Below are 144179 nucleotides of genomic sequence, written 5' to 3'. Positions count from 1 at the left end.
ATGGATTCATTATCCTTGATATGGAATTAATTATTTGATCAATGAGTTTCTTTTATTCAAAATATAGTAAAACTTATTTGTTGTGATTGAGTAATAAACACAACAATTAACTGTTACCTACTATTGGATTTGAACCAATAACTCTCACCGTATAAAAGCAATATTGTAACCACTAATGCTCTAGGCAAGGTGCCCATAAAATTGTAGGGGAGTGGAGTGTTAAGAGTTCTAGCCCAATTAAATGGTTGGGAGGCAACCCTGCAAGAGCTAACGATGAGCAAAGCAAACAACTTCATACTTAGAATATTACTTTAGACCATTGGTCTAGTCAATAAATTCCTTTGCATTAATATTTCTCAAAAAATGTGGGGACTTCAATCTTGGTTCTCTTTTTAATCATGGAAATAGCCCTTGAAAACCTATCCTCCTTAGGATCCCTAGATGTTTCTAGGGCTTCGTGTTAAACATGCCCTTCTTAGAATTCCTCCCCACTTTTGTCTCTTACTGCAATATTCAATCCTTCGTACAACTCCCCTTGCAATGCTTGCACTTGTCTCCAGAGAGCTCCAAAATCCTTTTCCGTTACACATCTAGCCCTTATGCCAAAATTCTTTCATGGAGGCATTTTTGCACTTATCACTTAAACTAACAACCACAATCCTGGTACAAATTGCCTCACGTTCAATGATTTGCCTACACACTAAGGAACTTCTTCTTTGATACCACTTGATGAATATTACTCCCCTTAATAACACAAATATACGACATAATAGAGGAATAACAACAATTTACAAGAACAAAGAACTAACTTTCTATTATCTCCAATAAAATAGAATTACAACATTTAGAAGTATGACATGCACAACCACATGGGAATTTTCCTTACAATATTGTGTAGGTCAGAGCTGCAATGCACCCCTCAGAACTATTCTAGTCAAGCCTACATGCCTTCTCTATATAGGCAATTTTTAGCCACCCGAGACTAGAAATTTTAACCTTGAACTTTGAGGTTGATCATCCCTAAGATATTATTATTCTTATTTTATTGCATTAGAATAGGCCCTAACAACTTTTGAAACTCAAAATAAATTTTGAAAGAATTTCATTTTTGTCAATTTCAAGTAGCGCACATTCAGAGACCATAACTGATCGTCAGTTAACCTGATAGGATATTATAATCCCATTTGGAAATGGTGGGAACTTCTTTACAATACTAAATTTGTGCAAGATCAAATTAGTCAAGGTTTGACTAATTTTTGGAGCCTCTAAAGTCTTCAAAACTGAGTTCAAATTTTATGTACCCTACTACCAATACCAAAAAAAATCAATACCTTCAAAACTAAACTTGATCTAGCAATAAAACTTTACTAGCAGGTTGGTATGTCTAAAGTGAACCCCTAGGGAAGAAATTAGGACATTCTAAGCTCCAACGACCAACTTACTAAAAATAGAAAGCTTTCATAAATAACAACTTTACACTGAGATAACCCTCATTGACAAGACAAACTAAATAATATTTTTGAGCAATGCAAGATTTCCCTTACACCCAAGATGCTCTTGCATCAAGTGGATTTGTTGAAGTATATATTAGAGGTGGAAGAATTCTTAAAGCCATGCAATAAACAAATGTGTAGAACCAAAAGCGCAAGAGAAGTCAATCATCATCAAAATGGATTATCATTTGTCAGCAAGTCGAGCACCAAACTTGAAGAGAAGAGTTGCAATGTCTTTAGGGTTTGGTGAATCTATTGATTTGGGAACCAACAAAGCCCTTGAAGAAACAATCAAGAAATTATCAAATTTTACTATAGTAACCCTTCTACAAGTATTTGTAATAACCACTTTGCAAGTTCATTTGCATTTATGCATTCCTCCTCATACACATTTTATTGATAACACTATATTCTTTTCTGGTTAGAGGTTCCCTTTGTAAGATGGGTTTTGTCAAGGTTGGTTTGAGACTCAAGAATGAATAATAGATGGAAAAAATGCATTCATGTGTTGAAAAGAAAAGGTATTTTTTTACATAAACACTATTATACAATTTTAAAACAAAATTTTGACCTTAATTACATGCTTACTATGAATATTACCATTCAAAGAAATTAACTGTCAATTTTGTCTTCCACACTAGATCGTAGCTTCTAGAAGTGCTTATAGGAGCTCCGTGTGAGCACTACAATACAAATTAACGTTACCAACACAAATAATCAATAAATTACCATATATTTATAAATTTTTAGGTTGTAAATAATTCTAGTATTCTCATTTAATTTAATTAGTAATAAGTAATAAAATTACAAAAGCCTTCTCGTTAATCAAGTTCCCATAGGCTAAGGCAACAATTTAATAAAAGGGGAGGAATGGTTTCTGAATCACAGAAGTCCCATTTTTCAATTGTTGATGGGGTCATTTTAAGTTATACATGATTTTACTTGGTGACTTATTAATAGAGTAATTTCTAATAAATAACAATTTGAACACTTAAGACAAGTCACCTAGAAGCTAGAATTTATAGAGGAGTTCTTTTTTGTTTTTGTTTTAGAGTCTTTTATAAAGAGGGACAATGGCGATTTAGAAGGACCATTATGCATCTTGGTATTTTATAATTTCTTTTTTGCAAGAAACATCTTAGTATTTTCAAGATGAATCCTCTAGAAACTCTAGACTTTGGATGAAGCTTGGGCTCTCATGAAGTCTCCTCTCAACCATTTACAAGACAAGAAACACCATGTTGTATGCAATTTGAAGTTAGTAATTGATCTATCCACACATAAGGATTTGTGTTCAATTCAACAGTTATTGGTTTTTCCAAATATCTTAGAGGGAAGCAATTTCACATTCAACAGGAAATCGACGCATTAAGTAGGAATCATAATTGGTGTCTATAGTTTGATATTCATCATAGATGAGAGAAACATCGGTGACAGTATTTTTCAAGTGTGTAATAAATCCCTATATTTTATTTTACTATAATCAAATCCTAGACTACCAAGTTTTTAATTTATAAATATTTTCCATTATATTACAAATCCAACATTAATTGTCATGTGCAATTGTATGGTAGCATTTGGGATCAAGGATTGTTTATGCATCTAATTCATCTAATAAACATGAAAGTAAAGACATGCATGAAAATGGACAACACACAAATTTGGTAACCCAGAAACCCTCCAAAATGAGAAGGTAAAACTGGGGTGGGGATGACACCCACAAAATATCACTGCAACAATGTGTAATTATTCAAGGTTACAATGTTTGACCACTTCTAATGGTTTGCCCTATGAAAGGCATGTCCTGTTAAAGACTTTACACCCTGTTAAAAGTGACCTAGTTAAAGGATTTCACTACCTTGCTAAAAGTAGGCCTGGTTAAAGGACTTTTGTACATTCACTTGGAATGCCACCCTGTTAAAGGATTTACAAATGGCTGCTAGGCCAACCTAAGTCCATAGGATTTCCATATCTAATACAATTGCTAGAAAGTATTAGAAAGTCTTTGACCTGATAGCTTTGCAATCTTCAATTGCTAATTTCAGATCCTTGTTCTGCTCTATCACTGATACTCTGTTCTTCAACAACTAGATTCTACTATGTTTCTCTATTCTTCACTAAGTCTTTTTACCGTTCTGCACTTCACTATAATTCACTCATATACTTATTTCTCGCATATCCTCTCTCTTGCATAATGAGGCTTTGTTCTCCTTTTAAAGATTTCAAAGACTTAGGGTTAGGTATGAATCTACGATCAATATTAAATCTTCATTTCTCGCTCATTTCTTGCACTTTTCCTATTGGTTGCATGCCTTCTCAATTTTTCTTATTGGTTGCATGCTAATTGCATAGGTAATGCAAAATATTCGATCTTATCTTCAAGATCCTTCGAGATTCATCCTATGTTGGCTCCAAAAATGGTTTATGTCTGAGTTTGTGAAGAAACAAACTCATATGTTGATTATGTGTTACTCAACACATACTAGTTGCTGATGCTCAACACATATAGGAAAACTGGCTCACTCGGCTACTATAGCAATTATGTTTCACTCGGCATCTATAGTGAGTCGGCATCTATACTTTGCTTGGCACTTGAACTTTTCTTAGCACCTAAAGATTGCTTGGCACTTGAAGTTCACTCAGCACCTATTGAATTTTCTGGCTCGGATTACATTGTAGCTTGGATTTTGTATTATACTCGGCATCAACTAAAGAATTGGTTGTGTGTTGACACTCAATTGTCAAAACCAATCTGAGACCAACAATCTCCCCCTTTAACATGAGTGGTAAAAACACTTAACTAAACATTATAAATCTAATCTCTATAAGTATACTACACATTTTGTTTGACATATGTACAAGACTTCAAAAATTTATTCAAAATTTTATATACCTCAAAATCTTGTAACTCCCCCTGAGTTGATGTGTCATTTCCATTCCTGTAACCAAAATTCTTGTGCTAAATATGTCTCGTACTGATATATCTGATACTTTTTGCCTTGTCTACATTTTGTATTTGTTTGTACCCTGTTACATCCTCTTGCAGCTTTGCATCCTTTTGTATTTATTACTTCCTCAAAATGTGAATTTTGAATATCTCTCCATTTGGATATTCTTTATTACTTCCATCAAAGAATGTATTATGTAACCATTCTTATTCACATCTCTGCCAAAACATTATATCTCCCCATTCTTATTAGATACAATAATGAATTATATCCCCCATGAATATATTCTCCCCCTTTTTGACACTTATGTCAAAGGGTCCTAAGGATAAATAGAATACTTTGCCAAAAATGTTTTATTTACCTCCATAATAATCTTGAGAGAAGAATCTCAATTATCTAAAGCAATCTCCAATGACTTGTGCAGGATGGTTGTCTCTGTTGCAAGATGTACAAGGCCTTCTAGAGTAGAAAGATTAGGATCCTTTTTTAGAACATTTCTACATAGGCATGTTCCTTATGGAGTACTTCCAGATGTGAGGTAATGGAAGATTGAATTTGCATCAATTTGGCTTTAATATTGGCCTCTTCTATTGTCAATACAGCTAATTCTTTTTGTGTGTGAAGCGTAGCTACAAAATGCTTCTCACTCTGAGCTGGATCTTTGGGTAATTGATTGCTGAAAATCTTTAGGTTTCATTCCAAACTTAGTATCCTTTGGCTAGTTTCCTGCGTGAAATATGAGAATACATTCTCAAGTACTTTCTTCACTTTTTCAATCTTCTTCGCCAATTCAACTTGTGAAAGTGCTATTTCACTTGATACTTTCTCATTCACTTTCATCTGAAACTTCTTTTTTGACCATTCTAATAATTTAACACTAGTTTCTAGGTCCTTATTCTGTACCTGGTCCACAATATTGGACAACTGCTCCATGATGGGTTGGGTTTCATCAGGTACTTGCAAGCTGAATGCATCAAGAAATATGTCCTTGATTTCCACCAGTGCTTGCTTTTGCCTAAACTCATTTTTGAGTATTTCTTATCTCTTCCTCCTCTCTAGTGCCTCTTGCACTTCATTTATCTGTAGTAGGTTCATAGTTCTTGAGTCATAACTGGGTATGACTATTTCTTCATCAAGTGCAGGGTCTCCATAGTGAAGTACTCTTGCAACCTTGGTAGAGCTTGAGCCTGGTGCTGAAATCTGCAATGGTACTACATCAGTGTTTGGCTTCTTATTAAGAGTCCCCGAGGTAGGCAAGTTTGCCAATGTTTGTATTGCCTCCTGCTCCTTAGGGGTTTTCTCTTCTTCTTTCTCCTCTTCTCTATTGCCTTGATCAATAATTATAATTTGAGGAGGTGCACCTTGACTTTGTGCAGTAGGAACATCTTGCCCTATTTGTTCCTTTACTAGCTCCTCAGCAGTTGTTGTCACTTTTGTTGTAGAATCAACCTTAGCAATTTTGTCTTGTTCTTCTTGCTCTTTGGGTTGATTTGTTGTAGTTGTGGGAGGTTGTGAAGGTTGTTCTTGTGTGCTTTCCTTCTCCCTAATTAAATCTGCTACAGCTTTCTGCAACTCATCAACACTCACCAAAACTAGATTTGTACAAAGTTTTGCTTGCAACATAGATTGGTGAAGGATCTTTTTGAGATCCTCCACAATTAAAGGATTGATGTTCTGACCTGAGGTGTCAGGAACATCCTTTACAATTAATGTTTCTGCAACTGTTGTGTGTGGAGGACTTGGTGGTGGCAATTGGATGTCTTGGACACTCTGTTCTTCCTGTTGCTCTTCAGTTGTTGCCTCTCCACCATGTGTCTTCTCCACTATCTCCTCTTCTATCTCTTTTTCTTCTTCCTCATCTTTTTCTTTTTCTCCTTCCTCATCTTTCTCTTTTTCTCCTTCTTCTTCATCATTTCTACCTTCAAATGGGTCTTCCTTCCCTTCTTTCATAGTTTTCAATCCATATATTAATTTCCACATTTGTGTGGGCTTTTCGACAACATCTTCTATTTGGTTCTGCAAAATTTTGAAGGCTTTGTATTTGGTTGCAAATTTGCTCTCATGCTTCTTACTAGCCTTTGTTATTTGACCTTTAGTAAGGTCTAGCATTACATGAGCCAATGTAGACTCTCTTATTTCCTTTTCCATTTTGACACAATAATGCCATTTATTCTCAACTATGACCTTAGTTCCTTAGGCATTGAATTATCTAGTTCAAGTGGGGTGGTCTTGAACTTAGCCATTATAATGTAGATGGACTCTTCCACTATGTTTTGTTGTTCCTTTGACAATTTATTGAAATCTATGGTCTTTAGACCAGTTAAATCAGCATTGTCTCTAATATTATTACAAATGCTTTCCAATTTAGATGTGGCAGAATGGCATACCAATCTAAATTGTTCTTTATCAGACTCTATTCTCTCTTCATCTGATTCAGGAGGTGCAACATACTTTCTTCTCTTCTTCTACTCTATAGGTCCTCCTTGTTCTATTGCCTTTTGTTTTTCCTGCTCCTTTGCCCCTTGAGTTGTAGCTCTGGTGTTAGCCCTTGTAGTTGGCTTAGCTAGGCTTAGCTTTGTAGCCTTCTTCTTTCCCTTGGGCTGTGCAGCTGGTTGTTTTTGAACTTTTCTTTTCTTTGGTTGAGCCTTTGGTGCTTCTTGCTCGACACCCTCCTCCTTATCTGCATCTTCTCCCATACCTTGGCTTAAGGCAAGTGGCCCCTGATCTTGTTCTTCTTTATCACCCTCGGCATCTTCACCTTCTTCTTCTACTTCTTCTGCAGTACCTTCTCCAAATTTAGCTTTTAGCTTCTTAACAAGCTTGTCCTTTTTTTTCAAAGTGGAGGCAATCTTCAACTCCATAACCACTTTTGATCTCACCACGTCATAAGTTCCAAAATGTGGTGCATCCTTGTCAACTTCCTCGACCAATAATGCAGTTATTGTTGCTGATGCTTCATCTATGTTCATTTCATACCCAAGAGGTCTTAACCATCTCACTCTTGGTATGGCAGCTTGTATGTATGTATAGTCTATATCTACAAGAAAACATACATTATTTACATGTTTCTCTACTAAGGAAACTGGAATTCTAAGCCTTTGCTTCATTGTCTTCTTAAAGTCCTCAAAATAACTAGTCATCAAGGTCTCAAAATTAGCTCCCATCTACTCTATGCATTCATTGACTTGAGCTATGATTGACCTATCAGTTTTCCATGCAACTTTGCCAAAAGAAGGAAATTCATTCTAAACATAAAATAAAATACATATCAAAATGGCACCAAATTTGCATTGGGCTCCCTTTGTTCTCCTAATAGATGCTAGATTCTCATTAATATGTTGCAGTTGTAGCTCTACAAGATCATAGGTATAATCCTTCTTTACCAATTTATAGCCTACATCTACTACAATACAAGGCACACTGTTGAGTCTGTTGGATTGGTAGAATTTGTGTACAATGACCCTAATAGCAAAGTCAACTAGAGGGTCTTGGATAGTGTCAATTGTCATCCCTCTCTTATTCCACTTAGCACCTATGTTTTTCTCAATTGCCTCCTTAGAATCACTCCTAAGGGTCTTCGACCGATCTAGGGTTGGGTACCCTGTCACTCTATGAACAATTCCCTTTGTGATTTTTATAGTGCCATCCTCCAACCATAAGCTACCATCATGCATTATGCTCAGCACTAGCCTAATCCATTCAGTCTTGAAAATGGTGGGGAATCCTAGGGCTCGTGTTAAACCCTTCCTCTCAACAATATGAAATTCTTCCTTCAACACTCCATTATCACACAATTTTTCATAGGCCTCCCTCATTTCCATGTCACCTATGGCTCCAATCTTGCAATTATAGCATCTCCTTACATCTTGAACCATTATAACCTTAGGGGGTATGATGGATAGGGCTCCAGATGGGTTGTTTTTATATGCAACTTCAGGTATTGGATAGAAATTGGGTTGTATGACCTCTTTGGACACTAGTTGGACTTCAAATGATTCCTTCTCCTGAGTTTTTCTAGAGCTAGAAGCCATTTTATACAATCTAGAGTTTTAACACGAAGAAAACACAAAACTGCGTGGCTCGGCATAGTCGTAAATACCTTGAAATCAATAGAATCGTGCTGGAATGTCATTGAAATCTTCTTATACACTAGATTCTCTGCTTTGGATTCACTTTGCGCTCTTTCTCGTTTTTGCTCTTCGGTCGCAATGAGGAAAAATGATTGAAAATACAATAATATACCCTATTTTCATCGCATTTAATGCTTAGTGCATTTATAGCTATCCACTTGGCTTCTGAAGGATTCTATATTATTCAGTTTCCATTTCCTTTTCACCACTCGGCTTTCACAGGAGTATTACTTGGCTTCAATTGAGATTTCTTCTTCACTCAGCTTCCTCTACCAACTTAGCTCCTACTAATCATTCGGCTCCTATAGTCTTGACATTCAATTCGTCTTGTACTAGATTTTTACTTAGCATATGAGGGCAACTTGGCAACACTTGTGAAATCTTGAATTTTTAACTTTGCATCTTTGTTCATGTTGATCTATTCTTTTTCCAATACTTTCTTGTCTAGGAACTGATGTATGATAAAACTTTGTAAATTAGTCCCTTATGCCTTCTCTTGCTTAGTTTGATGAAGTGTGACCACTTGACCTATTAGGTGAAGTCATCCCTTTATTGGATGTGCTACTCCCATCTTTCTTCTACCATCTCTTGTTCATTTCTCCTTTGATGTGTTCAACATCTACCTTCTCTTTACCTTTGTCATTCTTTGAGTTGGATGTTTTTAACCTTGTTGGGTAATTCCTACTGATATGACCAGTCTTCAAGCAACTAAAACATGTGGTTTGGCTCAACCATCTACTGTAGTTTCCTCTGAAATGTCTCCTTATGCAATTTTCAAGAATGTGTCCATATTCTTGATAGTAATGACAACTATACCTAGTGTTGTAATCCCAATTGTAGTGATGTCCATGGTTACCTTCCCTTGCTGTCTGATTTGATGTCCACATAGGTTTTGATCTACACTCAAAAGCTATATGTCCATACTTCTTGCAATTATAGCAATGACCTTCAAATCTTGGTATTCTGATAGTCCTAGTCCTACAGTTATGTGCTTGATGTCCTTGTTTTTTTGCACTTATGACAATGACTTGCATTCTTAGGCTTGTTATGTTGATGGGTATTCTTAATTCTACACACATTAGAGGTATGTCCCTTTTTACCATAGAAATGACAAGTGTTCTTACCTTTGTTACTTCTTTCTTCTGCAGTCTTGGATGATTCTCCTTGTTCAGTGCTGATGTAACCTAGTCCTGAAGTGTCATTGCTAGCCCTTGGCAATTTCAGTAGCTACTCAAAATACTTGATGGCCTCATTAGGTTTGTTGAAGCTTTCTGTAATCTTCTTCTCTCTTTTGATGTCATTTTGTAGTTGTTCATTTTGCATCTTCAGTGTAGAGATCTCAATATCCTTGACATTTAATTCATGATGTGTATTCATCATCTGACTTAGGGTGTCTAGCTGCATGTTTGAAATTCTTGCTAGCTCAATTGACTTTTCTTCCAATCCGTTGGCAAGATTTCTCGTCTTCTAGCATAGCCTTTTCTTCAATGGCTCTTTTCTTTTGTTCAATTACCTCACAAAGCATCATGGCTTGTGATTCTTGTTCAAGCTTGAGTGTTTTGATTTCTTCTGCTTGGGCTCTATTCTTCTCCATCACGTCTGCTATTGCTACATCAAATTCTTTGGAATCTCCATTTGAAAATAGATTTGAGGTGTCAATCTCCTTGTACTGTGTGTCATTCTTAGCTATGGCAATCTCTCTTCTTCTTTTTAAGGATTTTCTCAATTCTCCTCTAGCTTCTTCTAGTGCATGTAAAGCAAGTTGTATATCAATTGCTTGATTTTCTATGATCTTCCCAAGTTTGTAGACTTCCATTTCTAGATCTTTTCTCCAAGCTATAAGGCTTCTCCTTGTGAGAACTTAGCTTTGATCCCAATTGTTGGAATTGACAAGTGGAAAGATTTACTTTTGAGAGAGGAGGGGGGGGGAGGTGAATCAGAAGTAACTAACTTTAACCTTTTCAAATCCTTTTAACTTGAACCATTTACACGCATCTAATTCATCTAATAAACATGAAAGTAAAGACATGCATGAAAACAGATAACACACAAATTTGGTAACCTAGAAACCCTCCAAAATGAGAAGATAAAACTGGGGTGGGGATGACACCCACAAAATATCACTGCAACAATGTGTAACTGTTTAAGGTTACAATGTTTGACCACTTCTAATGGTCTGCCTTGTGAAAGGCATGTCCATTTAAAGACTTCACACCCTGTTAAAAGTGACCTAGTTAAAGGATTTCACTACCCTGCTAAAAGTAGGTATGGTTAAAGGACTTTTGTACATTCACTTGGAATGCCACCCTATTAAAGGATTTACAAATGGATGCTAGGCCAACCTAAGTCCATAGGATTTCCATATCTAATACAATTGCTAGAGAGTATTAGAAAGTCTTTGACCTGATAGCTTTGCAAACTTCAAATGCTGATTCCAAATCCTTGTTCTGCTCTGTCACTCTTCGAGGTTTTGATACTCTGTTCTTGAACAACTAGATTTTGCTATGCTACTCTATTTTTCACTAAGTCTTTTTACCCTTCTGCACTTCACTATAATTCACCCATACACTTCTTTCTTGCATATCCTCTCTCTTGCATAATGAGGCTTTGTTCTCCTTTTAAAGATTTCGAAGACTATGGTTAGGTATGAATCTACGATCAATATTAAATCTTCATTTCCTACTCATTTCTTGCATTGTTCCTATTGGTTGCATGCCTTCTCCATTTTTCTTATTGGTTGCACGTTGATTGCATAGGTAATGCAAAAGATTCGATCTTATCTTCAAGATCCTTTGAGATTCATCCTATGTCGGCTCCAAAAATGGTTTACATCTAAGTTTATGAAGAAACAAACTCATATGTTGATTCTGTGTTACTCGGCACATACTAGTTGCTAATGCTCGACACATATAGGAAAATTGGCTCACTCGACTCTTATAGCAATTCTGTTTCACTCGGCATCTATAGTGACTCGACATCTATACTTTGCTTGGCACTTGAACTTTTCTCGGCACCTGAAGTTCACTCGGCACCTATTGAATTTTCTAGCTCGGCATACATTATAGCTTGACTTTTGTATTATACTCGACATCAACTAAAGAATTGGTTAAGTGTGTTGACACTCAATTGTCAAAACCAATCTAAGACCAACAAATATGCAACTACTAGCTAATGTAAGGCAGCCAAAGAACTTAAATCAATTAATGAACCAGTATAAGGACACGGCTAAAAACCATCTAGAAAGGCTAGATAGGAGGCTTAGAGGGCTAGTTAGGTAGGCCACACATCCTATGGACTAAAATAATACTTTGAAAAAATAAATAACAACCTTTAATGTAACCAATGAGATAGTAGCAAGATCATGGGTTCATAAGTTGGGCACAATCTTGGTACATAACCCATGGAAGAAGAAAGAGCAATATAGTTTGCTACCATGCACCTAAAGGGAGTAGCATATGATTGGTGGCATCATGGATTTGTTTCCTAGGACCACACCATGGTACATCCCAACAAAGATTTTGTTAAGAGGTTTGTTACTCGCTTTGACTAAAAAGACATAGAAGTCTATTACAAAGACTTGGTCCAACTTAAGCAGGAAGGACATGTGGAGACTTCCATACATGAATTCCAAAGAAGTTTTGCAATAGTTCTTAATATGCTACTTAAAAAGACTAACAATGTTTTTTTTAGAACTCTTTAGTGATAAGTTGACAAGTATCATAGGCCTAATTCATTGATGATGCTATCGAGTTAGCCCTTGACTTGGAAGTCACACACTCTTTCCAAACTCAAAAAAAGAATGAGTTCCAATTAACGAAAGTCTATTCCTTCACAAGAAACTAGAAATGAACTAAAAAAGCAAATAATATTGTTTCTCTAGCAACAAATCATGGGAAATGACCCATGGGTCATTGTTGCCTTGCACAATGAAAGGTATATTTGATTGAAGTCCATTCTAATAGTGAGGAACAATATGAGTAGGACAACACTGATGAGGTTGTTACACAGTAGGTTAAACCCTAACAAATTGAGTTGGAAGATACTACAATTAGAGATTTCACACATCACCAATTTCTATGGAGTACCATGTAGCCTTCCTTTTTTATCACTAGATAGAAGATTATATATTTAGTGAACAATGAAGCTACACACAATTTTATTGATGGAGTGGTAAGAAAACAAATTTTAGGCTGAGGAGTTTCTTGGAATTTGTGTTATTTTTCCAAATTGTTTCCCACTAGGTTGCAACCGAGTAGTGACACAAATAAATATACAAACCGAAGAGTACACATTGACAGGTAGTTTTGTATGTGCTTGGATTGAGCAATGTGAATGCTCTATTAGGAATATGTCAGTTAGTTTCATTTGAACTCTATGTTCAAGACTTTAAACAAATGCAATTGGAATTCATAGTTTGATGGTAAGAAAATTATGTTGGCTATGGAAGATGACGGTCAGTGAGTGGTTTTAGCTGAAATGATGGCAACCTTGTGCAAACATAGTGATATAGAGTTGCAACTTAATGTTTTTTTTGTATCAAACCAAACTTATATCACAAACAATGAGTTGTAGTATCACATAGATATCCCAAATATATTAGATAAGCATAGTGCAAAGTTTGGAGATATTTGTCCTTGTCCACTAGATTGTGAGTTTGAGCATGACATTGAGTTTGATGGAGAAAAGTTAATTATTACCATGCCCTACCGAAACCTACGTTGTTTTAAGGATAAAATTCAAAATAAAACCAAAGAATTACAAAAAATAGGATACATATGTCATAGCTCTAGCCCTTTTTCTTCTTCAGATGTTATGGTGAAGAAAGATGGAACATAATGCATGTACTTGGATTATAGAGCCTTACAAACAAAAGGACCATAAATAATAGGTGTCGCATTCCTAGAAACGATGAGCTTCTGAAGAGTTGTACGATGTCAAGTATTTTTCCAAAATTGATCTTTTTTTAGGCTATCATCAAATTAATGTACGGGAAGAAGATATACACAATACTGCTTCTTTTCCACTATGGGCACTTTGAAGCCCTTATCATGCCCTTTGAACTCACAAATGCACTAGAAACATTTTAATCTTGCATGAATCACACTTTCCATATGTAGTTGTGTAAGTTTGTTCTAGTATTGTTTTAAGACATCTTGGTGTAATCAAGCCATGGGACAAACATTTGCAGTAGATGGATGTTGTCATGTGTATCATGAAGACATGGTCACTATTTACAAATGCCTCCAAATGTAAATTCAAGATGACAAAGGTTTTCTACTTAAGACTTGTGATTGGAGTCTATGGTGTTAAAGTACACTAAGAGAGAAATCAAGTAATTCTAAATTGCCCACCTCTAGAAGCATATGAACCGTGAGGACTCTTGGGCTTGTGTTTTCACTACAAGAGGTTTGTGGAAGGGTTCTCATAGTTGGCATTACCCTAAACCAATCTTACTAAGAAGGGGGTGTTTGAGTGGTCTAGTAAGGTACATGTCACATTTCACAAACTCACGAAAGTTATGAACACTTGTCCAATACTAGCACTCCCTAAATTTACACAACCATTTGTTGTTGAACGTGACACACTGGGACAACAAATTGGTATTGTTTTGATGTGAAATAGGCACCCTATTGCATCTGAGAGCAATAAATTCAAAGATCTAAAGAGATTTTTGTCCACATATAAGCAGGCGCTAGTCATTATGTATGTGTTAGTCAAGTTCAGACAAATGTGACTATTAGGCATAAAATCAATATAAAATGTATGAATACAAGCATGGAGTTGAGAGGATGTTTTAGATTGTGAACTTACTTTTCCTTATACAATTACTTAGCCTACTGCTCTTCAGTTGCTATTGTAGACTCCGATCCAGCCACTAGAGCCCGTTGTTGGTATGCTCAAGCTATTATCCTGCTAAGATCAGTTGGGATCGACATCGACTGTCTCCCTCCCTAAAATTTCTCACTGGACACTCCTGCTCATCTCCTCCCCTCTCGACAGGAGTTGAACTAGTATGTAAGACTTGACATATACAGGCAATATATTATTCGGACCTAGGTTGATCCTCTTGGGGGTCTACATCCAAGGATAGCATTCTACGCCGAGCACTTAGATATTCGAGATGAGATTATTATAAACCCTAACTACTTACACAAACATTGGACACATGCCCTGCATATCTCTCTTGGTTCCTTTAGGGTGGGCTCGCACCGACTCCGAATCTAGATTGATCACCATATTGATAGAGAGGATCGGGTTTGTAGACTTTATACCTTAGCAGAGGCAGAATCTAAGACCCATTTCCTTTTCAGATGCCTCATATATTACGAGATTAGAGGGAGATTTTATTGTTTATTTAGAGAATGAAAATCCCTCTCGAATTTTTTCAAGTACACAGATCAACGTTGTGTTGCGCTCTATCTTCGTGAGTCCTTACAACTTGACAACCACACTTTACACGCTCTATCTATCAACGTTGTATTGTGCTCTATCATTGCCCATGAGCTAGACCCATGCACAACTTCTAATGACCTTCTTCTCGTCCTTAGCTCCGACTCAGGGAGTGAAGTGACCATGTAGTTTTCATAACACTGGTCATTCCAGATTAGTGAGACCCCACAATGGGCCTCTTCACTAGCGACACTCCCCTCATAGCACTCAGAGACACCACAAGGCCCCTGGTAGCCGTCGGCCATATCAGTAGTTGTTGGATTTGTTCCCTTTGAGGATAGATACCTAATCCTTTATATGATGTCTCATGCTTTCTTCTTCATTTATTGTGTTTGTTCTTCTGTGGACATGGTTTGATGCTTTGTTTGTTCGCTATCTTCTTGGTTGTAAACTTCCAATCCCATAGACCCATGTTGTGGTCTTTTGTTGAACATTAATAAAATTATCTTATATTATATTATCTTATGCCTCTAAAACTACATTGAAAGATGTCATCCAATAGGCGTAAAACCAACACAAAATGTATGTAAACATGCATAGAGTGTAGAGAACATGTTAGGTTGTGAAATAGTTTTTCTTGTACCTATTGTATATGAGCAATGTTAGTATGCTAATAGAAACCAAATTTAAATAAAGCTTCTACAAACTAAACAAAATTCATAAACTTCAAGATAGACTAAGATGAACTCTCAATTGAGAATATGAGCCATTAATGGGCTTTCTCAATGAGAAGCTCTCTTGTTGAGTAGCTTTGTCTAAATAGATAGGATGTATGCTCAAGCTTATGCTTCAAAAAGGGCTTCAAATGGAGTTGGAATTTGGGTGTGAGTGTATGGTTTTGATATAGAATGGCTTCTCAAAATAGCATTATGACTTTACTTCATGGATTGTGTTATTTTGCAAAGGGGAAGGATCCAATTTATAGGCAAGAGGCTTGAGGGATTGAGGGCTAAGATGCAAGGATGGGAAAAAGCTCATGGAGGGCTCAGATTACATGAGAAGAGAGCACATGGATTGTGCTTCCTTACAGCCAATCAGAGAGTGACACATGTCACATGGTGAGAGGATGGAGGAAAGGGGAAGGATGAGTCAACAAAGGAGGCTCAAGGGATAAAATCTTCATAAAGACCCTCATAATGATTTGTAAGAGCAATAAAAGGGCTTGGAAGAGTCATTTATGACCTAGTGGGCTTCATAAAGTTTTATGGTTGAGATATTTTGAGGGTGATGAGAGCAATTTCTACTTGGACTTGATTAGGAGGGTTTTAAGCTTGCTTAGGCTTCTGCAAATGATTAGAGGATGGATTAAGATGGTTTAGGATTAGCTTAGGGATAGGCAAGTGGATGGCATTTAATGAGGGTGGGTGAAGGAGGAGATATTTGTTAACTTTGGCTTGGGTTAGTAATTCTTAACCCATGTTTAGGGAATGTGACAAGGTTAGGAGGGGATTAGGATTAGGTTTAAAGACATCTTCTAGAAGAGTTTAGACTTTGGATGAGGATAAAGACTTTCTAGAATAGTCTAGAATTTCTTAGGATGAGGATGAAGACTTTCTAGAAGAGTCTAGAACTTCTTAGGATGAGGATAAATTAGATTTTTAGGAAATAAATAAAGTTTTATTTATTTCAAGGGTTTGGGTTGAGGAGATATTTATTAAAACTTTTTAATAAACATGAGGATTAATATTTAATCTTAATTAAATATTTTGAGTTGGGATTAAGGGTAGGAAATGATGGGATTAGCCTTTAATTAAAATTAAAGAAGGATTAGAAGATTTTGGAAGAGGTTAGTGGTCTTAAGGAAATTGGCCAAGTTTTGGGCAAAAAATAAATTTTTTATTTATTTTGAATTTTTTGGTCAATTTATTAATTAAATAATTAATAAATAAGGAAATAATGTTTAAATAAGATTTAAACATTTTTGGGAGGGATTCCTTAATTAAATATTTTTAATTAAGATGAAGGGATTTAATCGCATAAAAATTAATTAATTAATTAATAAATGATGATGTCATCAGAACTTTTTCAGAAAATAAAAATACTTTATTTTCTAAAAGTTTTTAGGTGTCTACATTTTGCCCCTCTTTGATGTGATGCCGCAAGTGGCATGGCATCAAAGATAAGAAAATAAGATGCCCAAGGCTAGAGCAGAAGAGGAGAGAATGGACTGTGAGATGCCCCCTCAAGAAGGTAGCGGGGAGAGAAAGCAAGGCTCGATGGCTTCTTGAAAAGTACAAGAATCTTGGATAAGCAAGGAAACTCAGATTGGCAAAGAGAAAGGGCTGAATTAGCTCAAACTCTCACTATGGGAGAATGATAAAGGAGAATCAGATGCAGAAGAGGAAGCAAACTTAAGACTTTAGGGAAGGTGGAGGATGAAGGAGCAGAGCGCTATAAAAAGGAATCCAAGATAGGGAGATGGATGAGGGGATTATAAAGTTGATGCAATAGGATTTCAAAGAGTCAGATTGGTGGAAGATGGGTTTCGGAGATCCCTAGGACTAGGATTGTGGATCTCGAATGATGAGGCTTGGTGGATTGATTTGGATTGGTGGATCCCTAAGACTAGGATTGTGGATCCCTAAAGCTAAGAGTGATGAGTGATTCAAAGAGATACTGATGCATAAGCTGGGGTAGGAGAGACGGATGCTGGATATGGATGGGGGATAATGGAGATGAAGGAAAACCATTGAAGCTTTTTGAGCAGGGGGATACTTCAAAGAGAAGTACCACCATGTAGTTGAGCACTAGATTTTCTATAGGACTATTGGTTAATTGCCAAGGTTACCAAGAACATCAAGGCCTTTTCACCAACCGTCCAAAGGACTGACAAACTAACTCAAAACAAACACGCAAGGATTGCCCCAGCATCACACATGAATCCTAGAGGAAGCAGCGTGGAAACGACACTAGAGAACCCACAAGCAAAAAAGAAAAACAAATAAAAGACCTGATCAAGACCTTATGTTCTAATTTCCCCATTCCCAGCATACCATGATATGGAAGATCGTGGCAACCTTGAGGAGGGAACAAGGAGATTGCTTGGAAAAGATACTTCAAGACCCAAAAGGGAAGATCCCGAATCAAAAGAAAGTGAAAATCCAAAAGAGAGTCATTTGCCAACGAGATGGGTAGGACGAGGTACTAACGGACCAAGATCATACATGAGGAAAGCTATATCCTGCAAGGACCTATCGGAGAGCACCGAAGCTGGTGGATTTGGATGAGTGATGCGTCTGGCAAGCTGAACTAAGAAAGATAACACTTTGGTGACAAGAAATCTAGCTAAAGGATGCGTTGGAATAGCTAACCAAGATGTGTGATGGGTGCAAGATGCTGATCAAGGACGAACTAACACAAACGCTGGATAGATACAATGGTACTAAGCTAAAGAGGATGTACAAGCTGATGGACCAAGATATGTTACAAATGTACAAGTTTGTTCATGTTTTGGTTTTTGTGAGATGGAAATGTTTGTGAAGAATGGGATGTCTATAATAGGTGATAGGTGGATAGGTAGATGGTTTGCAAAAAGCTTAAGTGAAAATGGGGTTTTGTGTGTGCATGTGATAGTATACAAGCTAGGATACAAGATTATTTATAGGCTGGAATATGGTACAAACCTTGGACAAGATTCGGATAGACAAGGTATGGTACAAGATTTACAAGGTATAATACAAGATTTGGTACAAGATTTACAAGCTGTACAGGAGGTATTTACAAGCTTCGTCAGATTTTGGATATTTGGTTGGAACACCAAGGGAACAAGCAAGTGTGTCTTATGAGATGGTGGGTGAATGGATGAGGGATAGGATAGTGATAGATAATGGATTAGTCTTTAGTACACAAGGTGCCTAAATTACCAGGTTTTTACCAAGGTACCTATCCAAGGCGCTTGAATTGCCAAGTTTTCACCATTGGACGCTTATTTCTCTTTACTATTTTTTTTTGTATTTTTCAAAAGCTAGGTATACCAAGGATCTTCAAGCATAGAACTTCTTGAGATGAATGATGTTAGTAGGATCATTCAAGATTTCTCCTTCCGGTGTAGATAGTTGAAAGGCTCCGGAGCCAAAGGAAGCAGTGACAACATAAGGACCAAGCCATGTAGGTTCAAACTTGGCTTTCTTTTCTCGATCTGCTTGGACTTTCATGTTTTCTTTAAGGACCATGTCACCTGGCTAAAAGTTTCGTGGAAGCACCTTCTTGTTGAAATTCCTTTTGAGATGAGTTTGATAGACTGTGAGATGATCATAGGCTTGTTGTTGCTTCTCGTCTAAGAGATCTAGCTGGGTGAGCCGAGCTACTCTATATTCTTCATCTGATATTTGCCCTTGCAAAGATATGCGCAAGGAGGGAAGTTCAACCTCTATAGGTAGTACCGCTTCGGCACCATAGACTAGGGAGTATGGAGTTGTGCCTGTGGATGTACGGAAGGAAGTTCGATAGGCCCATAGGGCTGAATTTATTTGTAGGTGCCAATCACGGCCGGAATCATTGACAACTTTCTTTAGAATTTTGAGGAGGGTTTTGTTAGTTGCCTCTGCTTGGCCGTTACCTTGTGGGAAATATGGGCTAGAAAAGTGGTGATGGATGCAGAGGGAAGTGCATAATTCTTCCATGTTGAGATTTTCAAAGTTACCTCCGTAGTCGATGAAGATGGTGGATGGGATGCCGAAGCGAAAAACAATGTGGTACAAGATGAACTTGGAGACCTGAACTCCTGTAGCTGAGACTAGGGGGACTGCTTCCACCCATTTAGTGAAATAGTCTGTAGCTGTTATTATCCATTTATGTCCATCAGATGAGAGGGGTGTGATAGTTCCAACTAGATCAAGGCCCCAACAAGTGAAAGGCCAAGGTGGTGCAATAGGCTGTAGATCCTGTGTTGGAGCGTGCACAAGATTTGCATGCTGCTGACATGGGAGACACTTTTTGACAAAGTCACAGGAATCTTCTTCAATGGTAGGCCAATAGTAGCCTGCTCTAAGGATTTGTCACGCTACGACAATACCACTCGTGTGGGCACCGCAAAGTCCAGAGTGTACTTCCTTTAACACCATCGCGGCCTCATTTTGGTCTAAACATCGAGAGAGAGTATCGTGATAACCCCGACGATATAGGGTATTGGCTATGATAACATAGCGGGATGATTTTCGAATGAGGTTTTAGCGTTGGGTACGTGTGAGGTGAGGGGATATCATACCATCGTTAAGGTAAGCGTGAATCTCATGGTACCAAGGGGATTGGGGACCAACCAAGATACAAACACAGTTTGAATCCTCATTCGCATAGGCGGGTGTGAGGAGTTGCTCCACTAAAAACTCATACTGTGTAGCTGCTTGGGGAATTTCCAAGAGCGAGCCTATAGTAGCCATAGCATCTGCTGCTTTGTTCTGTATTCGAGGCACTTGTGTAAACTGAAGCTTTGTAAAATGTTGGGTTAGCTTATCAACTAGCTCTTTGTAGGGTAATAGCTTTTCATCTTTGGTTTGATATTCATTTAGGGCTTGCTTGATGATGAGCTAAGAATCACCAAATATTTGTAGATCAGCAATGTTCCATTCTGCAGCTATCTTTAATCCTGGTATGAGGGCCTCATATTCAGCTATATTGTTGGTGCTAGGGAATTGTAGCTTGAAGGCTTTTGGAATGTAATCTCCTTGAAGTGTGACCAACAATATTCCTGCCCCTGATCCATGAGATGTGTATGAGCCATCAAAATAAAGTTTCCATGGGGGTTGTTCTTCAATTAGACAGATATGCTCATCTGGAAATTCTGTGATCAACGGATAAGAATCTATTAGAGGTGCATCAACTAGGTGATCTGCTATAGTTTTCCCTTTGATTGCCTTTCTATCCACATACTAGATGTCAAATTCACTAAGGAGCATAACCCATTTGGCCAAATGGCCTGTAAGTGCTGTTCTAGAGAGCATATACTTGAGAGGGTCAATCTTGGAGACCAGTTGGATGGTATGACTTAGCATGTAATGGCGAAGCTTTTTAGTTGAGAAAACAACTGCCAAACAAGCTTTTTCCATAGGAGTGTAATTGAGTTCATAACCAACTAGGGTTCTACTAATGTAGTAGATGGCTCTTTCTCTGTTGTAGTCATCAAGCTGTGCTAGAAGTGCCCCTAGAGTAGTAGGTGTTGCTGATATGTACAAAATCAGGGGACGACCAAGAACTGGTGGAACCAAGATAGGGGGATTGATGAGATACTGCTTGAGATGGTCGAAGCTGCGCTGACATAAAGGATCCCACTTGAAGTTCTTATCCTTCTTCAGTAAATGTGAAAATGGTGTACACTTATCTGCAAGCTGGGAGATGAAGTGCGGAACAAATTGGAGCTTTTCTTGAAGAGAGTGAAGCTGTCGTAGTGTCTGGGGAGGAGGCATGTCTAAGATAGCCTTGACCTTCTTGGGGTCGATCTCTATACCTCGTTTAGAAACTATGAAGCCTAGAAGCTTGCCAGATGTGACCCCAAAGACACATTTCTTGGGATTCAGCATGAGATGATATTTGGCTAACCTATCAAAGACTTTCTCCAAGTCAGCAAGATGATCCATGAAGGTATGAGACTTGACCAAGATATCATCCACATAATCCTCCAAAATGCTATGGATGAGATCATGAAAAATGGCTGTCATAGCTCTTTGATAGGTAGCCCCAGCATTCTTTAGGCCAAAAGGCATCATGTTGTAGCAAAAGGTTCCCCAAGGGGTAGTGAATGTTGTCTTATGCTGATCCTCTTCTGCAATCTTGATTTGATTATACCCAGAAAATCCATCCATGAGGGACAAAATTTCATGTCCAGCTGTAAGATCTACAATCATATCTATGTTGGGCAAGGGAAAATCATCTTTTGGACAAGCTTTGTTAAGATCTCTGAAATCAGTGCAGATTCTGATGTCACCAGAAGGCTTAGTAACGGGGACCATGTTGGAGATCCACTCTGAATAGTCGATAGGTCGGATAACCTTAGCAGCTAACATTCTTTCTAATTCAGCTTTGACCAATAATGCTAGCTTGGGGTGCATTTTTCTAAACTTTTGTCTAACGGTCTTGATCTTTGGATCGACTGCAAGATGATGAACTACAAGCTTTTGATCAAGCCCTGGCATGTCCTGATATGACCATGCAAATCGACCAATGTTTTCCCTTAAGACTTCAAAGAGGAGATCAGCTTGGTCTTGTGATAGGGATGCAGCAATGTGAACAAGTCTGGGGATCTCTGAAGAACCAATGTTGACTTCTCGAGTATCCTCAATTAGAATAGAAGACACCTCTGGTCGATTATCTTGAGGAGGCAATGCTAAATCCTCATGTTCTTCTTGTGGCTCTGGATTTTCTTGCTGAGGGGTTCTCTTCGTTGCCTTAGCTAGTCTCAGATTCACCTTAGTTCCAGTTTTGGGTGTATCGGAACTAGGTTGGGGATTTTCTCCAAAATACCCCTTGGGATCTAGCTTGTAGATATAGGCAGAATCTGGCTTTGTTTTCTTGTGAGGAGTTTCAGTTCCCATGAATCTTAGAAGTGCCTCCTCTGATGTGAACTCATCGATGTGTATGACACTTGGTTGGTTCCAATCTATGAGTTGTGCATGGGCGAGTGGTAGGTCAATGAGGTGGATGGATAGTTCTTGGAGAACAAAGTCTCCGAGGGAGATTTGGTCTAGGATATCGTCGTAGGCTCTCTTTTCAACTTCTTCAGGAATGTCTTCGATTTCGACAAGGTTGCGGTGAATGTTCGAAAAAGCGTGACCGTTCTCATTGGTGCCCCTAGTTGTGGGTATGCCAAAGCCAAGACCTGACTTCGATTCCCACTTGTGTGCATCGATGGGGCACTGCATGCCTCTTTCTTCTAGTCCTAGACCACCACCTTGATAGTTCCATTTTTTAGTGATGAGCTTATGTTCTTGGGGATACTTTTGGCTGAAGTGATCAAGGCGTGCTTGATTTCTTTGAGGTGCATCCTTATGTAACCATTTGTTGATATCTGGAGTGAGCTCCTCATGAAGAGGGATTTTCGAGGATACAAAGGTTGTTGGGCCAAACTGTTTGTATCGAGGAGGTGGAATCTCCTTAGCTTTGTGATATGTCGGTCGTCCATGGGCATGTGGATCAAGTGGGAGTGCCCTGACAGCAAATGCATCTGACAGACTATACTCTCCACAACCTTTGTTATTGATCTTCACAGTAGACAGGGTAGAGGCGAGGATGGTTTCTGGGTCATTATAAGTGTGGGATGAGCTGGTGATGGATGTGTCGATATCAATTCCAGGGCAATGGTTTGTATATGAAGCTTCAACCGCATTGTAGTAAGCAAAGGGTTCTGGATCGGCATAGATGGTTACCTCAGTGCTTTGATGTGAAAATTTGACGCACTGATGGTAAGTGGATGGAACGGCTTTCATGGCATGAATCCATGGGCGACCGAGGAGGATGTTAAGTGGTAGGTTTAGATCAATAACATGGCAGAGTGTCTCTTGGATGACTGGCCCAACCTTGATTGGCAGCAAAATAGTTCCTTCTGTGATTCTTTCCAAGTTGTCATAAGCTTTGATGGTGATAACCTCACTGATGATATCTGCCTCAGTATACCCAGCTTGTTTTATGAATTTTAGGGTGCAAATATTCAAGGCTGATCCATTATCTATCATTACTCTTTTCACAGCAAAGTTGGATACCATGATGGCTATGCGAAGCAGAAGGGTGTGATCTGGCTCGACCACGGGTATGTCGGTGGGCTTGAAAGATAGGGCACATGAGGAGGATAGGTGTCCAACAAGATTACGAAAATCAGTAGCATTGATATCTGAAGGGACACGGGATTCTATGAGAGCACTGTCAAGGATGTTCTTGTACACAGGACTAGTGCGAAGAAGGTCTAAAATTGAGATTTGGGCTGGCATGTTCCCAAGGTGTTTCAAGATATTGTATTGGCTTTTTGATGGAGTTGATGGTGCTGGTGGAACGGGGAGGCCTGCGATGTTAAATCGCGCTCTTCGAGTGGTGACTGCACACTCATTGTTTGGTCCTTGGATATTGATAACATTGACAGAAGGCTCTTTCTCGAATATACAACCTATAAGGCTACCATAGTCTATATAGGATGAAGTGTGGTCATTGTTCTTCCCATGCTGTTGGTTTGGCTGACAGTTGTTGGTGTTGTTGTTGTTGGTTTGGATAGGTGTTTTTCCAGGATTTTGGTTGTGGTGTGGAGGAAAAGCATTTTGATAGATCTGTAAGCCTGCATTGGGAGAGGTTTGGGCACCAACAGTGATTTCCTTCCGATCAATGAGGTCCTGCACATAGTCTTTCAGTTTCATGCATCTGAGGGTAGTGTGACCTTTTACCCAACGAAATTTGCAGTACTCATTATCTTTGTACCATGCAGCTTTGGATTGGCTTGGGTCAATTTGCTGGGTAGGAGGAAATTTGATGAGGTTTTCCTTGACTAATTTCTCAAAAATGACATCCAATGGCTCACCAAGGGGTGTATAGTTTCTAGGTGTAGGTTGGAATCTAGGCTTTTGTCCTGTAGCTACATTGATGGCATTAGCTTGATTGCTAGACCCTTGAAAGTTGGGTCTTGGATTGTGGTTTTGATAGCTTTGGTGATTATGTTGTTGGTAATTGATAGCTTGTTGATTGTTTGGTTGATATGGTGGGTTGGACAGGTTTTGAGAAGGACCAACAATATTCACATGTCTGGTGTCAATGACGCCATCTGTTGCAACGTGCTTGTTTTTGTTCCAATACCTAGACTTGTCATTGGAATGTGATTGATTTTGGTTGGCTTCCTTGTAAATCTTGACCACACCATCTTTAATGAGTCCTTGTTCAAGGATCATTCCTTTCTCTTTGATATCTTTGTAGGTTTGCAAACAATTCATGGTCATGTGGTGAGCCAAGCTAGGATGGGCATTATCAATAAACATTTTCACCACATGGCGCTCTGGCAAGGTGCAGGATATGCGAGTGGTAAGGGTTTGCCATCTTTGCAGGTATTCAGCAAGGCTTTCTCCACCTTTTTCCTTAGTGTGGACAAGGTCAACTATTGATAGCTCTGTTTCAACAAGATGGGCATATTGGGCTACGAATGCCTCAGATAATTCAGCAAAGTTTTTAATTGTGCCATAGGGGATTCTATAAAACCATTCAAGAGCTGGTCCAACCAAGCTTTTGGGAAAAAGGCGCAAGAGGAAGACATCATTGTATGCTACGTACTGGCAGTGCATGTAAAATTCTTTGATATGTGTGACAGGGTCTCCTTTTCCTCTAAATTTGTCAAATTTGGGTACCTCAAAGTGTTTGGGAAATGGTGTCATGGTAATGGCTCTGTCAAATGGGTAAGGACACACATTCTCAAACTTGAATGTCTTCGGATCATTCCCTTCTTGGATGGCTTTCAGAGCTATCTTCATTTGCTCCCATTCTGAATTGATAGGTGATGGCTGGGGTGCCCCCAATGTAGGAGTGCCTTGAAGTAGGTATGTGTTGGATGGGGCCACTGAATATGGATGGCTGTGAGGGATTTGTTGATAGGGATTGTACATTGTTTGGGCAGCTGCATGGTGGATGACAGGTTGCTGAGGGGGAGGTGGCGCATATTGCTGCATGTGCTGCGAGGCTTGCTGTTGATATGGGATTTGAGGTTGGGATTGAGGAACATAAGCTGGCTGTGGGATAAATGGATTTCTTTGTGGAGGTAAGGTATAAGATGGTTGTGAGGCTTGGGGAAAGGATCGGGGGGCTTGTGGGGTTTGACCAATATATGTGGGTTGTGCCCCCATTTGGGATGGTATCTGCAAATAATTGGTGGTTGGCTGGGGTGGTGGATTACCTCCTAGAAGTGGCATTGAAAAGTAGTTGGTAATTGGAGGTAATGGATTAGTTGGTGGTGGAGGTGGTGGGAATTGAAAGCTTGGGAATGGAACTGATGGGGTTTGATAGCTTTGTGGTTGGATTTGGAAGCTTGGTAGAGTGGTGGCAGGGGCTGGGGTCACTTGGGAGCTTGGTAGAAAATTGGTAGTAGCTTGTGGGATTTGATAGCTTTGTGGAGTGAGGGTAGTAGCTTGTAGATTTGTGGCTAATGGTATTGAGCTCCCAAGACCTAATGGAAATGATGGGATTGTGCTTTGGGCTGTGGTGAACAAGTTGGGGGTAATGAAAGGTTGATTACTTGGCCCCATGGATGGCAACCCTATTGTATATTGCTAAGGTTGGCCAAAGATGCTAGCACTGATTTGGGAGATGGGTGGATTTGGAAGGCTGGGCTGGGGAGCAGCAGTAGCAATAGTGAAGGGAGTGAATGGTGAGGTGTTTTGGGTAAAGGGGGTTTGGAGCGGAGAGGTATGAACCAAGGATGGAGTGGTGGTGGCTGAGTTGGCTTGCGGCATGGAGATTTCAACTTGGGTGAATGATGGTATGTTTGGGTCTGTTGGATCATATGGATTGGCTGGAGGCTCTTCTTTTGGCATATATTGAGGATAATTTGGATCATAAGAGCCTATGGGTGGTGGTAGCTGCCCAAACAACGGGTGAGATGGATCTGATAATGGAGGGGGTCTTCCAAAGTCAAAGGTTCCTACATTGTCCCTTCGAAAATTAGCCATGATTGTCTCTTTGTTCTTGTCTATAATGGCATTTACCAATACTACATTTCCTGGTTGGTTCATGAAAGCTTCAATGTCAGTAGATGATGGCATAGCTTTCTCTGGGCTGAAGGATGGTTGAGTGCTCAAGGGGGGTGAGGCTGTTCGATCCAAATGATAGGGCTCCATTGTTTCTTTCTTCTTGGCTAAGCGAGTGACGGGTGGCATGAAAAATGCTCCTAGGGATGAGATGCAATAATGCTAATGGATGCAAAAGGGGGAAGGCTTCTCTATGCAAATGATTTTCTAGGTTAAGGCAAAGCTATATGACAAAACCTAAGGAGGATTGGGTTGGAGATTCTAACTTCAAAGATATGTTGCCAAAGCACGAAAGGTCTGCTTTCCTATGTGTAAGCTTGGTGGTGATTGTGTCAACTTAAGGATAGACTGATGATCCTTTAGGAAGAACACGAGATTGACCACTTGTGGATCCCAACCTTTAGCTCAAGGTGATGAGGGATAACAAGTGACAAAGTTGGATTACCCTAGACAAAGCTCTGTCAAAGGGATAACCTTGGTGAGATTGACGGATTTGGTAGATTTTAGGAGTGGCAAACTTTTGGCAAAAGTGACAACAATTTTGAAGGCTTGGATGTGAGGTTTTGATTGCTGGCTAGATGGTTTGATTCTAAATGAGATGGATGAGCTAATAATGCTTAAGGGGATAACCTAAGATGGTTGGCTTTTCTACAAAGATGACTCTAAAGTGAAGCTTATCCAAGAAGATGTGGAGAAACAAGGGTGTCTAATCATAGAAATCATGCCTAGTTGGTAAGGCATAAGCAGGATTAACTCCTGGATGTTGGCTAAATTTGATGTTGCGCTCTAACCAGGCCTCTTGAAGTGCTTCTTCGGTAGCTTTGTCCTCTGCTTTGTGGAGTTTGGCAATTCGTGGGCTTGGTGTTATTTCTTTTCTCTTGGCTGAAAGTTCTTGGTATGCTAGAGATGGTTTGAGTTTAACTTTGTGAAACTTCTGTTTGAGTTTGGGTTGCTCTGACATCAATTCCTGAATCTGCTTGGCTTTGAGAGATCTTGGTTGTTTCGCTTCAACTCGTTCAACTTCTGGAATAGGCAGTGACTACGCTAAGTATGCCCTAAGCTAGGATTGACCAAGTTTGGCAAACATTCATTCAACAAATAAAAGATCAAGCAATAGATAGAAACAACAAGATAGAAGTTTTTGATTCTTAGAAAGTGATACTTGCGCCAAGGAGTGTGTATGTTCTACAAATGTTTCGATCAGTCACTTCAAACACATTAACATCCTAGATGGTTGTCTACAAGGCTGACAGTTGGTTTAGCTAAGGAGTCCTCGATATACCCAAGGTACGTGAGGCCCAAATTCGTAGATGAGACCAAAAAGATGTCACACAGCTGAGAGGAGCGGTAACCCACTTCTCCTCTTTCACTTCTCAAGGGTATAAAGTTCCTTGAGGCTTAGCCCGAGTGACAAAATCTTGATCCCAAGAGAGGTGCCTTTCGATTCACCTCCCGATTCTTATACTCCACCAGAACGCTGGAGTTGAGGTCGTCCAAGGGGTGATGAAATCCCCAAGCAGGCCTCCTAAAAAGAAACAAAGTTTTGGATCCTAATCTTATGCACCCAAGATGGCCTTGAAAGACGACAAGGGGAGAGAAGACTTGGATGACCTTGAGCTAAAAAACACGCTTGTTCTTTTACCAACTGACTCTTATGTGTGCTAATCTAGACTTTGCAAGCACTCATGTTTAAGAGACAATGTTCAATTCCAACTTGAAGCGCCAACAAAAGTAAATCGATCGAAGAATGCAAACAATAAGAAGAGTTAGGGTCAACAAAAGCAAACTCACGCACCCAGAGGCCCTCCACGTCAAGTATCGATTAATTTTCTTTAAGGCATTCAAGATTGAGTGTGAGTTTGTTTTAAGCCCAAAACAAAAGTGTGTGAGATTCGATTTCAAGCGTGCGTCCGGAGGCTCTCCACGTCAGTTGTTGTTCAATTTTAGTGCCCAAACTTGAAGTGTGATCGATTTAATCTAGAGTTTTGATCATTTAAGAATTTTGATAAAGTTAAAGCAAACATTCAAAGACCAAGTGAGTGAGTTAGATTGTGGAACATTTAACACCTTTTTCAAGTAGACCCATCCCCATAAATGGCGCTGAGATTGCAACCAATGGTTAATATTTGATGGGTGATTAGAAAAGAGGTGAGTCCAAGGAACTACTCAAATTGGTTTTTGCAAATTTGTATTTTAACTTAACAAAGTTTTTTAAATGTCCAAAAATCAAACTTTACCTAGATTGCATGTGGAAAAGAGATTTGTTTTGTTCAATTTTTAGAAGCTCCAAATGAAGTGTTTGATATTGCAATGCTTAATTGATCCTTGGCATTCAAGATTGGATTTATTGTTTTAATCATGCATTCAAGGAAAATTTGATTTTAATCCATGGCATTCAAGAGTGATTTTAGCAACATGCATTCAAAGACAAGTGGTTAAACATTCAAGTTTTTTCCTTTGAGCATTCAAGATTGAGATTTTGTGTGTTGTTTTAAGAACTTTGAAGTACTTTGTTTTAACCTTAGATCATTCAAGATTGTTTTGGACTCAAAAGTGAAAATGACTCTTTGGACTTTGGTTTTCATTCAAGATTTTGTGTTATAGTTTGCATATTTTAAGCCCCAAAAATGATATTCCTAGATTGTTTTGATGCATGAAAAACTTAAGAAACATTCAAGATTTTGCAACAAGACATTTGTTTGGAACAAATAACAAAGCTTTTTAGGACAATTTTGGCAACCATTTAGGACTCTTAGTTTTCATGAGATTTTTAAAAAAACTTTAAAATATTTGCAAATGAGGTTCATTTTATCCTTGATTGATGCTTTGAGTTTGATTTAGATTTTAGTGTGCACTTAATGTTGATTTTGAACCTTTTGAAATGGAAACTTGAAGTTCTTTTTAAATTCCCAAAAAATAAAGTGTTCCTAACTTTGCATAAATGCATCTAAAACCTTGATGTTGCAAGGATGCAAATGATTGGATTGGTTTAGTTTCACTTGTTAAAAGATTTTTTTTTTTGGCAAATTTTTAGTTTTTAATGGATTTAAGTATGATTTGGGGGTTCATTTTAAGCACTAAAAAGAAGTGTGTATGATTTTGCTTCCTTAAAAAAAAAGGCCAAGATCTCCCACAAGAAGAAGAAGAAGAAATAGATGGAATAAGAAGAATATATACAAGAAGAGGAAGAAGAATTTCAAGTTCTTTGTCCACCTATAAGCTTGAAAAATGTGCAAACACTATGAGATATACTATGAGTTCCTTTGTCTTCTTCATGCTCATGTGGACCTACAAAACCAATTTATACAATCCTACCAATCACAAAAACAAGCAAAATTAGCCAAAATCAGCAAATGACATACAAAATTTGACTAAAAAAGCTAATGAAGATGACCCATGCGGGGTCTCACCGGGCGTGCCAAAATGTATATGAGCAATGTTAGTATGCTAATAGAAACCAAATTTAAATAAAGCTTCTACAAACTAAACAAAATTCATAAACTTCAAGATAGACTAAGATGAACTCTCAATTGAGAATATGAGCCATTAATGGGCTTTCTCAATGAGAAGCTCTCTTGTTGAGTAGCTTTGTCTAAATAGATAGGATGTATGCTCAAGCTTATGCTTCAAAAAGGGTTTCAAATGGAGTTGGAATTTGGGTGTGAGTGTATGGTTTTGATGTAAAATGGCATTATGACTTTACTTCATGGATTGTGTTATTTTGCAAAGGGGAAGGATCCAATTTATAGGCAAGAGGCTTGAGGGATTGAGGGCTAAGATGCAAGGATGAGAAAAAGCTCATGGAGGGCTCAGATTGCATGAGAAGAGAGCACATGGATTGTGCTTCCTTACAGCCAATCAGAGAGTGACACATGTCACATGGTGAGAGGATGGAAGAAAGGGGAAGGATGAGTCATCAAAGGAGGCTCAAGGGATAAAATCTTCATAAAGACCCTCATAATGACTTGTAAGAGCAATAAAAGGGCTTGGAAGAGTCATTTATGGCCTAGTGGGCTTCATAAAGTTTTATGGTTGAGATATTTTGAAGGTGATGAGAGCAATTTCGACTTGGACTTGATTAGGAGGGTTTTAAGCTTGCTTAGGCTTGTGCAAATGATTAGAGGATGGATTAGGATGGTTTAAGATTAGCTTAGGGATAGGCAAGTGGATGGCATTTAATGAGGGTGAGTGAAGGAGGAGATATTTGTTAACTTTGGCTTGGGTTAGTAATTCTTAACCCATGTTTAGGGAATGTGACAAGGTTAGAAGGGGATTAGGATTAGGTTTAAAAACATCTTCTAGAAGAGTCTAGACTTTGGATGAGAATAAAGACTTTCTAGAATAGTCTAGAATTTCTTAGGATGAGGATGAAGACTTTCTAGAAGAGTCTAGAACTTCTTAGGATGAGGATAAATTAGATTTTTAGGAAATAAATAAAGTTTTATTTATTTCAAGGGTTTTGGTTGAGGAGATATTTATTAAAACTTTTTAATAAACATGAGGATTAATATTTAATCTTAATTAAATATTTTGAGTTGGGATTAAGGGTAGGAAATGATGGGATTAGCCTTTAATTAAAATTAAAGAAGGATTAGAAGATTTTGGAAAAGGTTAGTGGTCTTAAAGAAATTGGCCAAGTTTTGAGCAAAAAATAAATTTTTTATTTATTTTGGATTTTTTGGTCAATTTATTAATTAAATAATTAATAAATAAGAAAATAATGTTTAAATAAGATTTAAATATTTTTGGGAGGGATTCCTTAATTAAATATTTTTAATTAAGATGAAGGGATTTAATAGCATAAAAATTAATTAATTAATTAATTAATTAATCAATTAATAAATGATGATGTCATCAGGACTTTTTTAGAGAATAAAAATACTTTATTTTCTAAAGGTTTTTAGGTGTCTACACCTACAACCATACAAGCAAACTTCATTTAAGAGTTAGTGATGCAAAAAAGCTAAAGCAACATATTTATAGGCCCTATGAAATCGTTAGGACGATTCATGGTTGCATGTGAATTGGAACTTCTAGAGCAAAGTAGGATTCGTAACATTTTTCCATGTTTCTTGCCTAAAGAAAACATTGAGTCAACACAAAGTTGCATCTCTAGAGTTACCACTATTAAAATAAAAAAGGGAAGGAAATTGGCATTAGTGCGTGAAGGTATTACTGATTGGAGGGAGAGGAAGTTGAGAAATATGATGACTTAGGAATATATAATTAAATGGAAAGGCTCACTTGATAAGGATCCTACATGAGAAGGCCAAGAGATTATGCAACATCCTAGTTTGTGATTGCTAGTGGAATAACAATCTAGGCTAGGGAGGACTGTAATGTCCACTCTCGTTTAGTTTAATTAATAATAATCAATAAAATTGGTAAAGCCTTCATGTGAATTAAGTTGCCAAAGGCTACGGCAATAATTTAATAAAAGGGGACAATCAAACCCTAAATCACTTAAGTCCTATTTTCCAGTCATTGATGAGACCATTTTGAGTTATACATGATTTTACTTGGCAACTTATTCATGGGGAGATTTATAATAAATGATAATCTTAATGCTTAAGCCAAGTCACTTACAAGATGGAGAGATTTCTAGTGAATGGTAATCTTAATGCTTAAAACAAATCACCTAAAAGCCAAGATTTATGGAGGAGTTATGTTGTTTTTTGGAGAGTCTTTTCTAGAGGGTTGATGGCAATTAGAAGGGTCATTATGCATCTTGGTATTTTATATGTTGTTCTCTACAGGAAGCATCTCGATATTGTTCAAACGAAACCCTTAGAAAATCCAAAGCTTGGATGCATTCATAAGCTCTCATGAAATGCTCACCCGGCTATTTACAGGAAAAGCGATGTGGACTGCAACCTGAAGTAAAATGATTTGTCCATACGCAAGATTTTCTATGTTCATTTCAACACTAATTGGTCTATCCAAATATCTTAGAGGGTAGCGATTTCATATTCATCAAACATTCAAGGTGAGAAGGAACTATAGTTGGCATCTATAGTCTAATATTCAACATAGCTTGTAGAAAATCTAGTAATAGTACTTGTCAAGTTTGCAATAAAACTCTACACTTTAATTTATGGAAATCAATTCCTAGACAACCAAGTTTTAAATTCATAAATAGTTATATTACGAGTCAAATAAAGGTGTCACATGCAATTGTATGGTTGCATTTAGGATCAAGGATTGTCTAAGAAAATTTTAAAGGAACTTTCTTATTTGTTCAAAAAGGATCATTTCATTGTCAAGGACATAAGTCTTCTATATTGGTAATCCAAGGTGTCCACAAGCAACCTTTGTTGGTTTTTTAAATCATGGCTCACCCATATAGCAACCACTTCATGAGGAATTAATGTCACTGCTCAAATATTCCCTTAACAATTTCAGACATCCAAACCCATCCAAATTGCAATTATATATATTATAGTTGTAAGGAAACAAAAATTATCGATCAAACCCTCCTTTTTGTAAATAAAACATTCATTGTTTACTATAGAGTTGTTATTAATCATTACCTAGTTTTATAGAAATCAACAATATTGAAGAATTGTATAGCTTTGCATTTATGCAAAACTTGGCAAATTCACCGATAAGTCAAAGACTTGAGTTTTTTTGGTTAATGACATTTACGATTTTTACTCATAGATTGTAGTATTACCAGTCCAATAAAGTTGTCACATGAAATTATATGGTTGCATTTAGGATCAACGATTGTCTAAGAACTTTTTTAAGGAACTTTCTTATTGTTCTAGAAAGGTTCATTAATTTCATTGTCAAGTACATAAGTTTTCTATACTGGTAATCCAAAATGTCCATAAGCAACTTTTGTTGGTTTCTTAAATCATGCCTCACCCATATAACAACTGCTTCATGAGGAATTAATAACATTACTCAAAGGTTCCCTTATCAATTCCAAACATCCAAACCCATCCAAATTGCAATTATATCTATCATAGCTGTGAGGAAAATGTTTTGTTTATCAATCAAACCCTCCTTTCCGTAAATAGCACATTCACAATTTACTATAGAGTTCAATTTGTAACAAGGATCCTTCATCCATAGGATTCCCATCATGAAGAAAAATCAAGGGGAAATTTAATCATAGAGTGATATTATAAATCTGAGCGAATGTAGTGTTCAATTCTGGAATCAAAGTTTAAATATTACAATCCCTGTGATCATTGGCTATTCAGTTTTTGGATTCATCAAACATCCAAGTTATTAATCATCGCCTAGTTTTATAGGAATCACCAGTATTAAAGAATTGTATACCTTTGCATTGATGCAAAACTTCTCAAATACTCACCAATATTTAGTATTCTAATATTTTGCTGATTCAATAGTAAGTATTTAGTATTTGCAGTTTTGTTAATATACTTATACATCTTTTCATTACTAGCATTTCAAGTACTACCCACAACATCTTTGTTACCATCCCATTGGCATCCCCAAACTTAGGCTTTGTGTTCCCCTTTTCCCAAAAACATGTCCCGATAGGTAATGGAACATTCGTTTATCTCCTTTTTGTTGCATATAGGATTACAAAAACTCAAGACTGGCATTTCCTATGTACTCTAAATTGCATTAAAGTTTGATGAACAAGATTTAATACCATTTTTATCAGGATGGAGGTTGACCCACACCTAGTTGTGCCAAGAGAGGGGACACAACTACAACAAACTCCTAAGACTAGACCCTCTACCTCTAGACTATTAGGCTATTAGCCATTAGTGTTCCACATGAGGATGCCATTTTGTAACCAATCTACATTTAAACATATCCAGATTCAGTTAGATGCATCTCTCATTAAATTCTGCAAAAAAAAATACATTTCTAATTAAATTTAAACAAAGTTTCATGTAATCTAGCCAAAACAATTGCCAGCCTTCATGAGTTATTGTTTTGGCAGGTTTTTCAACTAGGTGCCTTTGTATTATTATGCTCGATAAACTTAAATGCCTCCATTCATATTATATCTGCTGACCATAAAGGCTTGATAGAATATTTTTACTAATATAATTTCTTATGCCAAATAGTCCCATTCTATAAATATATTGTGCCTTTCACAACAATAATCAGCTCGAACGCAATGCAACGATATTCTTAAGTTATACCTTCTCCATAGTGACTCATGTCACCAAACATAGGTTAAACTCCCAGACTCTTGTTATGCCAGCCAAAACTTAATTCTGAATAAAAAAGATCTCCGGAGATACAGTTATTCTGGCATTATCAAACATCTTAGAATAGCTCAATGAAATCATTAGTTTGGAAAACAATAAATACCTCTACTTTGAAACTAAAAATATGAAATCAGATCTCCACAGTGTTCATCATACATCCAAATGAAAAAATTGTATCTCTTCTTCTACCTAGGGCAGGTCTCTCAAGAATATCTCTATTTCTCCAAGTTTGTCTGTCTTCAAATAAAGACTTCACAAATTTTCCTATCAAATCTCCCAACCAAAGATGAAGCGCAATGGTAAATCTTTAAGAAAAACTCACTAGCAAAAGCACTCAAGCTCTCCAAGAGAAATAACAAACCAAGCATATTCTAGATGAGCCTCTCATCGTTCTTTTGTAGCCCACTGCAGAGACTCTTGACTTTCCCTCTACTTTGTCTCTTGATTTTCGACATTTGTTATTTTATAGCAACATAAATTTAAATTTTTTAATTAATTTTTACTGCCCAAATGAAGGGGACATTACACCACTAATAACATAAATAAATCTATCAAATGACAATTTTGAGCCTTCCAACAGCAGTAACCAAGAGAATGAATCTTATATTATCACATGAAAAAAAATCAGCTGCAACTAACTGTTTTCTGCCCAACATAATATCGGCTGATGCTAAACAACAAAGATCCAAAATTTGTCAGGCAAACATCATCTGCTTTGCACAGCATCAATTTAGTTTCCTGCCACTCGCCTGACCACAACAATACATCCACATCTATTGCTTATAATAGTTCACAGCAAAACCAAAAACTATGATATAACTTCCAATGCATGTATTAAAGGGACATCTTCATTTACTTCAAAATAAATACAACTAAAGAAGTGAGTATTCACACAACTGCACCTTTCTTCAATTAGATGCCTAAGACATCAATTCAATTAGTCTTCACTCAACGTCATTTTGTATGTATACTGTTCACCCTGAGCTCCGGGTATGTGCTCTGAACTTCTGACTCGAACAGCATAGCAAGCTGCACAACCACGCTATATAGTTAGCCAATCACTTGTTTTAAACATCTATGCCCATGTGTAACTTAAAGTTTCATGAATGCCAACGACAAGCATTGATAAAAGATTCCAGTTAGCTCTCTCAACTATCCTATTTGACCAATAATAGAATGCAGTTTCATATTCAACATAAAGTCCCTTTTATACTATAACTAACCACTTTAAAGAAAGATATCTCACACCAATAGCAAGAGATTTAAGACCGTGCAATAAGGCAATACTGCAAGATACACGCAAAGGAATAAAAATTCATAAATTTCAGTGCTGCATTATTTGCCAAGGTACAACTTACAAGGAATATTTGTAATGTCACTCTATAAAAGAAAATTAAGAAAAGGGGCCACCAGATATGCATACTGAATTGACTTAAGATATAATTTTGTAGTTCACTGATTTGTACATAATTGCCTTTCAATTGTAATTTATCATAGTGAAAAGGTTTTTGCAAAATAAAGTGAGGGGGTATATCAAGAAGCATCCATAACCAAAAATATCAAAACACATTCAGCCTAACATTAAAAATAAGGCCCTTAACCAAACAAAGAACCGGATTTCAAGCTAGATAAGCAAGCCACACATATATCCAAAGAAACCTAAAAACTTGAAAGGGAAGATAAAGCAAAAGAGACCAAATCTGTTTCAACCTCTTAAAAGATTTGATCCTAAAAGGATTAACTGATCCATTTCTTCTGCCTGAACCTCTGCATTCTCTTGAATAGATAGATCAATTGCACTCAAGACACAATGATCACACAACGTATTGATTCCAACCCAGCCTTAGACCCCAGTCTGTGGGCAGTGTTAAGATTTTGAGGAATTTTGTCAGATTCCAGTCTGCACACTTTCTAGACCACTTGAGAACGTAGAGTATCATTGGGGAAGAATTCTGAGATCTTGTTCTCAAGTTGAGAGCGCTTTGGAATTTCAAAATTGCCTCAAATTGTTGAAGAAAAAAGATAAGTTCATGCATACCCTCACAAATTTCCATCAAAAACCATTCAAAACTTCATCAGAATTAGTTTCCTCATTGCAAGACTGTATAAAGTCACCTATATGGGACTATCCAAATCAGATACACGTGATCAAGAAAAGGGTTCTATGAGCACATCAACAAGCTGCACATTCCAAGGAGCCATGGCCCATTGTTCCTCACAAAATTACAACCTCCCATTGAACTATATTAAACCATATATAAAACTCTATCCAGTAACAAAATAGGAGGAGCTTCAATATCTTTCTAGAAAGCTTTCATCAAAGTTGTGAAATCATCAAGAACAAGTTGTTTCCAACCATTTGCAGATCAAACAGCCGCCTCTGAACTCCACTTTCATTACTTGGATATTGTAGTCTTTAAGGGTCATGATAAGTTTCTCTTCAGTCAATTCCAAATGGGAATCCCACAAATCAAAGGAAATTTCCTCATTCCAAGACACTCCATCATTGACTACCTTCTCCAAGTTTTTAGCATTTGCAAGCCCTTTCTTTAACATTTCAGAAGCAAAAAGAAAAGATAGACGAAGATTCACAAAATTCCCTACAGTTGCAATATAGATTGGAGGCATTTTTGCACACTGAAAGCATCATTTTTGCAACAATAGACCAAACAAGAATATCACGTTTGAAGTCCTCAATTCGAAATTTGGTAGCAGAAATGAAGTCAAATAATGGAACAAAACCTGAAATTTGAATGGCGACCAATAGCATTGCGTTAGATCAAAGTTGCATGGACAAGGATATGGATACAACATTGGATACTAATATGAACAGTTTTTATGACCATTATAGATACGGCTGGCTACAACATTTATAAAAATACATACACATATTTAACACAAGATTTTCATTACTTCAAAAGCAATATGGACACAAAATTTCTCCATAAATAACTATAAGTTGATACAATTGACAAAATGCAAAAAAAAGTAGAGTTGCATTGAAAGATAACCCAAAAAGATGGGTCATTGAAATAAAAAAAACTTTTCGCATATCTTTCTAATTTGGTTTAGGATTTGTCTATACCAACAAAATTAAAAAAAGGTTGCATGAAAGGAGTTATTTTAAACTAAATTTTAAAAAATTTATGCCAAATTTTAGAAAAGTCAAATCACGCAGTACCATACATGATAGGAAAAACAAGAATTTATGGGTATCTGTGAATTCAATATCTAATGCATATCTGATTTGTATTAGATATGGGGATACATACCCTTGGGGATGGAAAAAACATATCCAGCTACTTTGTGTTGGATGAATAGTTCTGAGACATGCTATAGAATCTGCAAGTCAATTTTTGACTCGGATTAACCATATAGACTCAACAAGTTTTCTTTTGACTTTGACTCACTTGCAGTAGATCAGGCTGTTAGCATGAATGAAGTATTGAGAGAATATATGTCAAAGGGAGAGATTGTTGAGTGGTTGGCACTTACATTGATTGCTTATGTGTTGCATTCATGACTTGGTCTGTCATTGATGCCAACATATATGTATTCTGATTTATGTCAGACAGTGTTGCAGTACATCGCAGAGGCAGATTTAATCAGCGAGGATGGAGTATGAATAGTTAAGTAATGCAGCATTATATTCATGTTCAGGGATGTGTCTAGATGCTACATCTATGTTCGCGGAAAGTTCTTTAAAGGATTGAATGAGTTACAACTGGATATGTGAAGACTGCTGCAAGCCAGTATGTAGGAAACAGTTTACTGGTAAACCAATTGTATCTGGAAAGCGAGAAGGAATTCAGTTAAGCGAACTTGGATAGTGATTGAAGACATGTTCATGATGATATGTTTGAGGTAGCAGAATCTAGAGATTATTCTCTAAAGGTCACTAAAGAGTATAATGTTTGATATATGATGGAAGTATTGTCATTCATGTCAAAGTCGATCAGAGAGATTGATGGACAAATCGTCATGATGTCTAAGGTACAATGAAATGAATAATAAAATGACAACTATATAAGAGTGGATACATAGAAATATGCTGGCAGAGTTGTGATTGAAACAACAATTGAAGCAATTACCCTAAGAAGATGAAAATGGTGAGTTCAGATATATGAAAAAGCAATATTTATATAAATACACTTGAGCAGATAAGAAATGGAGATAAGAAGACCAAAGAACTGTAATTTCCAGAATTGTTATTGACGACAGTTCAATAGGGAGATGATGACAAAAGTGTGCAAATAAAATCAAAGAACTCATAGAGAAATCAGTTTATGAAAGTATGTGAATAACATAGAGAATCTTTAACAGGAGCCAAAGTACATGTCAGAATCATGAAGAAATGACATCCAGGAGGTCCAAATAAAAGTTTTGTTTGATAGTAGTAAAAAGCTCAGAAGAAGTTAGACCCTCGTACATAAGATGACAACAATGATTTTGTTAGAAACTACAATTGAAACAATTGTTATGTTGTCATTGATGTCAAACCTAATGGTAAGAGAGAGTGTCAAACCTACTGGAGAGACACTTACTAACAGTATACAGTGTCATATCTGTTGATTGATGAAGAGGATTTGAAAATAAGAAATAGCAAGGTGAGCTAGTGTTGATGAGTGATGGAAAGTTAAGTATCATAGAATAACAATGGCACTTGATAAGTTAGTCCTTAACAAGATAATTTGTTGTTCAATCAATACATAAAGTGAAGAAGATGGTTAAAATTAATGTGTGAGAGAAATGACAAGAGTTGAGTTAAACTCTAAGCTTGACCGAGTATCAATATTGGTCGGTCAATAAAAGATATGAAGCAGACGATTAAGGAACTTAAGTTCAAGCTGAGTGATAGTTATTGCCGAGAAAATGTGTCAAGAAGTGTTAGTAGCGATGGAGCATAGTAATGGTCGAGCGAACCTGTTGATGCCGAGTGAGATAGTATAGTGTATGCCGAACTACACAGTGATGACCGAGTAGAACACAGTGATTGCCGAGTAACAACAAAAGTTATAGTTTGCAAAATAATCAAGATTGAGGCCGACACAGTTGAACTTTCGGATTAGTCAAAGCACGTAGATGATAAGGATTGATGAGCTAGCATATTTAATGCACGATGAGAGTTTCTTAAGCGATCAAAGGAAAGGATTTCATCAAGTTTCTACAAGGAGGAGAACAAAATGATGGAAGGATTTGATGAATCTGACCTAACCCTAAGATCTATGGTGATGTTTAAGCGACAAAAGATCAAAATTACCTATTTAAGGAGGCATAAGAGATGTTTTCTAAGGTGGGTTCATTGTTGATTGGCGATTTTAAGAAGCTGTGAAGAGCAAAGCAACAAAAAAGAAGTGCAAAGAATTTGATGAAGAGTGATTGCTTGAGGAGATGCCAAGTAGATCAGTGATGGAGATATGAATGGAGGCCAGTCAATGAACCAACAAATGAATGTATGGAGATCTAAATTTGCAAAGTGAGTTGTATTCTACAAATCAAACCTATTGTTACATTCTAACCATTGTGGCGGTCAAAATCCTTTAATCAAGGTTGACCTAACAGTCATTTTGTAAATCCTTAATCAAGGTGACATTCTTGTGTAATGATCCAAAGTCCTCTAACAAGGTCACTCATAACTATATGATAAAATCCTTTAACAGAGTCACATTTAACAGTGTGTTGTATAACCTTTAACAGAGCTGGCCCTTAACCGAGTTCACTTCAAAAAAGTGAAAAATTGGTAGCATGTTAATTGGTGGTTTTTCCCAAATTAGGTTTCCACATTAAATCCTTGTGTCAAAATGTAATTTACATGTGTGGATGTTATTTTATGCATGCAAGAATTTTCAGTAGTTTATTTTACTGGCTGTCGACACATCGGAAACAAAGAGTTCAATAATTGCATGAAAAGTTGATTTGTCGATGATAAGCTATATAGACAGAGTTGTTTTATGAGACTGATTAAGTTGTGTGAAGCTATTGAAAGTTGAATTAGTGCATCTGGACTTGAGGATAACCGATGCACCCCTATCCCCCCTCTCTCAGTTATTCTAAATCATTATAACAATTGGTATTAGAGCACAATTGCTTGTAAAGAAAGTTTGAAGGACTCAAGCTAAAGATCAAGATGTACAAAAGAGAGATCCCTAAGTTGCACAAGGAGAACTTCACAACATGGCAAAGATTGATGAGATTGCACTTATCTGACATTGGAGATTCCACATCATACTACCTGGACAATGAATACATTGAGGTTCTTAGACCCATGACAATTGAACAAATGAAAGAAAAGTAGGAGCACAACCAAATAATGATTGAACTTGCAATAACCCAAAGTTATGTTGAATTCAAAGATGTGAAGGAATGCACTACTGCAAAGCTTTTATGGGACAAGTTGGCAAAAATTCATGGAGGACATAAAAATTTGTTGAGAGCTAAAGCAAAAAGCTTGAGAGGAAAATTTGACGACATGAGTATGAAAGAAGGTGAAATTGTTGCATAGTATTGTGGTCGAATCAAAGAAATGGTGAATGCTATCAGAAGAGTTGGAGGAGACATATCTGATGAGACTGTGATAAGTAAGGTATTGAGGACTTTACTTCCTATCTATGCAATTAGAGTATCTGCAATTCAAGAACTAAGATGTACAATTGGTAATGATCAAACCTTGGATAGTCTAATTGGTACATTCACTATATTTGAATTGTCAAATTTTGATAATTATTCCACTGTTAGTGTTGAATCTACATTTAAGGCACAATTGACCCTTGATGGATCTAAGAAAACAAAGAAAAGCAAGTATGTAGAAAGTGACAGTGGATTTGATGATGATCTTGATGAGCTTGAAGCACAATTGACCAAAAGACTACCTAAAGGAAAAGACAAATGCAAAGGTGAACTACCTAGTATCTGTTTTACATGTAACAAAGTTGGTCATATTGTTGCCATATGTCTTGACAGAGATGAGCAAGAAAGGAAAGATTTCAAGTACAAAGGAAGGAGAGACAATAGAGGTAATAGAGACTACAAGGATAAAGGTACAAAATCTTGTTACATTGCTGAAAAAGATAGTTCTAATAGTAATTCTAATGATCACGATGAATAAGTTGTTTATGTTGTAATGAAAGATGATTTTGATGAAGATGGGAAAACTACATTGATTTCACATGTGAGTAAAAATGATAGATGGATAATTGATAGTGGTTGCTCAAATCATATGACTAGTGATACAAATAAGTTTGAGAAGTTAGAACATTATAATAGAAGTACTGTTAAGTTTGGTAATGATGCACCATGTTATGTGAAGGGTAAAGGACCAATCAAATTGAATGATAAGATCAAATGTGACAATGCATATTGGGTTGATGGTTTGAAATATAACTTGTTGAGTGTGGCACAGTTGATAAGTTCAAGCTACTAAATTGATTTCCAGAACAAGAAGGCAAAGATTTATGATGTTGCCGGTGAACTAGTTGGAAGTGGAGAGCAAACAAGAGGTAACTTGTTCTATCTAGACCTATCTGAAGATACTTGTCTATATGCACAATGTGAAGATATTTGGTCATGGCATAAGAGGTTGTCATGTGAACTTTGATAATTTGATAAGCATTAGTAAGATGAAAAGAGTTAGCGGATTACCAAGATTAAGCAAACCTTATAACGTGGTGTGCAAACAATGTCAAATGGAAAAAATGACAAAGTCAAGTTTCAAGAGCAAGACCTATTCTTCTGATGAAATTATTACAGACAAAGATTCAGGTGTAATGACAAGAAGAAATTTGAGGAATGCTACATGCTTATTATGTGTGTTTGAGCCTAAATTTGTCAAAGATACTTTGGAGAATGAAGATTGGAAAGAAGCAATGAATGAAGAAATTGAGCAAATTGAGAATAACAAGACTTGGACATTGGTACGCAGACCAAAGGATAAGAATGTGATTGGAACCAAGTAGGTTTTCAGAAACAAGCTTAATGAGAAAGGTGAAGTCACAAGAAATAAGGGAAGACTAGTTTGTAAGGGATATGCACAGGAAGGAGTTAACTATGGTGAGACTTTCGCCCCAATTGCAAGGTTGGAGAGAACTTTTCTTGCATATACTACTTACAAAAGATTCAAAGTATATCAAATGGATGTAAAATCTGCATTTTTTAATGGAATTCTAGAGGAAGAAGTCTATGTTGAACAACTTGAAGGATTTGTTGATCCGAGCAAAAAGAATATGGTATGTAAGTTACACAAAGTTTTATATGGTTTAAAGCAAGCCCCTCGAGCATAGTATGAAAGGTTACATAATTATTTGGTGAAAATTGGTTTTGCAAGAACTAATTACAATAGCAATCTATGTTTGAAGAGTGAATCTGAAAGTAAGATATTGCTTGCTGAAATTTTTGTTGATGATATCATAATTGGAGGAAAAGATTCATTGAGCAAATCTTTTGCTAATGAAATAAAAAAGGAGTTTGAATTGTCAATGTTTGGAGAGATTAAATTCTTTGTTGGATTGCAAGTTTATTAGATGAATACAAGCATTTAAATTACTCAATCCAAGTATATCAAAGAGATATTGAAGACCTTTGGAATAGAAGACTCAAAACCAATTGGAACACCTATGGCAACTAGACATAAGTTGTGAAAGAATGATGATTCAGCTGAAGAGAATCAAACATTATCGTGTCAATGATTGGAAAGCTATAATATGTTGTACATAGCAAACTCGACATTGCATTAGTAGTTGGAATTGTTGCTAGATTCTCTGCTAATCCCAAAGAAAATCACATGATGGCAGTGAAAGGATACTAAGATACTTGAGAGGAACAAAAGACTATGGATTATGGTACAAGAAAAGTGACAAATTTGAGTTGAAGGTTAATAGAGATGCTGATCGGGCAGAAAATGTTGATGATAGAAAAAGTATAAGTGGAGGAGCTTTCTTTTTAGGAAGAAGATTGATTTCATATACAAGCAAGAAGCAAAATTGTATTTCATAATCTACAATAGTGGCTGAGTGTGTGTTGTTGTAGCAGTGAATTTTTCAAATATTGTGTAGATCCAACAATTGTTGAAAGGAATGAAAGAAGAGATCATTGAACCTATGTGAACACAAGGAACAGTTAGCTGACATATTCACTAAGGCATTACCCAAGGATGTTTTTGAGTATCTAAGAGGTAAGTTAGGGGTCATCCCCCTACCTACAGAAAACTAGCAAAGATGTTGCACTGCATCAATTGTTATGAACACAAAATTTTACAAGATTGATGCAAGAGGTCACACTTTAGGAGCAGCCTAAAGGTGTAAAAAACCAAGGCACTGAACTATGAGTAGATGAAGCTGCAAAGAGTTAATGTTGATGTGACATTTCTATATCAGTCAGAACAGTGACATGAAGATGTACATGAATGGCTAATGTCTTTGGCACTATTGTCAAAGAGGGAGATAATGATCAAGTTACCATACAAATAAAGTGGGAGATGTATGACAGTTATGATCCGGGGGATAAAAACTAGTGGAAATTGAAATGTCCCCAATGCTCCAAGAATCAACATCATTACAAAGTGTTCACAATTCTTACTCCAATGCAACATGAACAGGCGAAATTGGAGTTTGGATGCAAAAGTTATGGCCGGTCAAAGTTTGGTCAAACAAGGAACAAAGGCCATAAAAAGGTGAAAAAATAATCATCTCAAAAGTGGTCAACAATGAATTTCAAATGAAAGAGCTCATCAAAAGCTTTCCAATGGCATTCGTTTCGTCAAAAACGAAGATCGGATGTGAAAGTTATGACGGTTTGAAGTTCAGGTAAAAGTGTGGATTCTGATGACATTAGCATGACATCATAAAATCTTAAAGAGAGGAAAAAAATTCAAATTCAAAATCAAATGGTTATTTAATTCGAATTAAAAGAATTAGATAATGGGAGTTGAACTCCCAACCATTCGCTCCTAAAATTAAGGCCAACCAATGGGCTATCTATAGTACATGAGATATTATAGGAAGAGACTTTATCTATCCATAACAAATCCACCCAACCTTATGTAAAAAAGGGATATTTGTTAAAACAAACCCCTATTAATGGAGTAAAATCACAACTATGAAATGGTAAAAAAGGGAAATTCGAATATATGTAATCAAAATAGGGGATCATATGGTTTTGGTTGTTTTAGCCCATTTTTGGCTAATTTCATGTATAAAATGGAATTAGGAGCTCTTTCAAAGATCATCCAGGTGATGAGAAGGAGATTATGATTTTGGAGACTTGGTGATTATTCCTGCACATTGGAGAATAATGCTGCAATTGTGCTTGAAGGGAATTATTTCAAAACACTTGTAACTGATTTTGGAGCTAATCGAATTGGTCCCTTTATTGGAGTAGGACCCAAAGACGTAGTTCAACCCACGGACAAACTCCGTTATCAATTGTATTTTGTCTTCTATCTCTCTATACTCTTTCTTTCAGTCATTACATTATTATGCTTTGTTCATTTAACCATTTAAGTTGTGTTAATTCGCTAATTAATGCTTTGACTTAACTTTATGTAATAATGTTAAGCATTCCTCTGTAATAGTCCTAGATCCTAATCAAATCAAATTTGGTATCAGAGCTCTTGTGTGACTAGTATTGCAGATTTGAATGCTAACAAGATCCAGGATCGAGAAAGGCGCAGGAAAGCTCAAGGAATACAATCCTGAGATCGGAAAACGAAGGACTAAACCATTATCACAAATGGCAGACGAAGGTGGTGGACAAGTTTTTCAAAATAAGAGTATCCAAAAGACTCTTTAGAATTTGCAAACAATGGTAGAAGTTTTGGTACAGGAAAGAGAAGAAAAGATGCGAAGACGTGTAGCTCGGAAGGACAAAGGGAAAAAGAAAGGAGGCGATCATGATCCTCCAAACACACCTCCCTCTTCTCCTTCTTCCCCATCTTCTCCTTCTTCTACCCATTCTGAGCCTTCTAACATTTTTAAGGGTGGACATAAGCCTCGAATCAAGTTGGATGTAAAGTTTGATTTACCAAAGTATTGTGGGGAGTTAAATGTCGAGAAATTAGATGACTGGATTTAGCAAGTATAAGTCTACTATAGAGTTCAAAACCTTGTAGATGATGTTGATAGAATTCAGTTAGCCACTCTTCGGTTAGGTGGTATAGCTCTAACTTGGTGGGAGAGTAGGACTCGAGATGAAACTTCACAGCATGGTAAGTTCAAATTGTCTTGGTCAGAATTTGTTAATGCTTTAAAGAAGCAATTCTACCCCCTAGGCCATATGCAACAGTTAATGATGAACTGGCAACATTTTAGACAAGGGAAAGGTCAAACTGTCAAGAAGTACACCCATGAATTTCATAAAAAGGCTATTTCATTAAATGTTCCATTGTACACCCAAGATACTTTACTAAAGTACATAGGTGGTCTTCATTCTTACCTAAGACATTCTATTTTGGTTTTGAATCCATGTAACTTGGATGAAGTGAGTGTACAAGCAACACACTTAGAGTCAAGGGGTAAGGGTACTTTCATTGATAGGGTTGAAAAGAAGCCATCTAAGTTTGAAGGTAAATCTAAAGACAAAGGGAAGGGGAAAAAGAGAGCTATAGCAAAGAAAGAGGGTGAAAAACCCACATGCTCACATTGTAAGAAAGAAGGGCATGATGATTCTAAGTGTTGGAAGCTACACCCAAAAAAAGGCCAAAGAGATATGGTGGAAATTAAGGCAAACAAAAGACTACTATTGTAATTCAACAGGATCTTGGATCTGACTCAGAAGATGAGACAAAGATTGTTGCTACTGCGATCCAAGGTAAAAGAAAAGGTATATCTCTTTCCTTAGCTACAAGTTCTTCAAATATAAGTGCAAGTACAAGTAAAGAATCTTCTCCTAAGAATGATAAGCAAAGGAATGAATTGTTTCATATTCAAGTTGTTATCAAACATACTAAGGTTGATACTTTGTTTGATATGGGTTCTCAAGTAAATTTGATATCTAAAGAAGTTGTTAAAAAGCTTAACTTGACTACAACACCTCATCCAAAACCATATCCCCTTGGATGGGTTTGCAATGATGCATAGTTACAAGTAACTAAACAATGTAAATTGATATTTGCTATCACTACAAACTTTGTAGATGAGGTAGAAGCTGATGTAGTCCCTTTAGATATCTAGAGTCTTGTGCTTAGGAGTCCATACCTATATGATCGGCAAGCTATCTTTTATAGGGGAGAGAACAAATATCATCTTTTCAAAGATAAGGTTGAATACATTGTATGAGCACATAAGATAAAGACTAATCTTGAATTAGTTAATGCTGGTCAGATGAAAAGGTTAGTTAATTCCAGTAAGAACTTTGTTTTGATGCTTGTAAAAGCCAAAGAAGATGAAACATCTGAAGCATTCAAGGGGTGTGATCCTAATCATAAATCTAAAATGGTCAAAATCATTTCCGCTTATGATAACTTGTTTCAGGAACCGAAAGGGTTACCTCCTAAGAGAGAGATTCAACATGAAATTCAGTTACAGCAGGACGCGCCACTTCTTAATATTGGCATGTATCGTTTATCAGTTTTGCAGAATGAAGAAATTAAAAAGCAGGTTCAGGGGTTGGTTGAGAAAGGAGTTATTCATCCAAGTACTTCTCCTTGTGGTTCTCCTATTGTGTTGGTTCTAAAGAAAGATGGGACTTGGAGAATGTGCATCGACTATAGAGCTCTAAACAAGATAACGGTAAAGAACAGGTATCCTCTTCCTAGAATAGATGATTTACTTGATCAGTTGAAACATGCAATTTATTTCACTAAGTTAGACTTGTGTAGTGGATATCATCAAATTCGAATTGCAGATAATGATATCTGGAAAACTACTTTCAAGACAAAACAGGGGCTATTTGAGTGTTTGGTCATGCCTTTTGGGCTTTGTAATGCACCAACTACATTTATGAGTCATGAATGATGTCTTTCATCCCTTTATTGATGATTTTGTCAGTCTATTTAGATGATATCCTTGTATTCATTAAGTCTTGGGATGATCATGTAACTCACATAAAAAGAGCCTTGAATGTATTGAAAAAAGAAAGACTATGTAAAGATGTCTACATGCGAATTTGCTAAGACATCATTAGTGTACTTAGGCTATGTCGTAGGGGATGGTCAATTGAAAGTAGACCCTGCGAAGGTTGAATGCATTGTAAAATGGCCTAAGCCAAGTACAGTTATAGAAGTTAGGAGCTTCTTAGGTGCAGTTCAATATTAGAGGAAGTTCATTGCAAACTTCTCTTACATTGCATCACTGTTGCATGCATTAACCAATACGAAGGCAACTTTTCAGTGGGGAGGTCCGCAATAGAAGGCTTTCGATACTTTAAGGGAAAAGTTGAGCACTACACCAATTTTGGCTATAACTGATTTACATCAACCATTTTGAAATCAAGACAGATGCAAGTGGGTTTTCCATGGGAGCTGTATTAATGCAAGGAGGTAAACCAGTCTGCTACCACTCTGAAACTTTTTCAGGAGCAATAAGTAACTATCCCACTTATGATAAGGAACTTTATGCTTTAGTTCAGAGTGTTAAGAAATGGAAGCACTACTTAATGGGAAAGGAAACTGTAATCCGCACTAATCACCAGCCACTGCAATATTTGCACTCACAATCTAAGTTGCAACAAAGTAGGCACATTAGGTGGATGGGTTTTCTACAACAGTTTCATTTGGTAATTAAGTATAAGAAGGGTGTTCATAACAAAGTAGCAGATATGCTCTCTAGGCCTCCTGTTAAGAATGCTTTGATAATCCTTCAGAATAGTTCTATGGTTCATGAGAGTTTTCAGGAACAATATGCTAATGATGAGAACTTTAAGGATATCTATGCAGCTTTAATCCAAGGTAAACATGTAGAAGAGAAAGATTACTATGTGGAAGATAATTTGTTGTACCACTTGGGAAAATTATTCATTCCTAAAGATGAATAGGCACATGTAATCCGTGAAGCACATACATCTTTGATTGTAGGACATTTTGGGGTAAGACATTGACTCAATTACAAAAATATTGTTATTGGCCTTGTATGCAAGACACTGTAACTAAGTATATAAAAGGATGTGTAATGTGTGCAACTAGCAATTAGCAAACCAAGTAACAGGAAATTGGGTTTGTACACACCATTACCTGTACTATCCTATCCATGGGAAAGTGTGTCTATGGACTTTGTGGGGGGTTTACCTATGTTTAGGAAGCATCATGATTATTTGTATGTAGTAGTTGATCGGCTCAGCAAAATGTGTATTTTAATGCCTTGTAAAAAGCAGGTCACTGCTGAACTAACAACTCATTTGTACTCTCAATTTGTATGGGTTCATTTTGGGTTACCTACTTCTATTGTATCGGATCAAGATTCTCGATTTTTAGGGGAAATTTGGTCATCTTTGTGGGGACTCATGGATACCAAGCTGAAGAAGAGTACAACCTTCCATCCACAAACTGACAGACAGACAGAGGTAGTCAATAGGCCAGTTGTTCATTTGCTCAGAGGATACTGAAATAAGCATCCTAAGTTGTGGGATGAAAGTCTTCACTATGTGCAACATGCTTACAACCATGTTGCACACTCTTCTACAAAGAGGTCTCCTTTTGAGACTTGCTTCAGTTACTTGCCTAAGACACCAATGAATTTTGCTTTTGGGAAGGATGATGTTGTAGATGGACCCCTTGATACACAAAAAGCTCTAAAGTTCATCCAGAAAGTCCAAGCAATCCATCAAGCAGTAGAAGCACAGTTGGAGCAGAGCCAGGCAAAATACAAGGCTCGCCATGATAAGCATCGCATTGATCACCATTTCCAAGTTGGTGATAGAGTTTGGTTACATATCAGCAAGGAAAGAATGCAAGGTGAAGGAAGAAAGCTCAAGCCTATCCGATATGGTTCTTTTGAGATCTTAGAGAAGATCGGTACCAATGTCTTTCGCCTTAATCTTCCTCCATACATGCAGATATACTCTGTTGTCAATGTTGAGAATTCGAAGTTGTATGAGCCTCCAATGATCTTGGATGAAGACCATTGACATTCAAGTTCCATCCGTTGATGATCTTTCACCAGAGTACATGTCAGAATTGTCGAAAGATGTCATCTTTGATAGGAATGTCAGGACATCATGAAAAGGACCAGTTGAATATGTCCGAGTGGGATTGAAAGGGATGCATCCAAGCAAGGCAAGATGAATGGAGATTGGTAAAGTGAGGGAACTATACCCTCACCTACTTTTCAAGTAATCAAACTTTTAGAGGTCCAAAAGCCCTTTAGTGGGGAGGCTTGATACAGTGGATAAAAATCAGTGGAAATTGAAATGTCCCCAATGCTCCAAGAATCAACATCATTACAAAGTGTTCATGATTCTTACTCTAATGCAACATGAACGGGCGAAATTGGAGTTCGGATGCAAAAGTTATGGTCGGTCAAAGTTTGGTCAAACAAGGAACAAAGCAAAGTAACAAGAATCGGAATCGGATCGAAATCGGCAAGGCCGAATCAAATCGTGAATCGGCCATGAATCGGAATCGAATCGGCCATGAATCAGAAAATTTAAAAAACCCTTGAAATTTAGTGAGTAACTTATTTCATAAACCCTTTATCGCTGATTCGATTCACCGATTCACAAAAAATCGTTTGGCTTGAATCGAATCGCCGAATCGCGTGAATCGCATGAATCGCCATGATTCTTGGAACTATGGAACAAAGGCCATAAAAAGGTGAACAAATAATCATCTCAAAAGTGGTCAACAATGGATTTCAAATGAAAGAGCTCATCAAAAGCTTTCTAATGGCGTTCATTTCATAAAAAACGGAGATCAGATGTGAAAGTTATGAAAGTTTGAAGTTCAAGTAAAAGTGTGGATTTTGATGATGTCAACATGACATCATAAAAGAGGGAAAAAATTCAAATTCAAATTAAAATGGTTATTTAATTCGAATTAAAAGAATTAGATAATGGAAGTTGAACTCCCAACCATTCACTCCTAAAATTAAGGCCAACCAATGGGCTATCTATAGTACATGAGATATTATAGGAAGAGATTTTATCTATCCATAACAAATCCACCCAACCTTATGTAAATAAGGATATTTGTTAAAACAAACCCCTATTAATGGAGTAAAATCACAACTATGAAATGGTAAAAAAGGGAAATTCAAATATATGTAATCAAAATAGTGGATCATATGGTTTTGGTTGTTTTAGCCCATTTTTGGCTAATTTCATGTATAAAATGGAGGTAAGAGCTCTTTCAAAGATCATCCAGGTGATGAGAAGGAGATTATGATTTTGGCGACTTGGTGACTATTCCTGCACATTGGAGAATAATGTTGCAATTATGCTTGAAGGGAATTATTTCAAAACACTTGTAATTGATTTTGGAGCTAATTGGATTGGTCCCTCTATTGGAGTAGGACCCAAAGACGTAGTCCGACCCACGGACAAACTCCGTTATCAATTGTGTTTTGTCTTCTATCTCTCTTTCTTTCAGTCATTACGTTATTATGCTTTGTTCATTTAAGCATTTAAGTTGTGTTAATTCGCTAATTAATGCTTTGAATTAACTTTATGTAATAATGTTAAGCGTTCCTCTGTAATAGTCCTAGATCCTAATCAGATCAAGTTACCATTCCTATTAGTAAGAGGGAGAGAATCTATATGGATTGATTGATATTAAAAGAGGGAGACATATGTTGTTGAACTAGAGGTGTAGTCATCTACAGATATGACAGTGAGAGAGTATGTGTTGAAATTGTAGAGGGACTATCATACAGTTGATACTACTACAATTGATGGTAGAGGGAGCATCTAGAAATTGCATTGGATGAGAATCAGAATGAAACTAAGAAAGAGAGAACAAACACAGAGGGAGCGGTTTGGCAACTGACAGTATGACACAATATGAATTTTGGATTGCGCAGTAACTAGTGAGGTGTTGTCATCAATGCCAATGAGGGAGATTGGTGGGAATTACAATTAGAACAAATGTTATGTTGTCATTGATGTCAAACGTAATGGTAAGAGAGTGTCAAACCTACTAGAGAGACATTTACTAACAGTGTAGAGTATCATATCAGTTACTTGATGAAGAGGATTTGAAAAGAAGAGATAGCAAGGTGAGCTAGTGCTGATGAGTGATGGAAAGTTAAGTAAGATAGAATAACAATGGCCACTTGATAAGATAGTCCTTGACAAGATAATTTTTTGTTCAATCAATACATGAAGTGAAGAAGATAGTTTGAATTAACGTGTGAGAGAAATGACAAGAGTTGAGATAAACTCTAAGCTTGACCGAGTATCAATATTGGTCGGTCAATGAAGGAGCTGAAGCAAAAGATTAAGGAACTTAAGTTCGAGCCGAGTGAGAGTTATTGTCAAGCAAATGTATCAAGAAGTGTTAGTAGCGACCGAGCATAGTAATGGCCGAGCGAACCTATTGATGTCGAGCTATACAGTGATGACCGAGAAGAAGAACACGGTGATTGCCAAGTGACAACAAAAGTTAGAATTTGCGAGAGAATCAAGATTGAGGCCGAAACAGTTGAAATTTTGGATTAGTCAAAGCGTGTGGATGATAAGGATTGATGAGCTAACGTATTTAATACACGACAAGAGTTTGTTATGCGATCAAACCCACCAAGAAACTAGAATCAGAAAAAATTCCCAAACCTGAAAATTAGGGTTTTGAACAAAAACGGCCCTAGTGCAAAAATACCATGAAAAATGGCAGAAATGTGCAGGAAAAAAAAAAGATCAAGACAAAAATGGGTTGCAAAACCGAACCAGAAGTTGGCAGCAAATCTCTCAGAATAGAAACCTTGGTCGAATTATAGAGAGAATTAGAAGCAAATATGCATGTAAATAATTTCAAAAATAAAAGGCAGATAATTTCAACCAAGGAATTATAATTACTTTTGATAAAATTTAGAGTATTGGCTCTGATACCATATTACGAAGTAATCGGAAAATATTTGTTTGTTATTAACAATGATCAAGAGATCAATTTATACAAGAGACTGAACGATATTTCCTTAAGAAACAATAGTAAAGAATAGAAACATTTTATTCTAGAAACAAAAAACTAAATATTAGAAACATTCTAATATTTACAAAAACATTCTAATATTTACAAAAGCTTGCAATAGATAACCATTAGATACTAAACAAAGATAATAGAAACTATCTATTATCATAATATATGCTTCGAATGATTCAGTGCAAGTTAATCTTAATCATTTGGCCCTTGCAACTTCAGTATGAAGAGATATAAAGAGGTTTTAGCCTCAGTTTTTAAGTTAGTTCATGCATTTTGGATTTGTAAACTGAAACAAGGTTCTTTGGCATTTACTTTGTATTGTAATTCAGTCTGATACAGAGAGATAAACATTTCAGACTTATAAACAGCTATATAAAGCACCTTTTTTCAATAAAATTCACTCGTTGTTCTAGTCAGTTTATTGTGTGCAAAGAATCAATAGATAAATGTTTCATGTGAGATTCCACATTTTTCCTTTTATATTTGTCTCATTCAGCACCTTTAGGCAGAATTATGCGAACAGCAACTAGTTGTGAAAGTTTTATTGTCCTTGTGTTGTAATTATTTTCACCTTTTTATGTAACACTATGCATAGGTATCAAGAAATTTTGAGTTATGTTACAATTGGGCCTTTGAATATGTTAGTTAGAAGCAGTAGTATGGGTTCTGAAGACCAATTTGTTGCATCATGTACTAGTCACACTATCATTTCCAAAGCAATCGTCTTTCCCTTTTCCCAAGAAGTGAAGTAGTCTATGTGAAGTACTAAAGGGAACCAGCCTTCTCTGGAGGTTCCTTCTCACTACAGGTTACCACAACTTGAGAATGATCCCATGTGGCACAAGGCTGCTAAGTTGAGAGCTCGACAAGGGTGCAAGCTTGCATGATAATAGTTTTGGCACACCTCTCAGGAAAAAAACTGATTTCTAATTCATTTTCAAAATATATACTTTGTTAGTATTTCATGTCAATGCCAGTATTTTTGGCCTTTGAAGGCATTATTTTACACACCTGGCAATTCTGAGTGTACACAATCACTGGTTGAGAAATGCATACCAAAATCAGCACTTCAAAAATTTAAGCATATCAAAATCAAGATTCAACAACCATAAGTGGTTTGGGATAAACTTATATGGATAAACTTTTAATTTTTTATTAGAAAAGCCTCATGATGGTATCTCCATAGAGTATCTAAAAATGTAGCATAAACAATTGTCTTGTGTACCAAGCCATTCAAGATTAGAAGAAGATCTTGAACTCTAACACAAACTACTAAAATGCCTTATTTGCTAGCTTGGTATTATTAAAACAAGTGGGCATACCAAGCCCATGGCCACTTACAAGGGAACAAGCAGTTCTTAACAGTCTTCTTTTTTCATAAAAGGATGGTTATTACATGCTGCAGATCTTAATGCTGTTATGAAAGTTCTAACCTTCACATACAAAGATTTTAGTGATTGTGAAGAACACCTAACAAAAAACGTTAACAGACTTGCAAAAGCATACAGTATCAATCATATTAAGAGAAGATGTATAAATTCACACATTAGCTCTTTATATAGAAAAGAACTGGGCAGTTCATAGTCATACCATTCTCTATTTTCACCAAACTCTGAAGCATTACTTCCATCTTCTTGTTCATCTCAAAATTGTCATCCATAATTGGAGCAACAAGACTTAGATCCTTATATAGATCTCGAACAAAATTGCATATTCTATTTGCTGTCTCCACCTCTCCACCAGCCACCTGACTAATGGCTAACCTCATGAGCTCTCCTGTCAAATCTCCAATCTAACAAAGCACAATAAATACTAAAGTAAGTCTTCCAGCATATCCATGAATCCAGACACAAGAACATGTGTCTTGTACTCACCCCTAAAAGATAATCCAGAACATTGATCTTGAATTGGCTAGTAGATGAATCGCCAAGCTTTGAAATCTCATTATTGAGATCTGCAAGGGTCAAAATTTTCCCGCTTTTACAAAATTCAAGCACTGTGGCTGCTTCTACAAACTCTTGAATCTGTGCAATCCAATACCACGCCACCAAAAGAACATAAATGGATTCATAAATAAAAGATTCAGAAGATTCCAATATGGAGGCTCAAACACAAACAAAAAGATTCAACAAACCCCAGGTGAAAAAGCTCTTCGGAGCTTCCAGGCATCATTGGCATTGCCTTGCAACTCATTAGCAACACGTGAGAGGTGCTTCTTTCTAACCTCATCCAGACCCCTCTCTGCCTGCTTCAAAACTGTCTCCTTGTCATCGTTACCAATCCTACAAAATTAGCACAGCAACATAATATTTGAGAATGTAAAGTTTCATATGTTCAAGTATAACTACCATTTACAGCAGTGGTAATTCCAAAGAATGCTACTTACATGAATATAATCACATGCCACCATAATAACACAGCAAATTATGAGAGAACAACAGCTTTATAATATGAGGCAGTGTGACCTGTCGCATTAATGCCCTTGTTCATTCATCTAACTATTTATGAATTGGTTGATTAAGTGTTGTCACTAATGCCATAACCATTGAGTAAACCATACATGGCCAAAAAAAAGGCTACTGTGCTGCCTAAGCCAAAAATAAAACAATCACCAACCTAAGTCCACTGGGAAATTTGTAATTACTTAATAAGAATGTGACTTTCTCCTTTTATCCCTCATATACAAAGTTAAGGCCCCTCCAATGTGGCCCAAATATAATATCAAGAAGGAGATGGAAGATGAGAAGGCCCCAAAGATACAGTTGCTACTGCTGATTGTCAAACCAAGAAGCCGTTCCACTTAATCTCAATTGCTTCACTTCAGCTCTAAGTGCATACACCCTCTCAATGCATTCATTTTACTCTGTGAACACCTCTTGCAACCTTCCTTCTATTGAAATCCTCTAGTTTCCACCATGAGATGTTTGCCACCAAGCCATCAATAGTGTCAAACAATACTCATACTCAACAACCTCATTAGCTTGTTTTGTGTAAGCTGGGTCTTCTGAAAAGCTGTTCTTCGAATTTTGAATTTTGCTTCTCCAAATTCTCTGGTTGGCTTTGTTCATATAACAAATGTCACAAACAGTAACATTAAAGTTCAGCATTGTTCACAACAAGCACTATAAGTACTGATGTAGGAAGATGTGTTCGATAGAATATGAGGCTTCAAAGTTCAAACATGCTAGCAAAAGAGTAGACATGACTGGGTGAAACATGGTAAGCAACCACAGGCAGTGTCTGTGAGGCATTAGACTCTATACACTCTCGTCTCAAAGTTCAAACTCCAAGAGACAGATTTCTATAAATTCTTGATATTTGTTGTCTTATTCAAACTGGCTGAGGCTTAAGTAACCAAACAGCTACAACTAAAGTCTAAATCTGTTACTCTTCTTGCAATGTCATGCATAAAAGATACCATAACCTTAAAAAAATGTTACAATATACCACATAGGTCCCCCTTATCGAGTTCACGTATTAAAACATCCTATGAAGAATCTGCATAAGAACAGTTAAGCTCTTCTCTCCTCCCCATCTGTACGTTTTCTTCCAAGTTTCCCATAGTCACACGCACCTTATGCAATTATATAGTCTCACACTCAATCACAGGATGTCCATCTTGTGGCCTTGTGTACTTGATTGAAGGTATTCCCAGGGTTGCATGAAATAGTGGTCCCAGTTGTTTCAGTCAGTTGAATCTTCTATCTACCATGATTCATCCCTGTTTACAAAGAAGTAGCAAACAAAACCTCTCTAGAATGAGCAACAGGTACAGCCAGCTGCTCAGAAGATGTCAACACAGCATGTGAAGAGGGCATGCAAACAAGATAGGTGAAAGAAGATTCTGGAAACCTGGGTGCCCTACTTCCCTCATCATTGTATTTTTGCATGTCATGTGGTTTTTCCTCTTCATTCTTCTACATCTTCATAATAATAAATGTCACTCTCCTTAATGACTTTTTAGGGGTTATCCTGCATTCTTTTGGTTGATTGTCTTGCCCTTTTGCTTCAGTCAATGGAACATCCATGTGTTTCAAATTTTCAATCTATAGGTCAATGACCAAACCAGCTTATAACTGTCACTGGAACTCCAATCACTTCCCATAGTCGCATGATTGTGCATTGTGTCCAGGAATAGCCCAATTCAATGCCCAGGTTTTAAAAATCCTTCTAAACACAAGAAAAATCAACTTGGGAATTCCGTTTGGCAACAAGTTTTCTGATAATATATTTCTCTCCTCAAACTTATCATATTCATCCACTGTTCATCATCCACACAGCATTGTCAAATTCTGCAGTGGCTCCAACTAACTGAGAACAGGTCACACCCACAAGATACCGTCATTCTTCAACTAAAATTTATTTCCAATGCCTCGATTTCCCTTGGTCCACATGCATACAAAACCTTCAGCAGTCAAAATATCTCTACACAGAATTTGGATAAAATAATCCTTTCAGAACTACATAACTTGAAGATTGCTTCCCAGCTTTACAGCCAACAGTTCATGCCAGGTTGCCCCACTACCCTTGTATAATGCTCAGTTTTGTATATTACTTTTGTTAAAGATCTCATTGATGCATATTTTAATTTGCTTTTGTAACTTGTAATAGCACTTGTAGATTTTATGTGTTTTCCAAGTTACTATACAAATGAATATATATGTGATATAAAGAGGCATGCCTCATGAAGAGACACGTCTCTTTAATATATTAACTTACATTAGTTATAGTTATAACACAATTAATATACCCTCAATATATTATAATGATTATATAACAAGATATATATATATAGCACTCCTAATATAAGTTAATTATTCCATATATAATATTTGTCATATATTATATATCTCATATATATAATATAATTTATCCGACAGAATTATAACATTAACACTCCCTCTTAATGAAGAAGGATAAAACACATAGATATTACACCATAGGTAATATTTCAAAAACAATACATATAGGAAATCTTTGATTAGAAGATTTCCAGTCTATGATATCATATAAGTATTGGCCTATCAATATATCAACACATGATATTCACCAATTACTATTTGATATCATATTAGGTAACATGAGCATTGGCCTATCAGAACATGAATCAAATGATATTCACCAAGTACTCAATGCGGTAATGGCCTATCAGAATATCATGGCAAGATATTCACCAAGTACCTTAAATATATCTATACAAACAACTTGTAGATAGTCAAATTAATGACATCTAACACCTAGTTGTTGATTTATAAGATAAAGCCTTTCATGATTTATTTCAACATTTACACAAAATGTATATCATGATACAAGTTATTGTAAGGTCATCACCTTTCAATAACTTCACCTAATACAAGTGATAATCATTTAGAAGTCATCACTTGTTCATGATGTACACAAGGGACAAGCTCATACACGTATGACATCAAAAGTTCACATGAAGTCTCCACGAATATTGTCATGTGGTGTTGTCACAACATCCACAATAAACATATCAGAGAATAAGGTTTTCACCTCAAGCTTATCTCTCATAGACAAGAATGTAATACAAAGGATTTCACTTGGAAATTCTTCGTCATGAAGAAACAATAACCTTTTGATCTTCTTGTCAAGGTTATTAATAAACTCTCAAAGTTCTCTCTTAGTTTGATATCAACTCTTCTGGCCTCTTAGCACAAGGTTTTCTCCGATGAAGCATTAGACTCCCTCTGAATCCATTATCATCCTTCTAACCTCTTGGTAGCAAGTCATGTCATGCTTCCCTAGTTCAATAGGTATCCTAATAGCATAAGGCCTTCCAGCCTACATTCATGAGACTTTATCCCATGAATCATAGTCCTTTAGCTATTATAGTTTCTGACTAGTGGAGAATCCATCAACAAGGTCTACTCCTCCTGAACCAAGATCATCAAAAGTTTGATTGAAGCATTTTTATTTTCTGCTCCCTCACTTTCTCCAAGGTTACCTTTAATGAACTGTTAGACTCCCTCTCATAATCATAATCATCAAGGATATTTTCTTCAAGAGCCTCACATTATTCAACATAATCATCAGAGGATTAATGCATCACAACTTCTTTGGAGCTACTATCATAAGATTGAGTTTGTACAATATTGGTAGCATGCCTAATGTTCCAATCTTCTTTCCTACAAGGACATCCGCAAAGACAAAGGAAATGATTAAGGCAAATGACTCTTTATATCACATACAAAAGTACAAATAAGAGAGAGACTACAATGAGTAGATAAGTGTAATCCTAAAAGATGAGAAATACTTATCTGCACATGGAGGTCCATATCCATCAAGTCAGAAAATGTCCCTGTATAATCATTTGTCAAACAATGAGAATGGACCATTGGTTTATATTCCCCCCACAATGTAAAATTCCCACTCTTATATCATGGATTTTTTTTTATCACATCTAATATGGAAAACTTCTTTCTATTCTTCTTTTTCTTCTTTGCAAAGAATCATCCTTGTCTTATTATTCTTGAGAAACTAATCATCAACATTCTTCCTGATATAATTTGCTTCTTTCTTCTAACAAGAAGTTAAAGCCAATTTTCTCAAAAAGATCTTTAAGAGGGTAGCATGATGAGAGCTTCCTTCAGTTTTCATCGCTCAAATATTTACTTTCCTCGACTTCTTGTGATTCGTAGGAATATAAATAGGATTTCCCATTCAATGGTTAGAAATGCAAATATTGATCTTAATGATCAAGATTTATGTAATCATGGTTTGACATAAGTCCAACAATAAATGATTTGCATGATATCCTCAATATCTAATTAGAAGTCTCCACGTTTCCATTAAATGATGTTGATAGCTCTGCTTTGGCATTGCATATAATAACTAAATTGAAGCATGCCATATGGTCTAATGATTTTGTGTTCAATGTAAGCCTTGTAGGGGTTACCCTTAACCACTTTGTCTATCATCTCCTACAACTACAATCCACCAGGTTACTTAGAATCAAGCCTTCCTTGTTTTCCTCCTAAAAGTTCGCATTTGGTTAAATTATTTCTATAGGCTGTATGCACTCCTTTAGAGGAAAGGTGTCTAAGCAATTATGAATCTGCAAACTGAATGCTTTATGTAACAACTCTAACACCACATAGCTAAGTGTATTCATAATCAAATTAAACATTATAGGCTACAACAAAGACCCTTGCAATCAGCCCTCCCAAATTGTATGTTTAACCTAGCTTACACAGTAGATAACATATTGGGCTCCACTTTAGAGTCGCAAGAATTAAGAAATACTTCATGTTCTGTTGGTGTGGCACATGGACAACCTGCCTTATCCTTTTAATGACCCGACTCTTTGGCATTGAAGAACCGTCAGCTATACACAGTCTCTTCAGATTCAACGAAGGTGATGCTACTTTTATGAAGCTCTTCAATTTACCAACTAGTATTAATTAAAAAAATAGAGACCATTGTGTTGCATCTGTTGCAGATCATACAACCTCCTCTATCTTTATACATACAATGAAAACTAATGGTACCTATGTGTCCATTCTTGAGTTGCACTGGCTTATCCTCCAATGAAATATTGATGAGATGTCGCACAAACTATGATTTGAGATAAACAATTACATATACAACTCTTGATAAAGACTCTATAAGTGTTAAAACACCTTCACCTCTATGCTACCTGAGCCTTATAAACAAACAAGCAGTGATGAAAGACAACTATTCTTTGTCAGGTGTTTTATCTTCATTTTGAGGAAGCCAGAATAGATGGATTAAAGCCTGTGCGGTTACAGATCTATCTCCTTACTCCATCCATGACAACTCGAGATGTTCCAAAGCTTCCATTTCTTTAAAGTCGAGGAACTAGATGGCATATTCCCTCTTTAGCCACATTTTAAAATATTAGTTGATCGATGAATATCCCGTTGTCATATTTATTAGTCACATGCAGGGTGCGGACTACAATGGATTCTCAACCAAGTGCACTCACTTGGGTACTGTTATTTAAAATTTCCTAACTTAAGCAGTCAAGAGCATCAATTTCCCTACCACTGAACAAAAGTTGATAAATTTCAGATGAGTCATCAAGGAATTATGTTCGTAATGAATTTTGATGTCTCCGATTGTTGGGCCTCGTGCTCACAGATATTTCTACTACTCACTGCTACAATAAAAGTATCACCCACATCCAGGGATATGATAAACTCCATGATCACGATCATATATAGATAACCCTCAATGTGGATCTTTCTCTAAAGATTACTCAACAGAATCATCACGTGCTTTGATAATGTATTTTAATGTGAGGCTGACCCTATTGCTCTTTGAAAATGTGTAAATTGAGATCTAGTTCATTGCAGTAATAGTATGCCAGTAATATATTTTGAACCTTGGGTCCTCTATACTAAAGTGGCGATCGTTTGAACTGCTCCCCATTGCCGAGCCTTAGAGGATACAAACACTGTTTCTATACTGCTGGCACCCACGGTGGTCATGATCCACGACGCCATGTTTGTAAGAGAAGCTGAGAAAGACCAGAGTTTCCAGTAGAGGCAAAAACAAATACACCCTTCTCTATAACCTCGAATGCTCGCAGTCGCCTTTCTCTCCCCAACGGACCTTATAAATGGCCAAACTTGAGTGGACGAAATCCCTGCATCTCCCATTTAGAGTTCGTCAAAGCTTCCAACTTTAGCGAGCCTGTACAATCCATGCTCCACATTTACTCGTGGGAAAGAAGAATGTCTCAGTGCTTGATGAATTTGGCTAACACTCACCAATTGCATTTGATTCAAAGACTCTCAACTTCAATGACATAAACATATAAGTCTACGACAACATTACATCTTTTCTTCCAGGCTTTGCTCTGATACCATGTTAAAGATCTCATCGATGTATATTTTAGTTTGCTTTTGTAACTTGTAATAACATTTGTAGATTTAATGTGTTTTCCAAGTTACCATACAAATGAATATATATGTGATATAAAGAGGCATGCCTCTTAAAGAGACATGTCTCTTTAATATATTAACTTACATTAGTTATAGTTATAACACAATTAATATACTCTCAATATATTATAATGATTATATAACAAGATATATATATATTTAGCACTCTTAATATAGGTTAATTATTCCATATATAATATTTGTCATATATTATATATCTCATATATATAATATAATTTATCCGACAGAATTATAACATTAACAACTTTTACTTCCCAATCCATATACTGTATCGTCGTCTCTGTCATATAACTTTACAGCATACAAACCAAGCATTGTTTAATATCTCTGGCATCAAAAGTAATAAAATGTTGCCTGTGCCGACCCTTTGTAATGTTGTTTTAATTTCATGGTGATTACTTTATGTGCCCACCACTGTATGAAATTCAGTGGCTGGTAAGCTCTCCCATGTTGGAGTTTGTAACATGGACAATATTTTTGTTTCAGTTTTTCTATTCAATTGCTTGCATAATTTTTCCTTTCCATTCCCTTACATTGCTGTACTTGTCACAACTGATTGTGGAGATGTTCAAACCATTTTAGCATGCTATTATTTTCTGCGGACTTAATCTACTCCCTTGATCAGCACCATATTCTTCTACAGACTTATCTAGTATAATTTTCCATAAGTTTGTCCTTATTAGTAGAGAATGACATGCTTTAGCACCTTATCAGCGATTACTACAGCTGCAAAATCAGAGTTGTCTGCCACATAAAATTTACTAAGTTTTTCCTTCTTTCCTTGAATTTGTGAAAATTGCTAAAAAAAACTATGAAAAAGGAGCTTTTGTTAGAGTAAATTCTGTTGCCACATTTATCCCTCAATAATCCTTTACTCCCTCTACATGTGATGTTCCCAAATTTTATTGTAATAATTAAATTAAAGTAATTAATTAATTGGTCACAGAATTCAAATTATAGAATTGAAAAAAAAGAGGACCTTTAATTACTTACTTTAATCAATAAATGTGTGCCCAAATTAATAAAATGAAAGTTGTATTTGTGGGTTCTGATTGATTTATGTATATCTCGGGCCCCATCTTTTATTTTGGTCGTAGGTGTTTGTTGCTATGTCAGCATGTGTTGTGCACCACAAGAGTTTTCATCTAATGGGTATTTATGATCAGCAGGTAGGATATTTGTGGCATGCGATTTACATTAGTTTTTTGTACTGCAAATTCTTGCCGGAGTTTCGTGTGTTCGCCATTTCGGAAGTGGAAGATCTTCCCTAGTTGGCTATTTCCGATTTCGATAGGATTCAACCCTCACCCTATTTTGTTTTTGTATTACTTGGCACAGATCTGGCAGATCTGAGCACCATCATTTATTAGCAATTATAATCTTTGTTCAATGTTTTTTGAACATTTAGTGTTCATTTGGCAATTCAAAGGTAATTAACAATCTCTGTGTTTATAACATCATTGATATCCTTGCACGGATACCCTCCACCATTTTTGACCTCTGTACAGTTTGTTTATCCCTATTGTACGGCCAGCCCAATCCCCATCGTATAGATTGCACCCATATCACCGTACGAACTCAAGAGACTGAGAGTATGTTGTATGGTGTGTGATGGAGAATGAAGGCATGATTACAGAGTTGCTACAGGACGATTTGTTAAATCTTTCTACTACACGAACATGGGTAGAACACCTAAAAATGAAGAGGTTGCTTGCATGGATCTTGTGAAGACACCATGGAGAGATCAAGTTGTGCCCATCACCGAAGTTGTGCTCAAGGTTGTCCCCATCACCGAGGTTGTGCTCGTCGCCAAGGTACTATCTGTCACGAAGGTTGTATCCATCGTAGAAGTTGTGTCTATTGTTGAGGCTCAATCTGTCATCAAGGTTGTATTCATCCCCGAGGTTGTGTTCATCACCGAGGTTGTATGTCTATCACAAAAGCTATGCCCATCATCGTGGTCATGTTTGTCACCAAGGTTGTGTCTCTCTCGTTGTGGTTGTTTCTATCGCGAAGGCCGTATCCATCACCAAGACCCTATCCGTTGTTGTGGTTGTGTCTATCACTGTAGTTATGTTTGTATCCATCGTTGAGTCTATGTCCATAGTGGAGTTTGTGTCTGTCACTGTCATTGTGTCCATTGTTGTCTCCTTTGTTGTCTATCGTCAAATCCATGTCTGTATTCGTTGTGTTCGTCACCGTTGTTGTGTCCGTCACCATCATAGAGTCTGTATCCGTCATCGAGTTTGTGTCCTTCGTCATAGTTATGTCCATCGACATGTCTATTGTCGAGCCTGTGTCTGTCACCGTCATTGTGTTTATTATCGTCACCATGTCTGTGTCCATTGTCATCACCAAGTCTGTATCTGTCATCGTCGTTTTGTCTATTGTCGTCATCATGGCTATGTCTGTCACCATTATCGTAGTCATAGTTGTGCCTATCGTCATCGTCGTGGCTACCTCTATCGCCATTGTGTGTCTGTCATTGTGGCTACATCAATCACCATCTACGTCACTGAGGCATTGTTCACTATCGAGCCTATATCCATCATCGAGGCTTCAATCGATATCCTATGTGTCGTTGAGGTTCTATCCGCCACTGAAATTGTATTTTATGCGGAAATCCCATCTGTCACTAAGGTACTCTCTGTCAAGGCTTCCTTTGTCGAGGTACTCGGGGTTCGCTTTGTCGAGTTACTCTCCATCGAGGTTCCCTTTACTGAGATACTCTTTGTTGAGGCTCCTTTCGTTGAGGCACCCTTTATTGAGGCTCCTATCACTGAGGTACTCATGGCCGAGGCCTCCTTAGCCAACATACTCTCCACTGAGGCTCTCTTTGTCAAGGAACATTGGTTGATTGATTGTATGACCTGCTTGCTTTATGGTCTACATACCGTCATCAAGTCTCTCTTCGTTAAGGCTCTCTTCGACGAGGCATTGAGGCACCCTCTGTCGAGGCTCCTATCGCTAAGGTATTCATGGTCGAGGCCTCCTTAGCCAACATACTCTCCACTAAGGCTCCCTTCGTCGAGGAACATTGGTCGATTGATTGTACGACCTACTTGCTTTATGGTCTACATATCATCATCAAGTCTCTCTCCGTCAAGTCTCCCTTCGACGAGGCACTCACGGCCAAGGCTCCCTTCAACAAGCTACTCATGGTCGAGGCTCTCTTCGCTGAGGTACTCTCCGCTAAGGCTTTGTATGTCAGGGTTTTGTCCATTGGGAATATTCTACAGGGTTTATCCAAAAGGCATTTGCCACTCGGGCATATAGTAGTGTTCATTGTGGTGGCTAAGGTTGTGCCAAACTGATCCGGGGGATATTTTCACCAAAAATTGAAGTATCTCCAAAACTCCAATAAATGGCGTAAGTTATAAGTCCTCAAAATTCTGCACCCAATGCAACTCGAACGGGCAAAAACGGAGTTCATACGCTCAAGATATGGCCAGTCAAAGTTGGGTCAAACCTTCATCAAAAAGGCAAAATTTCAAACTCTCCAAAATTGGTCAAAGTTGGCGCCAAAACGAGGGTCTCGTCGAGAGCTTTCCGGAAACGTTCGTTTCGTCGAAATTGGACTCCGTATGCAAAAGTTATGTGCAATCAAAGGTGGTTAACCAAAAGGATTGATGATGGTGGCGTGGCAGATTACGGACGTGACACGTGTCACCAACGTGGCATTAATTAATAAAAAATAGGTGCCACACGTATGGCAAGAAGCCACGTGGCACCTTCGGGTTTCTTGGAATTACATCTATGTGGCGACATTCAATTTGGACATTGATAAGTGGATAGTGGGGGTCGACCCCTTGACCACCGGGCGTCAAAACAGAGCTGGTGGCCATTACGCCACCGACTACCTTCAAACATATATCGCGCAATGTTTTTGATAAACATTAACCGACCTTAGCTCGGTGTAAAGGATGGTGCGGTGGTTGGAACCACCGACCCCCCTCCCTTATGCGCTTTTCAAAAGTTTTCATTGCCACTGTGCCACGTGAGTGGCTTGTGACATTATTAGCATAGATTTTATTTAAAGAGAATCAAAGCCCGATTTCCCCCTTGCCTAAATAAGGGCAATTAGTAAATAAGGACAAAATTATAAAATGGAAATGAGTCCCATTCCGAGGAGGGACTGTTGTAAGGGTCTAAATATACTTTGCCCTATTATTAGACATTGTTTGGTATAAAAAGAGGGGTTAGTGGCCTTTTGAGGGCATGAAAATGAAGGGAGAAATAATGCAAATGTTGAGAGAGAGTTTGTCTATGTGGACACTTAGTGATTTTTCCTGCACATAGAGGAATCTTGTTGCGTGTGCTTGAAGGGAATTGTCACAAATCACTTGTATTGATTTATTGGAGTTAATCGGATCAGTCCCCCTATTGGAGCTGGACCCGAAGACGTAGTCCTTCCCGGACGAACTCCAAAATCAAATGTGTTGTGTCTCTATCTCTCTTTCTATCATCTCATTCTGTGTTTTCTTATTTGCAATTACGTTAATTTTGCTTTATTAAAGCTTTAAAATTAACTTTATGTAATTGGTTAGCATTCTCTGTAATAGTCCTAGATCCTAGAAATCAGATCAAATTTGGTATCAGAGCTTTATTGGACTAGTATTGCAGATTTGAATGTTAACAAGATCCAGGTTGAATCAAGGCGAAGGTGATCTTGAAGAATATAATCCTAAGATCGGAAAACGAAGAGCTAATCCACCGTTTCAGATGGAAGACAAAGGTGGTGGACAAGGTTCAGAAGATCAAAATGTCCAGAAGACTCTCCAGAGTTTGCAAACAATGGTAAAAGTTTTGTTACAAGAAAGAGAAGAGAAGATGCGAAGGCATGCAGCTCGTGATGACAAAGGGAAAAAGAAAGGCGCTGATGATGATCCTGATCATGAGCCTCCATCTCCTCCCTCTTCTCCATCTCCTCCTTCTTCTCCTTCTTCTACACATTCTGAGTCTTCTAATATTTTTAAGGGTGGACATAAGCCTTGAATTAAGTTGGATGTAAAGTTTGACTTGCCAAAATATTGTGGGGAGTTAAATGCTGAGATATTAGATGACTAGATTCAGCAAGTAGAAGTCTACTGTAGAGTCCAAAACCTTGTAGATGATGTTGATAGAATTCAGTTAGCCACTCTTCGGTTAGGCGGTGTAGCTCTAACTTGGTGGGAGAGTAGGACCTAGCATGAAACTTCAAAACATGGTAAGTTAAATATGTCTTGGTCAGAATTTGTTAGTGCTTTAAAGAAGCAATTCTACCCCCTAGGCCATATGCAGCAACTAATGATGAGCTGGCAACATTTTAGGCAAGGGAAAGGTCAAACTGTCCAAGAGTACACCCATGAGTTTCGTAAAAGGGCTATTTCGTTAAATGTCCCATTGTATACCCAGGACACTTTACTCAAGTATATAGGTGGTCTTCGTTCTTACCTAAGGCACTCTATTCTTGTCCTGAATCCTTGTAATTTGGATGAAGTATGTGTCCAGGCAACACATTTAGAGTCAAGAGGTAAGGGCACCTTCATTGATAAGTCTGATAAAAAGTCATCTAAGTCTGAGGAAAAGTCCAAAGGCAAAGGGAAGGGTAAAAAGACAGCTTCAGTAAAGAAAGAGGGTGAGAAACCCACATGCTCGCATTGCAAGAAAGAAGGGCATGATGATTCTAAGTGCTGGAAGCTCCATCCTGAAAAGAGGCCGAAGCGATTTGGTGGAAATAAAGGCAAACAAAAGACTCCTACTATAGCTCAACAGGATCTTGGATCTGACTCCGGAGATGAAACAAAGATCGTTGCTACCGAGATCCAAGGTAAAGGAAAAGGTATTCCTCTTTCATCAGCTACCAGTTCTTCTAGCATAAGTGCAAGTACAAGTGAAGATTCTTCTCCTAAGAATGATAAGAAAAGGAATGAATTGGTTCACATTCGAGTTGTCATCAAGCAAAATAAGGTTGATACATTATTTGATACGGGTTCTCAAGTTAACTTGATATCTGAGGAAATTGTTAAGAAGCTTAATTTGACTACAACACCTCATCCAAAGCCATATCCTCTTGGATGGGTTTGCCATGATGCGCAATTACAGGTAACCAAGCAATGTAAGTTAAGATTTGCTATCACTGCAAACTTTGTAAATGAGGTAGAAGCTGATGTAGTCCCTCTAGATATTTGTGGTCTTGTACTTGGGAGTCCCTATTTATATGATCGACAAGCTATCTTCTATAGGGGGGGAAATAAGTATCATCTGTTTAAAGATAAAATTGAATGCATTGTATGGGCACATAAGGTTAAGACTAATCCGGCACTAGTTAATGTTGGTCAGATGAAAAGGTTAGTCAACTCTAGTAAGAATTTTGTGCTGATGATTGTAAAAGCCAAAGAAGATGAAACATCTGAGGCATTTAAGGGATGTGATCCAAAACATAAAGATGAAATGGTCAAAGTTGTTTCTGCCTATGATGACTTGTTTCGGGAACCAAAGGGATTGCCTCCCAAAAGAGCGATATAACATGAAATTCAGTTGCAACCAGAAGCACCACTTCCTAATATTGGCATGTACCGCTTATCAGTCTTGCAAAATGAGGAAATCAAGAAGCAAGTTCAAGAGCTCGTGGAGAAAGGAGTTATCCGTCCTAGTACTTCTCCTTGTGGTTCTCCTATTGTGTTGGCTCCAAAGAAAGATGGGACTTGGAGAATGTGCATTGACTACAGGGCTTTGAACAAGATAACGGTAAAAAATAGGTACTCTATTCCCAGAATTGATGATTTACTTGATCAGTTGAAACATGCAATTTTTTTCACTAAGCTAGACTTACGTAGCGGATATCATCAGATAAGAATAGCAGAAAATGATATTTGGAAAACTGCTTGTAAGACAAAACAGGGACTTTATGAGTGGTTGGTTATGCCATTTGAGCTTTGTAATACACCAACTACATTCATGAGAGTCATGAATGATGTCTTTCGTCCTTTTATTGATGATTTTGTCATTGTCTATCTAGATGGTATTCTTGTATTTAGTAAGTCTTGGGATAATCATGTAATTCATGTAAAAAAAGTACTTTAAGTCTTTATGTATTGAGAAAAGAAAAACTCTATGTAAAGATGTCAAAATGCGAATTTGCAAAGACATTCTTAGTGTACTTAGGCTATGTCGTAGGAAATGGTCAATTGAAAGTAGACCCTGCGAAGGTCGAATGTATTGTAAAATGGCCTAAGCCAAGTACAATTACAGAAGTCAGAAGCTTTTTAGGTGCAGTCCAGTACTGGAGAAAGTTCATTGCAAACTTCTCTTATATTGCATCGCCGTTGCATGCATTGACCAATACCAAGGCAACTTTTCAATGGGGAGGTCCACAACAAAAGGCTTTCGACACTTTGAAGGAAAAGTTGAGCACCGCACCAGTTCTGGCTTTACCAAATTTACATCAACCATTTGAGATTGAGACAGATGCAAGCGGGTTTGCCATGGGAGCTGTACTCATGCAAGGAGGTAAACCAGTCTGCTACCACTCTGAAACTTTTTCAGGAGCAGTAAGTAACTATCCTACTTATGATAAGGAACTTTATGCTTTAGTTCAGAGTGTTAAAAAATGGAAGCACTACTTAATGGGAAAGGAAACTATAATCCACACTGATCACCAGCCGCTACAATATTTGCACTCACAATCTAAGTTGCAACAAAGTAGGCATTTTAGGTGGATGGGTTTTCTACAACAGTTTCATTTGGTAATTAAGTATAAAAAGGGTTCCCATAACAAAGTATTAGATATGCTCTCTAGGCCTCCTGTTAAGAATGCTTTGATAATCCTTCAGAATAGTTCTATGGTTCATGAAAGTTTTCAGGAACAATATGCTAATGATGAGGATTTTAAGGATATCTATGCAGCTTTAATCCAGGGTAAACATGTAGAAGAGAAAGATTACTATGTGCAGGATAATTTGTTGTACCACTTAGGTAAAATATGCATTGCTAAAGATGAACAAGCACATGTAATTCGTGAAGCACACACCTCTTTGATTGCAGGGCATTTCGGGGTAAGCAAGACATTAGCTCAATTGCAAAAATATTGTTATTGGCCTCGTATGCAGGAAACTATCACCAAATATATAAAAGGATGTGTAATGTGTGCAACCAGTAAGCCAAGTAATAGGAAATTGGGTTTGTACACACCATTACCTGTACCATCCCGTCTATGGGAAAGTGTGTCTATGGACTTTGTGGGGGGTTTACCTATGTCTAGGAAGGGTCGTGATTATTTGTATGTAGTAGTTGATCGGTTCAGTAAAATGTGTATTTTAATGCCTTGTAAAAAGCAGGTCACTGCTGAACTGACTACTCATTTGTACTTTCAAAATGTATGGGTTCATTTTGGGTTACCCACTTCCATTGTATCGGATCGAGATTCTCGATTCTTAGGGGAATTTTGGTCATCTTTGTGGGGACTCATGGATACCAAGCTGAAGAAGAGTACAACCTTCCATCCACAAACTGACGGACAGACAGAGGTAGTAAACAGGACAGTTGTGCATCTGCTTTGAGGTTACTGCAGCAAGCATCCTAAGTTGTGGGATGAAAGTCTTCACTATGTGCAACATGCTTACAACCATGCTTCGGTTATTTGCCAAAAACACCAATGGATTTTGCTTTTGGAAAGGATGACATCATCGATGGATGCCATGATGCAGAAAGGGCTTTGAAGTTCATCCAGAAGGTCCAAGCAATCCATCAGGTAGTAGAAGCACAGTTCGAACAGAGCCAAGCAAAATACAAGGCTCGCCATGATAAACATCGCATTGATCATCAGTTCCAAGTTGGTGATAGAGTTTGGTTACATATCAGTAAGGAAAGAATGCAAGGTGAAGGAAGGAAGCTCAAGCCTATCAGGTATGGTCCTTTTGAAATCTTGGAAAAGATTGGTACCAATGCTTTCCGCCTTAATCTTCCTCCATACATGCAAATTTACTCAGTTGTCAATGTTGAGAATCTGAAGTTGTATGAGCCTCCAATGATCGTGGATGAAGACATCAGTGTTCAGGTTCCATCAATTGATGATCTTTCACTAGAGTATATGACAGAATTGCCAGAAGATGTCATCCTTGACAGGAATGTAAGAACTTCACAAAGAGGACCAGTTGAATACCTCCGAGTGGGATTGCAGGGGATGCATCCAAGCAAAGCAAGATGGACGGAGATTGGTAAAGTGAGGGAAAAATACCCTCACCTATTTTTCGAGTAATCAAACTTTCGGTGGTTCGAAAGCTTCTCAGTAGGGAGGCTTGATCCGAGGGATATTTTCACCAAAAATTGAAGTATCTCCAAAACTCCAATAAATGGCATAAGTTTTAAGTCCTCAAAATTCTGCACCCAATGCAACTCGAACGGGCAAAAACGGAGTTCATACGCTCGAGATATGGCCAGTCAAAGTTGGGTCAAACCTTCATCAAAAAGGCAAAATTTCAAACTCTCCAAAATTGGTCAAAGTTGGCGCCAAAACGAGGGTCTCATCGAGAGCTTTCCGAAAACGTTCGTTTCGTCGAAATTGGACTCCATATGCAAAAGTTATGTGCAGTCAAACGTGGTTGACCAAAAGGATTGATGATGGTGATGTGGCAGATTACGAAGGTGACATGTGTCACCAATGTGGCATTAATTAATAAAAAATAGGTGCCACGCGTATGCCAGGAAGCCACGTGGCACCTTCGGGTTTGTTGGAATTACATCTATGTGGCGTCATTCAATTTGGACATTGATAAGTGGATAGTGGGGGTCGACCCCTTGACCATCGAGCGTCAAAACAAAGTTGGTGGCCATTACGCCACCGACTACCTTCAAACATATATCCTGCAATGCTTTTGATAAACATTAACCTACCTTAGCTCGGTGTAAAGGGCGGTGCGGTGGTTGGAACCACCGACCCCCCTCCCTTATGCGCTTTTCAAAAGTTTTCATTGCCACTGTGCCACGTGAGTGGCTTGTGACATTATTAGCATAGATTTTATTTAAAGAGAATCAAAGCCCGATTTCCCCCTTGCCTAAATAAGGGCAATTAGTAAATAAGGACAAAATTATAAAATGGAAATGAGTCCCATTCTGAGGAGGGACTGTTGTAAGGGTCTAAATATACTTTGCCCTACTATTAGACATTGTTTGGCATAAAAAGAAGGGTTAGTGGCCTTTTGAAGGCATGAAAATGAAGGGAGAAATAATGCAAGTGTTGAGAGAGAGTTTGTCTATGTGGACACTTAGTGATTTTTCCTGCACATAGAGGAATCTTGTTGCGTGTGCTTGAAGGGAATTGTCACAAATCACTTGTATTGATTTATTGGAGTTAATCGGATCGGTACCCCTATTGGAGCTGGACCCGGAGACGTAGTCCTTCCCGGACGAACTCCGAAATCAAATGTGTTGTCTCTATCTCTCTTTCTATCATCTCATTCTGTGTTTTCTTATTTGCAATTACGTTAATTTTGCTTTATTAAAGCTTTAAAATTAACTTTATGTAATTGGTTAGCATTCTCTGTAATAGTCCTAGATCCTAGAAATCATATCACAAACTTCAATGTCTGTGCCTATGGCCATACCCAAAGAGATTTTTTAACATGATGACATGAAGGATTTCATTGATTGGCGTCATTGGCATCGTAGTGAAGGGTACGACAATGTTTATATCAAAATGGCGCAACGGAAGTTGGATGACTGTGTTGCAACAAAGATTTGATGTCAACTCAAATGCTCTACCTGTGCGTTTGATTTGGGATCCGGGAGCTAATGTGCATTGGATAGCGAATTGCTTAAGGACAAGCAATCTTTGAGCAGTGAAGATTTGGGATGTTCCCAAATTTTATTGTAATAATTAAATTAGATTCATTAATTAATTAATTGGTCCCTAAATTTAAATTATATAATAGAAAAAAAAGAGGACTTTTATTTAATTACTTTAATTAATAAATGTGGGACCCAAATTAATAAAATAAAAGTTGTATTTGGGATTCCGATTGATTTATGTATATCTCAGGCACATCTTTTATTTTGGTCATAGGTGTTTGTTGCCATGTCGACACTTGTTCTACACCTCAAGACTTTTCTCCAATGGGTATTTATGACTGGCAAGTAGGATATTTGTGGCATACGATTTGGATTATTTTCTTGTACTGCGAAATCCTGTTGGAAGTCTGCATGTTCACCATTTTGGAAGTACAAGATCTTCCCTACTTGGCTATTTCTGGTTTCAGTAGGATTCAACCCTTGCCCTATTCCGTTTTTATATTACTTGGCTCGGATCTGGCAAATCAAAGCACCATCATTTATTAGCAGCTATAATCTTTGTTCAATGTTCTATGTGCATTTAGTGTTTGTTTGGCAATTCGAAGGTAATTAACAATCTCTATGTTTATAACAACATCATTCATATCCTTGCAAGACCGCCCTCCGTCACTTCTGCCCTCAGTACAACTTGTTCAGTCCTAGTGTACGGCCAGCCCAATCCCCACCGTACAAATTGCACTAGTATCACTATACAAACATGCAGCTCAAACACTATCGAAAAACACCACATGATCATATTCCTTTCATTTCCTCTATACGTTCAACTCCTCTATCATTTTGTACGGTCATCTTCTCCCCTCCATCACACATCATACAACATACTCTCAATCTCTCCGATTAACATACTCTCAGTCTTTCGGGATAACATACTCAATCTCTCCGGTAACATACTCTCAATATCTTGGGATAACACTCTCTATATCTTGGGATAACATACTCTTTGTCTCTCAGGATAACACACTCTTAGTCTCTTGGAGCAACATACTCTCACTCTCTCGAGGTAACATACTCTCAGTCTCTCGGGATAACATACTCTCAGTCTCTCTAGGTGACATTCTCTCAATCTCTTGGGATCGGGAACAATGCACTACAATTATCTGTAACTCAAGAAAATGATGTAATATTTTTCCAAACAAATACTTAGGCACAAACCTAAAGCCACTTCAACAAAATTATTGAAGGGTGAAATGGAAGGTATGGAATGGCCATAAGACTCGCCATGCAAGGAGTCTTAGAAGCATATCAATTGCAATCATCTATGTATCTATTGCAAGGGAATGCATGGCCATTAAGGACCTCGACTCAGAAATACATTGGAATGGTCATATGATGATGGGGATGTGGCAGATCAGAGAGGTAATAATAAGATGCAACAGAAAGGGGTTGTACAGTGTATTAAAGCAAGGCAATTGACTTCTGAAAGATAAGCACATACTCTCAGTCTCTCAGGGTCAGGAACATTACACTAAAATTATTTGTAACTCAAGAAAATGATGTAATATTTTTCCAAACAAGTAATTAGGCACAAGCCTAAAGCCACTTCAACAAATTGTTGCATGGTGAAATGGAAGGTATGGAATGGCCATAAAACTCGCCATACAAGGAGTCTTAGGAGCACATCAACTGCAATCATCTATGTATCTGCTGCAAGGGAATGCATGGCCATTGAGGACCTCGATTCGGAGATACATTGGAATGACCATATGATGATGTGGCAGATCAGAGAGGTAATAATAAGATGCAACAGATAAGGGTTGTACAGGGTAGTAATGCAAGGCAATTGACTGTTGACATATAAGCTTAAAGTAGAATCAACAAGATAAATGTATGGCAATATAAATCAGACTCGCAACTATACGCTGGTAAAATTGAATGGACGGATGTTTTGATACCAAAATTGTATACTTTAGACAAGCAAGAATTTGGTGTAGAAGTGTGGCTATATAGAGTATGGGCATGGATTGAGTGGACAAAAGAAGAACAAATATATGGATATTTAAGTTGGGATATTGTATTTTTTTTTAAAAGTCTCTTATCAAAGAACCTAGCCGCACACAATATTCACATGGCCATTCTAAACATCTATTAGAGAAACGTGTTATTTTACTTCAACGCATTTGACTTTTCCTCAATAACTTTGTCTTGAATCCTTGCCAAATACAAGAAGTTTAACAAAGGATTAAATTTTTTTTCTATTTCTTCTCTATTGTTGGTCTACAAAGTGACGGGTTATTTGTTTGTTTTCTTGCCTTCTTTACACTTTTTTCTATGTGCAGTACATGTTCTCTGCACTTATCTCTTGCTAACATATCTCAAAGTACACATTTCCAAGGATGTGTACCGATCTATTGCTTTATCTACCTTATCTTCTGTCTCTTCTCTTTGTTTTATCTCTTGAACCACAACGCTCCTACTCTTAAATGACTAGGGAGCTACCCCCTGGTCAGGAGGTTGTAGCTCTTCATCTTTTTATTTGTTGATCATATTTCAATAATTAGTGAATATAGTTCTCCTGAATTGTATCTATTCGTCTCTTATTTTAGTATTTCCTCTTTCCTTAATGGTTTATGCTTCTATTGACTAATTCCTCCAAATACTCTTCTTGAATAGACAAAAAAAATTTCAGAGTTTTCAAAGATTCAAGAAATCTATCGTTCAATTTGACCATTAGGCTTGATAGATCTAGTCTAATTTTGGAGATTTGGAGAGTTTTGGTATAAGTGGAGACTTTGTGCTACTACAATCTCCCAACAAGAAGTTTTAGATTTCCCATATTTTTCATGTCCTCCAAAAAAGTTTAATAGTTCTCTTTCTTTTTCCCACCTTGAACTTGTTTTCTCTAGAATCTTCCATTCTTCTATTTTTTCTTTTCCTTTCACTTCAGCAGCACCCACCTTGGAGCACTCAGCAGCACTCTCCTTGGCACACTCAATCCTATATTTTCCCACAATTTTTATTTTACTAGTGTCTTTCTATTCTCTACACACTACATTTTTGTCTCCTTTCTTCTCCATATGGGCTTGTTATGTTCACTTTCTTCTAATTCAATTTCTCTCTAATCTCTATTTGATGTTTCTTGTCTCATTTGGCTATGTGTGTGGTTGATTTTGGATTACATTACTCCTTTATCATTTCTCATGGTAGTTATTTGGTATCTTTTCTCTTTGTCACATCTTTTCAAAGATTCCCTTTTTAATTCCTCCACCTTTCCATTCTCCATCCCCTTGGTGCTTAATACCCTCTCACAAGACAAACACCAAGAGGACAGTGCTACATTTATCATAATCCTCTCATCCTTCTTTGTTCTTTTATATCCAATTCAAATTTTGAGTGAACCACACTGAGAGGACAGTGCTGCAGATTATCATAACCCTCTCATCCTTCTGCATTCTTTTATATCCAGCTTAAATTTTGAAAACTTGAGTAAATCCATGTTGTGCTTTTTACAACCTAGCCAGGATCTTGACAACAGCAACAATGTGGAAAATGGGGAATAAAAGACTAAAATTCTGAGCCCCAAGTTGTTTTCGGGTTTTGCATTTATTCTCAGGCTCAGATATGTTGGGAATTAGTGTTCACATATTTAATTATGTGTAATGAATATTACAATGTGTGTAGTTGTATGTGATAATAATGTGAGTTGTTAATACAACTCAAGTAGAGTATTTGGAAGAATCTGAGTTGTTAAAACAACTCATTCTATTTAGGAGAGTTGTTATAGGAGGTTTTCTCGATAATAGGATATGAAAATCTTATATGTAATTTGCATTTTAGTGAATAGAGAAGCACAATATTATTGTAATATTATTCAGCTTCTTTGCTCATATTTTCAATATGGTATCAGAGCAAGCATGACTAAAGGAATTGAAGAGATTTTGTGTGTCTCTTATTTAGTGATGAAGAGAGAATATTGGTATCCATAAAGACTTGTTCAAAACATGTTATCTAGATGAGTGGTGGGTTTGATTGAAGACTGGTGCGGCGATGGCGGAGATTTGTAACTCGACACCGAGCTAGGGCAGTTGCGCCCTAGCTCGTTTTTGTCCTTTCTATGCTTGCGTGGGTTAGGGGGAACATCTGGTCGTATGGGGGTGTTGATTATCTGCTACAATCGTTGGTAGACGCGGGTCTAATCCTTCTTTGGCCGCCTTTTTGCAGGTTATTGCGTGATCATTCATTTGTGGAGGTGCCTGGACGTGGTTCCCTGCTGTGGACAGTTCAGGCTGGTGCGCAACTATGTCTCGGGGTGAGCCTTCAGGGGCTGTGCCCAATTTAGTTTTGCATGATGCGAAGGAAGTGTGTCCGTCAGGACAGGGGGCGAGGGTGTTCAATAATGCCCTCTTTTCTCAGATTTTAGGAGCTACGGAATTGAACTCGCTTGGTGGATCCCAGATCACAAAGATTAACGGTTGCCTCAAGCGATGTAAAGAAAGACTCAAACTGGTAATTCCTTTTGAAATGATTGCTGAAGATGTGGAAAATTAATCTTAGCACTCGCTGTATTGTAAATTTCTGGGATTAAGAGTATCTCTACAATTTCTGGAAAATTGAGCTCAAAGAAGTTGGGAACCAGAGGGCAAAATGGAGGTCACGCTGCTTGCAAATAACTTTTTCATGGTCACATTCACATGCCTGGCTGATCGCAATAGGGTTTTTGAGGAGGGCCCTATTTTTACAACCAGGTTGGGCTATTTGTTAAACCATGGCATGCAGGATTTAATCCCTCTGAGGAGCTTCCAAATCGGGTTCATGTGTGGGTTTGATTACCCAGATTTCCAATAGAATGTTGCCAGGAGGATGTTCTTCATATGCTTGCTTCAATGCTTGGGAGACCAGTGAGGCCTTCAACACAAACCCTTGGTAAGAAAGTAATGACTTTTGCTCAAATTTGTGTGTAACTTGATTTGAGTAGACCATTGCCAGATGTGGTGGAAATGTGTGCAGGATCACATTCTTGGGTGTAGCAGCTGGATTATGAAACCCTCCCTTTTCGATGCCACTTGTGTCATGAATATGGCCACTTGATGCGAAGATGCCCGAAGGCCAAGACAAAGGAGCATCAGCCTCCGCATCCTCCTCGTAACACCCCTGGTACTGATAAAGGGAAGAAGCCTGTTTCTGGTGATGGTATGGATGCTGAGGGTTTTGTTCAGGTTAAGACTCGTAATCGGAATAGAGGTTAGAAGAGAACTCTAATGGAAAGACAAGAGGAGGATACTTTTAATAGGTTTGAGATTTTGGATGAATTGGGTCAGCAAGAAGTTATTCCAGGATTTATCAGTGTGGATCAATTTGTCGCGGATTCCAACCTGGCGATTACCACTTCCACTCATGTTCCTGCTCCTCAGATGGAACCTACCATGCCTATGGTCACTGATGGGCAGGCAGGTGCTCAAATGATTTTAGAGTCAAATGTTGATTTGGGACAGGGAGAAGAGGGCACTGCTCCTCTTGCACGAACGGTTGTTTCAAATATGGATAAGCATGGAAAGTCCTCTCCCCATCTAGGTATTCTTCAGAAGGATGGCAAGAAGGGGGTTTCAGAGAAAAGCGGTAAAAGTGGACGTAAGAAGGACTTGGAGAAGATTAAATTGGTAGGGGAGACTTTGGTGGAGTCAGGATCTGTTAAGACCCTAGATTCTCATTGTTCAACTCCCCCAAAATGATCGTTATTTCATGGAATGTAAGGGGCTTCAACAGCGGCCCTAGACAAAAAGTTCTTCAAGAATTCGTTAGAAGTCACTCTCCTAATGTTCTTTTTCTTCAGGAGACCAAGGTTTCTATTGAGTGCATGATGAGTCTAGCACCTAAATTGTGGAAGATTGGTCAATGTCAGTGCATTGGAGCTCAAGGATCTTCTGGGGGTGTGGCATGTCTCTGGAACCCACAAAAGATTCAACCATTGTGGTGGATATCTTTTAGATCCTCCTTATCCATGGTCTCTTTGTGCCCTGAGTCAAGGGAATCTGTTCTGTTTTCCAACGTCTATGCTCCAGTTGAGTTCCAAGGTAAGATTCTAGTATGGAATAATATTCATTTTGTTCATAGCCGATTTCCTTACTTGCCATGGATTATTGCGGGAGACTTTAATGCTATTCTTGATTTATTTGAAAAACGAGGGGGGGTAATGCAAGACTTGAGCCCTCTTCTGTGTTACTCCGAGATAATATTTTGGCACTCAATCTTGTGGATGTCAAGCCTAGCAATGGTCAATTCACTTGGAACAATAGAAGGGTGGGAGACAGTTGCATTGCTGAACGTCTAGACCGGTTTATGGTTTCCTGTTTTTGGGTGGGCGGATTGTGGTCTTCTAGTTCTGAGATATTGGATTGGAGAGGCTCGGATCATTGGCCCATTAAGCTAGTTATTTTGTCTGCCCGGTTGCCTCAGAAGCCACCTTTCAAGTTCCAGCTCATGTGGTTGAGGGACCTGGACCTTTATGGATGTGTGGCTGATTGGTGGAAGGATGGTAGACCAGCCTATGGTACAGTAATGTATATTTTTGCTAAACTCCTTCAATATGTTAAATATCAGCTCAAACGATGGAATCGGCAATGCTTTGGCAATATTTTCCATGCGAAAAATGTGGCTCAAGCTAAGTTGAATGATATTACCAGGATGATTAGGGAGGATGGGGTGTCAGAGTATTTGTTAAGAGAGGAAGCTAGGGCCTTAAAAACCCTGGAGGAATGGGAGCTGAGGGAAGAAATCTTTTGGAAACAAAAAGCTCGGATTGAGTGGCTACAAGAGGGTGATAAGAATACTGCCTTCTTCTTCAATTCGATGAAGGCCAGACGACATGGTAATTCTATATCAACTTTGGTGAATGATAGGGGGGAGGTTCGTTCTTCTTCTCAGGATATCTCCAATGAAGCTGTGCGGTATTTTGCTTCTTTATGTAGGGAGGATTCGGAGGGGGAATCGGTTGAAGAGGCTCAGGTCCTTTCTTGTATTCCTTCTTTGGTTTCTTTGGAAATGAAGGAGCATCTTATGAGTGTCATTTCTTTGGAGGAGCTACAGAAGACTATATTCCAGATGAAAAAGGGAAAAGCTCTTGGTCCTGATGGCTTTCCGATTGAATTCTTCCAGGAATTTTGGGACATTATCAAGATAGATTTACTAGCAGTTGTTCAAGAATCCCAGAGGAATAAGCAGATGCTTTGGGCCCTAAACTCTACCTTCCTTACTCTCATTCCCAAAGGGGAAGGGGCTGATCAGTTATGTCACTTTCGCCCTATCTCTCTTTGCAATGTTATTTATAAAATTATATCTTGGTTGATTGCTGATAAGTTAAAAAAGTGGCTTCCAAAGCTTATTTCTGAGGAACAAAGTGGCTTTGTGGCGGGACTCCAAATCTTGGATGGGTTGGTGGTGGCAACTAAGACTATTCATTCCATGGCCAACTCTAAAGACAAGGCTATGTTCATTAAGCTAGACATGGCTAAGGCTTATGACAGAGTTCGTTGGTCATTCCTCCAAAAGGTTTTGGATGCCTTTGGTTTTGAGGAGGAATGGATCTCTTGGGTTATGAGTTGTATGACTTTGACTTCCTTCTCAATTTTGATTAATGGGGAGCATTCTGATATTTTTGGTGCCTCTCGGGGTCTACGGCAAGGCGATCCACTCTCTCCTTACTTGTTTCTTCTTCTGGTAGAAGGTTTGGGACGGTTGATAAAAAAGGAACATAGAAGGGGGCTTCATTCAAGGCTAGCAGTGGGGACGGGGCCTTCCGGTTCAATCACACCTACAATTTGTGGATGATACAGCTTTGATGGGCATGGCTACCATTCAAGAAGCTTCTAATATGCGCAAGGTGCTAGATGTCTATCTTGCTGCCTCAGGCCAGTTAATTAACGAGGACAAGTCTTCCATTTTTTTCTTCAACACTCCGTTATCTATTCAAAGGAGAATTGCTTATATTCTCAGATTCCAAATTGGGAGTCTTCCATTGCTCTACCTTGGGATTCCTATCTCAATGGACAGACAGTCTAGGGATTCTTGGTAGGTCATTCTGGATAAATTTCGTGTCATGGTCACTCATTGGACCCACAAGTGGTTATCCTTAGCAGATCGGGTCCAGCTACTCCAATCTGTGGTTCAGGCTCTTCCTCTCTACAGGTGTATGATTCAGGTGGCATCGATGAGCTTTGTTAGGGACTTGGATTCCTTAGCTAGACAGTTTTTATGGGCTGGAAGTTTATCTACAACTAAGTGAAGTCTTACTAAATGGAAGGTTGTTTGTAGCCCAAAGCAGTTTGGTGGTCTTGGACTAAGGCAATCAGTGCTAACTGGTATTGCTCTGGCTGCCAAATTGTATTGGCAATGGTGTGTGGAATGGGATTGGGTCTGGGCTAGAATTTTGTCTTAGAAGTACTTTCCAGGGATCCCCCAGAAGGATATCCCACGATATAGCTTGTTTGGGAAGGGTTCAGTGATTTGGAACACCCTCAAGAAAGGGGTTGCACTCATTAAAAGTGGCCTTTTTTGGATATGCAAGAGTGGGTTGGAGGCACATTTCTGGCATGATGCTTGGGATGGTTACCCTCCCATGGTGGTCCAATATCCTCATTTGCACATATTATCCCAAAGGCTTTGTGAAGCTGGATGGTCAAGGATGAGCGACTTTAAGTCCTTTTCCCTCCAGGGGCAGATGGTGGAGGCAAGATGGAAGAACCTAGAGGAATGGCCGATTTTCGGGTTGGATATGGAGTGCGCTGAGCTCCAGTATATTCTTTCTGGCCGAAACTGTAGCGCCCTTATGGAGGATGATGTTTTGGCCTGGTCCCCTAATCCCAAGGGTGCTTACACTATTTCTTCTGGGTATCAGGAGTTGCTCTCCTAGCAACTTGTGGGGCGGGGGGGGGGGGGGGGGGGGGGTTCAGTGGTGGAAGAAAGTTTGGAATAAGTTTTCTTGGCCAAAGTGTAACTGCTTTATTTGGACTTTGGTCTAGAACAGATGCTTTAGTTGGGACAATATCCAAAAGAGAGGTTTTTATGGCCCTTCAAGGTGTGTTCTCTGTAGTAGTGCAGAGGAAGACTCTACGCATTTGTTCTTCCATTGCTCTTTCACCCTACAGCTCTGGCACTTCTGGTGGGATGTTTGGAAACGATCATGTATTCATGCCTCCTCCCTGGCGGAGTTTTGGATGAGTTTGGGGAGGCCCCCCTCCTTGGCTCCCTTCTTGCAGGATGTTTGGTACGCTGGACCTATCTTTCTGCTATGGCAAGTTTGGTAGGAAAGAATTGAAGAATCTTTCGAGGTGAAAATTTGGGGATTCAACAGGTTTGGCTCAGAATTATGGGAATGATCCAGGAGACTGTCAATGCTAAGAGTGAGAAGAGTGATGTTGAGATGGTTGATAGGTTGGGAATACAGGGGTTATCCCCAGCATCAACCTGTGTTAGGAGAGGCAATCGTGCGAAGCAAAAAGTTCAAAGGATGGGGAGATGGCTGCCCCCTCCGGCTGGTTTTTTGAAAATTAATACGGATGGCTCTTCAAGGGGCAATCCAGGTTCGGCTGGGATTGGTGGGATTGGAAGGGATTCTTCTGGATCAATGGTTTTTATTTTCTCAGTCAATAAAGGGGTGCAGACTGTGAATAGGATGGAAGGTATGGCTATCTTATATGCTTTGAAGCGGGCTTATGCTCTTGGGTGGCGTAAGGTGATTTGTGAATCTGACTCTTAGGTTCTAGTTAATCTTCTCCTGGAGAGAGATCTCAGATGTTAGCTATCAGTTGACTACAATAGTGCAGCAGATATTACAAGTTAGCTCTTTGATGGATTCAGTGTCTTATGCCCATATTCCAAGGGAATGGAATAGGACGGCTAATAGTCTGGCAAAATGGGCGTCTAAGAATATAGATGGCAGGAGGATTGATGAGTGGGAGCAGATGCCTGATGCATTATGTCAAGACTTGGAGAGAACTCTTGCTGAGGATGTTAGTGGAATTAGGGAGGGATGATCTAGCTCTTGCTCTTATGTGATCTCTGATGGTTCCTGGGGCTTTGGCCCTTTGCTTTTTTGTAATTTGTTACTCTGAAGTTCAGTAAAGTTTTTACCCCTCTTTTTTCAAAAAAATGAAGAGAGAATATTTTCAGCTATTATGCCTAGCAGATTTCAAGGAGAATAAAGATGATGCTTTCATGATCTACTCATCTGTCTCCCTCATTATCAATAGAAGCCTCGGTATGTCTACATGTAGTGTGCTCACATACTCGAGATAGTCATTGAAATTGATATAAAGTCTATTATTGGCATTGCTACACAGGTTTCAGCCCTGAGGAAGGTAATTTGTGAATTTATTTTGGGGTTCTCGCATTGCCTAAGGTATCTGAGATATACTCTCCAGTGGGTGACAATATATATGTTATCTGGCTACACATCCATGGTCATTTCTTTGTTGCGGCTTCTTTTGACTCTGTAGCAGATTCTTTGTAATAACCCTCAATAGGTGATAGCTTGATTAAACATCAATTTTTCTTCACAAAATTAATGGTTTGACATTTCGTCAAATACTTTGCTTGAAATCTCTATCTCACTGTCTTTTATCTTCAGATTACTTCCGCTCGCTTGTAATGGTTCAAATTTAGTTTAGACACATGCAAATGGTTATTAGATGTCCAAACAAAGAAACTGAAGTACAAATGCAATCTTTTTTTACCATTCAAACACATACATGTGATTTCAGCTTGTGAAATGTGCATCTACAGCCAATAGACATTTTTACAAACACTTGGCATGCAATCTAATGATTGAAACGCATAACTACAACTTGATGGAGCCCAAAATTATAGTCTCCATTTTTCGATCTTGAAGAATGAACAAGTATGAATCTGGAGAAAGAAGGGGTTCAGATATTTATGTTTATATGCAGGGCTCGCTGGACAGAGATAATTTAATGGCAAAATATTACTGATTTCATATATCCTTGCAGTGAATGTCTACTTAACATACTTGGGCTTAATCGTGGAGCAATATACGTGTCCATCAATGATGAATTGGGAGCATTGTTTCTATAGGATCTTTTTCAGTAGTATATTCTGGAGTCACAAGATCTGCAAGGATGGTAAAATATGAAGTCTGTTCATTTATCAGATTTACCTGGTAACTGTGTCCCAGATTCAGCATATGGTGCTAGTATACAAATGAGTATATTATGGATGGAATGTGTAAAACCCAATTATTATATGACCATTGGCCATTATCATTTTCACGTTGGTAAACTATCCAAATGATGTGCATTATATGCATAGAAGAACACAATAATAACAAGTATGACCAGGGCAAATAATTGATACTGAGAAAAATCCTATTGGAACCAAGCCAAAATGCCAAATGAGAGAAGATGCCATCAGTCACTGTGTGTTTTATAATGATCTCATATTAAAGAGCGGATTGGAATGGCATGGAAGACAGAAAAGCAGTCCAGATCTGTCATCCACCTATTCTGATTTCATCGGCAATCTCTGGAAGTAGATATGTGCTGAAGCTATTTCTGAAAGACCTGACATGTGGGTTACACCAGAATGAGGATGAAGCTACGTGACACACTTCAGATGATTCTAGTAACATATACTATCTGCAACTGATGAGGCTTTCATTTCCAGTCCTGCAGATATGCATCCATTTGAGCTACTGTAGCATGAGATGGAGGAGCGACAATGATTAGGTGTTGCAAGCATATTGTGATCTGTGTCAAAATATTGACTGAAGCATTTGCACACAATAGAGATGGCTTCTGTATGTGCGATGGCTTGATAATTATGAATTTTGGAAGCCCATAAAAGTCTGGAGAAGCCTGAAGCCTTCATACGCAGTGATTGGATATTCTACATTAGGAGTGAAACCATTTATTTATAACATCTAACACTCCTTTGTTTTTTGTTTTTTGTTTGTGCAGGAGCACTTGCGGGAGGATCAGCATCTTATTCAAACTGTCAAACAGAGAAAGTCCGCAATGAATCATGATTGCGAGGGGTTTCCCTCACCATGAGAAAATCGAGTATTCTTTTTGCAAATATGTGCTCGAACTTTCAAGGATTCAGAGTGTCGGGCTCCTAATATCAGAGGATGTTAAAAACATTCATGATTAATTTCAACAATAATACACATGCTTTAAAAGTTTTCGATTACTTTGGAATTCTGAGGATGCGCCGATCAAAGTTCATGCGAGCAGATTATCATTGACTATGAAGATGGTGATCTTTGCGGAAGTGTATTTACCAACAAACATTCCAGAATGATTAGAGAAACATGTGAACCCGATAAAGATCAAATTTGCATGCCGTAAATGAACAATGTTAGAAAATCTGTGAGCATATACAGAAGAATCATTGGTAACATCTGCAAGTTGGGGACAAGGAATTAAGCAATTTCAACGGCAATCAAAGAGAGTAAACATGAAATGTACAAAGGAGCTTTTGTGGATACTGAGAATGAAGTTCCATGTTATTCCAATATCTTTCAAATCCTTTCAAAACCGGTCCTAATTAACACCGAAGACAAAGAAATAAGATTGCCAAGTCATGGTTACTCTTTATCAAAATTACATTAAAGTTTCATATTCAGTTAATTGTTATGAAGGGGTGAGATTTTTAGAAGGGAAACCGATACCCCATGTTGCCTTTATAAACATAGATGTAAAATCAAACAACAACATATGCTCATATACACTTTCTAAAAATTTGCATACTATATGCGCTATGATATATTATATTCTTTTATTGGCGAAAAAATGAATTTTTGAACTAAGCTCATGAATTCGGGTTATTGAATAAATTCTTATGCGATTCTAGAATCAAATTACAATGGATGGATCATCCGTAAGGAGTGTCGCCAATGCAATTTTATCTCCGGCATGATCAGTAAGAAATATTTATTTTATTTTATTTGCATTACGCTCTAGAGTTAAAATATTATAAAGCTTCGTCCTTTATAATTATTATTTTTAATTTTAAAAATAATTTATATGATAGATAAGTGGACATGATCAATTATAGCATTTTAAAATCGAACATCATAGTTATTGAGAAATATTTAATTGTTTCCGAATCTATGTTTGGTTTGTCTCTGAACCACAAGAGTTAAAATACATTCTAGACTATTTTAAAATTGCATCCATATATTTGATCTGTCACATCTTGATTACTAAATTGTTTATAATTGATGTGCGCAGAATTTGATAAAGTTGTATGTTTTAAACTTATAACACTGACTCTATCACCCTTCGGCACTAATCTTTATATTTTCCATAATTTGTAATCCATATGCTAGCAATTATTTCATATCTTTCCTTTGAAGAGGTAATATATATTTATCTGTTGCATTAATCTATACTTATTCTTATTTTAAAAACATTCATACAATCATTTACTTTTATTCTTAATTCATAAATCGCAAGTTTGAAGTTTTCGATAATTCTTGCCATTTTGGAAGCTTTCATAACATTCACATTCTAATTAATCTGTTATAAGTGTCTTGGATCTAAGTGTTTTGTCCAAAATTAGATGCACCCGCCTTGGCCTTACAGAGCCAGAAGCGCAAGGGATTTGGATAGCATCGATCAGTCCCGTCAAGTTGGTCATTACCGGTTGGATATCCCAGCATCGAGCAGGCAAGGCTCGTAGGATTCCAATCTGCGGTTTTGGGAACCAACACAACTCTCATGAAATTTGCAATTAAATGAAGAACCTGTAGGTGACTACTGTAGATATCAAATTGCAGCAGATTTGTATGAGGAACAACGCACAACAATATGCTCCCTCCAACTTAAGACAAATCGTAGTTAGCATGTAATAGACACTGCCCCAATAAAGAAAACATCAAACTCCAAAGGAAAACGTAGGTCTACAACTTATAATTTCTATCTCCAAACCTTTTCGAATCAAACCAATTCACTCACAAACATCAGCTTCTCTTGCACAGTTAATACAATTGAAAAGACAAATCAAATTACTATACTTCAGCAGCAATTTGCACAACCAATTTCAGACAATCTTCCACTATACTTCAGCAATGGATAACAAATCCTCAAAACAAACCCTTATACTTCAGCAAGGGTACAAACTTCAAAACCACAAAATAAGCCACAAAAGCATCAAAAGAAAATAAAATATCCAAGCATGTTTTTCCCAATGAAATGCGCTCATATTTATAATGCCTTTGTTGACAAAAGTTTCCAAAAGAACTCAACTTCTAAAATTGTGAAAGTTGCCCAAAAGAACTCAACTCTTGAAACTTTCCAACTTAACTCTTTTGGCAATATTTAATACTTGGCTTAGGCATAATATTAATGAAATAAATGGCCCCTTCCAATGATGACTCAACCCTCAACTTAAGTGATATTATAAAGTTAAATTATAACTTTATAATAAGTTATTTAATGATTTAATTATAATTTGGCCACTAAAAATATTATAACTCCTAAAATACTCATCATTTAAATATGTTGCCTGAAATAGGAGTCACACATATTATTTGTCCATGTGACCAAATGCACTTTCCAAAAATAGAGAGGATCCATCTCAATCAACACCCAACTTACCACAAATAGTAAGTACGCAAAACTAAGCCCAAATGGAGTCCGATCAAAGCCAAATGAAGACCAACTTGTAACTTTCTGAATTGTGGAGAAGATAAGACCCTTTCAGGCCAAGCCACTGCCACAGAAGACCCTCTATCCACACTAATTACTCTACGAGGATCACAATAATGGCTAATCTCTCAAACTCTGATATTGGCAAAAATGGGGACATTACATTCTTGACTTGCGATTGGCAATCATTATTGTCATCAACAATTTTGTTTGCATCTGATATTGTTCACAAAGATCTTTCAACTTTATCAATCCAAATCCAATCACAGTGAATTTGCGTCAACCAACAGCATACATTGTCTAGCACTATCAGATCTTGCTTCAATCAGTACTCAATTCAATAGCAGCAACTCATCAAACATTCAATATTCTATTTCGAAATCAATATCTTAAAATGGGTTATATATAATTGGGTTGATTTGGAATAGGCATCTCCATTAAGAACTCTGAGTCCAATAGATATTGTTCTTTCTAAAATCGAAGTTGATTCCAAAGCGCATGTCAACATTGGCTTTGTGTTGCGAAATGCATTATAGAGTCATTACCCTCCACAATTAGAAAATAATTCATCATATCTATGCTTCCAATGATGAATTTGACGGCAAGAGATTCTTGATACTTGAGCAATACTCTAATTTATCTGACACAAGAATCTTGTATAGGAGGTACTTTCTCATCAATCTATATTCTACATGGGATTTCTCACCTGATTTATGCGGCATGGAAGAAGTTACAGTTTCTTTTGTAAGCCAAAATCTACGTTTATCATATTGTTGATTTTTTGGTCAATAAAGAGGTATTGTTAGGAGTTATTTTGTGTATTAACCAAAATTTGAGTCATGTTGTATCATTTTCTAGAAAAGGTATACGGGTGATGATTTTGGATTGTAAGTTATGTGTTAGGATGATTCGTTGATTAAAAATGATAGTAGAGTAGAGTTTGAGTTGATTGCCACTGTGAGTTGTTTAAATTAAGAATGTGATTTTGTTTGGTTAAATTTAAATGGTTTTTCATAGTAGTTAATTATTGTCTAATGTCTCAAAGTGTCATATTAGTCTATGTTATACTCCGCTAAAAATACAGTGTCTTGTCAAAGTCAAGTTATATTATTTCAAATTAGGGTACATTTTACAAGTCTTTACTGGTGCTTTCATCTATCAAAATTTTAAAATGTCAAAAATAATTATAGAAATTGGATGTACTCTTGCTTGTATATGACATCCATTTTGTGGGGGGCATTCTAAAGTTGATCTTCAAAGTCAAATTTGCTAAGTAGCAATCAATTAGAGGTTGGAAGCATAGAAGGCTGGAGGAAATATGTTGACCTCTCACCAGTCACCAACGATGGGGCCACTTATCAGGCTCTGGTGGCATTTCATTTTGTTGTGTGAATAAGTGGAAGTTTCACATTGTGGAGGGGAATAATGATCAATGTTCCATTCCCATTTCATGCCAAAAAGACGAAAGCCAAGATTGATTCCTAGGTGGTAGTGGCAACTGTCTCATATCATTGGTGCTCAGAGTGGCAATGATTTACAATGGTCGTTGCATACGCACCAATGAGGACTTGGTTCTCAAACACTTTATATTGTGATTGGGTGTTATGTCCCTAATCACGATCCTTAATTGTTTAAGAATGGATGTGTTTGTCCCTATTCACAAGATGGTGAAGTGATTGGAAGTGTTGTCCCCAATCACAAGAGGTGGCGATTACGATTGGATGTGTTTGTCCCCAATCATAATTGTTGTGAGCATATGTGTATGTCCCTGTTCATAACCTTGTGTTTGGATACATGTGATTGTCCCTACACAAAATTGATGTAAGACCTTGGATAGATGTGTTAGTCCCTATTTGTGGTTCCACGACTAGATGTGTATGTCCCTACACAAACCTTATGTTGTTTGGTGAGCTACTATGTGTGGTCATTGAGCATTGTGATGCACTTTTTGTCCATGTTCACACTAAAGTTGGGAGGGGTGTTGGAAATTAGTGTTTACATATTTAATTGTGTAACGAAAATTAGAATGTGTGTAGTTGTATGCACAATTATAATAACGTGAGTTGTAATTACAACTCATGTAGAATATTTGGAAGGATCTGAGTTGTTAAAACTTAAAACAACTCATTTATTTAAGAGTGTTTTTATAGGAGGTTTTCTCTTAAAATGGAATATGGAAATCCTATAAACATGTAATTTACATTTTAATGAATAGAGAAGCACAATATTGTTGTAATATTATTCAACTTCTTTGCTCATATTTTCAATAAGGTGTACAACAGAAGCAAAGAGTTGATCCCAACAAACTACTTACCAATTGACTAAACATCAAAATATGTAACATAAAAACATTATATATACCAATATATTTGTATTATCAAGATCAATCAAGTACATCCATTTAACTTTATATCGCCATTTATAACATTTATCTTTCTTAGTTATATGTGCCCAATTTTTACCATATTTATATTCACACTATTACAAATATCTTTTCTTACACATATATCTAAAGGATGGGACACAGTCCATCTATTTTTTCCCTATCCCAAATGATGTCTTTTGAATCTTAGGCTCCACAAATGCTTTGCAATGGAATGTCGTAAGATTTCCCCCAACTGTGTTGTCTTTGTTAAGTTTTCCTCCAAACTAGGTTTGGGACACTTGTATTCCAATATAGAAAATAAATCTACTATTCGTACTCAAACACCTTGTGTCGCCATAGGATAAAGGGATGAATAATAGAACCAAATGCCAAGCAATAAGATTACATCTCCATCAAGGCAACTAATTGCACATTGACGGTCAAGTGGGGAAGGCGTTGGGCGACAAGATGATGGTAGGAGTTTTAGACCAATAGATTTTGTAATAATCAGAAAGAATAACTCTTTTTTGTTCAACACAAGAGGGATAAACTAGTAGCCGATAGAGACATTATAGTTTTGGGGAAATAGGGGTAATCTATGGCCTTTCAACCGAAGGAATCAACCAAGTTTCTCAAACTAGAGCATATTTTGTCAAGCCATGGAATCAAAGTCAAGGACCTCTAGGGAATAGATTGGGATTTCAATGGAATGGAAGGGGATGGAGAAGACTAGGCTTACTAATCGGTTTCCGAATGGAGGGTTCCCTATGAAGAAAGGTTTTAAGGAGATCGAACATAAGTCTTGGAGGCCTAAGCCCCAAGAAACGACGGGTAACAACCCGCCCAAAGGAAGTGTTGGTAAGAGCTTCTTATATTCTGATCAATAATAGGCACTGGGAAGTTTCTATTTCCTTTTTGAGGAGAAAGCTCTAATAATAAAATGCATTGGACCTTAGTCCTATATATCGAAGGTTAGAACTTGGTGTGATCTGCACTGGGGCAAAGATTTTGTTCTAAAAACCCTAACAAATGGCTTCTACATGGTAAAAATGTCCTCCAAAAGAAGACAAAGAATGGATCTTGAAGCGGGGACCCTCTATGATAGATGGCAAAGGGGTTCACATCTAGAACTGGTCACCAAATTTTAATCCAATGAAGTATAAGATTTAAAAAGTGTTAGTAAGGATTTGAATGTACAATCTCCCGTATGAATATTGGGATGAAGTTTGAAAATGATAGGTGCTAGTTTGGGTTCCTTTATCTCTGCAGAGGAAAATGTTGAGCCTGTGGATTTCTCTATCCATCCAAGAACATTGGCAAAAGTGTAGGAATGCCATGAGATCCCATACTATATAGTCATCGGCTCTTCTAAAGGTGAATGGCGACAACCACTTATGGTTGAGAAGAAGAACTTAGACGTGTCTCTAGGACATTTTACGAAGGAGAGGGCAAGTTAATAAGTTGCTTAATAAGATTATCAAAGTGAATGAAGGATTGATAAGGGGTTTGTGTCTCTATGGATGATAACTATCTTGCAAACAGATGGGATAACTCCCCTTCTAAATATCTGGAATGGGCAAAGGAACAGAAGGCAGTTGTAGATTGGTCTTTGACGCAAGAATGGGGCACTAAAGGTTTGGGAGATGAGACAACCAACTCATTGTAAATGGTTAAGCAAACTCCAATATCTTTTTATAGGTTTGAGAACTTTTAGAAGGTTAAACAAGTTGTTGATAAGGGCCCTTGTTGATAAGGGCCCTAGTGTAAGGGAAAAGCTTCTCAGGAATACGGCAAGCCTAGAGAAGGATAATCCCCAAAACCAAATGGAGGAGAGGGATAAGGTAAGTTTGACAACCCTCTTTGTTCCTAGTTATTTTCAAGAAAAGAAAAACATCCCTCTTAAGACAGGGAATCAATTTAGAGAAGATAGGAGTTGTAAGCATGTTAATGAAGTATACTGTCAAGACCAAACTGGTAATGTTTGGGAAGGTGAAGATTTAAATGATGTAGTAAAAGGTCCTCCTTTCAAGGATATGAAGATCTCCCCAATACGAAACCTAGATAACTCTATTGAAGATGTAAGAGATAGTGGTGATAATGTTATTGAATTTGACTCTGAATTTGACCCTCTAGAGAAGAATGGAGATGATGATGTTCTCGATATCTATGATCAGCCTGACATTATGGAAAATAGATTGACTAATCAAACATCATACCTAATTTCCAAATCTGATTGGTGAGAAAGAGACGGGGTTCTCGAACAACAAGAATGAAGTTACAATTGGTTGGTAGTGCAACAGACCAGACAATACTGTTGAGATCAAGATAGAGATATGCCCTTTCTCGGCAACAACGAGGGTCCTTTCATGGAATGTCAGGAGATGCAATGCCCCTAACAAACTTCGCTTGATCAAAAGATGTTTTCATCAAGCAAAATCAGATATGATTTTTCTGTAGGAGACACCAAAACAAAATTAGAGGATGTGGATTTGTTTGAAATAAGATGCCAAAACGGGATGGTGTTTATTTGGGTGCAAAAGGTGCCTTAAGAGGGTTAAGGGTTCTTTGAAATGTCAACACGGTTGAGGTTAGGTGTTTGTTGAATGGGATCAATTGGTAGATGGTTGAGGTAAGAACTATGCAATTACAAGATGGTTTTTACACATTTAGGCTAAACTGAAGAATGGAGATTTTTCTTGGGCAATCCTTAGAGGAGGCTTCTTAAACATAGTTGACAAGCTGGATCATTTCATGTTGGCTAGGGATTGGGGAATCTAGGATTGGTTATGCCTAGCTGAAGTCCTGCCTTTCACAGGCTCAGATCACTTCCAAATATGTTTAAATATGCATGAGGATTCTACTCTAGTCTGTGCCCCTTTTAAATTTGAAGGGATGTGGTTTAGAGATGCAGTTTTTTTGGAAAAGGTTGAGCAACAACAGGCAGAAACTCCTCCTAGGTTGAGAAACAAAGCCTATATCTTTTTTACAAAGTTGCAATTTTTAAAGGAACTAAAAGTGTGGAATAGGGAGCAATTTAAGAATGTGTTTGTGGAGAAATTTAAATTGGAATCAAAACTAGAGAGCCTTAACTCTAAAATAATAAAGGGATGGAGAATGTCAATCTTCTGATAGAAAAGGAATTGAATAAATCTTTTGTTAAAGTTGTGGGTAGGGAGTAAATATTCTCGAAGTCGACATCTAGGGAGAGGTAGTTGAAAGAGGGAGATAGGAACATTGAATTTTTTCATAACTCTGTGAAGATCAAGATGTCCCGAAACAGAATTCAAAGTATTAAAGATCAAAATGGCAATGTTTTAACTAAGGAAGAGGGTATTAACAAGGAGCCTTTATGGTTCTTCTCTTACATTTTTGCAAAAGATCCTATGCAAAAAATGGTGCCTGAATATATTCTAGAGGTTATCCTTAAGTGTTTGTATGAGCAAAATAATCAAGAGTTGTTGAATTTAGTTACTAAAGAGGAGGTAAAGAGATTTGTTTTCAACATGGGTGGGGATAAAGCTCCACGACTGTTAGCCGATTGGATAGTTCCGGCTGTATTTTCTAGTCTATAGTCGATGGTCTGGCGGTGTTTCGGTATTTTGTAGCTGACGGTCCGGCGGTGTTTTGTATTCTGTAGCCGATGGTCCGGCGGTGTTTCAGTATTCTGTAGCCGACGGTCCGACGATAAATAATTTGTAGCGGATAGAATAATTGTGGCCGACGGACTCCTTCGGGAAGGTTCGGCGGTAGTATTTATAGCCTGTCTGGGATCATTGTAAATCATCATTCATCTACTATTGCGAATATAATTCTGTTGTTCGTGTTCAATGTCTGTATGCGATCATTTTCTTTACCTGTACGGTAAACATTTGGCGTCGTTGCCTTATGAATCTGGAAGGTGGGAGGAATGAAGATTAATGCCAAATCAGCTTAACAAAGATCGAAATAAGGCGAAGGGAAAAGATGGAATCCGTACTGCGCAGGAGAATTTAATTCTGGTACTGCGCAGGAGAATTTAATTCTGGCACTGCAAGCCGAACGCCGACGAAGATTTCAGAAGATTGCCGACGGAAACCGAAGTGCGGAGGAATTGTTGGAGGAGACTCGGCAGCGGGTGGAATTGGTGGAAGAAGCACGGGAGGAGTTCTTGAATTTGTGTTCGCCGAGGGAAGAAAATTCAGACGGAAGAGCATCAACTCGCACGGCTCGCAGTGCCGACGGAGCACGAGCGTGGAGTGACCTCTTCGTCCAGGATAGACTTCCGCGAGAAACAATTTCGGAGGATCCTTCGTCTCCACCAAGGTTCGCAGCTGTCGACACCTCCAGTGTGGGAGTGCAAACCTCCGGTGTGAGAAACCAGTCCGTCGATGTGGGAGTACAGACTGTCGGTGTGGGAGTTCAGATTGCCGCTGTGGGAGTGCCGACCGCCGGTGTGGGAATGCCGACCAGTGTAGGAGTGCAGACCTCCAGTATTATGGTGGGACCCAAAGAAAAGCTGTCGAAATTTGAAGGTGATGGTACAGCCGACCCCATCTGACATTGTAAGACATGTGAGACGATCTGGCGGGCAAACGGAATCACAGATGCCGACGAATGGGCCAGGCAATTTCCGGCAACCCTATGGGGTGTCGCGATTGATTGGTTTTCAGATATGGATCCACAAAAGCTGGATACCTGGGATAAGATTAAAAAGGAGTTCTTGGCGGAATTTAAACTCTTGCGGGATGATAATGAAATCATAGCGGAAATTTTCAATACCAAGCAAGGGAAGCACGAAATTGTCTGTGTCTACGCCAGGAGATTAAAAGACTTAATAAACAAAATGGAAAGCAAGCCAGCGGACGGATTGCAGAAAAGGTGGTTTGTGGACGGCCTACGCTCACAGTTGTGGAGGAAAATGAAAATTGTACCACCATCGTCATATGCCGATGCTTATAACAGAGCACTGGACCTTGAAAGTGCGCAGAAGACAAAGAAGAAAACCAGCTCCTCTGACTCTGATGATGACGAATCTGCTAGAGATGATAGCAGCAACGACGAAGGTAGTAACAAAAAGGTTTGTGCCTTACAAAAGGATATGGTTCGAATGATGAAGGAGTTTAAAAATATGCAAAAAGAGCCAAAAGGTAGTGAATTGTGGTGCACGGAATGTAAGACCGACGGTCATACCAAAGGATCGTGTCCAAAGAACCAATTCTGTGTCATCTGTCAGATCATGGGACATTCAACAAAAGACTGTCCCTTTAACATGAAAACAAGAGGCTCTCCGCAGGTGCTTCTCACACAGGAGGCCTCCCCGTCAGGTGGTAACGAAAGCACGAATGCCGCCAGCGCTACATCTGGAGGATACAGGAATAATCAGTGTGGACAAAATATCAATAACAATACCAATATGAGCAGAAGCCGGATTCAGTATGATGCAAACGGACGACCGATTATTCAGTGCCGAGCATGTAACTTGTGGGGGCATTTTGCGCGGGAATGTCCAACAGCAAATACACCTCAACTATTGTGCCGATGGTGCGGACCCGGCGATCACGACGACTCAAAATGTCCAAAATCTGGAGTGAACTTGATCACTATTGGAGCGGATGAGGAAGAAGTTCTGGCGGTTACGCGGCAACAAGCAAAAGAATACCCGGACCCCGCCGAAGAAAAGAAGAAATTTGTGGCAACACAGGCGGAGGTTGGGAAAGTATCTCAAGCAGTAACACCTCCGGACACCGCCGCCACTTCAGCAAGGAATTCCGCCGAACAAAACATAGTACGACAAATTTTGCAAACGGAGGTGCAAGTAAAGGTAAGTGATTTGCTTTTCACCATGCCCCAACTTCGATCTGCTCTTTCAAATATGGCAGGAGAATCAAGCCTCGAGAAGGGAAAGTCACTGGGAGAACCGACTCAAAGAAAAGAAAAGGAAATTGTTACGGGAGGAGAAGATCAGATGTTGCTTGCACTAACGTCCGGACGACACCCCGCAGTTGTTGAGATGGGGATACTTGGACATGTTCTCACAGACACCATAGTGGATGGAGGGTCCAACGTAAATGTATTGCCAGAAGAGACTTGGAGGAAACTTGGACAGCCGACATTGTGGCCTCCAAGATTTCAACTGTTGACTGTCGATCAACATGGAATTAAACCACTGGGTATTCTCATTGCACAGCCGGTAACCATTGGCACCCAGCCGTTCCTCATGGATTTTGTGGTGATTCCATTGAAAAGGAAAGGCTATGATGTCATCCTAGGGTGGCTTATCGAAGCAAGAGCTCGACACGACTGGAAGAAGAACACTTTATCCCTTGAAAGTAAAGGTCGTCGATTCATCATTGATCTGCATACCCAAATGGTAGGGGAAGAGGCCCTGTCGTCAGATTCTGAGGGAGAGGAGGACGAAGGTAGACGACGGATGGAACCGGATCAGGAGGGCATCCTCCGATTGGACGGGGGAACAACGGATGACGACTTGGATTTCGTCAACGGTCTCTACCACTGCAAATGGAGGACTATGAATTATTACACAGCTGCAATGTTCTGTCAATTGAGAATGAATATCCGAAGGAGTTTAGTGAAGTAAAGGAGGGGGACGCACCGTTGGATGTTACACCCGCCCATGCATTCAGTGAAGGAGAGACAATCAAGTATAATGAAGCTACGCTGCAAACAATGAATTTGGGGGACGAAGCAGAGCCGAAGAATATACTAGTCGGAGATAATTGGGATCCAGTACTTAAGGCCGCAGCATTCAAGATATTTATGGACTACAAAGATGTGTTTGCATGGACATACAAGGACCTCAAAGGAGTACTGCCGAAAATGTGTGTGCACCACATTCCGTTGGTGGAAGGAGCTGTGCCTGTACGGAAGCGACCCTACAGGATGAACAAGAACTATGCCGCCCGTGTTACGGAGGAAATCAACCGGATGCTGGAAGCTGGCATTATCTTCAGGGTACAAACCAGCGAATGGGTGTCACCGATAGTCATTTCATTGAAGAAGGATACTATTCAGATCCGGATATGCGTTGATTTCAGATGCCTGAATGCAATAACGATCAAAGATCCTTTTCCGATTCCATTCACGGATAGCATTCTGGAGGAGGTCGCAGGACATGAAATCTACTCGTTTATGGACAGGTTCTCTGGATATAATCAGATTTCTATAGCGGAGGAGGATAAGTTGAAGACAACGTTTGTTGTTGAAGATGGGGTCTACGCATACAACCGGATGCCTTTTGGGTTGTGTAATGCACCGGCCACATTCCAGCGGATTATACTGCATATCTTCGACAAGATGTCTGTGCGAAATTTCAAAGCCTTCTTGGATGATTGGTCAATATTTAGCACGAAGGACGAACACCTGGCAACACTTGGTGAGTGTATGGAGAGATGTCGCAAGGCCCGGCTAGCATTGAATCCCAAGAAGTGCAGATTCATGGTTCCGCAAAGACGGATCCCGACAAGGTGAGAGTCATTCTGGAAATGCAGCCATCTACTAATGTGACGGAGGTAAAATCTTTTCTCGGGCAAATAGGTTATTATCGGAGATTTATTAAAAAAATTTCCAAGATGTCCCAACCGTTAGATAAGCTAACCTGCAAGGAAGAATCATTTAGATGGGAGAAAGAGCAGGATGAGGCATTTGAAGGGCTAAAGGTACGACTGGCTACGGCACCCATCCTGGCATATCCGGACTGGAATAAAGAATTTCATGTTCATGTGGATGCCTCCAATTATGCGATCGACGCAACCCTGGCACAGACTAGTAATCACGGACTGGATCATCCAATATGCTTTGCCAGCCGGTTGCTCTCAAAGGCCGAGCAGAACTACAGCACGACTAAAAGAGAAGCCTTAGGAATGGTTTATGCTGTGCAAAAATATTGTCATTATTTGCTTGCTACACCGTTTGTGTTTTATGTTGATCACCAGGCCCTGTTGTACATGATTAAGAAACCCGTCATCCAAGGGAGGATCAGCAGATGGCTACTTCTGTTGCAAGAATTTACTTTCAAAATCATTGTCCGGCCAGGAAAGAAACACGTCAGTGCCGACCACCTGTCGCGGATCAAAACAGGGGAACCAGCGGATGGTGTGAATGACTTCCCTGACGCACAGCTGTTCCAGATTGGGGTACTACCGGAATGGTACAGGAGTATTGGCGAGTACCTGTCAACAGGACAGTTTCCCACGGAGATGTCACCAAATGATAGGCGAAAGTTGATAATCAAAAGTCGTACATTTCAATTGATCAATGGGTTGCTCTACAAAATGGGGCCGGATCATATCCTTCGGCGGTGTGTGTTGGAAGAGGAGATACCACAGGTGTTGAAAGAAGCACATGAGGGTCCCGCGGGAGGACACATGGGACCCGACACCACTACATGGAAGATATTATTCGCAGGACTCTGGTGGCCGATGGTGTACAATGATGCACGCGAATGGGTCGTCAGATGTGACACTTGCCAATGGGCTGGGAAGCCGCTGAAGAGAGATTTCATGCCACTTCAACCCTCTCATGCGCAGGAACTTTCTGAGAGATGGGGACTAGATTTCATTGGACCACTGAGGGTGAGCAAGACTCGAAGGTGCTGCTACATCATTGTTGCAACGGAGTACTTGACCAAGTGGGTAGAGACCCGTGCGCTACCAGATAACTCGGCCGTTAGTATCACGAAATTTATTTATGAACAGATCATCACAAGGTATGGAATTCCATTACAATTAACAAGTGATAGGGGAGGTCATTTTGTTAATCATGTTATTCGACTGCTCACCACTCAGTTCAAGATTTATCATTCACTGTCGAGTCCGTACTATCCAAGAGCAAACAGGCAGGCAGAGGCCACCAATAAAATTCTGGTATCCATCATCTACAAATCCTGCGCGGTGGAAGGTGCTGATTGGGAGGAGAACTTACCTGCTGCCCTCTGGGCGTACCGCACGGCATTCAAAGTGACGACCGGGCACACACCATTCCAACTAATGTTTGGACAAGAAGCAGTGGTCCCAGCAGAATTCATGATGTCGAGTCTCCGAATAGCGTTGGAAAACAAACTAGATGATGACGAAAGCTTACAAGAGCGATTGAATAATTTGAATAAACTGGAGGAGAAACGGTTGTTGGCACAGTGGGCAACAGAAGTGGCACAGAACAGACGCAAACTCTGGCATGATAAGCATCTGAAACGTAGCAGATTCCAACCGGGACAGTTAGTACTGAAGTATGACGGCCGTAATGAAATCAAGCCGAGCAAATTCAAAGTGCGATGGGTTGGACCATATCAGATCCGAGAAATTGGTGACACTGGGGCAATCAAATTGGCAACCTTGGACGGACAGGAGATAGCTCAGTCAGTTAACGGATCCAAGTTGAAACCATATCGTGCAAGAAAGTTCTCGCCGTCATTTAATCCTCCCTCGTCGTCAATACAGCACTCTCTGGCGGCGGCGTCGTCCAAAGGTGCCCCAGGTACCCCTGTTATTTGAGGAATTTGAATTGAGAATTTTTTTTTTTTTTCTTAAATTAATTTCAAAAAAAAAAAAGGGGCCGCGAGCAGTGGAAGTCCCGCGGGCAACTGCTGTCCGCGAGCAGTGAACGTCCCGCAGGCAGAAGACCCCGCGGGAGTTTAGCGGAAAGTCCCGCGGGCAGTGAAGGTCCCGCGGGCAGAAGACCCCGCGGCGGCAGTTTACGAAAGGTCCCGCTGTTAAAAGCCCCGCGGGCAGATGTCCGCAAGCATAAAAACATGTGACTACCGAAACTTTAAGCCCCGCCGAACATGCAGATTTCTTCCTCTGGGCGTAGCCGAGCCATCCGATACAGAGCAAAAAGATGTCACTCTGTTACATTCAATAAACAAGAAGGAATTGTTGTTGAGGAGCGTAAGTGAAGGTTGTTTATGTGCCTCCAAACCCCTGCTGAATCAAAAGCTTGTCACCAGTTGGGCCGTCATTGGACAATGAAAATCAGGTTGGTATTAGTAATAGTAAAGATTGTGCTACGGCTGGAATTACATTAACTATGCAAGCACAACTTGAAGGCCGCAACATGGAATCATTGAAGCTCTGCAATATATGGAGGGACTTATTAGTTCACGATTAGAGAAAATTGCCATCTGCAACATTTTGATAGAGTTGTCTAATGCGAAGTCGACGATAACAGCATCAAGATTGTACACTACACTGCGTAAGGTTGGGTTGTTTCTCGTGAGGGCGGTTTTATCACAACGCAGGGAGATTTTTGTGCATTCATCACAACAGCAATAACATTGTGGGGTCCATGTTCTCCTCTAGACGGGATTCCTTACCGGATACTCTAAATACACTTTTGCACATATTTCTCTTCTTCTCGGCCTGCGGGGTTTGGACAGGTAGTCTTCCGTAAAATTTCATTGGGTTGCCACGGGGGTAAGCAGAACTATATAAGGAATAGCAAATAAGAGGCCACCTTCATATGGAATCGGCAAGCAAGCGGAAGCCGTGGAAGAGTCAGTTGGCAGCTAGCATGGAAAAGAATTCAAGAGTTTTGGTATCGGGAATTCGAGTTGCAAGCCCCTCCAGCTCAAGTAGCAAGAAACAGAAGACCAAAGAGGAACTCACCTACCTCACTGTCCAGTTTGAGAGTCTTAGTGGAAGCGAATGCCGGAAGTGGTGGCAGGAGACCCCTGAGGCAGACCAAATTAAACAAATTTTGGTGTGGGCACAAGTACATTGGGCTATTCAGCTTCCCATTTTTTCCATCCGGTTGTTTGAATCAGTATTGCGCACCATGATAAAGACATACAGCGCTCCGTACAGAACGAATACATTCCTGTACAAGCAGCATCAGATGACAGTGTCTTTTAAACCTAGGGATTTCACTAGGGTTTTCGGCATCCCTGGCCCCGATTGGAGGAAAGTGGAAATCAGGAATCATAAACTGTCACGGGAACAGAAGGAGCATTGGATAGCTCTAGCATGCAGGGATCTTACACCCGTGGAGAGGGAGACAGTAGTTCAGAGGACAAAGTGCAGAGGGCTTCGCAGAGACTTTATTCGGGAGGGTCATTGGCATTGTATCATGGACGTTATCAAGAGCAGGTTGACAGGCGCCACCCGGGCCTCAAATATTGCATTGCCGCAGATTGTGTTTATGAATGGTATCATGCAGGGAGTGGTATATGATTGGGCCTCAGTACTTGCCGACAGGATGGAGGAATTCATGACGCTTCAGCACCGAACATTTTTCATTCCGCACCATGCCATCGAATTGTTTCTGGAGGCTACAGCTAGCCAGATTTTAATGGATGGCTTTGAGGCTCCTCTAAGGGGCAAGTTGGCAGACAGGGAGCCTCCCATATTCTACTGGCGACACTTAGATACAGGAGGGTCAACAGCAAGTCACAAGAAAGTACTCCGCGAATTGGCCGCTTCCGGGGAGACAAATAGCGGACGGGAGGGCACTTCGATGAGTGACGGGGCTGAGTCCGTGGAAGAAGAGGAGAGCACATCCGCTGAAGTTGACAGTGAGACAGCGGGTGGTGGGCCCACATTCTTTACCCCGCCTCAGCTGTCAACTTCAGCGCACTTGACTACCTCTTCGACAGTCGTTCCGGCATTTGGTCAGCGCCATGCCCCGGTTCTTATGACTCCTCCAGCAGAGGCAGATGTCCCACGGACAGTGACAGAGGTGGTTCCACAGACAGTGACGGATGTCGTCCCACAGATAGTCGTCGAGTCATTGCCGACGACTGTATCTGAGGTGATTCCAGTTGTACCAACAGATGTCACCGTCGCAGTCACACCGAGAGCACAGTCGCCACCGCCACAATCTGAGCCGCAGGTTCAGTTGGAGGTCATTGATTGTGATGCAGTGGTCACCGTTTCATCATCTTTTTTAGCAGAGGCCGAGTCAACCCAGCCAGTACTGGAGACGAACATGGAGCTTGCGCAGTTCAACCAACCGGAGGTGATGGATAGAGCTAGTGAGTTTCTGAGGCAGCAGTTCCGACTCACTCCTACCAAGCGAGGTCCGTCCATTCAGTCTCCTAGGCGTTCAGGAACATGGCCAGCGGTACCAGAGCCTCAGCTTCAGAGGGGGGAATGCCACATGCCGTGGGTGCGCCAGCAGCAGAAAAGGCGGCACCGGATGTGGGCATGGCTCCGCTGATGAGGAGGAAAACAGTGATGCGGAATGGTCATTGGAGACGTTCACCAAGGAAGACTATGGGTCAAATGAGGATAGGTGTCGGGATTACCTCAAGACTATGAAGTCTGCATTGAAGAAGGGCCACGATGTGGCAATTCAGGCCCTGACTCGGCAACGGGAGTGGCACTTGATCAAAGCATATATCCGTGGGATTTGTCCTCGGCGATTTCAGACTTGCTTTATAGACAGGGGCTGGCCGGTAACGGAGACAGCTGAGATGTTGGCAGATTGGGCCATTGAGCCGGAGTTGGGACCCAGTGACACCCCTATGATGAAGCTGGCACATGAGATTGTGGGACTGTACAAAGATGTTTACTACGGTCGTCAGCATGCGGAGGCGAACAAGGTTGCAGCAGAGAGATCATTAGCAGCAGTGACTGAGGCTAGACAGAAGCTAGCTGCCGACTTGGCCGACCAGCAGGCAGCATGGGCCACAGAGCGGGCAGCACTACTGGCAGATTTGGCAACAGCGGTGCAGGAGAGGGACGTGGCTAAGCAAGGTACGGAGGCAGCGGTTCGAGATAAGGATGCGGTTGAGCACGAGATGCAGTTAGCCAGGACGCAGGCCATGGACGCGGCACTTCTTCTAAAGGAGGCCGTCGAAGTTAATTCTCAGATTCAGACAGATCTCCGCATCAGGACAGAACAGGTGTATGAGTTACGTCGCCAGCAACACACTTCTGGGACGCCCCCTTCTCTCTAGTTTCTTCTGTGGTCTGTAAGTTCTCCTAATTTTGTTAGTCGTCAGGAGACGACTTTTTTTTTTGGGGGGGATGGTGTTAGCCGACTGGATAGTTTCGGCAATATTTTCTAGTCTGTAGCCGACGGTCCGGCGGTGTTTCAGTATTCTGTAGCCGACGGTCCGGCGGTGTTTTGTATTCTGTAGCCGACGGTCTGGCGGTGTTTCGATATTCTGTAGCCGACAGTCCGGCGGTAAATAATTTGTAGCAAATAGAATAATTGTGGCCGACGGACTCCTTCGAGAAGGTTCGGCGGTAGTATTTATAGCCCGTCGGGATCATTGTAAATCATCATTCATCTACTATTGCAAATATAATTCTGTTGTTCGTGTTCATTGTCTGTATGCGATCATTTTCTTTACCTGTACGGTAAACAACGACCGTATAGCTTTCCAACCATATTCTTTCAAGAAGCGTGGGAGATTATAGTGATGAATTATGGGGAGTTGTAAAAGAATCGCGAGAGGGGGATTTCATCTTCAAGGATTTTAATAACACCTTCCTAGCTCTTGTTCCGAAGAAATCTAAGAGACGGTCTTTTGATGATTACAGGCCTATTGCCCTTTGCAGTGTAGTCTACAAGGTGATAGCTAAGGTAATCGCTAATAGACTTGAGAAGGTGTTAAATTCGGTTATTTCCTCTGAGCAAAGTGGTTTTGCCTCGAATAATCTATTTTTGAAGGGGTGATTGTTGTGCATGAAGCTATACACTCAATAAGGAAAGCTAAAACTAGTAGGATGATGACTAAGTTGGATGTGAAGAAAGCTTATGATAACATAGATAGACATTCTCTTGTGGCTGTTCTAGACAAATTTGGCTTTAGTGTTGGATGGATAAAATGGATTAGTAGTTGCATGATTGCATCAACACTCCAAGGCTTTCTATTCTGGTGAGTGGAAGTCCACAGGTCTTCTTTGAAACAACAATGAGGATAAGGCAAGGGGACCTTATCTCCCCTTTCCTTTTCATCATATTGGCGGAGGTGTTAAGGAGAGCTATTGTGAAGGCAAGGGCAATCACATTTGAAAAGGTATAAAGGTTGCAGAAGGAATTGAACCTCTTTCTCACTTGTAGTTTGTGGACGACATATTTAGTGGGGCTCTTCATGAAACAGGGGTGATGAAGAGGATTCTGGACAGATATAGAGAGGCTTTTGGACAGCAAATAAATTGGAACAAATCAGAAATTTCTTTCTTTAACACTCCAGTTGATTTATAAAGGCAGATTTGTAATATTTTGGGGATGAAGATGGGGAAGCTACCCAGGAAATATTTAGGTATTCATTTATTTGAAGGTGCTTGCAGAGAAAATGTTTGGAAAGACTTGATTGATAGCTGTGTCAAATGAATATAAGGATGGTAAAGTAAATGGTTGACATATGCTTTGAGGATTCTCATGCTGCAATCGGTTATCTCTGCAATCCCTATTTACTCAATGAGTTGTCTTAAGATTCCTTTCAAAATCTTAAGATATATTGAAAAAAGGATGAGAAAATGTTTATGTGATGGATCTAGGGAGGAGGAGAAAATTCCTTTAATGGAATGGGACAGAATATATAGGCCAAAAAAATTGAGGGTATAGGGTTGAGGAACTAGCAATTAATGAATAGAGCTCTTGGCGCAAAGCTAGTGTAGGAAAGCTACTCAAATCCTACAATGTTAAGGGTTCGGGTTTTAAAGGCTAACTACTTGGATTCAAATGATGATTGTAGGACTTTTACGGTAAGGGATCCCCCATAAGGCTCTGCAATCAAGAATTTCATTTTAGAATGTAAAGAGGTTATATCAAATCATCTAACTTGGAAAATTGGAGATGGTAGATCCGCTTCTTTTTGGAAGGACTCCTGGTGTGGGTTGCCAGCTCTTAATGAGGATGTCAATGAACTGCAAAATCTCTTTACTAGATCTTGGTGGGAGAAGCTTATTGACTATTTAGAAGTAAAGGATAGTGGAATGGGCCCTCAATGGGGGTGGAAGAGTGTGGTTGGGTTAGGCCTCACACTGCAACAATAGGCAAGAATACAGCAAAAAAAATCAAATAGGGAGGTTTTGTTAATAGGGGGTGCTGACAGATTGGTGTGGTGTGCTGCAAAGAGTGGGGTTTATTTAGTTAAACTGGGTTATCAATTATTAACAAATGAACAGGGAATTGAAGATAGGCATTATAAACTATGTTGGGATAGGGATTGTCTACCTAAGGTAGGCTCCTCTTGGTTAGCTATTGAGGGAAGAATTTTGACAAGGGAGAGAAGAAAGAGCTATGGCTTTATGGAACCGACTAAATGTGTGTTCTGTGAAGAGTGAGGATGTGGATCATCTTTTGGTTAATTGTAATTTACTAATTTCTCTAAGGAATGTTGGGAAGGGGTTATCTCCAAACTTGGCTGGGCAGGTCCCCTTCAAAATTCAATTTTAAATCCCTTTAAAAGAAGGCCAACTATAGATAGTAAATTTGTTCTCTAGAAAATTTGGATTATATGTCCCTCTATAGTTATTTGGGAGATTTCGAAGGAGAGGAATAGACGTATCTTTCAAGACAAGAAAGAATAAATAGAGAGGATAAAAAGAAGAATTGATTCCTCCATTGAAGAAGTTACGAGTATTGTTATTAGACTTATTAAGCCATCTACCACCTTTACTAGAATGGATGACTTAATTTAGAGGGCTTGGCCAGGTATAAGGATTAAATCATTAATACAAGTCATATGGTAGGCATAAGGATTTAAAGACCAAGGATAAGAAACAAAGTGTTTGGGCAAAACCAGAGGAAGGGTGGATTAAAGTTAATTTTGATGGCGCAGCAAGAGAGAACCCAGGACCCTCTGGGATAGGGGCAATGGCAAGGGACTCCAAAGGTGAGATTGCAGCTATAGCAGTGAAAAGGATTATGAATGGAACGAACAATGTGGCGGAAGCAAATGCAGCTATAATGGCGGTAAGGTTAGGCAGCAGGCTTAAGGTTTACAGAATCCTTTTGGAGGGGGATTCCAAAATAATAGTGGAAACAAATTCAATCAAGCAATACCCACACATGGCATCTATAAGGCATGATTTCTATGATAACGAATGAACTAAAAAGCTTTAAGGACTATAAAATTAGTCATATTCTGAGGGGAGACAATGTTGAAGCAGATGTATTATCAAACCAGGCTCTTTCATTTCAAATTATGAATGAACCATTGGTAGAGGAGATGTGCGGGTTTGATTTGAGTGCATAAGGCTTATGTTAAGGAGTTAGTGTTTATAACATTTGGGGGGATTTTTGAGTAATGGTTAATCACCACAATGAATTATAATAATTTAAGGTGATGTATGCAGGATTTATTTGATGTTATTATGACAAAAACATTCCTTTTGTAACTTGCAATGTCCGAAAATTTAATAGAGGTAGTGATAGTTATGTTTTTTGGCTGTAAAAGACTTGTGATGTGTGGGCGGTGTTAAAACTTGTCAAGTTGATGTCTTGTCAAAGCTGGAATTACCTGGCCTCAAGCATAAATTTGGAAGGCGAGATGTGAATTAGCATTATTTTCTTTGGTTTTTCGTAACGGTGTGTTTGCAGAGAAGTTGGCATATGGAGGCCACCTTCTCTGTAGACATAGAGAAACAACAAAAGGCCTTTAAGGGCCCAGCCTTGAGAAAGCACCTCCATGGGTTATTGAGAATTAAAGAGGAGAAGTTGATCACAACAATGATGGGGGTTTTGGGTCCTCAATTTTAGGAAAGAGTCCAAAAGAGGAGGGTGAATTTAGAAGTTATTTCCATGGTTATTGTCTGAGGTCTTGAGTTGGGTGAGAGCACGAAGGAGGTGGGAAGAGTGCTAAGGCTTTATTTGAGGAAGACATTCATGTGGATCTAGAGTCGGTTTTGGAATAGGTGGTGCCTAGGTGGGGGTCAGATTTATGCGAGTGTTTTAAAGATGAGGATTAAACAAGGCATTTTGGCCTAGTTCCTTTCCCGAGGTGGTGGGGGAGACTAAATAAGGTTGAATATAAGAAGATTCCAGAGTCGTGGAAGACCGTGAAAGAAGAAATTTAAAAGTATGCAAGGAACAAGGGAAGTGCAATGCAAGTCTTTGTTGTGAATGAGCCTCGTCATGCGAGGGCTCGCCAAAGCCGGAAGTGGCGAACTAAGGTCTGAGATGTGGATGGTGCGGGGAAAATTTTGGATACCCTTTTTGTCTTGAACAAAAGAAGCGCAACGACAAAGATGGAAGAACATTTTGCAAAGATGTGGAAAATACAGAAGTTGTCGAGGCAAAAGATGATTGGTTTTGGATCCAAACCTGCAGAAGAAAACAAACAGATAATGGTGTTGAATGTTATCAGAGCTCAAGTAGAGATTTATGCCTTGTTTGTGTGTTTTAAGTTGAAACCAATGAAGGTTGTTGTATAAATGAAGGTTTTTATTATAAAAAGTTAAGAAAAAAAGTATTTAGTAGGCTAGTTGGTTTGGGAATATGCTAGATAGATGATATTTAATGGGGATTTCCATGCCCTTTTCTATGTAATAATATTATTTACTTATTAATAAAATATTAGGTTGTTAACGATCAAAACAAAAAGATTATATCTTTGTCTTATCCTACTTCAAAGTTCACTGTTGCTAATATGGGGCTTACATTAATTCAATTGATTAGGATCATATTCATTATCCATCAATGACAACTTCTTGGGATAAAATTTGCCAAATCTTGTAAGTCAAATATGTGAGTCTCCTATTGCAAATTTGAAGGACGCTATTGAGGACAAGCATATCCCCTTTGATGACAATCCCATCATACTCGTTGCCTTGTTAACTCTGGATTTTGTTCGACATCTACTTCCACAAGGTTTTAAATTAACAAGTTCTTTAATTAAGCCCCGGAGTCCTAATTGGTTGTGGCACATGTCAACACAAATATGACAAATGAATAATTTCTAGAGAATCATACATTGTGTCTTTCTCTAACGTTCCTTTTAGGAAAGGGAAGATATCATACATATACCCTTATGTGTGTGTTTCATCTTGACGAGAAGAATGTTGTTTGTGTTGATAATTGTAGCTCATAAAGGTAAGTTAGAAGTAGAGTTCAAGGAGGACTCTACTTTGAGGAAAGTAGAGTTCAAGTAGAACTTTACTTTATCCACCTAACTCATTAAAGTAGTCACCTAAGAAGAAGTAAGTAGGACTCTACGTTATGGAAGTAGACTTCAAGTAGGGCTCTACTTTTCCCAACTGCTATTTTAAAAGGAAGCTAAGGGTTAAATAGAATAATGATCTTTCTCAAGAAGGAGATTGAGACAAAGAGAAAATAAGAGAAAAGGTTTCTGATTTTCAGCAGGGCAGAATGAAGAAAGTTTGCAATAGTTAACAAAAAAGGAGAAGGTAGAAATACCAAGTATATTTCAGGTTTGTTGGTTTGTTTGTAACTTGTTTCAGAGCCATTTTCCCATGTAGTGAGAGCTCTTGTAAGTTCTGAAGTTATTTTGAATGTGTATCGTCTTAAATTGGACGCACTTGCCTTTTAAGACCGTTGAGCTCCCTCCTCTTCATGATTCCTTCTTCGGACCATGGATATGCCTATATGCCCATTCCTCTTTTCTCTTCTCTCTTCCATCTTTCCACCCTTTCCTTCTAGCATCTGCCCTAGCTTTCTATGGCACCCAGGACATGTCTTCCTAGACCAGGTTGACCCAAGTCGACCTAGTCCCCGGAAGTTCCGGATCTCGGGGCCCAAAAGTCCTTAGGGGTTTAATTAGTTTATGACCGTTATCCAATGGGCCTATATTGTTTTTCCACCCAAAAACTCATCTATAAGGAGACTTGGAGGCTTCATTTTCATATCTCACTCATATATCATCAAGCTCAAGCATCTCGTTCATTCATGTACTCAAGCTCTTTCTCTCTAGTGAAGATTTATGCCCTTTGCATTCAAAGAGTTCAAAGATTCAAACCTTTTTTAAGCGTTCAACTAAAGAGGTTTCTATCTAGCATTGAAGGATCTTTTGTGAGCATTTCCTCTTCAAGATCTAGCGTATTCTTGGCCATCAAGGGAGGAGATCCGCATTGAAGCATTCATCCTCGTCTTTATTGATGCACATTCACATCTATGTCACCATGATGAAATTATGGTAGATCCATTGCAAAGAGTGGAGATACCCTACATTCCTGATTCAAGATCTACAATACAAGGACATTACATACACACGGGCAAGGTGAACCCTAAAATTTATCTTGTTCTTTACATTCATTTACATTTACATTTCTCATTTACGGTTAATTCGTTAACCTAGGGCTTGACCAAGGCAAGCCCTCATCAAAACCCAACCCTTGATCCTTTCTTTTATGTGTTGATTTGTAGGTTGGGAGCGAAAAGGATTACAAATCTGAAACCTACAATTAACAAGCTTTCTGGAGTCATCAGTTTCGGAGTCGCGGACTACATCAACCTAGTTATAGGACGTTTTTCCAAGTTGACCTAGTCCTTCATTCTCGGATTTCGAGGAGATTTCTGGGTTTTGTTCCTTTTGTCATTTTATTGTGAGATCCGCAGTTGGAAGTTCACAAAAGATTTAGATCTGAAAGTTCTTGAGCAAAAATACATCTTCCTCTACACATCTCAAGGTGAGTCTTTCATGTTTCATTTCTTTTCATATCTTTACCCTAGATTTGTATCTTAATTGGGCTAATTGTATTCATATAGCATCTAGATTTACATTTCCTAAGTGATTAGTTCAATTTCATATTCACGCTATCCTATCAAAGGGTCAAAGACCACATTTCCTTTTATTGTATTCCCCCTATAATCCGGATTTAGTATTAGCACCCTTCCTCTTTTGGGTCCTAGCTAATCTAATTTGGGTTAGAAGTGGAATCATATTTGGAAATTCCCCTCTTTCCCTTTTACATTGCATTTGAATGGCTTAGTGTCCCCGTAAAGTGGAAGTCTACATCTTATTTAAAGTGCTTCCATTTTACCATCAAATAGAATGATGACCTAATTGAAGAGCATATGAACTATATATGAATGTGTTTTATTTTTTCTAAGTTTTCCGCTGCTTTATTTCGTTAAATAAATCTAGTAGTGTAAATCTAGAACTGATCTATTTACCTAGATACTAGATTTAAGAAATTAACATGGTATCAAAGTTGTAAGCACAAAACAGATATGGTAGCCAGCAGTCTCAAGTTTGAGGACAGGCGAGATGGGGTTTCAAACTTCGTGCCATGGAAGGTAAGAGTCATACTGCTTCTCAAACGGCAAGACTTGTGGGAGAATGTTGAAAAGGTTCTTCCACTACAAACAGATTTTGCACTTCAAGCAACACAGGATAAGGACACTAGAGGACAAAGGGTCATCATGGATGCTCTAAAGGATCACTTGATTCCACATATAGCAAAAAAAGACGAAAGCCAAGGACATGTTTGATGCCTTAGTTGGTCTCTTTCAAAGTGACAATATGAACCGGAAGATGGTTCTGAAGAACAAGCTCTGAGAGTGTTGGATAACCAAATCTGATAATATTACCATTTACCTTATCACGATCACATAGATCTATGATCAGCTTGCAGCAGTTGGAGAAAAGATCTTGGATGAAGAGTTGGTGAATGTAGCTCTAAATGGTTTCACCAAGTCATGGGAACCATTTGTGAAGGGAATTTGGGCTTGAGAAAACATTCCAAATCAAAGGCTATGAGATGATTGTTCTCAAATTTTCCATGAAGTTCTCAAAAGAGCAAGTTGGAACTTAGAAAGAAGTTGTCATATTTGATATGATGCAAAAGTGTTCAACAATATAAAAGTGGAAATTTTACACTGTGGGGGGGATAATAACCAATGTTTCATTCCCACTTGAACCATCTTTAGAAAAGAGATGTTCCATGACCCTCATGGGCAGATAAGTACTCAAAAAGAAGGTTGGTACTTTACACATGCTACCAAATATTGTGCAAACTCGATCTTATGATAGTAGCTCCAAAGATGCTAATGATCAAGATGGATAAAGTGAGGCTCTTGAAGCAAATATCTTTGATGATTGAGATTATGAGATCCTTCGACATTAAGAGGGAGTATGACACTTCTTTTAAGGCAACACAGGAGCTTAGAAGATTGATACTCAAATGGAGTCTAGAAATACATGTGTGTGACTGCATGATTTTGATGGGCCTACTCCTGTGTATATCGTGAGGAAGTAATGACTTATCACCAGAAAGTCGGAAGATTGATATTAGATTTAGAGGGAGTTTAAAAGGCATCCTTAGGCGAAGAGAGCTTCTAATGGAGTAAATAGAGGACCTAACTTCCCAGGATCATTGTTCAAAGGGAGAATTTTGATATGCAATTCTTTGTAAATGATATCTTCTCTATGAGAAGTTCTACGGGAAATTCCTTGTAATGCATGCTTCTCTGTGAGAGAAAATTGAGGTGAAAGCCTTTGTACCACCCTCTGACTTGGTTCATGGTTGTTACTATTTCACATATGATATGTAATGAAAGGTGACAATCTTTCATGTGTGTAAGGTCACTATTGTAAGGTGATGACCTTATAAATAGTTTGACCTATCTCCTAGATACACTACATTAACTTATAGCACCTAAATGTGTTAAATGTCTAGGAGCAAGTATTATCATGGTTCTTTGTGCCGGATTTTGTTGGACACCATGATAACCAACTCATCATGGTTCTTTGGGTCAGATTTTGCCAAACACCATGATAACCAACTTGTTATGGTTCTTTGGGCCAGATTTTGTCAGACGCCATGACATAGTTACTATTATAGACCATACTTAAGGTGGTGTTTAAGCTTATATTAAAGTTATGGAAATTACTTCAATTGTGTGTTATGAAAGGTGAGAAATTTAGCCTCATAGTGAATTTAATATCATACTGAGATAATATCTCTTCATATACTTGAGAGCATAATGTGTTCTACAAATCCTCCCTAGCTAAGAGGGAGTGTTAAAGTTGTAGCTTCAGTCGCATTGATTTGATCTAATATACATTATTGTTATTGGTAAATCATCATTTCCTATATATACTTATTGATGTTAAATAATATATATTATTGTATATAATATATATATATATATATATATATATTATAGTTTATAATATATATATTATATTATATATTTATTGCTATATATATTGTTATTTATGTTAATATAATATTATTAAGTGATGATTAAACCATAGAGGCATGTCTCTTCATGAGACATGTCTCCTCCTCTCATATTTATATGCTAAGTTACCATATTCATCCCTCACCTAGCAAATTTGACATTCGATTCTTGGCTCATTCGCATTCAATCCTGGTTCCTGTCAAATTTGTGATTTGCCTGTCGAATTCCCTACGGGTTTTGTATTTCGCACCCTGGACGAATTTTGGAGAATTTCCAGCAAATGTCGTGGTCAATGGAAGAGCCCAAAAAGAATGCTTGCGACTTTGGAGCGACTTTGGGCAAGCAACAAAAAAACATTGACTTTTTTGATGTTTTAATAATTCGGAAAAGGCGGTTGTTTCATTTATAACATATAAGTTATAACTTTATTATAATTTCATTTATGTGCGTGATCAACCCAACCCTAAAGGCTTATTATTACTTACGTGGCTATGCCCGTATTTCACATTTTGATATAATCTTACTTATGTCGCTGGTTTCGAGAGCTATTTGCAACAAAGGCAATATGCTTCGAAACAGAGGCTGAGGCAATGGTTTCTTCTGAGAACTGAGGCTGAGGAAGACCCATGATCTGAGGTGATTATTTCTACTTCTACCAACAGTGTGTTTGTGTTTACCGTTAACAACAAAGAGTCAACGATTTCTTTTCCAACTCCTGAGATAAAAAAAGAGGTAAGGAAATATTATATATTGCATGCAACTTGTTGCTTATGCATGATAGTTTCAGTTTGATAGTTGATAGTTGATAGTTGTTTATGCATGATTGTTTCATATTTCTCTTAAATTATTCTGGAATCTTAGCATATAATATATATTAAATTTAAGAGAAATTAACTATGATAGTAGAAATTAAAGAGAAATTGTTCATTGTTTTTAGGTTCTTGAATTTGAATTGGTCATAGTTTTTTTCATTCTGAAGTTATTGATACATACTTATTACTAACTATCTATTATAGTTTGACAGTTTGTAACTTTGTGTACATAAATTAGCTTTTTTCATTTTTTGTTTTTTGTTTTATTTGTTGTGTATTTTTTTTGTAGATTTGAAGAATGGCTGCAAGTGCATCTGTTGCCAATAACACCAACTTCAAAATCGACAGATGTTCCCCGCTTTGGAAACATGTGCAAATGATTCAACCGATGCCAAATGGAGGAGGTTATGTGTGGATTTGTAGCCACTGTAGAGAGGAATTTAGTAGCTCTTATAGTAGAGTAAAAGCACATTTGTGCTTTATTCCTCAAAAAGGCATCAAATTTTGTACCAGGAAACCAAGAGTAAAAGGAGTGCTACCTAAAACTTTCTTTCCAAAATCAAATCACATCGTAAACAGATATATTCAAGAACGGAAGCAATCAGAGGAAGCTGCTAGGAGGGCAAATTCTTCACATTCGTTGGAAAGTGGTAGGCCTTTAAAGAAAGGAAAAGCATCATCTATGTCTTCAACTACCACTCCCAGTGAACCACCTGCAGAGGGCCATCCACTCTTGCATCCTCCTCAACAACAGATTGTAAGAGAGTAGTGGAAACCTTAGAATCATCATTCCAAAGTAAAGCTAGAGACATTGCTAATCAAGCCATAGCCAGATGCGTTTATGCAAATAGATTGTCATTTAATGTTGTTCGCTCACCATATTGGCAATACATGGTGAGGGCAATTAATGAGGCTCCAAATGGGTTCAAGGGCTCTGGTTATGAGAAGGTACACACCACTTTATTGGATGATGAGGTGGCCCATGTAGAGAATGCCATGTTGCCCATCAAGGATTCATGGGTCGAAACAGGTGTGACAATAGTATTAGATGGATGGAAAGATGTAAGGAACTATCCTTTGGTGAATGTTCTTGCAATGTCTACAAGAGGTGTAATGTTTCTAAAAGTTGTGGATTGTGAAGGAGATGTAAAGGATGGTTCTTTCATTTCAAACATTCTCGTCCAAGCTATCGAACAAGTTGGCCCTCATAAAATTGTTTAAGTGATAACCGACAATGCAAAGAATTGTAGGGCTCCCGGCTTATTGGTTGAGGAGCGGTATGAACACATTTTTTGGGCACCTTGTGCTATGCACTCACTCAACCTAATGCTAAAAAAAATTGGCACTAAGGTTGAGTAGATAAAAAAATGTATGAAGAGGCACAAGAGATCCAAATGTTTATCATGAACCACCATATGACGCAAGCCATATTAAGACAATTCTCAAAATTGGAGCTCTTGAAGGTAAGTTGAATTGTTTAAAATTTAAACATGTTTTAGAAATCTAGCCACTTTAGTAAACTTTCTATGTTTTCAAATTTTTAATCTATTACTATTTTGATTTTAAAATAGGTTGTTGAGACCTGCTCTGCCTCCAACACCATTGTTTTGAGGTGCCTTATCAAGGTTAAAGACGCATTGACTAGAATGGTAACTAGTGCTAATGGGAGTGTATGGAGGCAATCTAATAGTGCCAAGGCAACTACCATAAGGGGATTGATACTAAATGAATCTTGGTGGGATCGTGCTGAGTACCTTCTGAAGATCACCGAGCCTATATTGAGCATTATCCGATACACTGACATGGATAGGCCTTGCTTGGATGAGGTATATGATGGCATTGACTTCATGATTGAGGACATTAGAAATATCATAAATGAGAAAGAGCAAAATCTTGATGAAATGTTCTTCAAGGAGCTACAAGTAATCATGGTAGAGAGATGGAACAATGACTACCCCTTTGCATTTACTTGCCTTTGCATTGAGCCCCAGGTTCTATAGCCAATTGGCCCTCAAGGGGAGTACCACTAGAGTTCCCCCATACAGAGATCTTGAAGTTGCTCAAGGGTATAAGGCAGCCCTTTGAAGACTCTTTCCTAAGCACCTACAACCTGCAGTGAGGTCTGGCTTTATGAGTTTTTACGAGCACCGATGATTGTGGTCTTGACGCTCTTGAAGACAAGAACAATGTTGATGCTCATAAATGGCGGTACTTCCATGGACAAAGATACCAACACTTGCAGCCCATTGCCATCAAAATTTTATCACATGTAATTTTTGTAATCTTAAAATTCTAATTTCTAGTTTCTTGTTGGTAAATATTCAAAACTCTAATTTCTAGTTTCTTGTTGGTAAATTTGGATATCTTGATAGGTTACTAGTTCATCATCATCTGAGAGGAATTGGAGCACATACTCCTTCATCCACTTAATAAAACACAACCGACTAAACTCCAAGAAAGCAGATAACTTGATGTTTGTGCATTCAAACTTGAGGCCCACAACTCACAAAGAGAATACATACAAAATGGGGGAGGCAAAACAATGGGATGTCGAACCAGAGGCCACGGGATTGGAAGTCCACTTTGATGCACTTGCGATTGAAGATGGTGATCCTGAGATACATAATACTGATGGAGCTGATCCTAAGGCTACGGTTGAGACTAGAGTTGAGACTGCTGATGCTAGTGGCACTAATTGTGCTTCTAATCAGCAACTGTCTAATGATGATGAATTCTTTGATGATTTTTTATGATACATTGATATTTGATCACATATGAGTCTATGACTGATTATTGATTACTAATTAGTAATGTTGGCATTGTTGTTTTAAAGTTTTTGAATTGAAACATTTATATGGTGGTATATTTTGACATTTTGTCATGTACATATGCGGTGATTGAATTTGCTAAATTGCCTTAGATTAGCATAGTGGTGTATGAAGTTGAACTTGTTTGCTGCATATATATGTTTTATTTTTATTTTTAAATCTTGTACGGACAAACCCAAAATGAACCCGAACCCAGCCCACAAAAAATTTGATTGAATTTCAAACCGGCAACTCAATTTATATGAGATCCAAATCTGCATTTGGAACGTATCAATTACAATGGTCATGTAAGTACATTTGCAGAAAAAGATCCATGTTACGTAACAATAATAAGGCACAAAAGACTCAAAAGGATAAGTAAAGCCCTCAAAGCTTACCCTTTCATTTTAAATCTGAGGGAGAGTCTCACATAGATAGGTTCCAAATCAAAATCCAAGAGAAGAAATCCAAAAAAAGTATCTCATGATCCTTTAGATGTAGAAGCTTTAATTGAAATGCTTACAAAAAGAAGCATTAAAGAAGTTGGTGATTAGTATAATACTGCTACCTCTAAGGGAAAAGAAATTATAGGTCAAGCATTTACTCAATACTACGTAAGATAAGATGGATATATAGATATTTTTAATGAGGACATTCCAGATAGCCTCTGGATTGCACTAAATTCAATGATTGCAAATGATAAATAAATAGATAAGGAAATTGTAAACGATGTCATCTCTATTGTCTCTAAAGTCTGAACTCATCAAGAAGGCAGATAGAGAAATTTTTGAAGAAATAAGTCAAACAGAATTAAGGACAAAGAAAAGGGAACATGTTCTTATGGAAAACAGAGATGAAGCAGATAAAATAAAAACATATATCATCGGTTTACTTACAAGCATGGCACATGAACTTGGGATGATATCCAGTGATGACTCCAGTCCATTATCACTCGCACCCAAAAAACCATGAAGTATTGGCTATAGAAAGTGTGGAAAACTTTGCTCCTAAATATTTTGACGCAGAAGTATAGACACTTTATCAAAATCCTCCAGAAGTTGAACATGCTTGTTCTCCAGATAAAAATTCAGCTCCAGTGGAACAATTGGTTGCAAAAAAAGAAAAAGTGAAAGAAATTGAAATAGGATAGAAAACTGAAAGAGAAGAAGACAAAATTGCAGAGGAAATTGATACTAAAAGGCAGGACGAAAATGCCAAACCAGGAAAAGATAAAGATTCAGAAGTAGTCACAACTGAGAAAAGGGAAGAAATTTTTGGTGGCTCCACTGATACCTATTCGGGTGATGCTCTAAAAAATTTACTTGTTGCACCACTTGTCTTCCGACCAATCACTTTCTCCAAGCTAATTCTTTATTTTGACAAGATTGACCCTTTCCAGAACTTTCAAATCGGTGAATCTATTCAGGCCTCTACTAAAAATGATATGTTCAAAGAGTAGAAGAAAAAGATAATTTGATTGAGGAAACCATTGCTACTCTCCAAAGTATTGCTCTAGAATGCAATATAAACTAGTCCAGGAGCAGTAAAGAAAAATGTAGAGATCTCATTAATGCTTTGAAGGACTTATCTGCCTCTTTGGATAAAAGTGTCCATTGGGTGAAGGAGACTAAAACGAATAAGCTCTTGCAAGAGTTAAAAGCTCGATGTCCAAATGCCTTTTCCCACCTTCAACAGCTTATCAGCCAAGGTCAAGACCTTCTCGCCAAAGGAAATTCCTTGTACTTGTACATTCTATAATGGCCAGATGCCACAACCGATATCAGGAAAGATATTGACTCCAATGAGTCAATGATCCACAATTTCAAGCTATCTAACTGTATTAAGGAACTGCACAAAAGATACTTTGAACTGCAAAAGCAAAGGGATGACATCATTCTTTCTTTAAGCAATCTCCAGGAGGTGTGCAAATAGCATTTCATTGATGAATCGTGTCGTCTTGAAAGCACAACAAGCTATTCTCTCTGACCCCTACTCCATTGAAGATGGAGAATCTCTGGTTGCATCCATTCAAGTTCATGCATAACTTCATATTGATATAATTTAGCAATAGAATGGTAACAAGGATAAGTGAGTCACCCACCTTAAGCAGTCTTTTTCTGAAGGTGCACCTTAAAACTTTGTATTTTGAAATCGTATATAGTTTTTTGATATATTACTACTTGCTCATTGATATCAAATGGGGGAGAAACAGAAAGAAAAATAAAAGTTTTTGAATAACGACAGAAAAACAAAACAGAGTTATTCGTCAAAGGGGGAGGTTTAGGAGTTTTGGAAAATTTTCAATTTTTGAATTTTTGCAATCAATGACAAAGGGGGAGATTGATGTTATTTGTCACTAATGTCACCGATCGATCTGGTATGCTTATCTCCAATTTATCCTTTGATCTGACACAAGTTGCCAACACAATTGATCTGGCACATTGTTACCGCAATACTTGGTCTACGCAAACTTGTACTGCAGTTTCCAAAATCTTGTGTGTGATTACCCAACTCTATCTCTAGAGTAAGCCGACTTGTGGGAATACAGATCCAGTATATATAGGAAGCATCATCAATGCAAAGATGATGATATAAAAAGGCGATATATGATAGGTGATCTTGTGATGTAAAATAGCTTGCAAATTGATATATGTATTATAACAGTACAAAATAGTAACTGCATAGAAGAGTTTTTGTACTTAAGCGAGATCTGTATTCATGCATATGCATATACAATAAAATAGTTCAGATATTGTATCTTCTATTCCAATAGTAAGTCATCTTTCAATTGTGATGGATGGTTTTTGTATCTTGGGCACTAAGCCCCTCTGACAGTGTACCACACCAGCAGTGAAACACTTCTATCTTTTGTAACCGGTTACTTACTACTTGAAAAAGAACTCTCTCTGTGGTTTTTCCCCATCTTGGGTTTCCATGCAAAAAACTTGACATCGTGTGATGTTATGCTATTTGGTTATTGTTCACTTTCTTTCTGCAATTTTATCTATGTACGTGGAAGGTTGTTCAAAAATTCTAATATTTTCAGAGGAATATTCATTCACCCCTCCTGTCTCATTATTCCAGATGTTCAACATGTATAGATAGATACACATATATATAGTAGTGTTAGAATCGGTTTATAATAGTAATATCAAAATATATATGTGTGTGTGTGTGTATTATGATGTCTTTTGTTTATGCATATTCACAAATCAATCAAAATCCAATTTAAATTGGTATATTTATAATCTATTATATTCTTTAATCTCTTGCTATAGCCCCATTTGAGGATACGTTGAGTAATTCAAAGTGGGTGAATCCCAAGATAGGCATAGTTTTTCTAAAACTTTGAAGGCGTAGTCCTGAGATGGGTATGAATGTGTTCCAGCAACCTTGAGTGAATCCACTAGTAGATTGGTATCTAAGTGCCCTATGACAAGTACTCGCTGTCCTCCTTAGAGTTCAGTTTGGACAGAAGCAAGAAAATAGGTTTGAATATTTAATTGTCAAATATATTATGAATTATTTAGTTTCTTGAATTAATTCGATTTAGATGCATAGTAGTGTATGTTGAACATAGGAAATTGGCAGCCTCCAAGCAGGGTACATTACAGTCCTCCTGTTCTTTCAAGGCAGCTTCATATGGCCAATGGGTGCACTGATTAAGCTACTCATAGTCTCATATATCTTGTAAATCTTGCTGAAACGGTGAGGTCATAGGACAATGAATATGGTTTAATCCAGCAAGCCGGGTCTTCAATTATTATGAATCTGGCCAAGCTTAAGCTCACACCGTCTTAGAACATGGAATACAACCTCAGTCAACATTCACTCGAGGGCAAGATATTCAAACTCAATAGTATACTGCAACTTCAAAAGCTTAAAAAGCCAATAAACTGTAGCTAAATTGAAGCGTTAACGTGGTGTCCAGGAAATCCAAAAACCTTACCAAACAGTTAAATCCAAAAGAAAATACTGTAAAAATCCCAAAAAAATGTAGCTAAACTGAAGAGTTAACGTGGTGCCCGGGAAATCCAAAAACCTTACCAAACGGTTAAATCCAAAAGAAAATCCTGTACAAATCCACTTAAATATTTTTAAGCCTTTGATTTCTCGTATGTGACGAAGTAACGAATCCCTTAGATTTAGGCCACACAATTTAAATTCCCAAATTAATTTATGTGAAAGAAGTACCTGTGAACCTGAAAAATAACCTTCTTGCTGTTCTGTGTAACATCACGGCTAGCCTTCACAAGTCTCTCTCTTTTATCATTCTACATTCCATACCGAAATTCTCAAAAAAAGAACAAAACAAATAGAACGTATTACTCATGGAAATCTATCTCAAACAAAAATAAAGAGCCATATATAATTCAGGTTGAATAACAATCGGGGCAAAAACTGTTAAAGTGTAAGTCATGGAAATGAGAATTTACCAACTGGTTGAGATGCTCGCAATACTTTTCAAATTCATGCCTAAATGGGTTTGGGTTTTCGGTCGCCATTGTTGCTTTATGGCGTTTAGCGCGGGGCTCCGTGATCATATCAAAAAAAAAGAACCCTGTCAAACAACAAAATCAAATCCAATGTTAACCTACATTTTCGAAAGATGGAATTCAAAGAGGGATTTCAAATTAGTGCCCGTTACGAGCGTTCACCACGTGTACATCCGCTAGTCTGAACACTTTGGCCAAATCTCCATTGCCGGTAGCTTCTCCACAGCATTTTCAACTTCTGTTAAAATATATAACCCTTTTGATTTTGATTTTGTAAGGGAACATCAATCTTTTCACGTAATTCTAGACTAATTATGAAAAAAGCAAAACATTAAAGGCGAATTAAATTTAAGATTTTAAGTTTAGTACAAAAACTTTATGTAATTCTCTCATTGGAGGAATATCAAAGTAGTTTATTAGTCTCCACAATTTGAGTAATACAATTACTGGAATTTTTTATGAGGTGATCAAAAATGACTTTGGGTCAATTCTATGATAAAAAAACAATGTAAAAGTACAAATCTAATTCAGCAAATATTAAATCTATGAATTATAGGATTAGTCATACTCTTAGAGAGGGCAATAAAAAGGCGGATAAATTGGCAAGTTGGAGTTTATCATTAAAAAACATGGGGAGGAGGCTTTTAAAGATTTTAGAAATTTGAAATTAGATGAAGAATTGTAAGGGAGAGTCGATTCTTAATTGCTATCAACGCCAAGCATATTTACATTTATATATGACATGGGGAAGGGTATTTTAACTTAACTTAGTGAACGTTGGTGTTGGGTTGAGGAGATGGGTGGGTGGTATCTTAAATGCTATCGACAATTTGAAGAAGGTGATCAGCCGATGGATTTTTGATTTGATGGCTCATGTGTGTGGAGTTAGAGTGTGATCCAAGCCAGCAGAAATATAATGACATGGATGGTGTTTTTGTATTAGAAAGTGGTTTGTTTTTTATGCCAGAAAGGTAGAGTGGTTTGCTTGGAGTTTTAGAGAGTGACAACGGAAGCCTCGTTCAATGTTGATTCAAACATGCAAATGAAGTCATTCAAAGGACCAGTGAGCAAGGAGTGCGTGAAAAAGGTTGCTAAAGGTGAAAATTGAAGAAATGATCAATACAATGATGGGTGTTCTAGGTGTGCAATTGCAAGAGAGGCGGATTAAATGGTGCATAAATTTGGATGTAATAGCCATTTTTGTGTCATGGGGTTTGGAGCTAAATGAAAGCATGCAAGAGGTTGGAAGGATCATTAAGGCTAGGTATCTAAGAATGATATGCTTGACGAGCTTGACTTCATTCTAGAGTGGGCAATTATGGGGGTGGGAGCTGATTTGAGTGAATGTTTTGAAGATGACGATGAAGGGAGGCATTTTGGGTACATCTTGTTTCTGAGGTGGAGGGTCAAAGTGGATAAACCACTTATGTTTCAAAATGCATCGTTGCCTAACAAAGGGTGAAGGCAAAATTAGAGAGGTGTGAGATGATTGAGTGTGAAGGGGTTGGGGTTGTGCTAAGAAATGTGCCTAGGCGTAGGAGGAGGAGTTGTGGAAGGAGAGTTGCATCTATGCTTCGTTGAAGTGGGATGGTGAGGTATTTTTTGGGGTCCCTTTTTTATGATTTTTTGTGTCAAAAATGGAGGCAGCCATTATGTTTTGTTTGGTGCTGTCATGTCCCCTATTCAAATAATTAAAAATAATAATAAACTTTGTTAAGGCAGGCAGGCTCCAAAAAGGTGAAATTTCGGAAAAAGGGGTTAATCTTTGGAAACCAATGGACTAATAAATAAAAATTATTATTAAATTATATTTTATTAACCTCTCTTGGACGTGAGTTAGGGTTATTCCCTCTTTAAAAGGGGTTTGGAGGCATTTTGGGCTCATTCTACATCTTGATTCTTGATAATTTTCTTGTTGTTCTTCAGAGGCTGCCAAACCTGTGGAGAAGGAGACCCAAGAACGGGAGTTTGCAGGTTTCCAGGAAGGCTAAGGACGGGAGTTTGAAGCCATTCCATGTGCATGCTCATACAGAGTTTGCCCTTGTGCTGAACAGTGCAAATTTGTGAGTTTCCGGGTGTATTTTTGTAAGAGTTTGGTGTTTCCGGTTGAGTATTTCATATCAGTTTGGTTTGCTGTTGTATTTCAGACTTTATGATGTCAAAATAGAGCTGAATATATGTATTGGGACGTGATTAAATTTCTGAAATAATTTATGAGTGTTTTGTGGTGTTTCCGGGCATTTTTGTGTTAATTTCGGGAGCCCGATTGAGCATAGTTTTGCCCTACATTTGTGATCTGTTGTGTAAGGGCTATACAAATCTGGAAATGTCATTTTGTAGGCTGTTATGCTGCTGAAAATCTCTGTAAAAATGTCCATTTTCAGATTTATTAATAATTTGTGACGTCGTGAAGTTTTTGGCACTAATTTGGACATACCCGATTCGGGTTTTATTGGAAAATTGGTAGATCTTTGTTATATTGGTTGTTTGATTTTAAAGTTTAGATTTGAGGCTGGAAATATCAAAAAACAAAAATCAGTAAAGGGACATTTCAGTGGTATCAGAGCTGTGATCTTGCCAGCCTGAGGGTTTGTAGAAGTTGCATGTCAGTTTTAACAACTACCCAGATCTTGCATGTCAAGTTTTGATAACTACCCAGATCTTGCATGTCATATTTTATGATTGCATGCAACTAAGTGAAAGAGAAAAAAGATATTTGCAGCGAGAAAAGAATAAAGAAATTTTGATCAAACCCCCAGTTGAAAGCAAAAGTACAAAATCCAAGGAAGAAAAAAGTATGGCTGATCCAGATAAGATGGCAAAGAAATTCTTCCAAGACATCCAAAATACTCAGAAGCAAACAGTGGATGGTTTGGCGGAAACTAGAGAGGCTTTGCGAATATTGACAGAAAAATTACAAGGAATTGCATCTATTAATGAGAAAGGGAGCACTTCAGAAGAGCCGAGAAATGGGAGATCCACACCATCTAAATCAACCAAATCTATTTTCTTGCCTGCAGATGAGCCACCAGTACCAAATCCAGCCATTAATCCAGTGGAAGAGGTTACAGGTAATTTGATTACATTAAGAGCTACTTACAATGGCTTAGATGATGACTTTCGTAGTTCAGTTCCTTTTAAAGAATATGTGGATATGATGAACGCTTTGATGCCCAAGAAAGAGAATAGGAGGGAGCATGACACAAGTGGAAGAGAGCTCAAAAATAAAATAAGCAAGTTTACAGCGCCTACTTTTGATGGAACAAATAAAATTTCAGCTAGAGCATGGCTACAAAAATTACAAACTTTCTTCACACTTAACCCCATGAAAGAGAGTGATGCTATTCAATTTGCAAGTCTACACTTGGAAGATGCAGCCTATGATTGGTGGTATCATGGAATGACTACTCAAGGTCACGATCAGGTAACTACATTTGAAGATTTCAGTCAAAGGGTGATAGATAGATTTGACCTCAAGGATGATGAAGAGTACTTTAAAGAATTGTCAAAGTTGAAGCAAACCAAATCAGTTAATGAGTATGTAGAAGAATTTCAAAAAGTGGCTGTTATGGTACCTGATATGAGTGAAAAGAGGATCGTTTATCTTTTTCTTGATGGTTTAGAAGATTCTGTTAAGGGTTTGGTTAAGGCTTTCTCACCCTCAACCTTACAGGAAGCTATCAAAAGAAGCTTGCAACTTGAAACTTGCGTGCCTATGAAATCAATCACTAATCAGAAACCCCCAAATCTTTGGCAACATAAGGGAAATTTTCAGAAAAAAACTTTCCCAACACTACCACCAAAAGATGTGACAAATGTGGCAAAAAAGAAGGTAGATGAAGAGACTAGGAGTGAATTACGAAGGAAAAAACTTTGTTTTACTTGTAGAGAACCATGGGTTCCGGGACACAGATGTTTGGGGAAAGGTCAAGTGCACTATATTGAAGTTGCTTCAGAATCTGATTCAGATGGGCATGAGGAATTTCATGATACTAAGGAGGAAGTAGAAGAAGAGAAAGTAAAAGAAATCAGCAAGGATGGCACTTTAGCAGCATTATCAGGAGTCCCAAGATACCATCCCTTCCGAATTCGAGGGGTACTAGCAGGGCAAAGGTTGACTGTTCTTCTTGATAGTGGGGCAACTCACAATTTTATTGATGAGGGATTTGTCATGAAAAGAGGGCTTAAAGCAGAAGATTTTGAGGGATTCAATGTTACTGTAGCTGATGGATTCACTATGCCTTGCACACGGGTGGTGAAACAACTCAAGATGACCTTAGGAGATTATGAGTTATGTGATGACTTCTATGTGGTTGGTATTGGGGAGACAGATCTTGTATTGGGTGTTCAATGGTTGCACTCTATCGGAGGCTATTACATGAACCATCAAACTATGGAGTTTAAATTTCATTCCAATGGGAAAGAAGTCATATTGAGAGGGTTATCAAATGGAGCACCTAAGGCGGTCTCTGCAAAGAGGATGGAGAGGACCTTTCGAAGAGGACAAGTAACATGGGCAGCAGGAGTCATAATCCAACCAACAAGCTCTCCCAAGAATCAAGGTAATTTCCATTTTGAAATTCAAAATATTCTTGATAAGCATAGTATAGTTTTCAATGACTTGCCTCCAGGATTACCACCAGATAGAGGTTTTGAGCATGTTATAGAGTTAGAACAGGGTGCCAAACCAGTTATAACAACCCCATACCGCCATCCAAGAGGTTATAAGGAAGAAATTGAAAAAACTATTAAAGAACTCCTGGACATGGGATTCATAAGGCCTAGCTCTAGTCCATTTGCATCATCTGTGGTACTTGTCAAGAAAAAGGATGGTACAATGAGAATGTGTATAGACTACAGGGCTCTAAACAAGAAGACCATAAAAAATAGGTATCCCATACCACGCATAGATGAACTCATTGATGAGTTACATGGTGCTGTATACTTCTCAAAAATTGACTTAAGATCAGGCTACCATCAAATCCGAATGAGGAGTGAAGATGTGGAAAAGACTGCTTTCAGATGTCACTATGGGCACTTTGAATTTCTTGTTATGCCATTTGGACTCACTAATGCACCAGCAACATTCCAATCTTGTATGAATAAGGTATTCAGTCAGCATCTTCGAAAATTTGTTTTGGTATTTTTTGATGATATCTTGATATACAGTAAAACATGGGAAGAGCATCTAAAGCACATAGACACTGTTTTGGGAATCTTGGAGCAGCAATCCTTCTATGCTAAGCTATCTAAATGTGAGTTTGGTTTGACAGAGATCCTATATTTGGGACATATTATAAGCTCTAAAGGAGTACAGGTTGATCAACAAAAAATCCAGGCAATTTTGGATTGGCCTCCACCCACAAATCTTACACAGTTGAGAGGTTTCTTCGGGTTGTGTAGCTACTATAGGAGATTTGCCAAGGGATTTTCTCAGCTTGCTGCCCCCTTGACTGATTTGACAAAGAAAGGAGCTTTTGTGTGGACAGAAGAGGCACAAAAAACATTTGATAAGCTTAAGGAGGTAATGAGTTCATGCCCTGTGCTTGCAATTCCAGATTTCTCTTTACCTTTTGTTGTTGAATGTGATGCTTCGGGAGAAGGTATAGGGGCTGTCCTAACTCAAAGGGGACATCCAATAGCATTTGAGAGTCGAAAATTAAATCAATCAGAGAAAGGGTACTCCATCTATGATAAGGAAATGTTGGCAATCATGCATGCACTTCATAAGTTTAGACAATATTTGGTATGTGGGAGATTCATTGTAAAGACAGACCATAATAGCCTCCGGTTCTTCTTGAACCAAAGGGATTTGAATGATCGTCAACAAAAATGGGTAAGCAAATTGCAAGCTTATGATTTTGATATTGAATACATGAAAGGAAAGAATAATGTGGTTGCTGATGCTCTCTCAAGAAAGCCCACTTTGTGTTCCTTATCATCTATCTCTGCTGATTGGAAAGTCTCCATAATTTTAGAGTATGCTAAAGATTCATTTGCCACCAAGATTTTGGATAAGTTAGTGGATGATAACAGGTACAAGGTTGTTGATGAATTGATTTATTACAAGAACAGGATCTTCTTAGTACCAGGGTCAAAAACTAAGGAGAGGATATTGAGGGCTTTTCATGACACACCTTTGGCTGGTCACCAGGGATACTTCAAGACATACAGGCAAATTCGAGAGCGGTTTTCATGGAAGGGTATGAAGGAGGATGTCCTTAAACACATTAAGGAATGTATGGTATGTCAACAAAGCAAGAGTGAGCAAAATTTTCCTGCAGGGTTGTTGCAGCCACTTCCTATTCCTGAACAAAAATGGGAAAGTATTTCCATGGATTTCATCACTGGGTTGCCCAAGGTTCAAGGTAAGGATTGCATATATGTGGTGGTAGATAGACTAACTAAGTATGCACATTTCTTTCCTATCACATCTGATTTCAAGGCATCACAAGTGGCCGAATTGTTCTTCAAGGAAATTTTTAGATTACATGGTTTGCCTAGAAACATTGTTAGTGACCGGGACAGTAGATTCCTCAGCTCTTTTTGGAAGGAGCTCTTTCATTTGGCAGGAACTGAACTCACTCCCAGTACTAGCTATCACCCTCAAACAGATGGACAAACAGAGATAGTCAATAAATGGATAGAAGGATATTTGAGGAACTATGTTTCAAATCAACAACATGCTTGGGTGAAATGGTTACACCTAGGGGAGTATTGTTACAATACATCTCATCACATGTCTATTGGTATGCCTCCTTTTCGTGCTCTTTATGGTTACGATGCCCTTTCCTTTGTTGATCTAATACTTTCCGATAGCAGAGTACCTGCAGCAAGTGATTTCATCAAGCAAAGCCAAGACATAATAAGGTCCCTCAAGGATAATCTACAACATGCACAAAACCAACAAAAGATATATGCTGACAGGAAAAGGATTGAAAGATCTTTTGAGGTGGGAGATTTGGTATTTGTTAGGTTGCAGCCATATAAGCAAAGCACCTTGAAGAGAAGTGGGGCAGAGAAACTCAAGCCAAGGTTCTATGGGCCTTATAAAATCATCAAGAAGGTAGGAGAGGTAGCTTATGAATTGGAGCTCCCACCAAACAGCAAAATACATAATATTTTCCATGTATCTTGCTTAAAGAAGGTTCTAGGCCAGCAAACCATAGTATCTACAGAATTACCACCTCTTGATGATGAAGGGAAATTAGTTTTGATACCAGAAGAGATTTTGGATACAAGAGAGAAAAGGTTGAGAAATAGGAGCATCATAGAGCATTTGGTCAAATGGAAAGGATTACCACTAGAGGATGCAACTTGGGAAGGAGAACATATTATTGAGAATTCCAACCTTCATTGCTTGAGGACAAGCAATATTTGGGAGGGGAGGACTTGTCATGTCCCCTATTCAAATAATTAAAAAAAATAATAAACTTTGTTAAGGCAGGCAGGCTCCAAAAAGGTGAAATTTCGGAAAAAGGGGTTAATCTTTGGAAACCAATGGACTAATAAATAAAAATTATTATTAAATTATATTTTATTAACCTCTCTTGGACGTGAGTTAGGGTTATTCCCTCTTTAAAAGGGGTTTGGAGGCATTTTGGGCTCATTCTACATCTTGATTCTTGATAATTTTCTTGTTGTTCTTCAGAGGCTGCCAAACCTGTGGAGAAGGAGACCCAAGAACGGGAGTTTGCAGGTTTCCAGGAAGGCTAAGGACGGGAGTTTGAAGCCATTCCATGTGCATGCTCATACAGAGTTTGCCCTTGTGCTGAACAGTGCAAATTTGTGAGTTTCCGGGTGTATTTTTGTAAGAGTTTGGTGTTTCCGGTTGAGTATTTCATATCAGTTTGGTTTGCTGTTGTATTTCAGACTTTATGATGTCAAAATAGAGCTGAATATATGTATTGGGACGTGATTAAATTTCTGAAATAATTTATGAGTGTTTTGTGGTGTTTCCGGGCATTTTTGTGTTAATTTCGGGAGCCCGATTGAGCATAGTTTTGCCCTACATTTGTGATCTGTTGTGTAAGGGCTATACAAATCTGGAAATGTCATTTTGTAGGCTGTTATGCTGCTGAAAATCTCTGTAAAAATGTCCATTTTCAGATTTATTAATAATTTGTGACGTCGTGAAGTTTTTGGCACTAATTTGGACATACCCGATTCGGGTTTTATTGGAAAATTGGTAGATCTTTGTTATATTGGTTGTTTGATTTTAAAGTTCAGATTTGAGGCTGGAAATATCAAAAAACAAAAATCAGTAAAGGGACATTTCAGGTGCCCATAGAGAAAGAGCCCAATAAAGAAGTGATGAGAGAAGTGGGCAATTTACAGTCGATCAAAAGATATTTTGCATGAAACTGGACGCGAAGGGAGTGAGAGTGGAAAATGGTTCGAGCTCCGGGGGGAGTGGCTATTGTGATGGCCTCATTCCAACATTTTGGATGGCACTGGTTTGAAATTTTGACCATGTTATAGCTTGTTTTTATGGGTGTTGTAGATAAATGTCTTTATCAAAGATTTATGCATACAATGATGTATTGTTTAGAACTTTATGATAGCAAGGATAATGTAGATGTAGTAATTTCATGGATAGGAGCTTTAGTCTTAGTAGGGTAGTCAAGTATCATTTTAGTTGTATAGATGTTTGAGTAGAGATGTAAAAAAAATTATATTAATAAAATATTCCTATTACCGACCAAAAAAATTGATATTTATAAGATATTAGGTAGGTTTTTAGATTACAAGTGTCATGTTATATTAAATCAAATTGTTTAATAAATCAATTTTATAATTTTGAACAGGTGATAGAAAACAAGAAGCAAACATGATATTGACAATTTCTTTTGTTATAATGCAATATCTTCATTTAAGTGTTCCAGATTGAAGTGTTTCTAGGATGATTGTTCTTGTAATTTAATTAATCTTTCTTTATTTCTTTGATCATGTAAGAATGCACAAATAAATATCTTCAAATACCAAGACATAACAAATTGTTGTGTAAAACTTGCCAACAATGGTGTGTTGTGATGGTTAAGTTGTTGAGTTGTTATCCTTGCCATCAAGCTTCAAATCTAATGGGGATGAGGTCCCCCGTTTGTGGCCTCACTGGTTCATAGCTCCAGGTCAAAGTGTTTACCCCTCTTTAAATTAAAAAAAAAACAAATTGTTGTGTAAAAACATGTACTAAATCAATCCTAATAATTAGTAGGAAAGGATGGTTAGCAATTTTCAATTCGAAAGATAAGATTTTAGGGTTAATCTTGACATTTGAACATTGAGGGACTAACCCAAACCAAGGATTAGAAAGCACAAGGATGTAGATAAATGCACAAATTTTGCTATACAAATTAAGTGAATTATAAGATGCATACGAGTAGAGGTTGGATAAGTTTGCATGTACCAAACCTAATGAACCTCAAAGTGAATAGAGGTAGATGAAGATTAAAGAAAGAGACAAACTAACACAAGTTAATGTCACATATTATTATAGAATTGTATCTACTCATTTCATGAAATGGGTTTAAAACAAAATGGGAAGTCATATAGGTATGTAAATGTACCACTACATTTTGCTCCACTTTGAGGTGCATGTAGAACTAGCATGAGCATGTACCTCAAAGTATTTGAACATTCTATCCCATCTAAGAAAATTAAATATTTATGCATAGAAGGCTATGGATCCATTTAGAGAAATGGAACCAACTTGGTTTATTCGTGCATTCATTCTTCTTGACACAAGCACTTTGTAAGAACTTGCAAGACACAAATAAAATATACAATGAATTAGTTCTATCACACAAGTAAAACAAGAAAAAGTATTATTTTTCTCTAATTCGTTAAGAAAAATAAAAATTGGAAAAGGACTATCATTAATAAAAACCCTCAATGAAATTGATACCAAAATACTCTACCTATTATAGTAATAGCAATATGGCATGGAAATCCATTTACAACGGTGCAATTTTGATCAATATCTATCTAGTCATATCCTTTTAATCCTAATTTACTTTTTTGCGGGTTTTATAAGAGATTTGTTTAAAATATATGAAATCATGCATATTTATGATAGCCTTTCTCTCTTGGTTATGTCTTTGACTTTACCAATCTTAAAATCTTGGAAAGGCATAAATCCAACCCTAAAACTAAATATTAAACAAACTTAACTTAGAACAACATGAAAGTAAAATGCCTTTTTTGTATTTTAGAGATTCTATTGAAGTTTTAAAATAGAGGAACTAGACTAGTGCATATCTTAGGGTATGCAAAGTCATTAATAAAATCAAATCTTGAAATAAAATAAAATGTGAAAATTAGAAATATGAATTTACCACTTAATTAACATTTTATATCAATTAATCTCATCATAACAAAGAAAGAAACAAGAATATTACTCATCCCTAAAAATAATCCAAGAACTTTTGATTTTCTACTTTAGAGAAATTAGAGATCATTCATAGAACTGTAATATTGTATAAAAGATAAAACCAAGAAGTCCTTAACCTTTTTTTATTGGTAGCAAGATTATGATTTCATTATAAGTAAATAGGGTTTTAGAGTGGCTTGAACCAATGGTAGTTACAAAATAGAACTACCTCTCCCTAGAAAACATAACAACCATAAAAGGACCTATAAACAAGTCTGAGAGTTAAGTTTTTTTAGTTGCTCAACTTTTTGAGTGTGATTTCAAAATCATATCAAATCCCCCCTCCTCTAACATCTTGACTCTCTTCCCTTTAAATATTTGTCATCTTTCTTCCAATCTTTTAGCCTCCTTCTACCAAATAAAGGGGTCATCAATTATCTCCCTTTTGTAGTGTAGTGACATGAACGTCCCTCTAAAATTATTCTTACTCTTGCAATCCTTCCAACATCAACAAAAAAAATATTTTCATAAGTATTCAAATTTGAGACCTTTCTCACACACTCAAATGGAATAGCAACTCAACCTTATTCTCCTTCTTTATAGGTATTGATTATCTTTATTTGGACTTCCACGTGATTTATCCCCAATCATGACCTTTGAAGTCTCACTTCTCATTTCCTTTTCATAGTTCTCTTCTCTCAAGCCCCTCCACCTTGAGTTTACCTAAAGAAATTATAGCCAAAATCTGCTTGGAAACCATTTTAGCATCTTTTTAATCCTCTTCTTGGCTATATCCTCTTCTTTCCTCATTCAATAGAATTTATATGATTCATCAACATTCCACAAAGTCATTGACTTATACACTTTCTTCTTTGGATAACTTATAGCCACATACTTTGATTAAAAGAATATTGTGCATTTGAAAAGGGTGCCTTTGTAATCCACTAGTTGATTTTATAAGCAATTAAATGTGATTTAGTAATATAAAGTTAAGCTAAACATTCAACAAATAAACCAAATACAACACTAATGAAAAGACCAAGAAAATAGAATAAAATAATGTAATGGAAACCTTGCAATATTCCAAGCTCCCTTGTTGAGTGGATGTGATCCAAATAGATGCAATGTGTACTCAATGATACTTTACTCATACTTTATTAGATGAAGTTGCTTCAAAGATGGAGGATGGATGATTTCAAGTTGTGGACTTTTGGAGGTATTTTTGCATTATGAGGATACTTTGACTAATTCTTACATGTAAAAGGGTAGAATGACAATACTTGAATGGTGGATGAATTGTAAAGGGGAGAGGGTTTATAGGAAAGGAGAGGTGGAAATGGATGGTCAAGATGCAAGCTTGGAAAATTGTTAAGAATGACCAAGATGCAAGTAAAATGGAGTGCAAGGATTGTGCTTTCTCAAATACATAGCTTTGTGATAGTGACAAGTGTCACAAGTAGTATGCATGTGAGAGGATTAAGGTTTTTTGGGGGAATATGACCATTTTGGGGAATGTGAAGGGGAGAAAGTTGTAAAAGGTGGATGAAGTGTGTAAGATAGGTGTAAGAGCATTTAATGTTGACATTAATGCATGCAAAATGATTAGGATTGGATTAGAAAATGATTAGCAAGAAAGTGAGGATGTTAGGATAATATAAGTGGGTCACTTAATTACCAAGTTTGATTATTAGATAGCCTTACCATGAGTGAATGGGTTCGATTAAGTCTAAACTAGGGGGTTAGGATTGGGTTAAGGGTTATTGAGGATTGATTAAAGGGGATTATTTAATCAAAAAGTGTTTTTGAGAATTAAATTAAATAGATTTGTGCAATTATTTAATTTAATAGAGGAGGGGGAACTTAGTTAATTATTAGACTATTAATTGTCATAATGATTTAATATTGGACTATAGTCAATTAATTAGATTAATTAACTAGGGGATGATAAAAAATAATTAAATGTTAAATATTTAACTAATCATATCTTAGAAGATAACTGAATAATATTACTTAATTATGTAATCATATTTAGGTGTCTACATTTTACTCCTCTTTGACATAGTGTTGAGACAACATTATTTCAAAGACATTTAAAATAATGCACAATGCACACTTTTTTTTAAAGAAACTAATTTGTCCCTATCTTGAGAGAAATATGATAGACCGAACTAGGTGATGCCCCCTCAAGAAGGCAGTGAGGAGAGAAAATGAGACTCAATTAAATCTCAAAAAGAAAAAAAAAATTGGACAAAAATGGGCTAAAAGAAGGTTAAAATTGGCATCATGATGCAAAACTAACAAGGGAGGGAAAGAAGGGTTCACCCGAGAGGGAGAACGGGGAAGAAAGGATTTAGAGGGATCTATATGAGGGCCCAGAGGGAGAGAAAAATGCTCATTTGCATTCTCAATTGATATTGAATTCTTGCCTTTTTGAGCTCTGATTGAGACATGTGCAATGGCTAGAGGAGGGAATATGAAGCACTAGACTAACACGAAGAGGAACGTGTGGTAGTGTCAAGTAGAGAATAGAGAAGTATGATCAAAACCATGTTTTTGTACTTTTCTATTTTTCTATGATTTTTAATTTTACATCACAGATTCATATTCATGTAGCCTTAGGTTCGGTGGGTTCAAGATCAAGGGTTTGGTAGGGTAGGTTTAGGAATTTTTTGTGGGTTCATAAAAGGTGGACCTTTAAGAATTTTTTGTTAGATCACAAAAGATAGGCCAATGGATTTAATTTGTTGTAGGAATATGATCATGGCATGCATTTTCTATGGTATCACATTCCTAAAGAAAATTCAGGATTCTAGTGGGTTACAAATGCATTCTCATAGGGGGTTAAGAGGGTAACTTCTATCAATAATCGAAATGCATCCCTACAATTGGTTTGGGTGAGGGTTAGGGATCATATTCCTAAAACAACAAGAATGGGGGGATTGGATTCCTTAGCGAGATTATCATTCCTAGAAGGAGGAATTGTGCAAAATAAGGTTAGATTGGACTAGGGGAACTAGGTCTAGGAGGAGAGTTAGGGGATTATTAGTGGTTATCCTAAGGATGAAAAAACTTGGTTTCCTAGGATGTACTATCTAGCATATCGATTCATTTCACATGAGAGATGCTTTGTAATGCTACAAGTGGTGGAGTAGTTTACAACTACATACTGGGCTAGGGTTGATGCTATCAAACAAGGGTACCTATTCAATATGACCCATAGGCATACATATATATGGTGATGGTGAATTTGTTGTATGAGAGGTAGTATTTTAAGACAAACACTTTTCATCACTTGAAAGGAGAGATGATTGTTACTTTAGAGAATGTATACAATATATTTTAACTGCTCATTTAAGGGCTAGAGGTTATTGCAAGTGAGGTGACATTGTAGTAGAGAGTTTGGGTATTTGAGGGGCCAAGATTTGCACTCATTATTTCGAACAGATAGTTTTATTTAGATATCATCTGGTTCAGCACCCAAGAGGTGGGTATACTTCTTTATTTTCCAATTGGTGTTGGACTATATTGCCCCGAACACATGTGGGACTAGCATTATCTTGGCTTTGATTTTGGTGATTGTTTAGATTATAGATACAAGAGTGTTGTAGTGCCTACCCCTAGTTTACTTTTTGTATTATATTGTTGAACTCTTTTAGGCCAGCTTTATGATTATGTTTGATGATTAGTGACATTTATTTTCCAGATTGTTAGATATTATTTCATACTTAGTTGATTATATGATGAGTTACTTTGGTACTAGTTATTTCATGTATGCATGATTATTCTTCAATGATGATGATTATATATAGTGATTTCAGTTATTTCATGATGATAGTTAGATGGATGATTTATATGCAATTTCTATGGATACTTAACCCATACTTTCATGTGTATGGTGTCATGTATGTGTTATTTTATGATTAATATTTTTGATGTGGTTGAGGGAGGGAGTCGTAGTCACCTGCTAGTTGGTATCTACACAATGTACCACTTCCCACCATTGCTTGTTTAGTTTAGAACATATATGTACATGCGTGGATTTTATGCAAATTGCAGGTACCGAGCATCGACTTCCCTGAATTGCCAATGAGCATGCCCTATCGCAATATCTCAATGGTAAAAAAGGGGAGATAATTCTTGATTCCAAATCCTAACCTAAAGCCAATTTTCCTAGAAATTAGGACAAGTATCTAAGTTGTTTACCATTCTGAATTCATGATTTTGACCCTTGAGAGTATGTACTTTATGATGGGTTTTTGTAGTTTTTCTTGTGAGTCTATTGTGATTTTTAGTTATAATTAAATCAAGTTAAAAGATAATTTAATGATTTAATTTAATGAAAATTTTATAAAGTAAATTCAATATTTAATTAATTGAGTAATTAATTAAATAAATAATTAAATTTAAAAGATATAGTTAAAGTTCTAATTTTGGCATAATCATATTTATTTAATTTAATAATAATATATTTAGGAGTTTCTTTTTTATAATAAACTCTAAATGTTATTATTAGTTAAATTAATAAATATTTTATTAAAATACGTCTCATGAATTAATAAGAGAGAAAGGAATTCATTTAATTAAATTATTTTAATTAAATTGCAAAAAGGTTGCACACGAAAATTAAAATATAATAAAATAATTAAGAGAAAGGTTTTGCATGATTGCAAAATCGAAGACCTAATTTGGGGAAAGCTCTTTATTAAGAAATTAGAACTCATTTCTTCATACTAGGATTTTGGGGAGCCAATTTCTGAGAAGAAGGCTTTCAGAAGAAGGGGAAATTACTTGTGAGCTCCGTGCACTCGTTGTTTTAGCATTAGATCCATGTAGGATCTTGTGGGTTTTGTGTAGTCGTTCTTTGATTTCTCTATCTTCTTTGTGTCTGTTGTGGATCTATTTTTAGAATTTCAATTGGGTTGAAATCCTTGTTGCAAATTTCATTGTTCTTTGTTTTGAAATCATCTGTATGTGAATTGAGAATTAGAAACCCTCATTTTGTAAATTTTTAGAGAATTGTATTTTGATACGAGTAGGGTTTTGAAAAGAAATAAAAAATGTTATATACAGATTCAATTGATTGTTCATTTCTCTTCTATCAGATACCAACTAGATCTTATAGAAGAGAAATGAACAATCAATCGAATATGTATATATATATATATATATATATATATATATATATATATATATATATATATATATATATATCAATCATAGTACTTAGTAATTACTGCGATAATTATAAATTTTCTATATAATATAAATTTTAAAAATTTGAAATATTAAAAGATGGGGGCTTGAAATTATTTTGTTTTTATAAAAAAAAGATGAATTTTATAACTCTGGTTGGAGGCGGGCCACCACCCCCACCTCCCCTCCTCTTTTCTTCCCCATCAGCGATGTCCATGTATGGGACTGTGTGCAGCAGCAGGTACTGCTATGCAGTACCCTACTATTGTGGTAGCCTTGTCAACAAGCCAGTGGGCCCTATACGCTTTTTAATTTATGTTTTTTTAAATAGTGTTTTTTTAAAGTATTTTAAATTTATTAACTTTTATAATTTAATAAATTTATTAATATGTTTTTAATTATTATTAATTAATTTAATTAATATTAAATGTTATTAATGGGCTATTAATGGGCTTGGTAGGGCTAATCCTATTTCAAATATGGAGAAGGCATGTTGGACACCACTAGAGGAAGGGTGGGTTAAAATCAACTTTGATGGGGCTTCTAGGGGTAATCCAAGAGTTTCAAGGTGTGGTTGTGTAGCAAGAGACCATTAAGGAAACATCCTAGTCTATGGGGCTGAACATTTAAATGATGACACAAATAATGTGGCAGAATGTTGTACGAAAAAGGAGGCTCTAGTTTTAGGAGCCAAATTGGGCATTTGTAGAGTCCATCTTGAAGGAGACTCGGAGATCATCATTAACTGAATGAAAAAGGAGAAGTTGGAAGCATGACAACTTGACAAACACATTCAACAGATCAGAAAATTGCTAAAGGAATCTGAAGATTTCAAAGTTTCCCATACCTACCAAGAAGCAAATAGGGTGGTGAATAAGCTAGCCAATATGGTCTTCATATATCTCATATATATAGCCAATATATGAAAACCTTAGTCTTCTCAATTCAGAATAGAGTGTGGAATAATTTAGTGGCTAATTAAAACATTAAAATCATATGTCCTTGCTGATTAAATGGGCAGTAAAAATTCATAATTTCCCCATCCCTTGATGGCACTCATTTCGCAATATGCAGAGTTCACATTATTCTGTGTGTGTCATCTGAAAGCATCATTATTAAGCACCTCGGTGAATGATTTTCTTCTAGAGGTTCAAAACATTACAAATTAAGGAGGAAAGACAAGGAAACTTGTAGAGTTAACAATAGAGGAGTTAGAATGGAGGTGAATATTGCACTGGGTTCAAGAAACCAAATGCAAGCTTACAATGGTAAAAATATTGTCTGGAGATTGAAGAATATTTTCTTAATCAATGACCCAATATTCTTGGAGGGTGTTCAAATCTGGATGTAGCCTCCCTACTTGTGGTGTTGCTCTTGATGGTGAGTGATTCAAAGGAGGAAGTAAGCTGAGTCGTGATAGCATGTGTCAACCCTTAGTGGTTCTTGGGGTTTGAAGATACAGTGGCTCATATTCTATTGGGTGTGGGCATTGAGATGGGTGTGGAGCCATGGAGACTAATTGGTGGTGGAGACTCCTCAATTCAGCCCCTGGTAATTTAGTCTTCACCAAGTTTGAAAGGGGTACATGTACCCAAGGCAGAACTAGGATGGAGGAAGATAGTTGAATCACTGCAAATGAGAATTGAGGTGCTGACCAAGGACGAGCATGGTTTTATAAAGGCTACCTTGAGGAAGAGTCTGCCAATGCCAGGGCAACCCCTGCACCACCAACTTAAGAGGATGAATATGAAGGAATGGGGAGAATCCACCAAAAAGGGCATGTGGGTGGGCATGTCACTGCTAGAAGAAGAGGGAGATTACAACAAGAAGCATCATCAAATCTCACGTGTGAATCAGAGGCATGCGATTGGTATGGATGACTATGTCACTCCAAGTTTCATAAAGGAGGAGGCATCACATTGGTCCAAAGAATAGGTGGAAGGATATGGTGTTGATAGTTGGTTCTTGCACTTAGGGATTTTTTTTGCTTTCTCTCAGGTGGCTTTTTGTTTAGGTGTTTTGTGTTTGTGACAGGGTGTTGATGCTCTATTTTTTTGTACAAACAATATGTTTGCCTTGGGTATGGGTTGAAAAATATTTTGTAAGGACAATGGCCAAATTGCATAAGGCAACCTAGGTACTCTTTTTATATCAATACAAAATCAAAATGTTACCTATCAAAAAATGTATTAAATTTTTTTGAAATAAAAAGTGACCAAAACCAAGGGGGTCAGCTCTTATAATCAAAAGGTTGGTAACCAGCCCATCACTAGCAAAGACCAACAGAAAACACTACTGAAGCAAAAACAAACTAAAAAGCACTAAACCACTATAATTCTACCCTAACTACTAACCAACATACTACTATGAATAGAAAAATCTAATCTATAGTAGAAGTCTATAATGTTAACCATACTATTATAGTTCATAATATAAAACTGTTGGCACAACCAGGCCAACCCAAGTCTGAGTAATAGTTGGATATTGACAAACCAAGTAACAATAAGATAACATAAAGTAACTAGGATCCAGTGATCCCTTAAAACTACAAACTTATTTCTTAATTTTTTCCTTTCCCTTCCCCGCCAATAAAAGCCGAGCCCAATCATTAGCAAGAAGCTTATAGAGGAGCTTATGATCCTCCATGGTCATCTTTGTTTCTTCTTTCTCCTGTGCCAGCAATTGGAGGGTGGTAGTTGTAGCATGAGTGACCTTCAGGGAAAATTTAGTGAAGGTGCAGTTCCCTTCCTCTAAGATTTTAACCCTTTGATCCAGTTGAGCAATCACCTCCTTTTGCTCCTCAACCTTTTCCCTGTTTTCAGTTTCCACCTTTTTAACTTCCTCTTTAGCTTTTGCTGCCTAGTTATCATCCTACAAAACCTTCAGGTTAGTAAAAACCTTGGATTTTTCCTTGATTGGGGAGGAAATGGTAATGGGGGAGGTATCCACTTTGTTACTGTCTCCACAAAAAGTAAAGGGTTACAAGGTAAAGCTGGGCGAAACATGGGTAGTCTCCATAGTGATGGCATTTCTGACAAACACCTAGGTATTTCCAGCAGACATCTGGGCATTATCAACAGAATTCTTGCTCTTTTCTATCTCCTCTTTCCCTTTTTCTCTCTTGGATTCAGAGTTATTCTCCTCCTCCCTCTCCCTATCATTATTCTTAGAGCTCCCCTCCTCGACCTCTTCAACCCTACATCTATTAGATTTTTGCTTATACCTTGCCCGGGATTGGGCGAGTCTTCCTGATCTTCTCCTACCCTTTCCACCTCCTTCCTCCTCCAAGTCCTCCTCTTCCACCTCCATCAATTTTTCAACTTTAATCTTTTTACTACCCTTTTGTTTAAAAACCACTTCAGGTTTATTCTTTTTCTTATTTTCACAACTAGGAGAAGGTCATGGGGTATGAATTCTAGTACCAGTACTAGTACTTGGTGGGGTATTTTGATTGTGGCACTGGTTCTCAACCACCACCACCCTAGGGGGGCAAAGGGCAAGATGGAACTGGTATAGGTGGAAGATTAGGCCTTGGTGAATAATGGTGAAATTATGCCCCTTGTTCCTCTTCTCCCTAACATCACTAACCATGTCCCCCAAAGAATGTAACAGAAAAAATGGGATAGAAATAAAATCCCTATTTCTAAAATGATTCAAGAGGGGAAAGCGGTAGTAGTAGTAAACTTTGAACCTTCCCTCCAGCGTAAGGTATTTCATGAGTACTGAGCAGATGTTGTCCCATGGGGCTAGCAACTTATCCCTCTGGAATCCTCCTCTATAGCAGACTGGTTCTTCGTCATCAACAAAAAAAATTGCTCATACTGGCCTCATTAGCCATTTTCGTGACCTTCCTCCATTTTTTCTTCCTCATGGACAACCTGGTGGCCATTGCAATTACTTCCTCATTCACTTAAAATGTTATGCCATTTATGGTTACCTTACAGTCGTTCCAACGGTCGTTCCACCCATTAACAAACTAGAGAGCACAATTCTCATGATACCTCGCCATCGTCTGCATGTAAGGCAGAAATCCCCCTTCCTTTAATAGGAACTAGGTAACCATCATATCCTTGAAATTTTCCATTTTTTGGGGCTCTAGCCTATTTAAATCTCCACCCATTTCTTCCCCACCTTCTTCCAATTCCCTCACCTTAGTGATGCGCATCTGAATCTTCGTGTCTTCAATATCACTATGAATAATGTTGGTCTTGAGCTTCTCTACGATGAACGAAATAATTTTACAAGCCCATTTTTGAGTCACTTCAAAATCCCATACAAATTATGGGATTCGTGCATGTTTAACATCATAATTTTTACATCCCTAAAATCTCTAATAATCTGAATAATCATATTATTCGTACTTTCAAAGGGGAAGTAATTTAAATTTCGCATTATGTTACCATAATCGCAAAAAGACACACTCCTTAATTTTCATTCATTCATTATCCCATTTGTACGGCCATGTCTTCTCCTCATTTCCCTAAAACTTTTATTAAATTTAGCAAATTTTGACTTTCTAAGGAAGAAATTGCCAAAATTGGCCCCAGCTTTTATTTTCATTGCCATAATTAATTAATAATCTCCCCTCTTTCCTTGCGTATCAAGGACTTAATATCCTCATTTAGATTTTCCATGTTTCTCCAGCACATGACTGCTGTTAGTTCAAATCCCATGGCAGCAGCAACATCGGCCACCTTATTTCCTTCTTTGTAGATGTGATGCAGGTGGACATTCTCCATGCCATCTAAAATTTGCTTAATGTCTGTGATGATAGTCTGAATATTCCATCCCGATTGGGAGACTCCATTTACCATATCAATAATTAATTTGGAGTCTCCTTCTATGGTTATTTCCTTAACTTACATTTCACTGATCAACTGAAGACCCCAAAACAATGCCATTGCTTCAGCCAAATTATTACTTCTACCCCCTACCTTTCCAGAGTAGACTAATAGTGCATCACCATTCCCATTTCTTATCACTCCACCTGATGCTACTAAACCTCCTTTAGTGGCTCCATCAAAGTTTAGCTTAAATTGTGTTAGGGTTGGTGGTTTCCATCTCGTTTGTTGTCTCTTTAACACTTTTAAGTTATCAAAGAGATAAAAATCCTCTTGAATGCTCTATTTTTCAACAATTTGACCTTCTTGCCTACCTGGTTCTTCCTTCAATGTCTTACATTTGGCAACCCTTATATTTTCCTTCAGTAATTTCTCCATGATTCCCATAACCACCTCCATAGTTTTTCCTCCTCCTGAAATATTTTTTTGTTTCTTTCTTTCCATATATGGCAGCAAATATATGGTGGAACAATTCTCCACAGAAAAACCAACTTTGGGTGATAGAAGGGACAACTTTGGTTCTCCACAAATTGACATAAATTGTCCTTCAGAACCCAATTTGGACCAAATTTCTCCCACATCATAGCCCAAATCTTTAAGGTGTACTAGCATTCAAGGAACAGGTGAGAGATACTCTCCTCCTTTTCTTTACAGAGATAGCATCAGTTTGTGATAAAAAAAACCCCTTCTTTTCAGATTGTCTAGAGTTAAAATTTTACCATGCTGAACAGTCCACTAGAAAAAAATAAATTTAGGGAGTAGGTTACTAATCCAAACTTTAGTCCATAGTGGGGGGTAGAGGTCCTTACTAAAGAGGTGATTATAAGCCGATTTGACTGAAAAATTGCCACTAGAAGTTAAGTCCCAAACCCTAGTATCCTCCTAGATTAGAATTGGGGGTCTTTGTGCTCCTAACAACTCTTCCAACTCTTTAAGAAGTTGAATATCCTCCTGGGAGTAATTGTCTTTATATAGTTTCTTCCACTTCCTCCCCTGGTCAATATAGTCCACCACCTTCCTTCCCATGTCTTCCTTTAGTAACTCCATTAGTCTTTTGAATTTGCTATAAACCAGCAGTTCCGCCCCCCCCTCAATCCAATTATCCTCCCAGAATCTAATACTATGCCCATTCCCCAATATCCACCTTGTCCCCTCCCTCAATAAGCTTCTACTCTTGACAATATTCATCCAGATTTTGGAACCTCCTAGGAGATCATTATTAAAGGGATTCCAATTAAATAGGGAATTTGAAAAATATTTAGCTTTCATAATACTACCCTAGTTAGTATTATCCTCTCCCATTCTCTAGCCAATCTTTGTAAGGAGGGCCTTATTCAGGTCACGAAGTCTTCTTACTCCCAACCCCCCTTTCTCCTTTGGTTTACAAACCTCTTCCAAGTTGACTAGGCTCAATTTGTTCTTCTCCTCTATTCCTAACCAGAGGAAATTCCTCTGCATTTTCTCAATTTTGTCTGCCATATTTTGGTTAATTCTAAAAAGGGACAGAAAGTAAACTAGAATGCCCCAAAGAGCCACCAAGAGCAATTGTAATTTACCAGTGTTGCTTAGAATTTTCCCTTTCCATCCTGCCAGCTTCTTTTGAATTCTTTCTACTATAGTATTCCAAAAGTCATTAGTCACCTCCTTAGTGGTTAATGGTAGGCCAAGATAAGTATTTGGGAGTTTGGTAGCCTGACAACCTAAAATGTTCCTTATCTTCCTTTGCAATGAGGCGTCAATATTAAAGAAATATATCTTACTTTTGTAGTAACTAACTTGCTGGCCTGAACTTTCTTCATAATTATGAAGAGTAATCTTCCAAGCTTCAACTTCCATAATAGATGACTCTCCAAAAAGGAATGTATCATCTACAAATTGCTGCAGCACTTCAGTATCAACAATGGTGGTAGGTTTATTCCTTTAACACATCCAGTATTAATCAGTTTAGAGAATGACCTTTCTAAAACCTTAGCCACCATAATAAATAAGTAGGGGGAAAGTGGGTCACCATGTCTTAGTCCTTTCTCCACTCCAAAATTGCCCGAAGGGGAGCCATTTAGAAGAGCAAAATATTGAACCATGCCTACCATCATCTTAATTAGATTTATAACTTTGTCATTAAACCCCACTCTTTCGAGCACATCATAGAGAAAGTCCCACTTTACCTTATCATAAGCCTTGGATATATCCAGTTTGAAGGCCATTCTAGGTCTTTTATTTTTTTCCATTGAATGTATGATCTCGTGGGTGGTTATCGCCACATCCAAAATTTGTCTTCTCAGAACAAATCCCTTCTGTGGAGTACCAATTTTTTTTTCCAAGAATGGCTTTATCCTGTTGACTAGAACTTTGGCAAAGATCTTATACACTGTATTGCATAGGCTTATAGGCCTAAATTATAGAAGGCTCATTGGTGTTTGAGTTTTAGGGACTAAAGCAATAAAAGTCTTATTTATCCTTTTTAGCATCTTTCCTGTTTTAAAGAAGTCTCTGGTAGCCCAAATTAATTCACTTTTTACAACCTCCCAGAAATGCTGGAAAAAAGTTGGAGGGAAATTGTCTAGTCTTAGGGCCTTATGAGCTTTCATAGAGAACACAACACATTTCACTTCCTCTTCAGTGATGTTTCCTAGAATGTGATTATTTTCCGTAGCGCTCAGCACTTGTAGGATCGTATTAATCAAACTTCTTCTAATAACTTGATTTCCTACATTGTTATCCTTAATGTAAGCCTTGCTAAAATATTTCACCGCATGTCTTCCCATCTCCTCTTGGTCCTTATAAACCCTTCCCCCTTCTCCTTCCAACCTACTAATTATGTTTCTTCTTTTACGATTGGAGGTTGACCTGTGGAAAAAAATAGTGTTTTTGTCTCCCTCAATTAACCATTGGACCCTTGATCTTTGTTTCCAAAATACTTCCTCCTTCCAAATAATATCCTTCCATTTTTTTCTATATTCCTCCTTCTTGAGTTGCACTTTCTAGGTTATTTCCTTCAGTGATCTCCCCTTGGAGCTTTTAAAGTTTTTCCTCCACTTCTCCTTTGATTTTGAACAAATCGCCAAAGGAACTCTTAGCCCAACCCTTAACGTTTCTCCTTATATTATCAAGCTTTTGGGTCAGTCTATACATTGCAGTGCCATCTAACCTTATATTCCACCACTCTTGGATTCTATCTTTGAATTCTGGATGGGACTGCCACATTATTTCATACCTAAAAGGTTTTGGTCCACCTTTTAAAGCATCCTCCCATAGAAAGATTAAAGGGGAATGATCTGAAGCAGTTCTAGTAAGGTTCTCTAGAAGGGAATTGTCTAATTGATTCTAGTTCCCTGTCACCATCAACCTATCCAACCTAACCTAGATAAGATCACTCCCTTTTCTATTATTGGTCCAAGTAAATGGGTTCCCTCTCAATTCCACATCAATAAAATCCATTCTACTCATAAAATCATTAAGATCTTGCAAACTTTTAGGGCAGTTCCTATTCTGTCCTAATTTCTCTGAGTGATAAAGGGGGGTATTAAAATCTCCCATACATAGTAATTATTTATCTTTCATAGGTTCTAGCATCCTTTCCAACTTATCATACATTTCCTTTCTCCCTATCTTACTATTAGAAGCATAGACATTAATAAGCCCCCAATATTGAATACTAGTTTGGAATTCTGTTATTATGAAATTTCTATCCTTCCATACTTCAACCCCCATCATAGAGCATGGGTTCCACAGGGTAGAAATTCCCCCCAAGGCTCCATCAATAGGCCAAACATGAATAGCAATTCTATCAAAATTAGCACTAGACATTTTAGTTTCTTGTATTAACACACAATCTACCTTTTCTTGAAATATGCACTATTTTAGAGCATATTACTTCTGGGGATTATTTATCCCCCTTAGATTCCAAGAGAGGAATTCA

General features: G+C 37.9%; 1 protein-coding gene across 9 annotated transcripts; it reads right to left on the bottom strand.

Moving 5' to 3' along the window:
* Window positions 1-35501: 35501 nt before the first annotated feature.
* LOC149536356 (Translin family protein) lies at window positions 35502-120172 on the bottom strand. 9 transcript variants are annotated; one of them, XM_089804545.1, is made up of 8 exons: window positions 120020-120172; window positions 119798-119922; window positions 119556-119635; window positions 55108-55255; window positions 54848-54997; window positions 54564-54765; window positions 35821-35947; window positions 35502-35667 (listed from the first exon to the last, which is right to left on the bottom strand). In XM_089804545.1, the coding sequence occupies exons 1-7, from the start codon at window positions 120084-120086 to the stop codon at window positions 35856-35858; spliced, it is 864 nt and encodes a 287-aa protein (XP_089660671.1). In that variant the 5' UTR covers window positions 120087-120172; the 3' UTR covers window positions 35502-35667; window positions 35821-35855. The 9 variants fall into 9 exon arrangements, with proteins under 9 accessions (XP_089660671.1, XP_089660674.1, XP_089660677.1 ...); XM_089804548.1 differs by having other exon boundaries at window positions 120029-120131; XM_089804551.1 differs by having other exon boundaries at window positions 120003-120100.
* Window positions 120173-144179: the final 24007 nt, after the last annotated feature.

This window comes from Cupressus sempervirens, chromosome 10 (genome assembly GCF_028749045.1).
Source record: "Cupressus sempervirens isolate cs-2001-9-10 chromosome 10, ASM2874904v1, whole genome shotgun sequence".
Classification (NCBI taxonomy): Eukaryota; Viridiplantae; Streptophyta; class Pinopsida; order Cupressales; family Cupressaceae; genus Cupressus; species Cupressus sempervirens.
This window is presented reverse-complemented; position numbering and strand designations above follow the sequence as displayed.

What these genes read in the sequence shown, in the direction of transcription:
- LOC149536356 (XM_089804544.1), bottom strand. Translation starts at nt 120,086, where the DNA reads ATGCTGTGGAGAAGCTACCGGCAATGGAGATTTGGCCAAAGTGTTCAG. An exon ending in GAAGAGCTTTTTCACCTGGG is followed by an intron (nt 54,998 to 55,107) that starts GTTTGTTGAATC and finishes TGGATTGCACAG; the next exon opens with ATTCAAGAGTTTGTAGAAGC. An exon ending in TTTGGTGAAAATAGAGAATG is followed by an intron (nt 35,948 to 54,563) that starts GTATGACTATGA and finishes GTGGTTGTGCAG; the next exon opens with CTTGCTATGCTGTTCGAGTC.